The sequence below is a fragment of the Dendropsophus ebraccatus genome, chromosome 3 (genome assembly GCF_027789765.1).
Source record: "Dendropsophus ebraccatus isolate aDenEbr1 chromosome 3, aDenEbr1.pat, whole genome shotgun sequence".
In the NCBI taxonomy this organism is placed as follows: domain Eukaryota; kingdom Metazoa; phylum Chordata; class Amphibia; order Anura; family Hylidae; genus Dendropsophus; species Dendropsophus ebraccatus.
Window position 1 is genome coordinate 50,714,976 of NC_091456.1, and position 133,234 is coordinate 50,848,209.

General features: G+C 44.0%; 1 protein-coding gene across 12 annotated transcripts; it reads left to right on the plus strand.

Annotated features, from left to right (window-relative positions):
- The first annotated feature begins 51,060 nt into the window (after nucleotides 1-51,060).
- On the plus strand, nucleotides 51,061-117,078 carry CDC14B (cell division cycle 14B). 12 transcript variants are annotated; one of them, XM_069961731.1, is made up of 15 exons: nucleotides 51,061-51,244; nucleotides 84,926-85,016; nucleotides 86,258-86,333; nucleotides 86,477-86,569; nucleotides 86,824-86,900; nucleotides 87,284-87,350; nucleotides 88,276-88,338; nucleotides 88,454-88,541; nucleotides 93,071-93,301; nucleotides 93,403-93,541; nucleotides 97,642-97,804; nucleotides 99,087-99,187; nucleotides 108,167-108,274; nucleotides 109,940-109,999; nucleotides 110,360-117,078. In XM_069961731.1, exons 3-15 carry the CDS (start codon nucleotides 86,292-86,294, stop codon nucleotides 110,394-110,396), a joined length of 1,269 nt encoding a protein of 422 aa, XP_069817832.1. In that variant the 5' UTR covers nucleotides 51,061-51,244; nucleotides 84,926-85,016; nucleotides 86,258-86,291; the 3' UTR covers nucleotides 110,397-117,078. The 12 variants fall into 12 exon arrangements, 10 of the variants coding, with proteins under 10 accessions (XP_069817832.1, XP_069817823.1, XP_069817827.1 ...); XR_011362124.1 differs by lacking the exons at nucleotides 51,061-51,244; nucleotides 109,940-109,999 and adding exons at nucleotides 55,137-55,566; nucleotides 99,486-99,519; XR_011362123.1 differs by lacking the exons at nucleotides 51,061-51,244; nucleotides 110,360-117,078 and adding exons at nucleotides 55,137-55,566; nucleotides 99,486-99,519.
- The last annotated feature ends 16,156 nt before the right edge of the window (nucleotides 117,079-133,234 follow it).

The window sequence follows — 133,234 nt, forward strand, 5'->3', positions numbered from 1 at the left end:
GCTGCACAGTGCACACTATGTATGAATCTACGGCCCGATCGTAAACGGACCCGTAAAAAATGAACAAGACCATTGTTTGCGGCTGGACATGCGGCCGAGGATTGACAGGCGGTCCGTACGGAGTACTTCAAAAATAGCCGGCAATGATGCCGAATGCCGATGCCTCTAATAGTTAATATATTAAATTAATAAAACACATTCTCTTTGTAATAAAGTCCCTTTCGTTGGTCAATAATTTAATTCTAACGAATCCATCATTTTGCAATTAAATATACTGTTAAAATAAATAGATATATAAATAAATGTATATTTATATATATATTTATTTTTTGACAGTATATTTAATTGCACAATGATGGATTCGTTAGAATTAAATTATTGACCAACGAAACTGAATTTATTTCAACGAAAATGTGTTTTATTAATTAAATATTAATTAGTACAGGAAGCTCCATAAGCCGTTAATTCATATTGCCGGCAAAAGAGCTTTCTGTACTAATCATCACTTTACTTTAATGAAAACATCAAATGTTTCTTCTAATTATGTTATCACAATAGCATTATTAGAAGAAACATTTAGAATTATATGTGCGCTCAGCTGATTGGCTGATCGGCTGAGCGCACGTATAATGAGCCGGTCCGCAGTACAGTGACTTCATTGTGCTGCGGACCAGCGAAGAGGACACATCGGGGTGAGTATAGAGCTCTCCCCACCCCCTCCCCAGCACTGCACCCCTCCCAGCAAGGAAGGGGGGTCACTTAACCCCTTCCTTGCTGGGATGGGTGCAGTCTGACATCAGTCTGGCCCCCAAGGGGTTAAGGGGGATGCAATACATCCTCCCTTAACCCCTTGGGGGCCAGATTGTAAGCAGCGATCTGTAAAGATGCTGCATACTGTAAGGTGCACAACACCGCTCACAATGATGGGTGTTGTGCTCCTGTTTGTGTGTTTTTTGTGTGTTTCTCCCTTTTTGTTTTTCAGATATCGGTATCCTGGGGATTACGTTGGATTCCGTGGACTACGTCGATGACCAGCGTTTTTTTAATGTTTTTTTTAAATAAAATGGTCAATGAGGGGTGTGGGGGTGTTTTTATTTGAATAAAAAAAATTTTTAACTTGTGTCTTGTCTTTATTTCTTTATTTTATAGACTTAGTAGTGGAAGCCGTCTAATAGACGGAATCCATTACTAAGTTGGGGCCTAGTGTTAGCCGGTATAAAATGGCTAACACTAACCCCCTATTATTACCCCAGTACCCAATGCCACCAGGGGTACTGGGAAGAGCCGGGTGCCAGTGGTCCCGGAGCGTCAAAATTGGCGCTCCTGGACCGGGCGGCAGCAGGCTGGTAAGATTTAGGCTGGGGAGGGCCTAAACCAATGGCTCTTCCCACCCTGGTGTTACCAGGCTGCTGTCGTTTGGTTTTTAACCCGGCTGGTTATAAAAATAGGGGGGACCCTATGCGTTTTTTTTTTTAATTATTTATTTATTTAAAAAAAAAAAACGACATCTTTACAGATCGCTGCTTACACTCTGGCCCCCAAGGGGTTAAGGGAGGATGTATTGCATCCCCCTTAACCCCTTGGGGGCCAGACTGATGTCAGACTGCACCCATCCCAGCAAGGAAGGGGTTAACTTACCCCCCCTTCCTTGCTGGGAGGGGTGCAGTGCTGGGGAGGGGGTGGGGAGAGCTCTATACTCACCCCGATGTTGTCTCTTCGCTGGTCCGCAGCACAATGAAGTCACTGTGCTGCGGACCCGCTAATTATACGTGCGCTGAGCCGATCAGCCAATCAGCTGAGCGCACATATAATTCTAAATGTTTCTTCTAATAATGCTATTGTGATAACATAATTAGAAGAAACATTTGATGTTTTCATTAAAGTAAAGTGATGATTAGTACAGAAAGCTCTATTGCCGGCATATGAATTAACGGCTTATGGAGCTTCCTGTACTAATTAATATTTAATTAATAAAACACAATTTCGTTGAAATAAATTCAGTTTCGTTGGTCAATAATTTAATTCTAACAAATCCATCATTGTGCAATTAAATATACTGTCAAAAAATAAATATATATATAAATATACATTTATTTATATATCTATTTATTTTAACAGTATATTTAATTGCAAAATGATGGATTAGTTTAAATTTAATTATTGAACAACGAAAGGCACTTTATTACAATGAAAATGTGTTTTATTATTTTAATAGATTAACCATGAGAGACATCGGCATACTGCAGAGGATCGCAAACCCCGGTAATAGTAATTCATGTAAACTGTGTTCCCTGCTTTCCCAGATGCATCCAGAGGTGTTTGCATCACTTTCTTAAGATTTTATTTGTTATTTTTAGTTGAACCAGATTTCAAAGTAAATGACCGTATGTTTTGAGCCGCATGTCTATTTTTTCCCACGGCCGGAGTTTCATCCGCACATTTACAGCCGCATAAAAAATACAGCCGCACAGTTACATAGTGTGAACCTAGCCTAAACCTGAACAGGTCCCTAAAAAAATCTGATTTTGAAATTTTACTGAAAATTTGGAAATCTGCTGCTAATGTTTTACGCTTTCTATTGCCAAAAAAAAAAAATTAAATATAGTTTAATAAATACTGCCAACATAAAGTAGACATGTTGCTAATGCTATTTAATATATAATTTATGTGGTATAACCATTTTCTGTATAAGCAGAAAAGTTTTAAAGTTGGAAAAATGCATCGTCTCCAATTTACAAGAAATGTGAAGTACAATATGTCACGAGAAAACAAGAATCAGCCGGATAGGTAAAAGCATGCCGAAGTTATTAATGAATAAAGTGACACAGGTCATATTCATAAAATTTGCTCCGGTCCTTAAGGCCATTTCAGGCTCTGTCCTTAAGGGGTTAATCCTTAGCCTGCTGCCCAGGCCTTTACTTGACTTAAGAGAGCAAAGCCGAGTATTCTAGAACCACACAACAACCTTATATACACAGTGGCTGGGAAATGGGGACACTGCAAAAGAAAGAGTTGCTGTCATATTTCATTAAAAGATAAAACTCTGCATCTTATCCTGAACGTGTATAAGATGCTGTTACAAAAATAAATAAGGACATTTTAAAAAAAAATACCATGCCATGTGCAGCGACCAATTACTCACTTCTGATCCTCCAGTAGAAGTATAACGTAACAAGCACTATACAACAGTAACCAGCAGGAAATCATTACAGGATTGCTGAAAGAATAGGCAGTGTATGTGTATGGTGTACAAAAAGTAACTTCACATTATTATTATTATTATTTGAGAGCTTCCTGTAGAAAAGCCTTGAACTGACCCTGCATGAGCACTGATGATTAATACACAATACCAGACGCTCGAGGATAAAATAACTGATAATACAATTTCCAGATTTATGATAGTTAGAGACTTAAAGAGGATGTACCACCAGGCGCGGCCCGGCCTACCTCCAGTGCTTGAGCATCAGCCGGTTCAGGTGCATAGAAGAGCTGCACTAGCATCTATTTTGGTTTGCTCAAGTTTGCATGACAGATTCATGCCAATGTTGTGCCTATGAGCAGCTGGATCCTCACTGTTAATGACGGACAGCAGTGATCGAGCTTCCTCCCCTCATTAACCCCCCCAGATGCCGCAGATCGCGACATTTAAGTGGCACTGACAGGAGTTGAGCTGTTTGATGGCACTTTCCCCGACTGCCGGAGTCTAATACTTTCCTCTGTGCAGTCCAATCGGCAGTCTGGTCATAGAGTCTGCCTCAGGTAACCGCTCTCCCAAAAAAAAGTTTAAATCTCCCCCTTTTTACTATTTTATAAATAAAACCTAAAAATTAATAAACGTATTATATATTGTCTACTAAGCTATAACAATGCTATTTCCGTACAATGAATGGCGTAAACGAAAAGAGGAAAAAACGCCAGGTTTACAAATTTTTTATTATTTATCAGAAAAAAATGTATAAAAAGAGAAATTAAAAAAATATGACCCTAGTAGAAACTAGAGATTGTAGCACAAAAAAATGATGCCTCAACTAGCCTGGTAGGTAATAAAATTAAAGCGCTGTCAGGAATGTGCAGTAGCCTGGTGTGAACTGGGCCTTGTTTTTGCTTTTGTGTAACACACCCGCTTGCTTCTCAGCATCCGGGAATGCAGTAGTTACTCAAAGCTCTGCTGCTGAGCAAGACTTTTGATTGCCTTTTTCCTCTGCCTGTCTGGAACCTGGAGGATCAGCGCGCCGGTCCAATGGGGATCCGGACCGCGCTGTTGATGTTCATAAATGAAAGCTGAGCCAGTCTCTCAGCGCTGGCTATTAAGGTTCATACCCTGATCCCAGCCCCCCTGTCTATTCCTGCGATCCCGTTCCTAATTCCTCTGCTTGCTCAACCTGTTATCTGACCCCCTGCCTGACCTTTGACTATGCAACTGTTTACTGATTTTGTACTGCATTGCCTGTTTGGTTTTGACTTTGGCTTGTTGACTGTCCTTTGTGTTTGTTTGTCTGTCTCGTTCTGTGTTTCACTTACACCAGAGCAGGGACCACCTTCGTGGGCAGCTACCTAGGACCGATTAAGGCAAGTGGGTGGGCTCAGCTGTAGGGCTCACTGTCGTGTCGTCTCTACCTCCCCTGTCCTGACGCTATGGTTTTTAGAAGGCAAGGAGGAAAAAGTGAAAATGCAAGAAATTGTCTCTGTCCTTAAGGTTAAAATCCACTGGGTGCTTAAAGGGTTAATAGTGTGAAAGTAATGGCATATGGTTGAAGCACAAAACGCTAAATTTGATACTCAGTCATAGACTCATTGATCATGGTGCAATAGGCACATATCTATTCATGTTCCATTATCTATATACAATTCTATACCCGTGGAATATAGGGCAGCAGTATTCTTCACTTTGCAACATTTACATGATGTGAGTATACCAAGTTCTCCACTTGTCCTTTGGTGCTCTCTAGGCCAGGTTCTCTCTTCTGCAAGTCAGTCAGGAACCACAGGATTATCATCCTCTCTGAGTAACCAGAGTTTGATGTGCAATCCAGGTCATGCATCTTACTTAGCTTGGCAACAGCTTACTCTTTTCTTTTTCCAGCTTTCTTAATATGCACAAGGAGGTGTGCTGCGGAAGCCAGCGATTGTGCAAAGAGGTACACTGTGAGCGAAAGGACCCCCAAAGTGATGTTTATCATTAACGGGAAAATGGACCTTCTAAATATAGGAATGGTCCCACCCTGTAAGATGGAATAGGCTAATATTCTACATATGCTATGGAGTTACCCGCGAATCCAGGGATTCTGGAGTTCTATAATCCAATGTATGGAGAATAAATTAGGTAGTACTATTTCCTTTAACCCAGTGGCTATGGTTTTGGGATTACTAGAGGCACCTAATTCGGACAGGTTGATTATAATGCGCTTATTAACTATTGTGAAAGTTCTGATAATGAGAACATGGATTAAAGAGGTTCCGCCAACCGTTAAAGAATGGTAAGCCTTGACCCGTAAAATTATCAAATATGACAAAATATGTTTTTATACAACAAATCATCTTAAGACCTTTACTAAAATATGGGGGAAATGGTGATTTGGCATTCGCTTGTCTTGTGTTTATTTTCATTTTTTTATCCCACTGTAGCCTTTAGTTTGGGTCAGGTTTGGGTTGGATGGCAGGTGGGTTGTGTTGGTTTGGTGGGTGGACGGGATTTTGGGTTTGGTGGGTGGACGGGATTTAGGGTTGGGTATTAAACAATTTATGTAAAGATGTATAAAGTGTAATTCTGTTATCTTTTTTTTTTTTTGGCCATTACATGTTGGCTCTATGTTTGGCCAATCTGAGTATTTGTAATTTTGTTGCTTTTTTATGTATTTGTATATAAAAGGTAATAAAAGAGATAGAGAAAATAAAAAAAAGGAATGGTCCCATTCTCCATATCCTGTCCTTTTAGAATCTATCAGGAGGTTAGATCGGTTTTAACCTGCTGATAGAGTCCTTTTAGGTTTGGCCAGTCCTACAGATAACTGCCATTATGGGTTCTTTATACTCGTAAAAATAAAAATACCACCACGTGTCTATGAAAGCACTAAGTCATTTATCAGCTGATGTATTCCATGTAATTCTTAACATCTCCCTCTTCTCCCAGTGTCTATAGGAAGAATCTGAAATACAGTATTGCTGAGAGGCATTTGAAAGTAAAATACAAAGATGAATGTAAGGCAACAAAAATATGTTTTCCTAAATACTTAGCCTTTAAAAGACCGCTGAGCCATTACCCGAGGAGTCCTTATCAGTATGCTGAGCAGTGACATTTATACCGGCTCCCATAGATTTGTCACAAAACAGTTCTATGCATGCCAGTTTATTTTCCGCAGCTCCTCGGCCTGTGATTACTGGGGGAAAAGTTTCCTAAATAAACTATTTGGAAACTTTTTTGACATATTTCTTTCCACCTGTTCGTTCTGCTAGACAAAAATTGATGGATTTTCCTCTATCTTGCTTGAACTCCTCTTCGCACACTCCTTCCTGGGTGTGTGGCCTGTATATAATTGAAAGATGATAGTAATAATTTAGAGAGGAGTGCTTGATGCTGCTTAATAACATTTCCTATAATTGAAAGGGGAATTGTGCCTTAATTTTATACTGACTCACAGGAAAACTGCTGTAGTATGACATTTAACTGCCTGCACCGGACTGAGGAAAATTGAATTTTTACTAAGTTGTGATACCAGCATGGAAATTATACATAGATACTGTAACATAAGTGGTTTTGAAACAGTGTGTATTGAATCATTGAGATGTAATTGTTTTATGCATTTCACAGAAGGTATTAAGACAATAGTATAAACCATTACCATAATACCTGCCACAACGCTGACGGGACTGAACGCTGACTGAAGCAGATAGATGTCGAAAGATCTGGTCTAGACGTCCTAAGATATCACCACTGCACAAATAACAATTCTGTAGAATGATGAGATGCATGTTTTTGGAGAGACCGTCAAGGTGTAGGGAGGCAGGCAGTGCTCCGTGGGAAAAAATATGCAAAGCAGAGCTGTCTCTCTACTGCCACCTATTGGAGATAGCTTGTCTTGTCATGCAGTCAAGGAAAGTGACAGCATAAGGCTAGGTTCACACTATGTAACTGTGCGGCTGTATTTGCGGCTGTGATTGTGCGGCGGTATTTTTGGTGGTTCATGCGTACGCTGGAAAGTATACGATATACGGCTGCACAGTGCACACTATGTATGAATCTACGGCCCGATCGTAAACGGACCCGTAAAAAATGAACAAGACCATTGTTTGCGGCTGGACATGCGGCCGTAGATTGACAGGCGGTCCGTACGGAGTACTTCAAAAATAGCCGGCAATGATGCCGAATGCCGATGCCTCTAATAGTTAATATATTAAATTAATAAAACACATTTTCTTTGTAATAAAGTCCCTTTCGTTGTTCAATAATTTAATTCTAACGAATCCATCATTGTGCAATTAAATATACTGTTAAAATAAATAGATATATAAATAAATGTATATTTATATATATATTTATTTTTTGACAGTATATTTAATTGCACAATGATGGATTTGTTAGAATTAAATTATTGAACAACGAAACTGATTTTATTTCAACGAAAATGTGTTTTATTAATTAAATATTAATTAGTACAGGAAGCTCCAGTAAGCCGTTAATTCATATTGCCGGCAATAGAGCATTCTGTACTAATCATCACTTTACTGTAATTAAAACATCAAATGTTTCTTCTAATTATGTTATCACAATAGCATTATTAGAAGAAACATTTAGAATTATATGTGCGCTCAGCTGATTGGCTGATCGGCTCAGCGCACATATAATTAGCGGGTCTGCAGCACAGTGACTTCATTGTGCTAAGGACCAGCGAAGAGGACACATCGGGGTGAGTATAGAGCTCTCCCCACCCCCTCCCCAGCACTGCACCCCTCCCAGCAAGGAAGGGGGGTCACTTAACCCCTTCCTTGCTGGGATGGGTGCAGTCTGACATCAGTCTAGCCCCCAATGGGTTAAGGGGGATACAATACATCCTCCCTTAACCCCTTGGGGGCCAGACTGTAAGCAGCGATCTGTAAAGATGCTGCATACTGTAAGGTGCACAACACCGCTCACAATGATGGGTGTTGTGCTCCTGTTTGTGTGTTTTTTGTGTGTTTCTCCCTTTTTGTTTTTCAGATATCGGTATCCTGTGGATTACGTCGGATTACGTGGACTACGTCGATAACCAGCGGTTGTTTGTTGTTTTTTTTTAATAAAATGGTCAATGAGGGGTGTGGGGGTGTTTTTATTTGAATAAAAAATTGTTTTAACTTGTGTCTTGTCTTTATTTCTTTACTTTATAAACTTAGTAGTGGAAGCCGTCTAACAGACGGAATCCATTACTAAGTTGGGGCCTAGTGTTAGCCGGTATAAAATGGCTAACACTAACCCCCTATTATTACCCCAGTACCCAATGCCACCAGGGGTACTGGGAAGAGCCGGGTGCCAGTGGTCCCGGAGCGTCAAAATTGGCGCTCCTGGACCGGGCGGCAGCAGGCTGGTAAGATTTAGGTCCCCCCTATTTTTATAACCAGCCAGGTTAAAAACCAAACGACAGCAGCCTGGTAACACCAGGGTGGGAAGAGCCATTGTTTTAGGCCCTCCCCAGCCTAAATCTTACCAGCCTGCTGCCGCCCGGTCCAGGAGCGCCAATTTTGACGCTCCGGGACCACTGGCACCCGGCTCTTCCCAGTACCCCTGGTGGCATTGGGTACTGGGGTAATAATAGGGGGTTAGTGTTAGCCATTTTATACCGGCTAACACTTGGCCCCAACTTAGTAATGGATTCCGTCTATTAGACGGCTTCCACTACTAAGTCTATAAAGTAAAGAAATAAAGACAAGACACAAGTTAAAAAAAATTTTTATTCAAATAAAAACACCCCCACACCCCTCATTGACCATTTTATTAAAAAAAAAAAAACAACAAACAACCGCTGGTCATCGACATAGTCCACCGAATCCGACGTAATCCCCAGGATACCGATATCTGAAAAACAAAAAGGGAGAAACACACAAAAAAAACACAAACAGGAGCACAACACCCATCATTGTGAGCGGTGTTGTGCTCCTTACAGTATGCAGCATCTTTACAGATCGCTGCTTACAGTCTGGCCCCCAAGGGGTTAAGGGAGGATGTATTGCATCCCCCTTAACCCCTTGGGGGCCAGACTGATGTCAGACTGTACCCATCCCAGCAAGGAAGGGGTTAAGTGACCCCCCTTCCTTGCTGGGAGGGGTGCAGTGCTGGGGAGGGGGTGGGGAGAGCTCTATACTCACCCCGATGTGTCCTCTTCGCTGGTCCGCAGCACAATGAAGTCACTGTGCTGCGGACCGGCTCATTATATGTGCGCTCAGCCGATCAGCCAATCAGCTGAGCGCACATATAATTCTAAATGTTTCTTCTAATAATGCTATTGTGATAACATAATTAGAAGAAACATTTGATGTTTTAATTAAAGTAAAGTGATGATTAGTACAGAATGCTCTATTGCCGGCAATATGAATTAATGGCTTATGGAGCTTCCTGTACTAATTAATATTTAATTAATAAAACACATTTTCGATTAAATAAAATCAGTTTCGTTGTTCAATAATTTAATTTAAACGACTCCATCATTGTGCAATTAAATATACTGTCAAAAAATAATTATATATATAAATATACATTTATTTATATATATATTTATTTTAACAGTATATTTAATTGCAAAATGATGGAATCGTTTAAATTAAATTATTGAACAATGAAAGGGACTTTATTACAACGAAAATGTGTTTTATTAATTCAATATATTAAACATGAGAGGCATCGGCATCGGCATACTGCAGAGGATCGCAAACCCCGGTAATAGCGATTCATATAAACTGTTTCCCTGCTTTTCCAGATGCATCCAGAGGTGTTTGCATCAATTTCTTAAGCTTTTATTTGTTATTTTTAGTTGAACCAGATTTCCAAGTAAATGACCGTATGTTTTCAGCCGCATGTCTATTTTTTCCCACGGCCGTAGTTTCATCCGCACATTTACAGCCGCATAAAAAATACAGCCGCACAGTTACATAGTGTGAACCCAGACTAAATATGTATATATCTGTGCTGTCAGTTTTCAGACCACAAACAGCAATCTACACTTACCATTCTGCCTGTGATCTGGTATATTCGCACTAGCTGTATCTTCAGGCCTTGCCTCCTCCGGCTGTCAATCATTCCAGAAGAGGCGGCGGCCTGAAGATACAGCTGGCTGGGATGGAGGGCTATCCTCTTTAGCGATGAGTCTCGCTTTTGTCTCTGATGCAGTGATAGTCGGAGACTCACTTGATGCTTCACGAGGGAACACCACACCAGTCCTACTACCAGGAATATGGTGTGGATGGCGTAATGTATGAATGATCCCCTTCATCAACAATTCTACAGACACATGGGGTATATGTACAGTACCATTTATTAAGCAGTTTGTTTTTTAGCAGTTTATGCTGGCTGCACCATTTTTAAAATATTTCACTTGGAGAAGGGTGAGTAAGGGACTTGGTTTAAGTTAGCTACTTTTTTTGCCAGACTTATCATGCTCAATTTTTTATTTTGTGCAAAAAAATTGCACAGCAGTAGTTCAGTCAGACCCTGCCATAGCATAGTTAGCAAAAAAACTGCAAAAAAATGTGCAATATTTATCAAGGCACATGCTCCCGTTTTTTTGCGCAGCATGTGAAAAAATTGGGGTATGTATCATTGGGGGGTATGTATTATTAATGCAATTGTTTTTCAATTGCGCTAATGATACATATCCGCCATAATGTTTGCGAGAAGGGCAGAGATCTGACCGTGGTTGGTGATTGATTAGACCCTGGTTCTTTCACACTTTTTCCATTTATGAATTATGGAGGTTACTGTGCCCTTGGAAACTTTTAGTGCAGCAGAAATCATTGTGCCCTTCTCCAGATCTGTGCCTCCACACATTCCTGTCTCTGAGCTCTACAGGCAGTTCTTCCCCCTCATGGCTTGCTTTTTTCTCTGATAGACATTGTCAGCGGTGACACCTTATATAGACTTGGATGTGTCATAGCAAAGGGTCTGAATATTTATGTCAGAGTTTCTACTTTTAAAAAAATTCCAAAAATATCTGGGGGTGCAGAATGATGGGGAAAAAGGCATCTTTTTATTTTAACACAAGGCTGTAACATAACAAAATGTGGAAGAATTGAAAGTGAATGCACTATGTTCATACAGAAGGTAACATTTATGTCTTTGTATTGATGATATTCAGATTTTTATAGCACATACTGTTTGTCACAGCAATGGGGTCCTAAAAGTCAAACAGGGAAAAAGTAATATTGTTGGAGGTAAAAAAGGAAAACAACCTAATGGACTAGGTCCTGGACTACTGGGTGTTTTGGTGGTTATTTCTTAGTACTTGTGGGCTGTGGCTTATCCTATGGGGGATGTAGAGCTTAGGCCCTGATGGAATTAAAAAGGTATTCCGGGCTGGGGTTATTTTTATTGTATGGCCGGGGAGGGGGTGGATATAGAAGCCGCCGGTCACTTACCTCCCAGGTTCAGCGAGTGAGTGGTCATAGCGGGGTCCCGCCTCGGCCTCTGAATGGCTGAGCTGCCTTGAGACGTCACGTCTCAAGCCGCAGCTCAGACCAGGAAGCAGCAGCCGGACGGAAGAACAGGGCGGCGCGATTCAGGACCCGGCGCTGGAACCGGGGAGGTAAGTGACGGGCGGCCTCTACTTCACCCCTTCCCGGCCGTACACTGAAAATAACCTAAGCTCGGAGTACTCCTTTAAGGAAGGAGTATGAGCTTATGGTACAATATGGTGCCTCTAAGGCAGTGGCCTTTAAGCAGATTTGACTGAAGGTAACCTACAAGCAGTATAATATTTGGGGACCACCAGGTTATGGGCTTCAAGGACCGAATTTCAAGGACTGAATTTTTGCATTAATTACTAGTAAAATGTGGTCTGATTATATAGGTAACTACAAACTAACACACAAGCATTTGTACTGTTCATGTCTTTTATTTAGCACATTGCGCAAATATCCACAGTGCTGGGATGTAATAATATATTAACACGTAGATGCCCTTTGGCAGCTGTCACCTCCACCAAATGTTTGCATTAGCTGCAAAAAAGATTTGCACAATGTTTAGATGGTAGTTTGTCCCATTCTTTCCTGCAAAGGTGTCAGTTTATCAGTATTACTAGGACGCCTTGTGTGCTTTCAGGTCATACCACAGCATCTTGATAGGGTAAAGGCCAGAGCATAAAAGCTGCTCTTCTTTATCTGAATTTTGTGCTGTTTTATTGATACAGCTATTCCGGCTTATTAGGAATAATCTACAGCACCCTACATGCAGTTTTCAATTTAATAAGAAAGAAAATACTAATAGAGAAGACTAGATGGACCAAGTGGTCTTTTTCTGCCAACAGTCTTCTATGTTTCTAATTGATCGTTAGGTCAGTGATTGGATTGTAAGTACAATACAGTTCTCGGAAACTCATTCTATTGTCTCTGTAAAATTGAGCACCAGCGTCATGACAAAGGCTATTGTCTAACCTGGTAATGCTTTATCAACGTATACACCTTTTTTTTTCCAGATTTGACAGTACAGACAATACATAAATAATTCTTGTAGTCTCGTTATTTTTTTATTTTTTTGCTAATAAAAAAAGTATAAGCTGTGTGTTCATTCTCTTTTTTTTTACCCCATATAAGACAGCTAATTGATGCATTTGCATTTATACTTCTTTGGCAATGATAAGGATCCGGACCACAGATTTAAATTTGCAAAGGCATTGACTGTATGTTAAAACGTGAGACCAGAAATAAAACATTTGAGGGGTGGAATTATAAAAAAATAAAAATTGCAACTTGTGTGTGTGCATCCTGAGGTGGGGGGGGTGGATTTTTATTCTACTTACTGTTTAATAGAACTGACAATGTAACTTTATTCTGCAGGTCAGAATGTAACTTTATTTTGTGTGTTACACTCACAGTCACACTCAATTTATACAATTTTTCTTTTAAATGAAAAGTGTTTTGCATCACCATATTCTAACCCTATAGATATTTCTTTTCCAATTATGAAGCTTTGTGAAAGCTTGTAGTACCCAGTTTTTATAGGTACCATTTTAGGGTAAATAACTCTTCTTTTAAGGACACATGACACATCTCTACATTGTTGTGAAATTCTGCTACTTTTTGTGTGTTTGTTTATATTTAAAATTTCTTTGGAATATTTTTTTAAAAATATTTGTTATATTTTTTTATTTTAGTCGCTGTTATTTTAAAAACTTCCCATCATTTGATTTCTAACCACTAGGTGTCTCCCTTCCCTGCAATCTACTGTTTTTTGCCTGTTATATGGGGGAGAAGGGGTTACTTATGTCCCCTAGCATCATCTACAATAATGAACTGTATAAATCATCAAGTAACAACGATCTGGACTAATATTATCGTCCAACCACCTAGATAGAAGTCACAAATACATTTTGTACATGGCAGGTGTCGCCAAGGGGTTTAAACAGTTCCTTACACTAAGGACAATATACAGGAATTATTCCGAAAACAAATATTCTGACCCAATATCAAGCCCAACAAACCCCTTCCCAAAACAAGTTAATGCCCACTCCCCTTCCTCTTAATAAACCACACCTTTTTTAAGCTGAAGTTTACATAGAAAATATATTCCAATTTCGGAAACTTTATACAACACTGCTTACATCTTTACAAATATAGACATCACTCATGGCTCTATTGAACAGATCTTTCATCTGATCAGCATCACAAAACCAGATAAGAGGAGAATCACTACAAGGAAACTTGTAGGACAGCTAGGTGAGGAGTCACTCATTATTGGTGGAGCATAGAAAATGCTGTCTCCTCCAGGGAGAAGGCGCAGCAAGATATAGCATGTTATTTTTGTAACGTGTTCCCAGCTCTTAAGTAGAAAACAAACAATGGAAGAGTTGAGATGTGTTAGAAGTGCTATCATTTAGCCATATAATGACAATAGTCACAATGATCCTTTCTTACTAATGATATTATTCTCTGGGGCCGATGATATCATTGCTTTTTGAGCATGATTACGGTGTTTTAGCATTGTTTATCTAGCTGTGTCATTGCCTGCAGTACTTGACATTGTTCAATTTTCAATATCAGTCATCTTGTACTGTGGCAAATTAAATATATTACAGGCCTACCAACTTATTTCTTGGGCCGAGAAAAACGTCTCTGCCTGCGTGCCCTAAGGCTGCACAAAGGCTTCATGAATCTCACATAGCTGGAAAATAATTGCAAACCAATGTGACGGTGCCCCCTTATGCTGAACACGACGCCTGCCTGAATAATCAGGAAAATGTGTCAAAGACGGACTTTGAGTGCAATAACTCTGGGTGATGGTGTGAAAACAGCTACACGGATAGCAATGCAACTTCCATTATAAATAGAATCCACAGGCAAGTTAGCATGATTCATCCATCTATTAGTGACACCACAATTTGCAGCAAATCCAGCAATTGACTACTATAGATGCTGATGAGCTACTAAATGAGCATGATTGCAGAGGAAAGCTGTTTAACTGTACTGTTATTGGCTGTATAGATAGATAGATAGATAGATAGATAGATAGATAGATATACAGTGGTACCTCGGTTTTAGAGTAACTTGGATTGAGAGCGTTTTGCAAGAAGAGCTCACAGTTTTTCAAAATTGTAACTTGGTTTAAGAGCATTGCTTTGGTTTAAGAGCTCCCTGTACTGTGTGAGTTGGGGAGCAGAAGGAGGGCATGGTCTGCATAGCGGGGTCTACAGCCCTGTACTCTGACCCAGGAAGTCTCCCTCCCTCTCCCTCACCATCCTCTACCCTGCTCATTCCTTCATACTCCCTGCAGCCTCTGTCAGCCCTTGTGTTTCCCATCCTCTCCATTACTGTACAGTAACTTATAATGTGACATATTCATCTTTCTAAATGTTGGTTTCATTTGTTTTACATGTTACTTAGAATACAAAAATCCTTTGATTGCTTTGATTTAAGAGTGATTTGGATTACAAGCACAGTCCCGGAACGAATTGTGCTTGTATTCCAAAGCACCGCTATATATATATACATATATATATATATTTTATTTATTTATTTTTCTGTGTTAATATCTAAGTAATGATCATTGTCTTTACACAATCAGCGAGGGGATAGACACCGGCACTACCGCTAGAGGAATGCACAATTCACCGTATCCTTTCGGGTAAGACACTTAGAGGGAGTTGAATCTCCGCCGATCACTGGTTGGTGCTCACTCTCTTAACTAGCATAAAAACAGCATTCATCATCCACGTGAAAAGAAATTAGAGAGGGCACTCACCCCTTGATGTGATCTTCTTTATTGTAGCGTAGTGGTTTTTAAAACTTACAGGACATGTGCGGGGCTTCTATCAGGACGCCAAGCACCTTGTAAATAGGTAACAGCTGGTTCGCGCTTGCGCGCTTCGTCAGACCTCGCCTCTCCTGTCCGTAATGGGTTTAAAAACATGCCCCCGATGACGTACAGCAGTAGGCGTTACATTCTGAAATAAAAGCAAATGTAAATCTCTTGTTACAAGCATATGGCTTAAGTGAACATATTCAGTTCAATCTTGTCATTTAGACCTATATCCGCTTGCGCTTTAGTTCTTAATATAAGCCGGGCTTCTTTTTGCAGTAATATTTTATTTGTATCTTGTCCGGCTTTGTTGAACACACGCTCTAGACCCACAAACTTTAGACACTTGGTGTTCCCTCCATGGATTTCATTCACATGTTTTATCAGTCTAGTGGCTCCTTTTTCTGTTCTACAGGAATATATATGCTCATAAAATCTCCTATTTAGATTTCTTATAGTTTTACCTATATAGTGGACGCCGCATTCACATACTATGGCGTAAACCACTCCTCTGGTCCTGCAACAAATGAAATCTGTGATATCGCAAGTGTAGCCCCCCAGTGTTACAGTTTTTGTGGTAAGGCATTGTTCGCACCACTTGCAATTTCCACATTTGTGCATACCTTTAGGGGCAATATTTTTTAGCCATGACTGATTCTTTTTTCCTTCTTTGAACCTGCTATGCACTAATATGTCTTTTAGATTTTTGCATCTTTTGAAGGCTACTATGGGTTTTTCTGAATATATTTGTGAGAGAACCTCATCTTTTTCTATGAGGTACCAGTTTTTTTGGATGGTTTCACGTATTTTATCCGCTAGAGGGCAGAACTTAAAGGCAAAGGCAAACCTCGATTGTACCTTAGATGTTTTTTTATATTTTTTATTGTTTTTTAATAGTTCATTTCTTTGTTTTTTAAAAGCTCTATTTTTTGCTGCCTCTAGGTCTGCCCTTGAATATCCTCTCTGAACTAGACGGTGCGTGAGTTCATTTGCTTTTTCTTGATACAGTTCATCTGTTCCATTTATGCGCCTTAACCGTAAATATTGGCCGTATGGAACGGCCAATTTTACGTGTGTGGGATGATAACTTCCACAATGGAGCAAGGTATTTGAGGCCGTAGGCTTCCGATAACTTGCTGTTACTAGAATATCTTCTTTTATTTGGACCAAAACGTCTAAAAATTCAGTTTCTTTATTGTCTAACTTGCTAGTAAACGACATGTTATATTCATTGTTATTAAGATAGCATACAAAATCAGTAAACTGCTTTTCTGTACCTGTCCAGATTATAAATATGTCGTCCACAAAACGCAGATAACATTTCATAAATCTGGAATATGGATTCTTAGTACTGAAAATGTTTTCGCATTCAAAACCGGCCAGAAATAGGTTCGCCAGGGTACATGCTATCGGCGTCCCCATCGCTGTACCGCTGCGTTGTCTATACCATTTGTCGTTAAAAACAAAATTGTTATTTTCCAGGACAAATAGTAAGCCATCACAGACAAAATCACGTAAATCTGCGCTTACTTCGATTTTTTCAAGGAGTTTCCGGATGGTATCCACTCCTAATTTTTTAGGTATTTTTGTGTACAGACTTTCGACATCGATAGTGGCTAGGTAAGCTCCCTCCTGCCATCCGATGTCGTTTATCGTTGTGAGGAAGTCGTTCGTATCTTTGATTAATGCTGGTATTTCGTTCAAAAGTGGGCGCAGTAGCCAGTCTAAATATTGGGAAAGAGGTTCCGTAACTGACCCTATCCCGGAGACTATAGGTCTTCCGGGAGGGGCTATGAGGGTTTTATGGATTTTAGGCACGAAATACCAGCATGGATCTTTTGGCATGTTGGGAAAAAGTTTTTCTGCTTTTTTTCGGGACAAAATACCTTTCTCTACATATCTGCGTAAAAGGGTTTGGAGTTTATTTTTTACTTTTTGTGTCGAATTCTCTTTTAATATTTCATAGTTGTCTCGATCATTTAGCTGTCGTGCGGCTTCTTGTAAATAGTATTGTTTACTCATAATTACAGCGTTACCCCCCTTGTCCGCTTTTTTTATAATTATTTCATCATTATTTTTCAACCAATTTAAGGCTGCAGTATCTTTTTCAGTGAGATTTTTTGGAGGATTGGGATATATTAAAGCTCTCATGTCCTCCAGGACTTTGAAGCGAAACAGATCTAAATTGCTCCCTGCTTGGACTGGGGGGGTAAAGCTGGATTTTACGCCACCTGAAAAAAATGAAGGCATTTTGACCTGCCAAAGAAAGGAGATCTCTTAGACATACTACATCTTCTTCTGTATTAGCTCCTGCTAGACTAAAACCCAATGTTTCTGACATTATGGGAATCTCTCCCTCTAAATTTGGGGTTGGGTTCTCTATTCCCTGTGCAAAGAACCTTTTTAAGTTTAATTTACGTATAGATTTATGCAAGTCAATTTCAAAGTTTACTAAATCAAAAGGTTCTGCTACACAATAGTTTAAACCTTTATTTAGCAGATCTACTACTTCTTTACTTAGTTCCTGATCTGTCAGATTCACCACTGTTGGTGGATCTATTAGTCCTTTTTCCACGTTACTTGCTTCTTCCTCACTACTGCTGCTTTGCTGACTTCTATTCTTTCTTCTACCTCTCCTTGTTTTTTTCCTCTTTCTCCTAAAGGGATTTGTTGGTTTTCTTGATTTTGTGGATTTCCTTGTTCATTCTGTCTTTTGTCCTGGCTCACTACATGTCCTGGACCCGATGAATTGTTTTTTCTTATGTGTTTATTGTATTTTGGGTTCTCATCTGTGGAGGACGATTCTGATTCTGTGGTCCAAAAATCTGTAGTTTTCTTTCTTTTTTGAAAGTTAGTTGTCTTGTCACTTTCTTGTGGTTGTCTCCTCTTGTTGTATGTTTTCTTATTTTTATGGGTACTGCGTCTTTTTTCATAGTATGTATTGCGCATAAAGGCTCTTCCTGTTTCGTAATCTGTCTTGTCTCTTATAAATTTATCTTTTTTCTGCTCTTTGATTTCTTTTTGCAGATTTGCTAATTTTGTGTCCAGTTTTTTTATGAAAATATTGAACTCCTTTTCTGTTGTTCTTGTACGTAGTTCCATCCTGGCTTTACATAGTTCTTCTGTAGTGCTCTCATACTCTTTTTCATTTTGACGCAGGACTAAGGTAAGCAAATTCATGGCATGTCTCTGATGAAGTTCATCCCATTCTTGGGTAAAGTTCACATCATTCATGAACTGAGACACTTCCTTGTAGGAGCGGAGACCTCTAGGAGCCCGTTCACATTGGGCATATGATCTGAGTGAGGTTACAGTCCAAAATGCTCTCAGTTCTTTTTCCGCTAGTTGCTGGATTTTAAATTCAAGTTTTTTACGGCTCATAACTTTAATAGCCTCTTTTTCGTCACAGCTTGTAAAATAGGTGCTGGCGTCCGCCCGTCCTTCATTAACTGTATTAGTGTCAGTATTTCCCGAAAAATCCATATCACTTTCATTGTTTTCATCTTCTGGGATACTTGGTGTACCTCTTTCCGCCATGGTATTGGCTTAGAGTGTGCTCGGGTGTAATTCAGAAAAAACTGCAACGTCCATACACAATCAGCGAGGGGATAGACACCGGCACTACCGCTAGAGGAATGCACAATTCACCGTATCCTTTCGGGTAAGACACTTAGAGGGAGTTGAATCTCCGCCGATCACTGGTTGGTGCTCACTCTCTTAACTAGCATAAAAACAGCATTCATCATCCACGTGAAAAGAAATTAGAGAGGGCACTCACCCCTTGATGTGATCTTCTTTATTGTAGCGTAGTGGTTTTTAAAACTTACAGGACATGTTCGGGGCTTCTATCAGGACGCCAAGCACCTTGTAAATAGGTAACAGCTGGTTCGCGCTTGCGCGCTTCGTCAGACCTCGCCTCTCCTGTCCGTAATGGGTAATGGGTTAGGACGCCAGAACCTATTTTACAAGCTGTGACGAAAAAGAGGCTATTAAAGTTATGAGCCGTAAAAAACTTGAATTTAAAATCCAGCAACTAGCGGAAAAAGAACTGAGAGCATTTTGGACTGTAACCTCACTCAGATCATATGCCCAATGTGAACGGGCTCCTAGAGGTCTCCGCTCCTACAAGGAAGTGTCTCAGTTCATGAATGATGTGAACTTTACCCAAGAATGGGATGAACTTCATCAGAGACATGCCATGAATTTGCTTACCTTAGTCCTGCGTCAAAATGAAAAAGAGTATGAGAGCACTACAGAAGAACTATGTAAAGCCAGGATGGAACTACGTACAAGAACAACAGAAAAGGAGTTCAATATTTTCATAAAAAAACTGGACACAAAATTAGCAAATCTGCAAAAAGAAATCAAAGAGCAGAAAAAAGATAAATTTATAAGAGACAAGACAGATTACGAAACAGGAAGAGCCTTTATGCGCAATACATACTATGAAAAAAGACGCAGTACCCATAAAAATAAGAAAACATACAACAAGAGGAGACAACCACAAGAAAGTGACAAGACAACTAACTTTCAAAAAAGAAAGAAAACTACAGATTTTTGGACCACAGAATCAGAATCGTCCTCCACAGATGAGAACCCAAAATACAATAAACACATAAGAAAAAACAATTCATCGGGTCCAGGACATGTAGTGAGCCAGGACAAAAGACAGAATGAACAAGGAAATCCACAAAATCAAGAAAACCAACAAATCCCTTTAGGAGAAAGAGGAAAAAAACAAGGAGAGGTAGAAGAAAGAATAGAAGTCAGCAAAGCAGCAGTAGTGAGGAAGAAGCAAGTAACGTGGAAAAAGGACTAATAGATCCACCAACAGTGGTGAATCTGACAGATCAGGAACTAAGTAAAGAAGTAGTAGATCTGCTAAATAAAGGTTTAAACTATTGTGTAGCAGAACCTTTTGATTTAGTAAACTTTGAAATTGACTTGCATAAATCTATACGTAAATTAAACTTAAAAAGGTTCTTTGCACAGGGAATAGAGAACCCAACCCCAAATTTAGAGGGAGAGATTCCCATAATGTCAGAAACATTGGGTTTTAGTCTAGCAGGAGCTAATACAGAAGAAGATGTAGTATGTCTAAGAGATCTCCTTTCTTTGGCAGGTCAAAATGCGGACACTAACTATACCGATTGTCCTTCATTTTTTTCAGGTGGCGTAAAATCCAGCTTTACCCCCCCAGTCCAAGCAGGGAGCAATTTAGATCTGTTTCGCTTCAAAGTCCTGGAGGACATGAGAGCTTTAATATATCCCAATCCTCCAAAAAATCTCACTGAAAAAGATACTGCAGCCTTAAATTGGTTGAAAAATAATGATGAAATAATTATAAAAAAAGCAGACAAGGGGGGTAACGCTGTAATTATGAGTAAACAATACTATTTACAAGAAGCCGCACGACAGCTAAATGATCGAGACAACTATGAAATATTAAAAGAGAATTCGACACAAAAAGTAAAAAATAAACTCCAAACCCTTTTACGCAGATATGTAGAGAAAGGTATTTTGTCCCGAAAAAAAGCAGAAAAACTTTTTCCCAACATGCCAAAAGATCCATGCTGGTATTTCGTGCCTAAAATCCATAAAACCCTCATAGCCCCTCCCGGAAGACCTATAGTCTCCGGGATAGGGTCAGTTACGGAACCTCTTTCCCAATATTTAGACTGGCTACTGCGCCCACTTTTGAACGAAATACCAGCATTAATCAAAGATACGAACGACTTCCTCACAACGATAAACGACATCGGATGGCAGGAGGGAGCTTACCTAGCCACTATCGATGTCGAAAGTCTGTACACAAAAACACCTCAAAAATTAGGAGTGGATACCATCCGGAAACTCCTTGAAAAAATCGAAGTAAGCGCAGATTTACGTGATTTTGTCTGTGATGGCTTACTATTTGTCCTGGAAAATAACAATTTTGTTTTTAACGACAAATGGTATAGACAACGCAGCGGTACAGCGATGGGGACGCCGGTAGCATGTACCCTGGCGAACCTATTTCTGGCCGGTTTTGAATGCGAAAACATTTTCAGTACTAAGAATCCATATTCCAGATTTATGAAATGTTATCTGCGTTTTGTGGACGACATATTTATAATCTGGACAGGTACAGAAAAGCAGTTTACTGATTTTGTATGCTATCTTAATAACAATGAATATAACATGTCGTTTACTAGCAAGTTAGACAATAAAGAAACTGAATTTTTAGACGTTTTGGTCCAAATAAAAGAAGATATTCTAGTAACAGCAAGTTATCGGAAGCCTACGGCCTCAAATACCTTGCTCCATTGTGGAAGTTATCATCCCACACACGTAAAATTGGCCGTTCCATACGGCCAATATTTACGGTTAAGGCGCATAAATGGAACAGATGAACTGTATCAAGAAAAAGCAAATGAACTCACGCACCGTCTAGTTCAGAGAGGATATTCAAGGGCAGACCTAGAGGCAGCAAAAAATAGAGCTTTTAAAAAACAAAGAAATGAACTATTAAAAAACAATAAAAAATATAAAAAAACATCTAAGGTACAATCGAGGTTTGCCTTTGCCTTTAAGTTCTGCCCTCTAGCGGATAAAATACGTGAAACCATCCAAAAAAACTGGTACCTCATAGAAAAAGATGAGGTTCTCTCACAAATATATTCAGAAAAACCCATAGTAGCCTTCAAAAGATGCAAAAATCTAAAAGACATATTAGTGCATAGCAGGTTCAAAGAAGGAAAAAAGAATCAGTCATGGCTAAAAAATATTGCCCCTAAAGGTATGCACAAATGTGGAAATTGCAAGTGGTGCGAACAATGCCTTACCACAAAAACTGTAACACTGGGGGGCTACACTTGCGATATCACAGATTTCATTTGTTGCAGGACCAGAGGAGTGGTTTACGCCATAGTATGTGAATGCGGCGTCCACTATATAGGTAAAACTATAAGAAATCTAAATAGGAGATTTTATGAGCATATATATTCCTGTAGAACAGAAAAAGGAGCCACTAGACTGATAAAACATGTGAATGAAATCCATGGAGGGAACACCAAGTGTCTAAAGTTTGTGGGTCTAGAGCGTGTGTTCAACAAAGCCGGACAAGATACAAATAAAATATTACTGCAAAAAGAAGCCCGGCTTATATTAAGAACTAAAGCGCAAGCGGATATAGGTCTAAATGACAAGATTGAACTGAATATGTTCACTTAAGCCATATGCTTGTAACAAGAGATTTACATTTGCTTTTATTTTCAGAATGTAACGCCTACTGCTGTACGTCATCGGGGGCATGTTTTTAAACCCATTACGGACAGGAGAGGCGAGGTCTGACGAAGCGCGCAAGCGCGAACCAGCTGTTACCTATTTACAAGGTGCTTGGCGTCCTGATAGAAGCCCAGCACATGTCCTGTAAGTTTTAAAAACCACTACGCTACAATAAAGAAGATCACATCAAGGGGTGAGTGCCCTCTCTAATTTCTTTTCACGTGGATCATTGTCTTTATTACACTTGTGGTGTGTGCCCCCGTTGATGTTGTGTCAGAGGATCGGCCAGTCACTTGCTAGATGGTAAAGTGTGACGCCACTCTGGTGGTGGGTGGCCGAGGTACAGCCAGATCTTAAGATGTTAGGGGCCTATTCCATGGAGCGATAATCTGGTGATTCGGCCCGATTCAGCCGATTAGTGCTCCGTGGAATAAAGTAACAATCAGCCGATGATCGTGTCATCGGCCACCACTTGTGCATTGCTACGTGGAATAGCAGTGCGCAGCGGATGACCGACGATTTAAAAACAGCATACTTTACCTATCCAGGTTGCAGGTCTTTTTTTTTTAATAAATAAATAATTTAAAAAAAAACGCATAGGGTCCCCTCTATTTTCATAACCAGCCGGGTTAAAAACCAAACGACAGCAGCCTGGTAACACCAGGGTGGGAAGAGCCATTGGTTTAGGCCCTCCCCAGCCTAAATCTTACCAGCCTGCTGCCGCCCCAGTCCAGGAGCGCCAATTTTGACGCTCTGGGACCACTGGCACCCGGCTCTTCCCAGTACCCCTGGTGGCATTGGGTACTGGGGTAATAATGGGGGGTTAGTGTTAGCCATTTTATACCGGCTAACGCTAGGCCCTGACTTAGTAATGGATTCCGTCTATTAGACGGCTTCCACTACTAAGTCTATAAAGTAAAGAAATAAAGACAACACACAAGTGAAAAAAAACATTTTATTCAAATAAAAACACCCCCACACCCCTCATTGACCATTTTATTAAAAAAAAACAACAAACAACCGCTGGTCATCGACGTAGTCCACCAAATCTGACGTAATCCACAGGATACCGATATCTGAAAAACAAAAAGGGAGAAACACACAAAAAACACACAAACAGGAGCACAACACCCATAATTGTGAGCGGTGTTGTGCTCCTTACAGTATGCAGTTCCCTTGATAAAGCACTTAATAAGACACTTAAGTACAATAACCAGATCTGCGACAGGAATAGAGTGAGGAGTACAGTCTTGCTGACTGAGTAGCGTGCTGAGAGATACAAGAACCAGAGTAGCAGAGAGGAGAGTCCCAACCCAAGTAGCACTGTGCTCTGCCAGGAGGTTAGAGGATGAGGTAGAATACTTTGAAGAAGAAGAGAATACTTGTGCCCGTATATTGACCTTTGGGTCTTCACACCACCTTATGCCCACTAGATTTGGGGGACCTGTCCTAGAGGATGACACAAGGCCCAGACCTTGTTACCTGGGATAAGCGGAATGCTGAGGGTTCCTTGCTGACAACCACGCTGCGACATAGGCACAACTTTGGATAAGTTCCTAGCTTACTGCTGTCTGTGGAGACTGTCCTGCTCTGTGACTCTCCTAATTCATGGTATGCAGGGCCAGATTAAGGTTAGTGGAGGCCCCGGGCGACAATTTTGTTGGAGGCCCCCCCCCCACACCAAAAAAAATATACTTTACTGTGATCTATACAGATGGCAGCTTACTGTAGGCGGCTTAGCACAGACCCCTCCTCGCTCCTGGCTGTATGGCTCAGCATCCTCCTCTGTTATGCACATGATGGTCACTAGAGGTTGCAGTGCAGAGGAAGATGCCAGGCCCTAGAGACAGGAGTGGGGAGGGCTGAGTATCAGGGTGTGTTCTCACATTGTGTTTGTGTTAATAACGCAATGTGTGAACCCAGCACTTTCTGTGTGCTCATACCCACTGTGTTAGGGCCATATTACACGGCCTGATATCCTGGATAAGTAGCGCAATTCTGCTAGATTCGCTTACAGCACCTTTTATAAGGCTGGATCAGCCATCGGTCGCATCACTATTAAACATAGAGATGCACGGCCGGTGGCCATTGATTTTTGAACATGCAAAAAGATATTGATCAGTTAATGGGGGGATTTTTCTAGGGAGAAGCTGTGTGGGTATTATGGCTTAGAACAATATAGCCTAACCTTTTTTTTTATAAACTCCGGGCATCCCTACAGAATAATTTTCTAAAAAATACAAAAGAAATGTCAATCAGTGACTCACAGGTGACGTCTTCTTTGATCTGAGGCGTCATTTTCTATTTCCTCTCCATCTGGCCCAGACTACTGGGTGATGATTTCTTGCAGCTACAATTCATCTCTTCAGAACCTGCCAGAAAAACAACTTAGGCTCTGCACTTTTTCAGCAACTTCCTTCACTTTTTCCAACCCATAAAGTCCCAAACAGTAGTAATTCCACTTTTTGGTGTGATTTCCAGTAAAATGAGTAGGTATGTGGGTTGCCCCCTGTATGTAGGATCCCCTGCTGTGCCCCAAATAGTAATAATGCCCCCTGCTGTGCCATCCATATAGTAATAATGTCCCTGCTGTGCCCTCAATAAAGCAATAATGCCATTGCTGTGCCCTCCATATAGCAATAATGCTCCCTGCTGTGCCTTCCATATAGTAATAATGCCCCTGCTGTGCCCTCCATAAAGTAATAATGTCCCTGCTGTGCCTCCATGTAGTAATAATTCCCCCTGCTGTGCCCCCATATAGTAATAATGCCTCTTGCTGTGCCCCCATATAGTAATGGCCCCTGCTGTATCCCCATAAAGTAATAATGCCCTTTGCTGTGCCCTCCATATAGTATTAATGCCCCCTGCTTTATTCCCATATAGTAATAATGCCCCTACTTTGCCTCCATATAGTAATAATGCCCCCTGCTTTGTCCTCCATATAGTAATAATGCCCCCTGCTGTGCTCCCATATAGTAATAATGCCCCTGCTGTTCCCTCTATATAGTGATAATGCCCCCCTGCTGTACCCCTATATAGTAATAATGCTTCCTGCTTTGACCTCCTTATGACCCTAGCATTATCGTTAACCCTTTAGTGGTACTCTTGTCGCTGGAGTTAATCCCCAGTGATGCCCCTGGTGGCTGTTGTCAACCCCTAGTGGTGTCCTGGTAGCTGTAGTTAACCCCTCCACACCCCCAGTAGTGTCCTGGCATCTCTAATTACCCTCCCCCACCTCTACAGTGGTGTCCTGGTAGCTGTAGTTAACCCCCAATGCCCAGTGGTGTCCCGGTAGCTGTAGTTCAACCCCTCCCAGTGGTGTAGCTGTAGCTCATTCAACCCCCCCCCCCCCCCCCCCCCCCCCCCCCAGTGATGTCCTGGTAGCTGTAGCTTACTCCCACCCCCACAGTGATGTCCTGGTAGCTGTAGCTCACTCACAACCCCCCCCCCGGTGATGTCCTGGTAGCAGTAGTTAACCCTCCCTCCCCCCCTTCCCCAGTGATGTCCTGGTAGCTGTAGCTCACCCCTTCCCCAGTGATGTCCTGGTAGGTGTTGCTCACTCCCCTGACACACACACACACACACACACAGTGATGTTGTGGTACCTATAGCTTACTCCCCCCCCCCCACACACACACATACACAGTGATGTCCTTGTAGCTGTAGATCACTCCCCAACCACACACAGTCATGTCCTGGTAGCTGTAGTTCACTCCCCTTCTACCCCCCAGTGTTGTACTGGTACCTGTAGTTGCCTACCTTTAGTCCGGCCCTGGCAGGATGGGTTGAGGTTGTCTCTGACTTGTCCTCTCTTGAAAGGGGTTTAACACTGCATAGTGTTGTGAAGCGTTACTGAGAAGAAAACTGTTGGCTGTGTCCTGTCTGACGTCCTACCCATACGGGGTTCTGACTAAGACTGAACAGAGAAGTGGACCTGGCAGAGGGCCAGGACCCAGAGAGGACCACTGTAGAGTGCTGTCTAGCTTGTGTCCTTCCTCCACAATGTCCAACATGAGACCCTTGCACTTCCTCTACCCATGTGACTTCCTTCCTCAGATTCCTATAGGTTTGCAGATCCATGTGACATACAAATAAACAATAACCCTAACACACTTCAGCTGTGCAGCATCTGAATACACATATCTAATACAGCGACATCTAGTGGCGAAACTTTAGTACTACCTTCATCACCACTTCTGCACAATAAGTACAGACTTTTTTGAAGGGTGAAACCAACAGTAACACCCGTGGTAGGACACCACACACGGAGCATTAATCTGCCGAATCGTCCTGATTCAGGAGAATATCGCTTCATGTAATAGGGCAAGTCTTTTTTCAACACTGTAAATGGACAACATCTTGCTTTATCTGACTGTTTGACGTGTGGCGATGTACTAACTACTGCTAGAACTTCTTCTTGACTAAGTGTCCCTCTGAATTATTCTGTAACTTCCCATTTTTTATCTAGTGAAACGTTGTTTAGTAGAAAGGTCACTGAGTCCTAAGAATGAAGCTGGGAAAATGGGATATTGCATGCTGCTGACTTTGTTCGGGTATGAAATACCATATAGCTGTAGGGCTATAGATCAGTGTTCTAATAAGTGCTATAAACTGGGCAATATATCACTTAGCAAATAACTCTGCAGAAAAATCCCTCACATTCTCCTCTAACAAAGTACAGAGCTAATGACACTGGTCCATCCAGAGTAACTACAAAACTGGGTCATTTGAGAAACTAGCCCTGGGGATCTTCCTGCCTCACTACATTAACCTCACCAATCCTTTATCCTCTGTGGGAGTAACTTAAGGCCTTCAGCTTTCTACGTTAAGATTATCTAGCAGCTAAGAAACATTTCTTCTTCTTGTAGATAACATAATTCAACTTTGCAACTTTAGGCTATGTTCATACACAGTATAAAACCAGCCGTTCCGAGTCTCAGTAAAGATCATCCCGGTTTGGGATGTTTAGGGCTTCAGAGTCCTGATGCAGGCACCTCCGTGCGCGCCCACATCAGAACTCCCCACTGCACACTATGGAGCTTGCGGCCAGAGCCGCTCGCTCCATAGTGTGCACTGACAGGGTTTTCTGCGGCCGCTATTCACTGAATAGCAGCCACAGAAAACTGACATGTCAGTTTTCTACGACGACGCGAGAGATCCCGGCCGGAGGGGAATACTATGTGTATACGCTCCGGCCAGCATTCCATAGAGGTCAGGTAACGTATATTTTCGTATTAATCCCGCCCGTTGTTGCAATCGGCAACAACAGCTGTACTTTTACGAAAATATATGTTGTGTGAATATGGCCTCAAGATGCAAAGTTTGAGTGAGTTCTTGACTGGCAGCCTATAGATAGGAGATAGGAGACTACCTACTAGATGAGGGGATGAAAGAAGTAACATGCTCTTGTGTCCCCTGATCCTGGTAAAAGGAGACCTGGAAAGTGACATGCCAGGCCCACTCAGCCAGTCAGCGGCTGTAGCGTGTCCCGCCTCGGACACTGACTGGCTGAGCAGCCCTAACATGTCTCGTCCCAGGTCCCCACTCAAACCCACTTAGAAGCCATTTGGAAGCCTTCTGAAGATCAACAGTGTTTCCTTAACTTAAAAATGGAGGAGAACCCCTCCCCCAAAACATACTCACCTGTTGCAGGCTGAAGTGGTGTTCCCCTCTGCCTTCTCCCTCTGTCTTCCAGCTATGCAAGTGCATGAGTGGATAGGGTGAATGAGCAGCCTCTTTTGATTCTCAATTCCAGATGCTCTTACAGGGTTCAATGGGGCATCCGTGTTAGATTCCTGGACATGTCCTATAATTTCCTGGCCTAGTTTCTGGCACAGACATTCTTCAGGAAAAATCCTGAAGGTTGTCTGTGCCCAATAGAACCCTATGGGTCACGGAATACAAGATAAGAAATCCAGATAGATTTTCCTTACTTGTACAGGAAGCCTTATATTCCATACTGATGGAGTTACTCAAAACTATTGCTTCTTATCAAAAAGTTTAAAATACAATTTATCCTACATGGGTCTGATACTGTGTATGGTATAATATAACACATGCAATATTGGCATTTCATAGGGAAGAAGAGAAATTAGAGATTTCTTCAAATATTGTTTTTATGATTTATAAAATATAATTTCTGCCATTTTTTTTGTATCTGTGTGTGTCATACTTGACATTTGGGCAAGCATATCAATCGTAATGATGTTGATAAAAGTTACATAGGGATGGCTAGATGATCAAGACAGAGCATTTCCAAAAAGTTATGTGCGATGTTCAAATAATGACAATTAGTGAACTGATCATTTGATCAAAAATGCCTAAGGCTCAATGATGTAGCACATTTTTTACATCAAGTAGATGGCGGAATACACATGCATTATAAGAGGAAAGGGATGACATTAGAATACACTATAGGAAGAAGGCAAACCCACAGAGGTCGCCCAATACTCCAGCACAAGCTCCTATTGAGAAGCCTCGGGTCCTGACATTAATGTGATTGTTACTTTACCAATGACCTTAATATTAATGGCTAACCAATTACACTTCATTGGAACAGTATTTTCCAATAGCGGGGCCCTTTTTCATAATTTTCATAAGATAATGCACCCTACCACCCATCTATTGGACAATGTATAAAGGCCCCCACTACGCAATTTTAAAAGATCTGCTACTACAGTCTTAGTTCCAGATAACAGATATTTAGAAGTCTTGTTAAATCCATGACTTGCCAGTTTAGAGCTGCCTTGTCATAATGATGGGGACCTACACAGAATACACATACAGTATAAGAGGAAACAGTTACATGTGCAGAAAAAGGAGGGGTATAATCCTTCCCTAATAACCCACTTCCTGGCAGCAGGATTCTCTCCCTTCCTACCCAAAATACACACAAATTTCCAAGATATAGAAGATAAAGCAGATTCCCTATTCGTATAATATTGTACACCTCTAAATGATAGTCATACAGCCAAAAAATAACACCAGTATAAGTATACAAAAGGCACCTGTCATACAAGACAACCACCACTTAGTGGCTGAATTGGGTAGACAGGTGCCCCCAGTAAGTTGTCACCTTTCTGTAACTGGCAGGGACTCCTCAAATAGGCTATGTTCACACAACCTATATTTTTGTTGCAATCGGCAACAATGGCCGTACTTTTTACAAAAATATAAGTTGTCTTGTCTTCTAAGGAATCCCAGCCGGAGCGTATACACATTGTATACTCGCCGGACAGGATATTTCGTGGCGCCATAGAAAACTGACATGTCAGTTTTCTGCGGCCGCTATTCATTGAATAGCAACTGCAGAAAACCCTGTCAGTGCACACTATGAAGCGAGCGGATCCGGCCGCTTGCTCCATAGTGTGCAGTGGGAAGTTCTAATGCGGGCGCAAGGATGAGCCCGCATCAGCACTCTGTGGCCCTAAAGATCATCCGGCCAGTACTGCAGTATTGGCCAGGATGATCTTTTCAGGGACCGGCCGTTCCGTGACTCGGCCGGGTCACAGAACGGCCGGTCTCTTACGTAGTCTGCACATGGCCATGAGGTTTATGCCCCTAGTAAGTAGTTTTCCCTTTGTAGGTAGCCAGGTGCACCCCAGTATGTAGCTACCTCCCAGTAAGTATATGCAACCCTCAGAAATAAAAAAAAAAAAAATGAAAACGAAATAAAAAAAACACACTGCACACTTACCTTCTCTCCGCTCTCTCTGGCAGAGCATGCTCTTTCCTCGATGCAATTTAGTGATTACAAATGATTGCCTCTATTACACCTTGATTTCAAGTAGATCTAGTGGATATAAAAAAAAACCTTTGAAATTACCTGTAATGTGCAGCAATATTATAATACTAGAACTGTAGTAGAGACAATAGGCTCTTCTGCGAATCTGAAAGTATGAGTATAGGCCACAGATCACAGGTCACAGATTCCATTTACACCTTGAATAAGAGAAATTACAACCGCTGATGATGACAATTCTAATTCATTCCAGAAAGAATATGCAATACCTCAATAATACGGTGCTTATTGCAATTTTCTGTGGAAAGCTGTTCAACAGGAGGGATTTATTGGATTAAAAATAAATAGTAAGAAAGATACATGGGGAAAATAAAATGGGCTTCATTTATATATATTATATAAATAGATGATTTTTTTCAATGATACCAAATATATAATATCTCTGCATCTCCAGATTCTGTGCCCATAACTTTCTGGACAGCCAAAGAGGGACACCTGTGGGAAAATTTTACATTGCTATTCTTTTTAATTCAAGGATACAATCACACATCCAGGATCTGCTGCAGAGGGATGCAATTACACATACAGGATCTGCTGCAGAGGGATGCAATCACACATCCAGGATCTGCTGCAGAGGGATGCAATCACACATACAGGATCTGCTGCAGATTGATGCAATTACACATACAGGATCTGCTGCAGAGGGATGCAATTACACATACAGGATCTGCTGCAGATTGATGCAATCACACATACAGGATCTGTGGCAGATTGATGCAATCACACATCCAGGATCTGCTGCAGATTGATGCAATCACACATCCAGGATCTGCTGCAGATTGATGCAATCACACATACAGGATCTGTGGCAGATTGATGCAATCACACATCCAGGATCTGCTGCAGATTGATGCAATCACACATCCAGGATCTGCTGCAGAGGGATGCAATCACACATACAGGATCTGCTGCAGATTGATGCAATCACACATACAGGATCTGCGGCAGATTGATGCAATCACACATACAGGATCTGCTGCAGATTGATGCAATCACACATCCAGGATCTGCTGCAGATTGATGCAATCACACATACAGGATCTGCGGCAGATTGATGCATCACACATACAGGATCTGCGGCAGATTGATGCAGTCACACATATAGGATCTGCGGCAGATTGATGCAGTCACATAAACAGGATCTGCTGCAGCTTGATACATTTAGATACATTAATATCTGTATGTGTTTTTGCATCTTTAGTTCGCATTCACACATTCGGACCGGATTATGTATGTTTGTCAGTTAGGCTAGGTTCACAATGCGTTTTCAGCATCCGTTTAACGCATCAGTTTTTTGCAAAAAACGCATGAAAAACGGATTGCAAAAAACGGATTCATTTGTGTGCATCCGTTTTTTCCATTGACTTCCATTATAAAAAAAACGGATCCGTTTTTTTTGGCGGACCAAAACGGACCAAAAAAACGTTGCTGACCCTATTTTTCTGGACGTTAAAAAAAACGGATCCGTTAAACGGATGCTGAAAACGCAGTGTGAACCTAGCCTTACTGTCCGCATTTGCAGGGACCCGCTTTCATATAGGTGACACAGTGGCTTAATTATTTTTTGCGCCAGGGATCATGTCCCCTAAACGGATCGGTAACACCTACAGATGTGTGTTAGGGGCCATAATGTCACATGATTCACCTGAATATAACAATTTTTAGGATCCATGACAGCCAGGAAGCCCTGCCCAGATGGCACTGACCAATGATCGCCATTGATAAAATGCATTTTTGACCATAGAGAGAACAAAGACATCCTTTATACATGTACATATGAAATGTGCAGAATGTAAGCTTCAGAATGGTGCTGAGAATTCCTTATATGCAAAGGGTGTGACAATATCACGTTAAACAAGCGCCATCTCCAATACTGGCCACAGATGGCAGCCGGCACCTGTCGGATATGGAGTACGCTCAGCTGTTGAGCCCATACATCTCCATCCCACATATTACAGTGTATATATATATATATATATATATATATTGTCAGGAGGGAGTTAAATCATTTATAATCCTCACCCATTTAGAAAAGAGACTCTGAGTATGGATGTACATATCCTAGAAGTAGATCATGCAGCTGCTATAGGGCCCCGGTTTTGGTTGTCCATATTATGTTTGCTATTAGATGGTGATAACCGGTACAGGACTTTCTCTACAATGGGACTGCATTACTGGCAAACATGGTGTCAGGAAAAAATAATTAAGGCTATGTTTACACTACATAAGTTTCCGGCTGTAACGCGCTCTGTGAATAAGCTGGCGGAGATTTACGTAGTTTGCGTACAATGGAAAGTATACGATCTACGGCTGCACAGTTCACACTACGTAAGAACTTACACCCGGATCGTATGCGGCGCCGTAAAAAATTAACCACACCATTGTTTCAGGACGGAAATGCTGTAACTTATGCCCATAGCGTAACATGCAGTCCCGTACGGAGTGGTGATTTCTTCATTTTTGCACTTTGATTTGCCGATCCAAAAGGTTCTGTGGGGTGTCCGGGGCTAGCCGAAGATATCCAAGTAAAATACCGCTGTCAGATCGCTACGTACGGCGCTCGGGAAGCGTAAGTAGACTACGGGCGTAAGTTCGCGGACGTAGCCGGACGCAACTTAGGTAAATCCCCGGCCGGAGTTTCACACGTACTGTATATGTCCGGCCGCGTAAAATATGCGGCCGGACATATACGTAGTGTGAACATAGCCTAAAAGTGCAAATGGGGAGAAACAAGCACCAAACCAAAATGTGCACTGTATGGAGGACCCATTTTAATCTTTACTATGAGGCCTTCTTTCTTTTATGAAATCCAGTGGTTTATCCGTTGTCAACCCTACCTAATCATTTATAGTATTAAAAGTCATCAGGAGGTCATCAGGACCCCGCTGTCATTTCCCCCACTCCCTATGCAGAAAGGTCCAGTCAACGCAGAGCATGCTCAATGGTGCCTGACTAAAAAAATTGTAAGAGCGACAATGTAAATTTCTTAGGATTTCCTATGAAATATTATTGTGTCACTAACAGGATTTGATTTACAGTATGCATTGGTAAAACAGACTCATTTGCATTACTGCTTGAAAACTTTTTTTTTTTTTTTTTTACAATTAGAAAACAATATTTAACAACTATTTATATGATGGTGTTAAAACTAGACTAATATTTTTCTACCAGGTTGTATGATTTATCCCGTGTATAGGAAAGCCAAGAATTTACAGCATCATTTTCTCTTTTCAAACCAATAAGTACTTCAGAAAACAACTAACTACCATTGAAAACTTTGAAGAATGGTCTGGTTTATGACTCCAATATTTTTGTGAGTAAAGATATGTATAAAAATAAAGGGAGCTACATAAAATTAACAGCTCAAATCAAAGATACAATAAAGCAGAGTGATGCTGGAAACTTGAAAAAGAGATAAAATCTATTTTACCTTCAGCTTCATATTAAATACAAAGCAGATTAGCTTTTAATTCATCTGGTTTGACTGAATTATACCAGTTGGAACTGTCTTTTCCTCGCAGTTATTGTACGCTCCTGCCCTCTAGTGGTCACCCACATCACATGCAAATTAATTTCATGGAAAATTGAAATGCCGTGCCATTGCCCAAGTGACATGTTACTTTCATAGATATGATAATTAGCCTGTCTATTCAATTCCTGACCCCTTTCGTATTCTTGATTATAAAACAGTAGGTTCCAAGACTTTAAATTCTTTCCAGCAATTATAGCACTGCGCGACTGCAGTCTACTTCTGACTTCTCTGACAGCCCAGAGATTAAACTAGTTTACTGAGACGGACAGGGACTTAAAAGGTGACTAGGCTTCATCTTTAATGTGGCAGCCTTATGAGAAATGCATGATCCAGGGCTGGGTTTACATGGATACGAAAACTGCATTTCCATACTTTGCAACTTTTGAAAATGTGACAAAATACCGTATATCTGAGAAACGAGAACTAATCCATGTTGAAAATCAGTGACAATCTATGTCTAGGGTTAAAACCTCTAATGTTTAGGTACTCTGGGTAATATATTAGGGAATTAAAAGAGAAGTCCAATGAAAGTGCAAAAAGGCAGGCAGGGGGGTACAGGAACTTAATAAACAATGTATACTTAAAGCGATTCTGAACGATTGTCCCCCACACACCGCTTGTACCTTTGGATAGCAGCTTTTAATCTAAGATGTGTCCTGGGGTCTGTTCAGCAGGTGATGCAATTATTGTCCTAAAAAACAACTTTTAAACTTGCAGCCCTGTGTCAAATTGGCGTGGCCTAGAGAGTTTGTGCCCTAGGACTGCAACGCCTCTTTATCCCTCCTCCCTGCCCTCTTCACCATAAGGAACGCATCAGGCAGGATTTCTCCTTTTAATCACCTGTGTGACACCAATTTGACACAGAGCTGCAAGTTTAAAAATTGTTTTTTAGGACAATAATTGCATCACCTGCCGAACGGACCCCAGGACAGATCTTCCATTAAAAGCAGCTATCTGGCAGTACAAACGGTTTGGGGGAGCAGATTGTGGGTACAAAGTCACTTTAACTATCCCCATGCCTCCATAGCGCCACTTCTTGGTCCCAGCTTGTCATTTTTGGCCTGGAATCCGGGTACATCATGTACCTGGCTCCTTCAGCTGCAACGTCACAGCTGGTTGATTGATTGCCCACTTAGCCAGTCAGTGACTGGGGTGTTGTCCCGCCCCAGTCACTGATTGGCTGAGAAGGTAATCGATCAGCTGGGTATGTGACATGGCAGCTGGAAGAGCTGCTGGAGGCTGGTGACTGTCAGCTTGACCGGGAGAGGCACTACAAGGCACAAGGATAGGTAAGTATATTTTGTTTATTATGTTCTAACACCCCCTGCCTTCTCCTTTAAGGAATAATAAGCAACATCCCGAGCCACTATATGGCCTTTATGAACACTATAGATATTCCAATAGAGAACAATAGGGCATAATTTAGAATTGTTCCCCTTTTTGCAGACACAACAGCCCTCACTCTTCTCGGAAGGCTTTCCACAAAATTTTGGAGCCTGTTTTTTGGATTTTGTGGATATACCACAAAAAAAGAACATTTGTAATGTTGGGTACTAATGTTGGACAAGACAATGTGTTCTGGACTCTCACTTTGTCTACAAAGTAACTCACTTAGTTTCAAGATATTGCCACAGATTTGGAAGCATAAAAATGTCCTTGTACACTGCAGCATTAGCATTATTCTTCACTTGAAATATGGGGCCCAGACCAAAGCCTGTGAAGCATGCATTCCAGTATCCATCTGCCAAACCCACATTCACTAAACTGCATAATAGTGAAATTGGATTTATCATACTTCCACTGTTCCAGTCTAGTGATAGCATGCCTTACATTACTTCAGCAAATACTTGGCATTGGGAATGGTGATCTTGTGTTGGAACTATGTAATGGGTATGTAATGGCCTGGAAGTTCCAGGCTGGAACCCATGTTCTACTAATGGGTTCCTTTCTAGTCCAATCTGTCCTTAAAATGTATTTTTGTATAGGTTGCTTATCAGGGACGTAACTAGAAATGGCTGGGCCCCATAGCGAACTTTCCAAGGGCCCCCCCCCCCCCCTTCCCGGCTACTGGGGAAGAAATGGACGTGTGGTTCCGGCCACATACATTGGCTGAATCTTTCTTTTTCTACATGGTTTTTAAGTGCTTAAAATATATAAACAAGTTTGCAATTAAATGATCTGCATATTGTCTGTAGCGATTCTCGCCATAGGATTGGTAGGTAAAAGCTTCAGACAATGCACATTTAACATATACAGCCATACCAGACCTAATGAACAATACCGCCATACTGTGACTGGATAATACCACCATACCAGACCTGAACAATACCGCCATACTGTGACTGTATAACACATCCATACCAGACCTGACCAATACAACCATACAGTGACTGGATAACACCGCCATACCAGACCTGACCAATACCACCATACTGTGACTGTATAACACATCCATACCAGACCTGACCAATACCGCCACACTGTGACTGGATAACACCGCCATACCAGACCTAATACCACTATACTGTGACTCGATAATACCACCATACCAGACCTGACCAATACCACCATACTGTGACTGGATAACACCGCCACACCAGACCTGACCAATACCACCATACTTTGACTAGATAATACCACTATACCAGACCTGAACAATACCGCCATAATAGAACTGAACAATACCGCCATACTGTGACTATATAACAGCACCATACCAGACCTGACCAATACCGTTATACTGTGACTGGGTAACAGCACCATACCAGACCTGACCAAAACCACCGTACTGTGACTGGATAACACCGCCACACCAGACCTGACCAATACCGCCATACTGTGCTGGATAACACTGCCACACCAGACCTGACCAATACCGTCATACTGTGACTGGATAACACTGCCACACCAGACCTGACCAATACCACCATACTATGACTGGATAATAACACCATACCAGACCTGACCAATACCGCCATACTGTGACTAGATAATACCACCATACCAGACCTGACCAATACCGCCATACTGTGACTAGATAATACCACCATACCAGACCAGAACAATACCGCCATAACAGAACTGAACAATACCGCCATACTGTGACTGTATAACAGCACCATACCAGACCTGACCAATACCGCCATACTGTGACTGGGTAACAGCACCATACCAGACCTGACCAATACCGCCATACTGTGACTGGGTAACAGCACCATACCAGACCTGACCAATACCGCCATACTGTGACTAGGTAACAGCACCATACCAGACCTGAACAATAGCGCCATACTATGCTAGATAACAGCCTGGTACTGCACTATATATCCTGTCTTGCACTGCACGTGTGTGTATATGTAGATAGATCCAGCCTGGTACAGCATATACAGTCAGGGCCGGCCTTTGGGGTGTGCGAGCTGTGCGGTTGCACAGGGCGCATCACTCCTGGCCAGCTAGGGGGCGCTCTGGCAGACAGTCAGCTGCACACCTAACTGGTCTGGCAGACAGACGTTCTGTCTATCTGCCAGTGCGCCCCCCTAGCTGGCCGCCTACCCTCCTTGCATAGGGGTTGGTTTGGGGCGCTCCAGAAGATAGACGGGCTAGGGACCTGACAACTTAATCTTCCGGGTAGGTCCCGGTAAGCTCCGCCCCTGCCGACAAGCCCCGCCCCCGGCGCCCACCGCGGGATGATGACTCTTTACTTGCCCCAACACAGCCTGCTGTGTGCCAAGATCCCATCAGTGTGGTGGCCTGTGACCTCTGCCCAGCCATGTGCCTCCTCCTCAGCAATTTGTGCAGCCTCCAGGATCCTGCCCCCCTGCTGTAAGTCTGGTGATTCTTCTCCCTCCAATCTACCTCTTTATCCTCCTATCTATCTATCTATCTATCTATCTATCTATCTATCTATCTATCTATTATCTATCTATCTATTATCTATCTATCTATCTATCTATCTATCTATCTATTATCTATCTATCTATCTATCTATCTATTATCTATCTATCTATCTATCTATATATTATCTATCTATCTATCTATCTATCTATCTATCTCCTATCTATCTCCTATCTATCTATCTATCTATCTATCTATCTCCTATCTATCTATCTATCTATCTATCTATCTATCTTCTTTTTCTTTCTCTCTCTCTGTGCAGAGTCTGTATACACTGTGGCAATCTTCATGTACACAGTTCTGACCCTGGTGCTTAGTATACATGTAGTGCCACAGTATATACAGACACTGGCATCTCTCCTCACCTTGCCTTCTAGGAGTTTTTTTTTTTTTTTATAAATAAAAATGTAAAAAGAGAATTGTCCATAATGTTGTTTAAAAAACAGTGCATAACTACTACCCCAGCATACCCCAACAGCTGAAACAGTACATAACTACTACCCCCAGCATACCCCAACTGCTGAACAGTGCATAACTACTGCCCCCAGTATACCCCAACAGCTAAACAGTGCATAACTACTGCCCCCAGCATACCCCAACAGCTAAACAGTACATAACTACTACCCCTAGCATACCCCAACAGCTAAACAGTGCATAACTACTGCCCCCAGCATATCCCAACAGCTAAACAGTGCATAACTACTGCCCCCAGCATATCCCAACAGCTGAAACAGTACATAACTACTGCCCCCAGCATATCCCAACAGCTAAACAGTGCATAACTACTACCCCTAGTATACCCCAACAGCTAAACAGTGCATAACTACTGCCCCCAGCATACCCCAACAGCTAAACAGTGCATAACTACTGCCCCCAGCATATCCCAACAGCTAAACAGTGCATAACTACTGCCCCCAGCATATCCCAACAGCTAAACAGTGCATAACTACTGCCCCCAGCATATCCCAACAGCTAAACAGTACATAACTACTACCCCTAGCATACCCCAACAGCTAAACAGTGCATAACTACTGCCCCCAGAATACCCCAACAGCTAAACAGTGCATAACTACTGCCCCCAGCATATCCCAACAGCTAAACAGTGCATAACTACTGCCCCCAGTATACCCCAACAGCTAAACAGTGCATAACTACTGCCCCCCAGCATACCCCAACAGCTAAACAGTGCATAACTACTGCCCCCAGCATATCCCAACAGCTAAACAGTGCATAACTACTGCCCCCAGCATATCCCAACAGCTAAACAGTGCATAACTACTGCCCCCAGCATATCCCAACAGCTAAACAGTGCATAACTACTGCCCCCAGCATACCCCAACAGCTAAACAGTGCATAACTACTGCCCCCAGCATACCCCAACAGCTAAACAGTGCATAACTACTGCCCCCAGCATACCCCAACAGCTAAACAGTGCATAACTACTGCCCCCAGCATACCCCAACAGCTAAACAGTGCATAACTACTGCCCCCAGCATACCCCAACAGCTAAACAGTGCATAACTACTGCCCCCAGCATACCCCAACAGCTAAACAGTGCATACCTCCTATCTATCTATCTCCCTATCTATATCCCAACAGCTAAACAGTGCATAACTACTGCACCCAGCATACCCCAACAGGCCAAGTCCAAATTTGCTTTTTTTTTAGTGAAGTCACATCTCAGAGAAAATTTCAAAAAGTGATGAAAAGGTCACATATATAACAGTTGGGGGGGGGGGGGTAGATGATAGATAGATAATAGATAGATAGGGGGAGATTTATCAAACATGGTGTAAAGTGAAACTGTCTCAGTTGCCCCTAGCAACCAATCAGATTCCACCTCTCATTCCTCACAGACTCTTTGGAAAATGAAAGGTGGAATCTGATTGGTTGCTAGGGGCAACTGAGCCAGTTTCACTTTACACCATGTTTGATAAATCATAGATCGTACTACTATCGGGGGTCGGGTGGTTTGGGGGGCTGGGGTTTAGGGGTGGCACTCGTTGTAGTAGGATTTAGTATATCGTATCTAAATACTACAGCCTCCCGTCATGTTTGTGGTTTTATTGTGGGGGTTGTCTGGAGGGGTGGGAGGCTGTAAGATTTAGTGTATGTCACCATAAGGGGGTATCAACAGGGGCGGGGGGGCGCCAGAAGAAAGTTTCGCACGGGGCGCCATCTTCCCTAAGGCCGGCCCTGTATACAGTATATATCCTGTCTGGCACTTCACATGTATACCGGCACTGCAAGTGTATAGCCTGGTACTGCATGTATATAATGTATATATCCTGTCTGGCACTGCATGTGTGTGTATATGCGTGTGTGTATGTATATATATATATATATATATATATATATATATATATAGTACTGCATGTATATATCCTGTCTGGCACTGCACGTGTGTGTATATGCATGTGTGTATGTGTATATATATATATATATATATATATATAGTACTGCATGTATATATCCTGTCTGGTACTGCACGTGTGTGTATGTATATATATATATATATGTGTATAGCCTGGTACTGCATGTACATAATGTATATATCCTGTCTGGCACTGCAAGGAAAAATGGGACAATTCAAATTATTGACACTGTCATATTATTGACAGTGTGGGACTACAACTCCCAGTGTGATCTGTCTGTGCATTCTGTGTCTCCATTTAGTCTGTGAGGAGGATGGGGGCACAGACAGCAGACAGACCACACTGGGAGTTGTAGTCCCCCCCCCCACACACACACACACACACTTATGCAACATAGCAGCCTGAGCCACCATACAACATCCCCCCCTCCCCAACCACACACACCTTATAGGTGACAGTGTATACTTACCGAAGGGGGAAGGAGCTTTCATGCCTGAGGTCCGGCAGGAGAGGGCTGGGGGTCGGAGGTTATCATGCTCCTCTGTGCAGGCAGCTGACAGGCCAGACAGGAGAGCGGCCTCTAGCTGCTGCTGCAGGAGGAGAGGAATCTCCTGTCAGGGCTTCTTCTCAGTGACCGGGACAGAGAGAGAGAGAGAGGGTGCATCCGTGTTTTATTTCCCGCTCTCTCTCTTCTGTAATGCCCCGGCTTCTACACAAATACCATTCCCCTCACTCAGGCAGCCCCTGCTGCCGGGCCCCTTGTTGTGCCGGGCCCCATAGCAGCAGCTACGGCTGCTACTACGGTAGTTCCGCCACTGTTGCTTATGTCCTCCTGTATTATATTTCCAGAGATGTCTTACCAGTGTTTGACCACAAGATGCCACTGAGTATCATCTTATCTTTTTCTAGCACTTTGAGAGTAATTTGGGTTAATGCACAATGTTGATATTATGTTTTACATGCACAAGATTGTGATAGGCCCAGGCTCTCCTATAAAACTCCCAGTCAGTTCTTGGTGGTGAAGTAGACTAGTAGTGGATCAGTAGTTGAGGACAGTTTGTTCCTGTATGAGCCACAGCAGCATGGCCAGCTAACACCCTAGGAGGGGCCACTACCACCCAAGGGACCTAACCTGTCTGCGTTAAGGGGTGGCCATGTTCTCCCAAGTATTCTTCAGGAAGTCCTTCAGCTGTCCAGACTATCCCCAGTGGCAAAGAGCAGTCAAAAACGACGTACCCCACTAAACCTTTGCTCGATCTTCTCGACTAATCTGGAAGGATTAACTAAGTGTGGTTGTTCAAGCCTGGGGCCCATGTTCCTGGATCTAGCACCTTGTGATCTCTTCCTGCATGAGGCGGTTTTCTCTAAACTGTGAGTACATGTTCCTTCTATTAAGTCTCAAGTTTTAAGGTTTTCCTGACTAGACAGGTCCCCCTGGTAGCCCCCTATCTTCTCTACAAAGTCTTCTATCTGTCCTGATTCAAGTCTAAACTATTCAAAATTATTGCCCAAATATTCCTAGGGGAACAAAAGTTATCACACTTAAGTGCAGACCGCTGACAAAGTATTAAGCTGTTTAAGAAATGTTTTCAGTAAAGCATTCAAGTGGTTAGGTTTATCGTGGAGTCTGTGGTTCTTCTGCACTGCATCATACAGGGACTATCTACTCCTACAACCTATTAATGGGGGTGTATTTGGAAATCAGGGGTGGGCACTTACCACTTCTGGCAAGGGTCAAGCAGTATCAGCAGTATCGTAACACCTGCAAGATCCTTCTAGTAACCCCTGATAAAAAAAAAAATCACAGAAGGCAGGAGGTGGTGAGAACATAACAAACAAGGGATACTTACCCGTCCCGATTCCCCGCAACCACAGCGCCACCTCTCATGGTGCCCAACTGATCTCCTGGATTATGTGACATCATGACCAGACTCAGAAATGCCCTGTCAGTCAATCAGTGACTAAGGGCCCTATTTAGGGATGGTCCGAACCTGCCGAGGTTCGGGTTCGTATGAACCCGAACGCTCGGCAGCAGATTCCCGCTGTCTGCCCACTCCATGGAGCGGGCGGATACAGCGGGAGGAACGCCTGGAAAACTGGGATACAGCCTATGGCTATGGCTGTATCCCAGTTTTCCAGGCGGTCCTCCCGCTGGATCCGCCCGCTCCACAGAGCAGGCAGACAGCGGGAATCATTACCGAGGGTTCGGGTTCGTACGAACCCGAACCGAACTCGGTTCGGACCATCCCTAGCCCTATTATACCAAAAGATATCTGACAGATTTTTTCAGCCGAAGCCAGGAACAGACTATAAACAGAGAATAGTTCATAAAGGAAAGACTGAGATCCATTCCTGGCTTTGGCTGATAATCAGATAATCTGTCATACATCTGTTGGTGTAATAGGGCCCTAAGGTGGGCCATCTCTGCAGTCACTGACTGACTGAGCAGGTAGTTTCTGCCAGGTCATGATGACACAGAAAGCCGTGAGAAAAAGGAGACTAAAGGCTGACAGTGAGCTGGTGTCTCTGCGGCTTCTAGGGCACGGGATGGGTAAGTATCCCTTGATTGTTATATTCCCACCACTCCCTGCCCTCATTTGCCTGGAGTACACAAACATTAAAGGTGTTATCCAGCGCTACAAAAACATGGCCACTTTTCCCCCTACTGTTGTCTCCAGTTCAGGTGCGGTTTGCAATTAAGCTCCATTTACTTCAATGGAACTGAGTTTCAAAACCCACCCAAACTGGAGACAACAGTAGGGGGAAAGTGGCCATCTTTTTGTCACGCCGGATAACCCCTTTAATGAAAGATGATGAGCAAAAAAAACAAAACAAATGTTGTTCTATAGTTAAATAGAGATCACTAGAATTTCCGCAAATGTCTATAATGGCATAGTAATATTAATAATGACCTCTGAAGGTTACAGACAGAAATATAAAAACAGTCCGTGACTGCTGTTAGGGGAAAAAGGGGGCCAAGAGTGGCTTTGATGGGGTAAAGAAGAGTGAGCTAGGCACTAAGGGTACAAGGCACAGGCATTGAGTGACCACAGAGAACATGGCATCTCATAATGATTTAAAGTGACTGTACCACCAGGCCCAGGCTGAAGCACTGGAGGCGGGCTGACCCACCCTTAGTGGGAGGAAACCCTAGCCCCTCTATGATAGGGTCCCATTATGACGTCATGGAGGGGCTGAGGTTCCTTCCCACTGGGGGTGGGTCGGCCTGCCTCCAGTGCTTCAGCCTGGGCCTGGAGGTACAGTCACTTTAAGCAAGCTCAGAATCAAATGAAACAACAGTCACTATTTAGGGCCCTTCTTTACTGGACAAATTATAAGCTTATTTGCCTGATATTGGCACATGTATAAGGCCCAGCAGTCAGCTGAAAAGCAAACAACTCTTCATCAGCTGCTCACATCGATTATTATTTGGGCCTATATATAAATTGTTTAAAGCACATCTTTCTATGTAAACAGAACAATATTGGTGGTTATCTTCCGACGTAAAAGAACCCTATATTTTTTAATTGTTTTTGCATGTGACCGTGGGTTGAGACACCCTAATAGAAATAATCGTGAAACCATCCAAAAAAAAAACAAATTTATTTATTTTTATTTTTTACAAGCTACAGAAATTTACATTGTGTAGGGAGAGTGGTTTTATGCTGCCATCTTGTGGTTAAAAAGGATTTCTACAAATACCAAAAGGAGCACATGAAGGAAAGCAACGTTGCCAAACTAAGATACCTAAAACTAGAGTTAAAGGACAAGTGCCATGAAAAACTTTTTCCCAGTAATTGAAGCACATTACAAAGTTATATAACTCTGTAATATGCTTCAATCACCTATCTGCCTCCCTTCCCTATCTTTTCCCCCCTCCACCCCCCACCAGGAAGTGTCCTGACTCACACAGACCTGATTACTGTCGTCACCGTCACCAGGCAGCTCCTTCTTGTGAGGATGAGTCATCAGCAGGAGGGCTGCTCTAGGTCCTGTTACACCAGCCTCCCCCTCCCCTCCTTGTCAGGTGACTCTGCTTGCTCAGCTTATCTTCTCTAGTGACATGATGGCAGCAGGAGAGAGGGTATGAGGGGAGGGGGGAGCAGCCTATGTGCCGGAGTCAGTCGGTGGGAAAATAAGCAAGTGAGATGTGACAAGTGATGGCTTGCAGTTGTTCAGCCAATGGGAGCTGAGCAAGCCTGTCACCTGACAAGGCAGGGGAGGGGGGAGGCTAGTGTAACAGGAGAAGGAGCTGAGAGAAGAGCTTGGTGACGACAGTAATCAGGTCTGTGTGAGTCAGGACACTTCCTGGTGGGGAGTTGAGGGGGGAAAAGACAGGGAAGGGAGGCAGATAGGTGATTGAAGCATATTACAGAGTTATATAACTTTGTAATGTGCTTCAATTACTGGGAAAAAGTTTTTCATGGCACTTGTCCTTTAAGCGAATCAATTGTAATTTTTGCTAAACCCAAATCTAATGAACTAGCCATGGATTCACTTAGTATTGTAAAAGTTCTTCAGCTTTTCAAGTTATCTTTTTCCCTAGAGGAGTCTTAAAGTGATTGTACCACCAGGCCCAGGCTGAAGCACTGGAGGCGGGCCGACCAACCCTTAGTGGGAAGAAACCCCAGCCCCTCCATGATAGGGTTCCATTGATTCTAATGGAGTCACGTCATGAAGGGGCTGGGGTTTCTTCCCACTGGGGGTGGGTCGGCCCGCCTCCAGTGCTTCAGCCTGGGCCTGGTGGTACAATCACTTTAAATAAGGCCGCCCAGATTCTCATTCCAGGCTTCTCCAGAAACCACTAGAAAAGCTCCCACATAGCTTGTCTTGGCTACAAAATCCCATGCATGCGCAGTAACCCCTCCTGCTCGGCAGTCCTGCAAAGGTGGGCCTTATTCACAGGTCCATAGCTCTGTCCGCAATTGTGGACATAACATAGGACAGATTCAATGGTCCCGTTCACATGTCCGTACGTGTGTACAGGGCCGCAACTTGTGCCACAAACAAATAAAGAATCTGTAATGTTAACTGGGATTCGTGGCATGGATTGCCATGTTAATAAAGTGGCAATGTAGTACTCAGTGCAGCACGGAGCACTAACGTACATTCACAGTGTGGTCCATGGTCACAGGTCCACGGTCGCAGGAATGTAACCTAATTGTGCACACTTGGGATTTTGCAGCCCAGAAAAGCTTCATCAGGGCTCAGGAAGACAATGAATAAGGATAAGGGGTCGCTTCAGCTTCAAATTTGGGACATCAAATTTGCTGTTGAACCTGAACATGTGAATGGACACTAAAAGGCTATTTCTATTTTAGCTAACCAAGTTAAACTTGTAAGACACATTAAAGTGTAACTGTCATTATAAAAAAACTATTGACATGTGACAGAGACATGTCAAAAGTTAAGATTGGTCATGGTCTAAGTACTCAGACCGGGACCGATCAGGTGAATGAGCGTGGTCTCTTTCCCCGACCTGTGTCTATCCGTCATAGACAGCAGCATAGACCTGCATTATACAGCCATTATACAGCCATGCTTGTCTTATAACACACAGCAAGGAGAAACCGCGCTGCGCGTCTTTCTCCTGGTGGTCGCAGTCTTAACACTGAGACCCCAACCAATCAAAACTTTTGACATGTCTCCGTGATGTCAAAAGTTTTTTTTATATGACAGATACACTTTAAGTAAAATAATTTACCAAATTCATTCATTTAACAAACTTCTCACCGTCTCCTGATATGCTGCTCTTTTTTTCCTTTGGTTGACAGTGTGTTGTCTAGGTTACTGATCCCTGCACTGTTCTTAAAGCGACAGCAAGTTTTATCCAAGTCACATACCGATTAGTGGACTTTTTTAAGGCTGGGTTCACATTCCTTTTTTGCAATCCGTTTAACGTATACATTTTATGGAAAAAACAGATGCAAAAACGGATGCAATTGTGTGTCATCCATTTGGATCCATTTTTCTTAGACTTCCATTATAAAAAAAAAAAAAAAACAGATGCATTATTTTTTACGGACACAAAAGTAGTGTTGTCTATGTTTTTCTGCCCGTTAAAAGTAACCAATTAAAAACGGATACGTTGAACAGATTGCAAAAACGCAGTGTGAACCCAGCCTTACTCATCTTCCAAAAAAGTCAGAAAATGGTATAAGTATTATACTACTTATATGTTGTTTGAGCACTTTTATCACAATCACAGCTGTGCTGTGTCCAGTCCATGAGATCATGTTGTTGCTAATAAAGGCAGCAGCATTACTAGTTTTTTACTGTACATGATATATAGCATATTACACAATATATAGTGCCAACCGACCACAGTTGTGTTTTTAACGTGATTAAGAATACAAGAATAGTGTTGAGCGAGGATGAGGGTGCTCAATCAAGCTCAACACTCAAACGAGAATGGTATACAGGACACAAGCTTGTCTGCTCAACGGCCAATTAACAAGCTTTAAAGCAATACTGTATCCATGTAACCCACCCGTCCAAACCGCTGGTACCGTCCGATGAGAGTAAGTCTTTCCTGGTCAACTCTTTTAAAATCCGCCCATGTGACAAATGATTTTTAAAACGGACTGTTTAATCAGAAAATGATTATTGTTTAAATATTGTTTATTGTAAACATATTTTTTAAGAATTTGGGGTGATTTTTGTTCTAATTTTCCATTTTTCTATCTATATTATAAAATAATCCTGAAATCTTGCAATTTTAATTATAACCACTGGGGCTAAATCTAGGCAGAGACCTCCTGTTGTGTCTGTGATGATAAGAGGAGGCTGCGTAATGTAACAGGTCCCTGTGGAATGACCTCTTCACAGGTCACAGTATTGCTTCACATTCACCTCAAGGAGACAGACTTTGTCTATTGTCGTCTATGTCTGTGAGTCTTGCTGTGAAGCATGTCAGCAAATGCTGTTAAAAACACCTCAGGCAATAAATAAATAAAGAAATAAAAGAAAATTACTGTGAAAAAAATAGAAACAGAATAGAACAAAAGAACAAGTTTTCGTTATTTGTAGGAAACTCTAGGTGATACACACCCTTTAATGTGCAGCAGCAGAACCAATGAGGCGTGGCCTAGAGCATCCGTGCCCTAGGCCTGTGATGCCTCTCCTTTCTTCCTCCCTGCCCTCCTCGTCATTACAACCCCCCACCCCAGACAGGATTTCCCCCATTCGTCGCCCGTCTAAACTGCACGTATTCACCATAGCGATCCACACTGACACAGTCAATCGATGAATTGGAGAAATCCTATTCCTAAGGCCTCATTGACTCAGCTGCTGCAGATTAAAAGATATTTTTTCAGGTTGGTTGGTTCGGTGGATTCAGTATCCCTTTAAGGGTGTGGAAATGCATAATGCATTCCCACAGCCTTGATCCTATGAGGGGTGGAATTATACTTACCACTTCTGTCTTCACTATAGACGCTTAACGGTTAACCAATCAGTGGCTGCAGCATGAAAAAAATGTGACAGAAAAAAGTACCCCTATCCTACCGCCCTAAATAACAAAACTTTACCATTATCTAAACAGCAACTGTAAAAATATTAAAAACTAAAAAGGTGCCACAATTACCGTATTTTGTCAGTCCGGAAAAAATTGTATAAAAAAAATGAGCCAAAATCCAGCTCTGTCACATGAAAAATAAGAACACTATGGATCTTGGAATGTGGCGACAGTTTTAGTAGTTTTTTCAGGAAATAGTTTCTATTGTGTCACAACAAAACTATGCACATTTGGTATCGCTGTAATACATTTATTATACACTAAATAGTGTAAGTTTAACCCCTAGATGACTAAAGACATACCAGTACGCCCTGGAAGTCTGTCCCCGTATCGGTACGTCCTGAGCTCCGGAGCACACTTCATAGCAAGTGGGGGCCGGCTGCAATCAGTAGCTGGGCCCTCACCGTTAATGACAGGCTGTAGCAATCGCGCTGCAGCGTGTCATTAACACCTTAAACGCCACAACATTTAAGTGTAAGTGACAGGGGCAGTCCCTTGTCACTTACCGATTGGGACCACCGCTGTATTAGACCGCTGGAGGTCTCTTACCTTCCTCCATGAGGTCCAATCGGCTTTCTGCTCATTGAGTCTGCCACAGGCAGGCTCAATGAGCAGAACACCTATTACACTGATCAATGCTATGCCTATGGCAAAGCATTGTACAATGTATGTAATGTAATAACTGTATGTAAAAGTCCTCCAAGGGGACTTAAAATGTGAATAAAAAAAAGTAAAAAACGTTTTTATAAGTACCCCAAAGCCCCTCCCTCAATAAAAGTTAAAATCACCCCCCTTTCCCATTATATAAATAAAACATACAGTATATAAATAAATAAACATATAATATACCGTAGTGTGCGTAATTGTCAGATCTATTAAAATATAATAATCGTCATTGTGGACGGCGAACGGCGTAAACAAAAAAAAAAGAAAAAAGCGCCAGGATTACCAATTTTTTGTTACATTATATATAAAAAAATGTATTAAAAAGTAATCAAAACGTCCGAGCTACACAAATATGAAATGAATAAAAACTAGAGATCATGGTGCAAAAAATGACACCCCATACAGCCCCGTAGGTGAAGAAATAAATACGTTATAAGCGTCACAATAGGCCCATTTTATTAATAATTAATTGCAAAAAAAAAAGGATAACATTAGAGAATCTGTGTAACCCGCATATGGTTGTGTTCGGGCTGATCTATAGAATAATGGTATCATGTCGCTTTTACCATATAGTGCATTATGTAGACAGGAACCCCCAAAAGTTACCATATTCCATTCTTTTTTACGATTTCACCTATTTATATCTTCATAAATAATAATTTTGGGTTTTCATCATACATGTTATGGTAGAATGAAAGACGCCATTACAAAGAACAACTACTCCTTTAAAAAAGCAAGCCCTTACATGGCCCTGTAGATAGAAAACTGAAAGTGCTAAAGCTCTTAGGAGGGGAGGAGGAAACAACGAAAACACAAAAATGAAAAAAATTGCGCGGTCCACTGGGTCATTTTGGGCTTGGTCCTCAAGTTAATATGCAAAAAAAAAAAAAGTTTCCCATTAGCCCTCAATAAATGCTCTGCTGAGGACAAGGGTGCTACACAATTTGCTTTATCTTCTAAGCATCAATAAAAATGTCAGCTATGTTGAGACTGTGTTACACCAAACACAAACAGCAATACAATGTTTATTGGTCATGTGTCTACCCAGTATATGTGGTCATACCTCAACTTTACTGTAAATAGAGTACCACACTTTCCACTATTAAAAAAAAAAAAAAAAAAACATGTAGCCGAGAGGCATTAGTGTCAGGTGCAGGGCTCCTTTCTCTCCTTGTCCGTATTTTACGTTTCTCTCTTTTCTGAGTGTTTGCACTCCTTCTGGTAAGACCCATGTGACCACAATCAGCAGGAGGCACCTGTGCACACATGACTAGTACCTCCTATTTTTCCCATTCTACCTGCAGGAGCAATGGTGAGTGATATGACCATTTTCACACTTGTGTTGTTGGTGGCAGCTTTCTCTGCCGGCGGTGCCTGCTGGGTTTTGGGGGGGGGGGGGGGGGCCCTTGGGGATTGGTCCTGTGACATTGGGGTTGCAGGGCTGTTCTATGGTCTCCCTTACCTGTTTGTGCTCGCTTTGCCGGGTTGGCAGACGCTGACTGACACAGTGGTGAGTCATGTGAACCAGGGGACCTGCACGTGGTACATGAGGCAATATGGTTCAAATTATACACCAACATCCTGGCGTTAGTTTTTAAAGGTAGCCGAGAGGCATTAATGTCAGCCATACGTTTGAGGTGCAGCACTCTTTTCTCTCCTTGTCCGTAAAAAAAAAAACAACATACTGTGCTCTATGCGTTTTTCTGTTTTCCTCATAAAATTCAGAGTCTGATGTATGCAACCAGGGCAAGACTGGAAATAAAATTCAGCCCTGGTATTGGAGAGCACAGCGGCCCACTGTCTGTCGTATGGTATCCTGCCCTACAGGCAGGGCCGTATTTACCACTAGGCACCCGTGGTCCGGTGCCTAGGGCAGCACCTTGCAGGGGGGCAGCACCACGGAGCAGGGGGACAGAAAAAAACTAATTTTTTGGTTTTTATTTTTTTAGTTTCTCTCCTCCCGTTTAGACTTGCCAGTAAATCTGGTGTTTTTTCCAGGGGGGTGGGGGGTTCGGTGGTATTGGTCAGGTCTGGTATCGCCAATAGGTGCATGTAGATAGGGGTGTCCCCAGGTTTAGTGCCTAGGGCAGCAACAGCTGTTAATACAGCCCTGCCTACAGGCTATGGCTGTACCCCTCTTTTCCATAACCAGCCAGGTAGAAAACAAACAGCAGCAACCTAGTAATAAAAAGTAGTACAAAAAAATCTGAAAAAACCTTCACAGTGACAAGCCACCGTCAACACACACGTAAGCCACAATAAATCACACCCCTCAATGTCGAAGACGAAATGTCCCTGGAAAAAATTCAAATCCTGGTAACTATATAACATGCAGTATGTTGTATAGTGTAGAGGTACATGTGTTATACTGTTGTGCTATGTATGGGATATATAATAATTTATGGTGTGCTGCTACTTATCTGGACCTGCTGCACAGTACATTGTGTGTATGTTAAAAACTGGTTGTTAATAAAGCTACTTCAGTAGAATAGTGAGGTCTGGTGAGTGTGGCGACCAACTGCCATGATCACTAGAGATGTAAACAAGTCTTGTGGCGTCTTGTGGTCTCTGAGGGGCAACTTTCTGCCCATTTTTCCTGTCACAGACGCCAAATGGACAGCACAGCATCCCAGTACATCCCAGGGGAACATCTACTAGTGTTACTGGTACACACCGCACACAGGACAGCAGAGAGGGACAGATTGGGAGGAGACAGGTCAAGGTAGGAGGCCATGTAACTAGTTGACATTTATAAGACTGATTTGTACAGGACACAGATGACATTAGTGATGGCGGCCATCAACATCTGTAAGGAAAATACAGTCATCTCCAAGACACAGCAGCCAGAAACCTGTAGTGTTATATGGCTGCCATTCATATCATACATAGCTCTCTTATCTGGACAGATAGGGGGCTGGGAAGGGCACCAGGAGAGTCCACGTTAGGGGCTGGCGTGGCCCTGGGCTGGGAAGGGTTCACGTTATGGGGGCTGGGGTGGACCTGGGCCGGAAAGGGTGCCGGGAGGGTGTGGGCTAGAGGGCCTTGGGCAGGCCTGGGCGTTAGGAGGGTCCGTGTTAGGGAGCTGGGGCAGGCCTGGGCTTGGATCAGTGGTGGGAGGGTCAGCGTTAGGGTGCAGGGGCGGGCCTGGGCTGGGAAGAGCAGCAGGAGGGTCCGCGTTAGAGGGCTGGGGCGGGCCTGGGAAGGGCGCCGGGAGGGTCCGCGTTAGGGGGCTGGGGCGGGCCTGGGTTGGGCGCCGGGAGGATGCGTGTTAGGGGGCTGGGGCGGGCCTGGGCTGGGAAGGGCGGCGGGAGGGTCTGCAATAGGGGGCTGGGGCAGGCCTGAGCTGGAAAGGGCGATGGGAGGGTTGGCATTAGGGAAGGGTGTCAGGAAGGGCTCAGGTTTACAGTTTAAAGGAGTCCTAGGTAGATTTTAGCAAAGGATAGGTAAATTATGGGTTGGGATGTGTAATCGGGTTAGGGTGGAGGGGCTCCCTCATGGTGCCTTCACCTTGACGTGGTGAGGGAGCTTGTGCGCCTTGATGATCCACTGAGCTAAGCTGGTGGGGTAAGTACTCCTGGCGGGGTCACCCATGCCAGACAGGTCAATGGGGAGAGGCCAGACTAAGCAAGGCACCCGAAAGAAAGGGCTGGTATTCTACAAATATTTAAAGGGATTGGCCACTTTATAGTAAAATTGCACAGTGTACAGTATTAGTAACTGTACTCACAACCTTTACTGACAGCAGCTCCCTGTGTACCTCATAGAGCTAAAATTAGACTCTCCTCCTCAAGGCTGTGCTGCCCTGCTCTGTGGTGATTCTGTCCATAAGATGGCCGACATTTAGGAGCATGTGACCATGCCCCGCCCCCAGTGTCCACCACTAAGCCTGTATATGCCTATGGAGGACACTGGGGTGGGGCATTGTCACATGCTCCTCCATGTCGGCCATCTTATGGACAGAGAGACTTAATTGCTATATGGATGCATATGGGTAACCTAAATATTATATAGGGGCACAGAGGGGCCTAATTACTATATGGGGTTACAGACAGGGGCGCCGCAATCATGAGGCGACCTGAATCGTCTGCCTCAGGCGGCGCCACTAGCTGTCACCATGGGGGCGGCATTCAGTGGCAGATTATAATATGAGCGGTTCGGCGGCCGCCCACATTATAATCCGCCACTGACTGTACCATGTACGGGACTGTATTCATAAGCGCCGCGCTGTACTAAATCAGCCGCGCCGTGCTGATACTACAGTGCGGCGCTTATGAATACAGTCCCCCCCGCTCCCAGCATCTCATTACAGATACTGGAAGTCACAGCCGCAGGCGCATGGGGAGATCTGTGATGCGCGCGCTGCCGGGGACAGGACGGGACACCTCCGGCAGCCGCGCATCACCCGGGACAAGACCAGAGAGGCTCGACGGGGGAACGGAGGGCAGGTGAGTTGTGTGCTGTTTTTTGTTTTATCTGCTGTGCAGGGGGGGGGGGGGGGGAGAGGGGGACCATCTATAAGGGAGGGGGGAAAGAGGGGGACGATCTATAAGGGAGGGGGGAAAGAGGGGGACGATCTATAAGGGAGGGGGGAAAGAGGGGGACGATCTATAAGGGGAAACCATCTATAAGGGAGGGGGAGAGGGAAGAGGGGGACTATCTATAGGGGGGAGAAGGGGACCATCTATAAGGGAGGGGGGAAAGAGGGGGACCATCTATAAGGGGGGGGGACGATCTATAAGGGAGGGGGAGAGGGAAGAGGGGGACTATCTATAGGGGGGGGGAAGGGGACCATCTATAAGGGAGGGGGGAAAGAGGGGGACCATCTATAAGGGAGGGGGACGATCTATAAGGGGGGGGGACCATCTATAAGGGAGAGGGAAGAGGGGGACCATCTATAGGGGGGGGGAAGGGGACCATCTATAAGGGAGGGGGGAAAGAGGGGGACCATCTATAAGGGGGGGCCATCTATAAGGGAGGGGGGAAAGAGGGGGACCATCTATAAGGGGGGGCCATCTATAAGGGGGGGGCCATCTATAAGGGAGGGGGAGAGGGAAGAGGGGGACTATCTATAGGGGGGGAAGGGGACCATCTATAAGGGAGGGGGGAAAGAGGGGGACCATCTATAAGGGAGGGGGACGATCTATAAGGGGGGGGGACCATCTATAAGGGAGGGGGAGAGGGAAGAGGGGGACCATCTATAGGGGGGGGGGAAGGGGACCATCTATAAGGGAGGGGGGAAAGAGGGGGACCATCTATAAGGGAGGGGGGAAAGAGGGGGACCATCTATAAGGGGGGGGCCATCTATAATGGAGGGGGGAAAGAGGGGGACCATCTATAAGGGGGGGGACCATCTATAAGGGAGGGGGACCGTCTATAAGGGGGGGGAAGAGGGGGACCATGTATAAGGGGGGGAGGGTGACCATCTATAAGGGAGGGGGAGAGGGAAGAGGGGGACCATCTATAAGGGAGGGGGGAGAGGGGGACCATGTATAAGGGGGGGAGGGGGACCATCTATAAGGGGGGGAAAAGGGGGACCATCTATAAGGGGGGAAGAGGGGGACCATCTCCTAAAAGATCAGCACCCTCCTCTCCTGACATCCTCTGTGCTGCTGGGACTTCTCCTATAGGATTAGCACCCTCCTCTCCTGACATCCTCTGTGCTGCTGGGACCTCTCCTATAGGATTAGCACCCTCATCTCCTGACATCCTCTGTGCTGCTGGGACCTCTCCTATAGGATTAGCCCCCTCCTCTCCTGACATCCTCTGTGCTGCTGGGACCTCTCCTATAAAGTCAGCCCCCTCTTCTCCTGACATCCTCTGTGCAGCAAGGGACCAAACATTATGTTTATTGGGGACAGCAGTGGGGGGGGCAGTAGTGGATTATAATGTGGGCGGATTGACGGGGGGGGGGCGTCATTCTATAGTTCGCCTCGGGCAGCAGAGAGGCTAGAATCACCCCTGGTTACAGAGGGGCTTTACTATATGGATGCACACAGGGCTGTATTAACAGCTGCTGCTGCCCTAGGCACTAAACCTGAAGACGCCCCATCTTCACGCACCTATTGGCGATACCAGACCTGACCAATACCACCATACCCCCCCCCCACCCCCCTGGAAAAGACACCAGATTTATTGGCAAGTCTGAATGGGAGGAGGGAAACTAAAAAAATAAAAACCAAAAAATTAGTTTTTTCTGTCCCCCTGCTCCCTGGTGCTGCCCCCCTGCAAGGTGCTGCCCTAGGCACGGGACCACAGGTGCCTAGTGGTAAATACAGCCCTGGATGCACAGGGGTGGCCTAACTAGTATATAGGGGCACTAAGGGACCTAAAACTACACTTGTGAGACACTGGATATAAGTGCACAGCGTTATTTGTAGCCCACAGAGCCTGTGCAGAGCTGGGATAGCATTTTTTTTATTTCCCCACATATTTTATATATATATTTATATATGTATATATATGTCACAATAAGGAGGCCATTAGGGTTCACTGTAAAATGCGGTGAGGTAAAGTGACCTTGCTGACTCTGAGGTTAGGAGCCGGGCCGATCCCACACCGCTCGGACTCTGCAGATGACATGCACAACAAAGTGACCACGCTGCCTGTGACGTCACCGCCAGGCGACCAATCCGCACACAGCGTGTCACCCGTCCGCCCTCCAGCCCCGGACGGTTGCGCCCTCCCATCTTCATCAGGGGCGGGTATGTGTGTGTGATGCCGGCCACAGACCTTCCATGTACAGCAACCTCAGCAGAATAACAGGCCGGCAGGAGGGGGAGGAGGGAGCGCGGCTGCTGCCTGCTCAGCGCCAGGTAACCGGAGGAGGGGAGTGCTCACCATCCCTCCGCTAACTTATCCCCATTACCGGCTGCCCACTATGTGCCAGCTCTGCAGCCATGAAGAGGAGAACTGAGAAGAGCCCGGGGGGAGCCAGGAGGAGGAACCTGGGCTGGCGGAAGAAAGCCCGAGATGAGCGCTGGGGAGAGGACGGGGCTGAGGAGGCTGCGGAGTCCAGGGAGGAGGACATGTACACCGGGGTGACAGGTGAGTGCGGCCTGCAGATGAATGGCGCCTAGCAACCAATCAGGATGCAGCTTCTATCTGCCGGAGCCTGGATCTGATTGGTTGGCTTTCCCCTTGCAGTGGTTCTCCATGGTCATGTGATTAGAGTGTCTCTGACAGGAATAGGCTGTGGTGTGGCCACAGTTTACCTCACGCCCCATATGTAGTATAGCCATACATGTATCAATATGGTAAACGCCTCACTGCGCCGGCTTCCTGTGTATTGGTGGGGATGGTGTTCTGGTGTCTGTACCACAAACATTCCCTACCTAAAAAAAGAATAAAGTGACATCGTTCCTCTCTACACTGTGCCGCCATCAAGCTCCTATTAAAACCTATGGTTGCTTCATGTCCCACCCCGCAATGTGGGCCGCTGATCAGAGAGAACCCCTGCACCGCACATGGCTGAGGATTTTGCTTGTGCACTTAGGGTGCGTTTACACAGACAGATTTGAAGCCAAAGTTAGGAATAGATTTGAAAAGAGGAGAAATCTCAGTCTTTCCTTTATGACCTGTTCTCTGTTTTTAGTCTGTTCCTGGCTTTGGCTTCAAAGATCTGTCAGATAAATCTCTCTGTGTAAGCACACCATGACTCTAAAGCAACGTTTCGAACCTGTGTCTCTCCAGACGTTGCAAAACTTCAACACCCATTGTCTGGGCATGATAGGGTTGTAGTTTTACAAAAATTGGAGATCCACAGGTTGCAGACCACTTCCCTAAAGAGAATCCTAAGATGACTTGAAGGGGGTCAAAGTGTTCGGGTTCAGCAACGTTCTCCCAACCTAAATGTTCGGCATTTGATTCCCCGCGGCTGCAGAAGTTGGATGCTGCCATAGGCCGTCCTGGAAAGCATGGACACAACCCTAGGCTTGTATCCATGTCTCCCCAGGGCTGCATCCAACTTCTGCAGCCGCGGCGGAATTAAATGACGTACATTCAGTTTGGACCTGAAGTCTGACGGGTCCGCTCAACACTAGTTATCCCCTATTCATAGCTCAGATATCTAGCTAGGGGTCACTGCTGGGATCCCACCAATCCTGAGGCAGCATCTGATTTCCCCCTGAAAGATTGAAGCAGCAGCACACATGGCCTCCGCTCCTTTCACTCTCTCTATAAGACGTCCAAACATCCAACCGATTGGCTTGTTATCCCTTATATACATAAGTCTCCAAACTGCGGCCCTCCAGCTGTTGCAATACTACATTTTCCATCATGCCTGGACAGCCAAATCCAAATCTTTAGCTGTCCAGGTGTGATAAGAGTTGTGGTTTTGCAACAGCTGGAGGGCTGCAGTTTGGAGACCCATGCCTTATAATGTTGTTAGGGGATAACCTTTATTCTAGAGATACCCATCCAGGATGGATTTTCTGCCACTGTTGCGTCGCAGTCACGTCCGTCTGTGAGTTGTGGTACAATCTTATTCCCTCATATGAGTGACGGGATCTTCCTGGCCAAGCTTTGCCCTGTAGCCCCAGCTTTATAGAAACCAGGGCTGTGGAGTCGGAGCTAGTTTTGGCTGGAGTCGGAGTTGGAGTCGGGAAAAAAATGTACCGACTGTGACTCCAGCTTTAAAAAAATCTTTAAACAATTTAGAATTGAGTTTTGATATGAATTTTATAAGTTTTGCTCATCAATATATATTCTTAGCAACATTCTAATAGATCACTGGCCCTATTACATAAGGGTGGTCGGGGAAAAGTTGTCGGTCACTATTTGGCAGTTTGTTTCTGAGCTGGAAGAGTCCATTGTGTGGGGGGAGATCCGTGCGGGGGGGGGGGGGGACGAGGATCTGCCGCGAGTGGCCGCGGGTTGGGGGGGGCGGCGGGGGTTTGACGAGGATCTGCCGCGGGGGGAGGGGGTTGGGGGGGCCGCGGGCAGGGGGCAGGGGAGATGTTGACACCGGGTCGGGGAGGTGCAGTGAGTTGAGGAAGAGGCAGCAGGAGGCCGGGGAAGACCGGGGATCAGCGGCGGAAGGTGGTCCGGGTAAGTAGAACTCCGGACGCTTTCCTGATGTGCATCAGGAAAGCGTCCGGGGCCCGGGCGCTCCCATAGACTTCTATGGGGGCGTCCGGGCCGGATTTCCGGACGAAAATAGGACCGGTTCTAAAAAATCCGGTCCTATTTTCCGGAACGGACACCCTTCCGGAAAATTCCGGAAGGGTGTCCGTGTCCAATGAAAGTCTATGCGTCCGGAAATCCGTCCGGATTTCCTGATAGGAAATCCGGGTGGTTTTTCCGGACATGTGAAGGGGGCCTTATGAAGGAGTAAGCCCCCGCTGTTATCACTCGTGCTAATCCCCCATCCCTGGAATAAATCCAAGGTCAGGGATTATGACTAGAGATGAGGGGCTTCGATTATTTCCTCAATTTTGATTTGTCCAAATCTACATTTTTGGGACTCATTTCGGCCACTTCGTAGTATATAGTAGCAGGGACTCTGCTCCCAGGAAGTTACATAGATTAGTAATTTACTTCTATTTAAAAATCTCAAGTCTTCTAGTATTATCATCTACTGTATGTCCTGCAGAAAATGGTGTTTTCTTTTCTCTCTGCTCTCTGCTGACATCTGTCTGAGCAGTAGCAAATGCCATGGACAGTTCCTGTCTCGGACAGAGGTGGCAGCAGAGACCACTATGTCACACAGAAAAGAAAACACCAGTTCCTGCAAGGCATACAGCAGCTGATAAATATAGGAAGACTTGAAAACTTAGAAGTATTAAAATAGAAGTAAATTACAAGTCTATATAACTTTCCAAAACCAGTTGATTTGAAAGAAAAAGATTTTCGCTGGACAACCCCTTTAAAGACAGGAGCGGAGAGGCCTTGGTGATACGTTTGCTGAGCTGGGATGCTTTGTATCGATCACTATAATGCTGTGAGTTTTGGTCATTACCCACGACCGAGCTGAACATCTTCTGCAGGGTGTGAACGTGCGGCTATTATACAATCCAGACCACGGTGCATGTTATACTCTGGTTTGTATTTTTGGTTGGAAAGAGAGAATCTGCAGGGGGAAATCTTTTTGATTTTCCTATTGGAAATAATCAGCAGAAAATCTTACTTGGCAAATAAAAATCCATTCCTGTGTTGTGTTGGTGGCAAACATGGGGACCATTCTGATGAATGGGACGGTAGCACATGGAAATATAGGGGGAGATTTATCAAACATGGTGTAAAGTGAAACTGGCTCAGTTGCCCCTAGCAACCAATCAGATTCCTCCTTTCATTTTCCAAAGAGTCTGTGAGGAATGAAAGGAGGAATCTGATTGGTTGCTAGGGGCAACTGAGCCAGTTTCACTTTACACCATGTTTGATAAATCTCCCCCAGAGTGAGTGCACACCAGCTTTCTCACATGCCCCCTTCCTGTGCAGCAGCAGGGATTACTCAGTAGGGCAGACTTGTAGCTGACTGCCATTACTCATGTGCTTCTCAGCTGAGATGTGGAAGGAATTTGCTATTTAGCTGGAATAAGATTACTGCAAGCAAGTCCCAGCTCCTTTAAGGTATGTGTGTGCCCTGCACATTACACAGTGCCTGGTGTGCCACTCAGGTGCCAGAGTATACAAACATCAGTGTATAATGATCCATGGGCCCTCCATCCCGCCTGTACACAGCACACTGCCACTATTTACACTAGGATGCATTGTGTGACTTCTTTTACTGCTTTCCAGCGCAAGGACGTGCAATTTCCTACACAGATTCTCACGGATTCTGATTTTCATTCATCAAGCAGGTTTCATCATCATCGTAGTAATAATAATGTTTTCAGGCTCCCCAATAATGCAGACCTTTGGTATTAATGACTTCTTAGATGTTTGTTAAAACTTTAGGGTCACATTAAAAACTTTAATTTTTTTCGTCGAGAAGCGTAAAATGGGTATTTTATCCTAGATCAGGAGTTTCACTTTCTAATGGCAAGTTGTGCTCTTTACTACAAAACCGCATGAATGAAATAGCTTATTCTGCAGGTCAGTATGGTGAGAGACTGGATTAGGTTTTTTTTTCTATCAGCTGATGTCAGAAAGTGATATAGATTTGTAATTTACTTCTGTTTAAAAATCTCCAGTCTTCCAGTACTTATCAGCTGCTGTATGTCCTGCAGGAAGCCGTGTATTAATTTTCAGTCTGACACAGTGCTCTCTGCTGCCCCCTATGTCTGTGGAACTGTCCAGAGCAGTAGCAAATCCCTATAGAAAACCTTTCCTGCTCTGGACAGTTCCTGTCAGGTGCGGAGGTGGCAGCAGAGAGCACTGTGTCAGACTGGAGAGAATACACAGCTTCCTGCAGGACATACAGCAGCTGATATCTACTGGAAGATTTGATCATTTTAAATAGAAGTAAATTACAAACCTGTATATCTTTCTTACACTGGAGTAACCCTTTAAGAGATGTTGGAAACAGTATTTTAGGGTATGTACACATGGTGAACTGCTCTGGACGGCCCCGACAGACAGATTTGCTGACATACACAAGCAGCTTGCACACTTTCCCACAAGATATAGGTGGGCCCTGTAGCTTCAGGCGGGATCTGAGCGGACTTGAAACGGATCGTGACGGAGGCTGGAACCGGGGAGGTGAGTGGACGTCGTCGTCCCCCTCCCCCCCCCCCCCCCCCCCCCCCCCCCTGCTGGAGTACCACTTTAAGCTCCATTTACTTCAATGGAATTGAGTTTCAAAACCCCACCCAAACTGGAGACAACAGTAGGGGGAAAGTGGCCATGTTTTTGTAATGCTGGATTACCCCTTTAAGGCACAAAATGTATGTTGGGGGTAACATAAAAATTTGATTTTAACAATTGGTCATCTAATAATTACACATTCCTCTTAAAGTGTACCACTCAAGAAGTCTGGTGCGGCACGTGTGCAGTCCACTCTCGGCTGTGAGTTCGGGTATACATGGAGAGACCACGCTGGGTAATGCACACAACCCCGGTTGGATCAGAATGTGGGTCCGGTGCAGTACCACAAATAGATTGCAGGCTGCACCGCACACTTTTCAAGTAAAAATGTTTAAATGGATAGTCTTTTCTGCAATGCCATCTTGTGGCCATTCATGAAATTACTACATGTCTGGTTTTTTTTTTTTTTTTTAGCATCTATATTTTCCAAAAGTTAAAGGAGAAGTCCGGCCAAAATTAATTTTTGATATGTTGTAACTTATGAAAAGTTATACAAATTTCTATTGTACATTAATTATGGGAAATGCATATATAGGGCTATTTCCCTTAATTTAGTAGATCAGGAAGTGTTAGAATTCTCTCAGATCCAGTGACGTCACGACGAAAGGTGTAATTCCTATGGAGTCTCCAGCAGAGGGCGCTGTATATGTAGAAGTCTGAGACTTTATTGTGTCTATAGATGTCCATGTAAAGTAGTGTAGTGTACCGTATGCTTTATTGAATGAATAAATCTATGGAATACTTTGGGGAGCAAGGGTACTTGCTCCCCAAAGTATTGCAAAAATGTATTCATTCAATATATTAGGATATCACAGTAAGCCTGCCGATCCGCCGCATTCCCGCCGATCCGGACTATATACACTGAACTACAGCTCCCATCATCTGCTTTATAGTATGAACAGGTGATGGGAGCTGTAGCTGGGTTATGGATATGACTTGCCTGCCGCCACTGATGCCACTGCTTATGCCGCCGGGCGCAGGGGGAGCCGCTCAGTACACAGGAGCGCTCCCCCCTCCTCCTCCTCCTTCTTCTTCCGGGATACCTTCCCCCCCTATACCACTGCTGACTCCCCGCCTGGCCTCCGCTCTCATATACCGGCTCCCGATGCATCGGGAGCCGGTATATGAGAGCGGAGAGCGGCGGCCAGGCGGGGAGTCAGCAGTGGTATAGGGGGGAAGGTATCCCGGAAGGAGGAGCCCAATGTAACTTGTCCATTGGGAACACTATATATGTTATACATGTATAAGAACAACAGAATAAAAACAAGCAGGGAAATAAGGACTCCACTGACATTACTCAGGGTTTTTGTAATTTAGGTATTACTGTTATAAAAAAACCTTTGACATGTCATAGAGACGTGAAAAGTTTTGATCAGTCTGGGTATTAGCGTTCAGACTTGTACTGATTTACCGAAACCGAGCAGGGAGAGGACTGTGCTGCAAAAATGTTTTTGTAACGACAGTGACACTTTAAAGCGAATGTACCATTTCTTAAGTTAAAGGGGTACTCCGGGCTGGGGGGCTTTTTGCGTATGGCCGGGGAGGAGGTGGATGAGGGCAATGACGTCCCCTTACCTCTTCGGTTCCAGCGCCGTGTCCCCGCTTCACGCTGCTTCGGTCCACTAATGCGGGCTTGAGAAGTGACGTTTCAAGCCCGCTCAGCCAGTAAGTGGCAGAGGCCACCAGTATCACCACACCAGCGCCGACAAGGTAGTGAAAAAAGAAAATTAACTTATGAAATGGTACATTCGTTTCAAGGAAAATGTATACAGAACCACCAGAGTAGATAATAAAGAAACACAGAGAAGAGAGAGAGGCAGAAGAGTAAATAAAGTAAGTGCCAAGAGAGTGGAGGGAGAGGATATGAGGTGAAGGATAGAAGAAGAGAGAATAACTAGGAGGGGAGAGGATAGACACAGAGTGAGGGGTTACAGCAAGAATACCTCATAAACAGGAAAGTCTCTAAAAGCCATTCTCCTGTTAATTGTCCGAGGGTACGATCAGCCGATCACTTCACAGAGAAGGATCGTCCCATAGCAGTGCAGTCAAGAATATATTGAAACTCTATATAGGCATACCACTGTCTATAGAATTTATCATGGCTGGGTATGGAGGTAGTCTTGAGTGAAATGTGTTTTGTCTGCCTTGATCTGATATGTATGAGTGTAATGTTGTGTGCTGGTTACTTCATGGAACAGTCAGTATAGTGTACACATGTCTATAGTTATGCCCCTTGCTGCCACTAGGTGGAGTCATTCCCATGAAGAGATTGGGACAGCGGGAATAAACATTGGTGTATTTCCTACTCTTAAAACAGGAAAATGAAGCTGTACAACTTATCAGTAATTCCTATATTACATGAATTTCCGAACGGAGAAGAAAAACTGTTTTATCTGAGAAGGTCGCTAGAGCCCGGAAACACATGCTGCTAAGAACTATGTGCGTGACTGCACAAGAAATCGGCACACCAGATAGGTCTCTGCATTACTGGGTTCAGTACGGTGCTGAGTACAGGTGCCATATTTGTTTTGTAAGATAGTCTATGCAGCATCCACTGGCATATAAAACTTTTCATATAGTTTGGATCTGTCCTGTAAGGAACTGTTATGAATAGCAGGGGTTCTCCTGCTATTCTGTCTGCTCCTGTGTGTGGGCTGTGAAGCTCTCTCCCAGCTGAACTATGAATGTGGATCAGGTGATTTCTGCTCAGCTCAGGACTTGGAGGAAGTTTTGCCATAGCAGTTTCCATTTTTTCGCCTTTTTGGGTCCTCATAGAAACATAGAAGATTGACAGAAAAAGGAAATAAGGATCAGTGATCCCCTAGAGAATCCATCAGTGTGGCATCAGGGATGTCCAGGAGAAGCCATCAGTGTGGCATCAGGGATGTCCAGGAGAAGCCATCAGTGTGGCATCAGGGATGTCCAGGAGAAGCCATCAGTGTGGCATCAGGGATGTCCAGGAGAAGCCATCAGTGTGGCATCAGGGATGTCCTGGAGAAACCATCAGGGAAGTCCAGGAGAAACCATCAGTGTGGCATCAGGGATGTCCAGGAGAAGCCATCTGTGTGGCATCAGGGATGTCCAGGAGAAGCTGTACAACTTATCAGTAATTCCAATATTACATGAATTTCCAAACGGAAAAGAAAAACAGTTTTATCTGATAAAATCGCTAGAGCCCGGAAACACACACTGCTAAGAACTATGTGCGTGAGTGCACAAGAAATCAGCACACCAGATAGGTCTCTGCATTACTGGGTTCAGTACGGTGCTGAGTACAGATGCCATATTTGTTTTGTAAGGTAGTCTATGCAGCAATATTGCAGAATGCATTGGTAGCCAAAAACTGTTTTGAAGACCCATGATTTGTAAATCAATGTAATATTGTATTCTCCAATGCCAGCGCGTGACCCTCACCCCTTAGGAAATGTATGACGGGTGTAAAGTGACATTAGCTGGATGACATTCTGCATGAGCGGCATGTTCAATATGCTGTACAAGTGAGGCTGTCAGGCGAGTTTGTCAGAAGGAAGAAATGATGTGTCAATGTTGTATAAATATTCTATAGATGTCTGCAGCGACTGTGCTGGTATTTGGATTGTATCCAATAAAGAGAAGTAGAAATTTTTCCCTGTGTTTGGATCTGGTCATAAAACTGCAGTAAAAGGTTCTTTGTAAATAATGCCGTATGGTAATTGTCATCTATAACGATCATACATGTATACACACCACCATGTCCCTATATAACCACCTTCCATGTGCTGTGTTAATGCCATTTATTTTGGTTCGTAAGAAAGTGGCGCATGTTTTCAAGCATTTTCAATTATGTTTTTAGAGCCCTTTTTTTTTTTTTTTTTTTTTTTTTTTTTCTTGCTACACCTAAAGCAGACAGGGTGCTTTGCCCTTTTTCACCAACAAAGAGCTCATATGGGCGGTGTCTTCTGAGCTGTCCTTTGAAGCATTTATAAAGGGATTGTGTCATCAGAACATGACTTATTGTTTAAGTGACGTTTTTATGTTAAACATTTTTTTTTCAAGATTTTTTTGGTGTGTTATAATTTTCCATTTTTCTATCTACAGTCATGGCCAAAAGTTTTGAGAATGATACATATATTAATTTTACAAAGTCTACTGCTTCAGTTTTAAAAATGGCAATTTGCATGTATTCCGGAATGTTATAAAGAGTGATCAGCTTAACAGCAATAACTTGCAAAGTCAATATTTGCCTAGAAAATGAACTTTATCCCCCAAAACACATTTCAACATCATTGCAGCCCTGCCTTAAAAGGACCAGCTAACATTGTTTCAGTGATTTCTCCATTAACACAAGTGTGGGTGTTGATGAGGACAGGGCTGGAGATCAATCTGTCATGATTAGGTAAGAATGACACCACTGGACACTTTAAAAGGAGGCTGGTGCTTGGCATCATTGTTTCTCTTCTGTTAACCATGGTTATCGCTAAAGAAACACGTGCAGTCATCATTGCACTGCACAAAAATGGCATAACAGGGAAGAGTATCGCAGCTAGAAAGATTGCACCTCAGTCAACAAACTATCGCATCATCAAGAACTTCAAAGAGAGAGGTTCCATTGTTGCCAAAAAGGCTCCAGGGCGCCCAAGTAAGACCAGCAAGCGCCAGGACCGTCTCTTAAAAGTGTTTCAGCTGCAGGATCGGGCTACCAGCAGTGCAGAGCTTGCTCAGGAATGGCAGCAGGCAGGTGTGAGTGCATCTGCGTGCACTGTGAGGCGGAGACTCTTGGAGCAAGGCCTGGTCTCAAGAAGGGCAGCAAAGAAGCCACTTCTCTCCAGAAAAAACATCAGGGACAGACTGATATTCTGCAAAAGGTACAGGGAGTGGACTACTGAGGACTGGGGTAAAGTCATTTTCTCTGATGAATCCCCTTTCCGATTGTTTGGGACATCTGGAAAACAGCTTATTCGGAGAAGACAAGGTGAGCGCTACCACCAGTCTTGTCTCATGCCAACTGTAAAGCATCCTGAAACCATTCATGTGTGGGGTTGCTTCTCAGCCAAGGGAATCAGCTCTCTCACAGTCTTGCCTAAAAACACAGCCATGAATAAAGAATGGTACTAGAATGTCCTCCAAGAGCAACTTCTCCCAACCTTCCAAGAGCAGTTTGGCGATCAACAATGCCTTTTCCAGCATGATGGAGCACCTTGCTATAAAGCAAAGGTGATAACTAAATGGCTCAGGGAACAAAGCAGAGATTTTGGGTCCATGGCCTGGAAACTCCCCAGATCTTTATCCCATTGAGAACTTGGGGTCAATCATCAAGAGACGGGTGCACAAACAAAAACCAACTAATTCTGACAAAATGCAAGCATTGATTGTGCAAGAATGGACTGCTATCAGTCAGGATTTGGTCCAGAAGTTGATAGCATGAGAGCATGCCAGGGAGAATTGTAGAGGTCCTGAAGAAGAAGGGTCAACACTGCAAATATTGACTTGCTGCATTAACTAATTCTAACTGTCAATATAATCTTTTGTTACTCATAATATGATTGCAATTACTGTATGTGATAAAAACATCTGACAAACACACATAAAAAACAGGGCAGCAGATCATGTGAAAACATAATATTTATGTCATTCTCAAAACTTTTGGCCATGACTGTATATTCTAAAATAATCCTGAAATCTTGCAGTTTTCATTTTCACCACTAGACCTAAAACTAGGGGTCCTTTTTAGACCAAGAGATTTCTCGGCTTCGGGGGCGCAAACGAGCACCGATCAGCAAGATCATCGCTTGTTTGCAGTGCCTTTATGCAGCACGAGAAATTAAACATAGGGCTGCATGAAAGATCACTGTATCTTATGTGCAGCCCTGGAAACTGACAGCACAGATATGTATATATCTGTGCTGCCAGTTTTCAGACTGCAAGCAGTCTTTACCCCGGAGAAGCCAGATCACAAGCAGCGTGGCTAGTAAGTATAGACTGCTGCTTGTGATCTGGAAACTGACAGCATCAATATATACATATATATGAGATCATTTTCCCTTTATCGTTATCAGCCGCAAGAACCCCTGTATACACAGAAAGATGTATGGCCGATAAAGATACATTTTAAAGCATGCTCCAAAGAGATAATTGGACAATAACCAGGCGTTTTCCTGCTTATTGGCTGATCGATGTCTCTTTTACATGGGCCGATTATATTATTGGCCGCATGAGTGTTTCTGTGACCGGTGACACCAGTAAATAGATAGCACCAGACAATAGTGGCTCCCTGTGAAATTAACTCTTTAAAGGCCACAGAGTATACTCAGTAATGTTTCACAATTATCTCAATGGGACAGGTCCTGTTTGTTGTCATCTATGTCTACAAGGCTTGCTGTCTGTTATGAAATGCTGTTAAAAACGGCTCAGGCAAGATGACAGCCCCCATAAAAATTTACAAAAAAATTATCAAAAAAGAGGCGATACATCACTTTAAATATCTGGTTAATCTGCATCTTAAAAGTCTAAATATGCTTCAGGATTTCCAATGTATCGGGAAGAGGGGAGGACTGGGCTCCTGTGGGAGCTATGTGTGGAGTCTATGGCAGCCCACTTATGTGGTATGACCTGGAAGCATGGAGCTGCACAATCTCTACCTGCCTTGACATGCTCCATCAGGTTCTGGGTGTCATTGCTACAGTGGTGCCTTCATAGATTTCTATGGCCGCCCCATTACTGATATATGGTTGTGTACATGAAGTGGTGGTGTTATAAAGAAGACAGAAGCACTTCAGGGCACAGCTACCTTTCACACGTCAAGAATATACACAGATTACTATATTCTAGAAGGTTTTATAATCCTGCAGACGGAATAGCAATGTATAGTAGAATTTCACACATACAGGAGCAGAGAAGGCCACCTGGATAAAGAACAAAGTCACAGCCATCTATTTTCCCGATCATTCTCCATTCTTGCAAATTATGTATTTTTGAGGAAGTTCCAAATCTTCCATCCTCAGTCACTCTCCAGAATCCTTAGCTAGTGGATAGAATGACTGTTCCTATAGTATACGGAGTGACTATTATCACCTATTCATGTCTAATAAAATGCTCTTTAAGCCCATGAAAAGGTGCTGTCGCCATTAGTTTTACAGAACGAGCTGGTTATTAGCGTTCTGTATAGAAATAAGTGAACTCTCTGCACTTCATTACTGCCAGCTGCCTGGAAAACGTGGATACAGCCTGTCTCCATGTTTTTCGGGACTCCCTAAGGCTGCATCCAACTTCTTCAGCCACCGGTAATCAGATGCCGAGAGTTACTCGAAGTTCGCGCATCTCTGGTTATGTAATGATCGGACACATGTTCCTATAGCATTACGGCACGGCATTATCTTAATAGATCAACAATGCTCACGTGTCTGTGTTCTTTGTGAACAGATCTGATTATGTAACCCTATGAATATCAGGATGTCATTATCCAAATGTATGTAATAGCAGCTCCTAGGATTAGGAACTGTCATGACCTCTGTTGTAATCAGCTGATAATAGTCTATTATTCCATTACATCAGAGCCAAGAATACTGCCATCTCCTATACAAGGGCTTTTTAATGCCCTATGCACACGTTCAGTGTTTTTTTTTTTTTTTTCTGGCCTGTATATTCTTTCTGCTATCAATGTTCACAATCTGCAGAAAAATACAGATTTGTGCTTTTGTAGTGCATCCGCAATCTGTATTTTTTGGTGGATCTTTTAATGCTATACTCTGATAGTTTAATAAAGTTGATCAGCTTTAAAAAAAAAAATGTAAAAGATGTAACCAGTTTTCCTAATGTAGATCCGCATTTTTTTCCGGACGATACAGATACCAAAAGGTTACAATCCGTAAAAAATAGCAGATCCCATTGACTTCTATTGGTGAACTAATAAAAAAAAGGGGTCCGCACTAATGGTGCATTTACACAGAAAGATTATCTGACAGATTATCTTCCAAGGATTTGAAGCCAAAACCAGGAACAGACTAAACAGAGATCAGGTCAAAGCCTGAGATTTCTCCTCTTTTCAAATCCACTCCTGGCTTTGGCTTCAAATCTTTGGCAGATAATCTTTCTGTGTAAACGCACCATAAGACGTGCCCTTAGCTCAAATTAAATCAACAGGCAACAACTAAAGTATGTAACTGCAATGCACAATTGTTGACACTATTATGGAATGTGTGAATAAGGCCTAAGTATTGTTTTAGCATATTACAAAGAGAATCACTGAATCTCAAAGTACAAAAAGAATCAAGCAGTATGAGGGGCCATACACATACACACATGACTGCAACCTATTTAAAAGATTTGCTGATATACACTGAGACGTGCTGCCAGAGGGCTCAGAGGGAACCTGTCACCACATGAGTTGTCTGGGAGCTTCCCAACAGCTTCTCCATGCCCCACCAGCCTTGACTGATTGATCACCCTCTACACTCAAACAGATTATCAGTTAAAACTGGCAGGGCAGACGCAAGTCACCAGGGACCACCCTGGTGACTCATGGTTCAGGCAGTATTAAAGCAGGTCCAGTTTCCCTTTATTTGAGGGTATGTGCTCACATTTTTTTATACTTTTTTTATAGTTGTCAAAGAAAAATGCGAAAAAATGCATTTTTGTGGCATTCATTTTCTCATATTCTTTAATAGAAACCCTTTAAGACACTCATCAGTAGGTTTATGCTATCCTGTTCAAGGGTAGCATAAACTTGTGACCGAGAAGCTGAACAGAATGACGTATCACTTACATTGTTCTGTGCAGCTGATTTCGAGATATCGTCCTGAATAACAGACAATAAGTAGTATTCTCCATTATGTGCATGAGTCCAGTAGTCCTAGATATTCATGAGTTCCTGCAAATTCCACCCACCAGATGCTGATTCGCAGTTATCTATCTATGCTGTGCATAGGCAATCAACTGTTAATCAGCAGCTGGAGGAAGTGGTGCGGCACAAATCTCATTCTCCTGCATATTTGGAGAACAGCTGAACAGGATGGTGTAAGTAATACGTTGTTCTTGTTCAGCAAAATACAGATGCTGTCTGTTCAGAGAAACCAATCTTAGGACGTGTCTTTTATGGCAAGAGATGGAGCACCACTAATGCCACTCGTGGCTGAGTTCTGTTCACCTCAGAAGGAAGATGACACTTGAGAAAGAAACCAGTTCGGTTTGGAAACGCGTTGTGTCGCCATGAATGTTTAATTAACAATAAATTTTAAACACTATTCTACATCTCCTTTTTGGATCTGCGCCCTAACTTACCCTGGTTGGAGGGAGGTCGTTTTGTTCTATGCTATCCATCTTGTATGGTATTACCTGGGAGTGGCAGCGATCCTAACACATGCGGTATTGAGTGTTGTGCCTCTTCTTGCACAACTCTATCAGGTGAGAGTTTTTCATACTATTTCTCTCACCAACCCCTTATACTCCTGATCTGTGCTATGGAGCACTGTTCAAATTTCTTTTTCACCTCAGAAGGAGGAAGAATACAGGAGAAATGGGGAACAGAGGTAGGTAAGTATAGTTTTTGTCAACTATACTTAACGTATGTGTGTGGTGATCCCAGTGGCGCGGTCCTGGCGCTGTTCTTTTCTCGTGCACTGGCCCAGTGCCTCGTGCCCGGTGCCCCCAGTGTGACTATATTCCCTCCCTTCACTGACATGGCCCTGTTGATCCTAATGGAGATGCATCACTGAGAGGAGGAGATAGAGAAGATAACGAGAGTCGGGTGTTATTTTGAAAAAAGGACCAAGCCACCGGGATCCCCGGATCAGCGCCAACTGTGTAACGTTAAAGAAAAAAAGTAAGCTCCCTAATGGTACATTTGCTTTAACTATACTTACCAATTATATATATATATATATATATATATATATATATATATATATATATATATATATATATATATATATATATTATATATAATTTTTTTTTCTTTTCCGTAGCTTTTCTGGCCCAGCTCACTTTCCTTATGTCCTTATATACATGTTTATCATGTTCATCTATTGCTTTAGGGAAAAGATTACAACGCAACAAACTTTCAATTCTAGATTGAGAGATAAGTGAAACAATGGACAATGATTCATTTACAGAGATAGCTAAACCAATGCATGTCTTTACAGTCTGCAAATAAGGAGTGTGGAAACAAGAAGAACTGGTCTTTCAGGTTTGTGTCTGACTCTCATACAGTTATTGGGATTTCCTATGGCTTTGGAATTGTGGAAGTAGCCGTGTCCTTTAATTAGTAACCAGCTAAGATTTCTGGAAAGTACCCATAAGGCCTCCATCACACTGTCCTATGTATAGGGGGTAACTTTGTCAGATGGGAATACCTAAGATGCCAAATACCGTACTGGAATCACTGGACCCCAATAAAGTCACTGGGGTCCGTTGAGTGTTGTTGGAGCCCAGCATGCAGTGGATTGATTAATACCAATTGTTTTGCTTTATTAACAAAGCAGGTGTGAACCCAAACTTAAAGACATGCAAAAAACGGACGCAGTTTGATGTCATTCAGCCCTAGTCAATGACCTATATTTTTTTGCCTAGAAATTCATTTCCATATGTGACATCATTGCTGGTTTTTGACATGGTTTTTCAAAAATCTGCCAATTATTTTTTTGCTGGATTTTTAAAGTGGGTTCTTGACATATGGCTGACGCCACCGTAAAAATAAAAAAAATAAGTTATATGGGGCACAGGCCCACTATCAAATGAGTGTTTGGCCCTGCGGTTCTCGTTCCGACACCTTTTCAGATCTTCCTCATCATCGCTTTTCCTACTTCCAAGAGTTCAAATCCAATAGCATGGTAACAGCATCTCACTTAGGCGGAAATACGGAAAAAAGAAAACTTTATTCCAGCATGGCACACAGAGCGACGTTTCAACCTTATTGGTCTTTTTCAAGCAAAGACCAATAAGGTTGAAACGTCGCTCTGTGTGCCATGCTGGAATAAAGTTTTCTTTTTTCCGTATTTCCGCCTAAGTGAGATGCTGTTACCATGCTATTGGATTTGAACTGTTTTGTCCCTATAGGACACAGGGACAGGTAACTTTTGCATCTACATCCCATGTTTGACGCTATACTTAGACCGGAGGGTCTTTGTGGGGAAGTGCTATAGTGTGTATCTTTTTACACTTCCAAGAGTTATCTCAGCAGGATCTGCCTGCTCAGCCAATCACTGACTGAGGTGGACATCGCTGGGCCCAGTGATTGGCTGGACAGCTTTCTCCTAGTCATCAGTCCATTTAGTAAAAAAAAAAAAAAAGCACTCAGCACAACTGATGCTGTCCGCCGACAGACAAGTACTGCACTGTGTGAAGCCAGGCAGTGCTCAGCATTCAATGAACAACAGGTCCACAAGTATCTCAACCAAGAAAAAAATTCTGCACTCACCACAGCGCTTTTCTTTTTTTCTTTATTGAAGTTCAGACATTACATGTGGAGGTGAGGGAGGAGAAACACAAACATTCATTGACAGCGACAACCATTTTGTGCGCTGACGCACACTTTTACCGAATGAACAACCCTAGTTGTATATATCATACATTTTATGATTCAGATCTTCACCATACATTGCCATGTGAATGGAGCCTGTGATATGCATAGGCCGTATGCAGGCAGCTGTAAAACACCTGGAATACAGAGTGGGAACTGTGTGTAGGGTCTGTTTATAGGTTTATATAAATACAGAAGTGATTTCATTAGTCTTTCCAGATTACATAAGAAATCTATTGTAGATTAGTGCTGAGTTATAAGCTTCATTGAAGCTGTCAGCGGTTTCAGCAGAGAATACAGAAGGTAATAGAGAACTCTGTGTAGTGGAGCTGCGCCTCTCCTGCCCCATCAGATCAGCTCCTAATTATCACAATCCATCTCCCAATTACCTCATGTAATTTAATCACCGCTTGAATTGGGAAGGATTAGTATGCAGCAGAGCCCAGCGTGCGCACAGCCAGCTACTCGGCCCCTTCATGTCCTGTGTCTTCATGGCCACATCACAATACATCTTCAAAATGACAGCAACAATATTTAAAAGGAACAGGATGTACAAACTCTCAAATTGTGTCGCTTAACAATGGATCAAATGATGGCAACCAGGACAAAGCAAAATCCCAGATCTTTGAGAGATCCACGAAAAGGGAGAAAATCCAGCATCTTTAGCTAGAGCTGTAGGGTTCTAAAGGAGTTGCCGAGTGTCTAGTGTTTGTATGTCTGGTCATCGTGTTGTGATTTATGCGGGAAGATCCTGGTGGGTGATGTAGGGGCGGTTGCAATCTGGTTGTTTGTCTATAGCAAGATCAGATCACAATAGAATATAACCACACATTTTGGTGGAGAATGTACTTTGCCCCTTTGGGGGGCAAAATGGTTATCATAGACGTTGGAATCGGGCAGTTTCATGGATTGTCATTGGCTGCACAGACCACACGAACACAATCCTCGGAGCTGCCTCCAAACAGTACTTGTTCACACATTGCTTTGTCAGGCTGTTAGGAACTTGGCAGTGAGTGTGCCTACTAAGGACAGATGGTTTATAGTTGCTATACACTTGAGCAGCTCCATTATATGAACTTGTAAGGTTTGCAGTTTTGCATGTGAACTGCTGATAGTCCTGGATATTTCTACATCTCGGTACCTACAGTAACTGAAACAGCAGAAATGTGACCTGACTTGCTTGGTCTGCGCTATTCTGCAGTCTATATAGAGTGCAGTGCTCTGTACTTGCTTTGCTTAGACTGATCAAGGTGATAGTGACTTATGCAGCCTGCAGAGATGGTCTACACATATGGATCTGCGGCCTCTTCTACACAGTGATCCCAGCAGAAAGTTCTACTTATTGTAATGAAGGAGCCTGCCCCGTTTCAAGCTGCCGGTGGTTTGAGAAGCATGAAACTTCTGACACTATTTAGAGATGAAATGGGCTTACCCATGAACAATCCTTTATTACCTTTTCGAAGGATTGATGATAAATATATGAACATCGAGGGGTCTGACATTGGTGTGTATGCAGTGTACGGTTATTTAGAGGAAGGCAATGACATTTCTTTGAATGGAATGGCATAGCTGACTACATTATTTCATACTGGAATAAAGGCTAAAATGGTCCTCTTTTGCCCTTGTTGGATAAATAGAGCCTTAAAGGGGTAGTGCGGCGCTAAACAATTATTCACTAAATAACACACATTACAAAGCTATACAACTTTAGGCTATGTTCACACTGCGTATGAGTCCGGACGCATTTCGTATGCCGCAGTACATGTGCGGCTGAAACTACGGGCATGGGAAAAATAGACATGCCACCGAATGCGTACGAACCACAAACATACCCCCGTAGTAGAGTTATGCTTCCCTAGCTTGATTCGAAGCGATCTGAGGCAGGTCATTTACTTGGAAATCTTCGCCCAGCCCCGTAAACCACACAGAACCTTTTGGATCGAAAAATCAAGTTCAATTTGGCTGAAATAAGTACTTCGTACGGGACCGCATGGGAATCCACGGCCGTGAGTTTCAACATTTCCATCCTCAAACAATGGTCTTGTTCCTTTTTCACGGCGCCGTATACGATCCGGCCGTAAGCTCATACGTAGTGTGCATTGTGTGGGCGTATATCGTATACTTTCAAGTGAACGCATCAACCTCAAAACTACGTCGTATATTCGCGGTTCGCACTACCGCCGGAAACATACGCAGTGTGAACATAGCCTTATAATGTATGTTATGTTAGTGAATGGCCCCCTTCCCCGTGTTTCCCCCCACCCACGCTAGACCCGAAAGTGTAGTGCTCTATACTCACCTGATCCGTGTCGACCCCTGTCTGCCATCTGAGTATAGAGCACTAGACTTCCGGGGATGGCGTGGGTGGGGGGAAACACTGGAAAGTTGTATAACTTTGTAATGTGTGTTATTTAGTGAATAATTGTTTAGCGCCACACTACCCCTTTAAGGTGACACTTTTTGGGGCAAATATGCCAAATATAGACTTGTCTGTGGTCATCAAGCAGTAAAACACCAACTCTTTCTTCTGTATAGTCTTTTTTTGTACTAAGATCGTATCATGGTGCCCGGGGGGCATGTCCCTACCCGGCATTGTCATATCAAATGAAGTTATTCAGTAGTTAGCCACGCGGCATGGTAGTATCTGATGCCAATTAATAGTGGTGCACAGCACCACCAAACCATGACACAATAAGTCCACCCAGTATCCAGTGAACATAAACAATAAGAGGGCACTACATGTCTTCAGGAAGTAAATGACTTGTTCACCCATTTTCTTATTATAAGCAACATTTCAACCCCTGAATGGAGTCATCAAGCATTAACCCCTTAAAGGGGTTATCCAGTGCTACAAAAACATGGCCACTTTTCCCCCTACTGTTGTCTCCAGTTCAGGTGCAGTTTGCAATTAAGCTCTATTTACTTCAATGGAAGACAACTGGAGACAACAGTAGGGGGAAAGTGGCCATGTTTTTGTAGCGCTGGATAACCCCTTCAAGGTCAAAGCCAATTTTCATTGTTGCACTTTTTTGCTTTTTCCACTTTGTTTAAAAGTCCATAGCACTTGCATTTTTTCACCTAGAGAACAACATGAGCCACTGTTTTTTGCGACACCAATTGTACTTTGCAATGACAGGCATTATTTTCCCATAAAATATGCTGCGACACCCAGAGAAAAATCATTTGCGCTGTCAAATTGAAAAAAAAAAAGGAATTTGTTTTGATTTCGGGGAGTTTTGCATTTACGCCGTTCGTCCTATGGTAAGACTGACTAGTTATGCATGTTCCTCACATCAGTACTATTACAACGATATGTAACATGTATAACTTTTATTTTATTTGATGGCTTTTAAAAAATTCAAACCATTGTTAACAGATATATGTTCCTTAAAATCGCTCTATTCCCAGGCTAATAACGCGTTTATCCTTTGGTCTATGGGGCTGTGTAAGGTGTCATTTTTTTGTGCCATGATGTGTTCTTTCTATCGGCACCTTGATTGCGCATATTCGACTTTTTGATCACTTTTTATTACCTTTTTTCTGGATTTGATGTGACCAAAAATGCGCAATTTTGCACTTTGGAATTTTTTGTCGCTGACGCAGTTTACCGTGCGAGATCAGGAATGTGATAATTTAATAGTTCAGGCGATTACGCACGCGGCGATACCAAACATGTTTGTTTATTTATATTTATAAAATGGGAAAAGGGGGGTGATTTGGAGTTTTAATAGGGGAGGGGATGTTTTTTATTAATAAAAACACTTTTTTTTTTTTTTTTTTTTTTTATGTATTTATTTTTTTTACATTGACTAGAAGTCCCCCTGGGGGACTTGTATATACACAGCACTGATCTCTCATAGAGATCAATGCTGTGTATATACACAGCAAAGATCCATTTGATCGGTGATAGATTGCCTTGGCCTGCTGCAGGCCACAGCAATCTATTGCTGAGCCGGGATCAGCGTCACTGTGACGCTGAGGCCCGGCACGGGCAGAAGAACGGGACCCCTCTCTGAACTCCCCCTTTGCCACCATGACTTACCAGGTATGTCATGGGACAGTAAGAGGTTAAGAATGTATTTCAGAATTACTGTTTTATGAGGAATAGAAGTATTTAAAGGGAATCTTTAAGCTGTAATTCATGTTCAAAACTGCTGACACTATTAGATAGCTGTTAGGTCAAGAAGACACATGGAGCTATATATATATATATTAATTATATAATATATATATATAATCTATATCTGTCTGTGCTTCCAGAATATAGAAAAATACTTTTAAAAGAGAAATCACATGAAACGACAAAAAAAAACAACTCAGAGGCAGGCAGGGGGTTGTGGAAAGATAATAAAGAACGTATACTTACCCATCACTGTGCCCTTGAAGTAACGCCTTCCTGATATCTACCAGCTGCTGCATCGTTACATACCCAGCTAATGGATTGCCAACTCAGCCAATCAGGGACTAGTGCGGGACACTGCTGCAGTCCCTGAGCTAGCAATCCATCAGCCAGTCCTTGACATTGCAGCAGAAGGAGTCGGGGCTATAATGTACTCAGAAGCCGGACAAAAATTACTTCCATTGGCTGGCAGAGAGAGGTAACAAGGGGCACATGAGCAGGTAAGTATACCTCTCATTATGTTCCAGCACCCCCCTTCCTGCTTCTGATTTATTAGCTTCATGGGACTTTGCACTTCAGATTAAAGTGTCAAAGAGACTTTCCCAAGCCCCTGGAATGCTGAGGTCTCTAACCTCCTTGCTCCTGCTCAGACATATGGATGTGAAGGGGAGCAAGGAGGTGTTACAGTCCTCAGCACTACCTAATAGTCTTCCCTGTTGCTGTACCTGATTGTCTACTCTGTCACTATAGCCGATTGTTGCTCCTGATATCTGATTGCTGCTCCTGTTAGTCTACCTGATAGTCACTCCTGTCCCCTGTTGCTGTAAATGATTGTTGCCCCTAATACCGTATGTAATCATTGCCAATGTCAGTGTGCCTAACTGTCATTGATATAAATGTACATAAGCATTGCTCCTGTTTGGTGTTGCATGATGCACTGAAATATTGATACTCGGGGCAAAAATTGGTTCAATACCAGGATTTCCTGGTAGTCGATAATTTATGTTAAGCTGTGCAATAGCACGGCTTAACATACAATATACCCCTGAAAACATTGCGGACGGCAATCTGAGCGACTGCCATGTTCTTTGCTGTATGCCGCCCCCTATCATCAGCTGCATGGCCTGCCCACAACCCGCTTACAGCACTACTAACTTCAAATAGCTGGTACAGAGTGATTGCTCGTGCTTTCAGTTTATCCGTCTACATACTACTGTTAATACTGATATCACTGATATCACTGGGTACGCTGAGGAGGAAGGTATGTGCGTTACTTTCCTCCTCGGTGCCAGTCCTGCTCTGTTGGTTGGGGTAAACTCTGCTCCAGAGCACCATTAGGAGCACTGCTGCGTCATTCAGCCCACCCCCTCCATTGATTATCATTAGAAGAGGCGAGTCGGATGACGCAGCAGTGCTCCGTAGCAAAGTTTACCCCAACTAGCAGAGTGGGAGCGGTGCTGAAGAAGAAGGTAACGCACATGCCTTCCTCCTCAGCATCCCCTGCGCTGTAGGGGGCTATCAGGTTAGATTTGTCCAACTTTTTTTTTTTTTTTTTCAATATTTTATTGGTTTTCGGCATTGTAACAAAAATAAATATTTTGTACAGTAGTCCCTTAGTATGTTCTGTAGAAGTTGAGAGGTGGGAAAGTCTGTAATCAGAGAACATCACCATATGCATATAAATTATACTGTTAGAATGCCCTTGATAAAAGGAGGCTATATTATCCAATAATAGAACAGTTTCTTACTCGTACCTAATACCAGAATATCTTAAAGAAAGACAATAGACTGAGGAACAAGACAAAGACAGATGAATAATATAAAATAAAGAGTAAAAATTACGTAAAGCACAAAACACACAAAGCACATATGTTGAACTTTTACTACACCTGCCATAGAGTAGACATTGTAAATGTGAATGATCTTATTTGTGTTGCATGACTATCTTTGTCACACACGGAGACTTTCAAACCTAGAATATTTACGGAGTTAACTGGTTAAAAGAGTATCTGAAGAAATATTTCTACATTTAAATGTGCATTATATCCATTACTTACATGATGCTGATCCTCTGCCGGGGCTGTGCCGTTCTGTCATGACTTTATTCTTGATCCCAAAACAAATGCCCCTATGCCTGGTCACAGCAGTAACCGCCTGGGATTGGCTGAGCAGGCAGGGATGTAGAACAGGAAGAGGCCTGACAGTGGGGAATGCCACTGGCAGGGGCTTAGAGGTGAGCCAGTATGGGATTCTTGAGCAGTAAATGTAAAAATATTTCTCTAAAAAAAACCTTTAAATAAATTTCACATAAAGCATTGTCTTCATTAGATACACAGGGCTTCACATCTGCTTCCAAAAAAGGTGCATATACTATTATTTTCCTGTTAAAAAAAAAACTGAATGTCTGTTCAAACTGTTCCATTATAGTCTACGGTGACGGATATCAATGTCTTCATGAAAGATCAAATCTCGACACTCACCATTTTCATGCTTCCATAAATCTTTATTTTAGAAAATTCATCAGATTTTTACAGCGGTAAAAAAACAGGACGTTTCGGCGTCAAGCCTTCCTCAACTGTCACACTGTCAACTGGACAGTTGAGGAAGGCTTGACGCCGAAACGTCCTGTTTTTTTACCGCTGTAAAAATCTGATGAATTTTCTAAAATAAAGATTTATGGAAGCATGAAAATGGTGAGTGCCGAGATTTGAACTTTCATGATGTCATAGGAATTTTTTCCTACTACGAGCACCACCCTTGACACAGACGTGCCGCCCTAAAAGAATTTCTTGGATATCAATGTCTGTCACTTTGCACACTGCCATAATTTGCAGTGCACAATTGCAGATAGTATAGGATGCAGCAGGGTGTTCCTGGAGCCCATAGTGGCTCGGGAAAAATACAGCTCTGTGCCCGTCACGATGGTCACGGCTATGTTCACGCAATGTTTTTTCCTCTCCATTTTTGAAAGAAAATTTTGCTGTTTGGTCGCTCGTCAGTGTAGTGACGGCTGTTGGTACATAATTCTAGTTCAGGTGGACTAATAGCCCTTTGGATTTGTCTTTATTTGAAAAGTCCATTGAATTTAATAGTAAAGATGGTGGAAAAATAAAAACTGTGTGCAAATAACTAAAGAATAACGTCCGCTGTTTGCAAAAGACGTCCGAAAATAATTGTCATGATCTTTATTTTGAGGTCCGCACAGATTACGTCCGTCATTTTATACACTGTGTGCATTGGTTGTCCGTCATTCCATTGACCTCAGTGCATTGCAGTCAGTTACATCACAACAATAACAGACGTCTTTTTTTCACATTGTGTGAACATAGCCCAAAAATGAATGTGCAAAAAAATGCTCCGTTTCTTATCTGTTTTTGCTCTGCAGTGTACAGAATGACTACCCTTAGATTCTCTATACACCCACTACACACAGGGCTGTGGGTGTAGGGACTGTCGTGGGCCCCGGGCTCTGGGAGTAGGGACTGTCGTGGGCCCCGGGCTCTGGGAGTAGGGACTGTCGTGGGTCCCGGGCTCTGGGAGTGGGGACTGTCGTGGGTCCCGGGCTCTGGGAGTGGGGACTGTCGTGGGTCCCGGGCTGTGGGAGTGGGGACTGTCGTGGGCCCCGGGCTGTGGGAGTGGGGACTGTCGTGGGCCCCGGGCTGTGGGTGTAGGGACTGTCGTGGGCCCCGGGCTGTGGGAGTGGGGACTGTCGTGGGCCCAGGGCTGTGGGTGTGGGGACTGTCGTTGACCCCGGGCTGTGGGTGTGGGGACTGTGGTGGACCCCGGGCTGTGGGTGTGGGGACTGTGGTGGACCCCGGGCTGTGGGTGTGGGGACTGTGGTGGACCCCGGGCTGTGGGTGTGGGGACTGTGGTGGACCCCGGGCTGTGGGTGTGGGGACTGTGGTGGACCCCGGGCTGTGGGTGTGGGGACTGTGGTGGACCCCGGGCTGTGGGTGTGGGGACTGTGGTGGACCCCGGGCTGTGGGTGTGGGGACTGTGGTGGACCCCGGGCTGTGGGTGTGGGGACTGTGGTGGACCCCGGGCTGTGGGTGTGGGGACTGTGGTGGACCCCGGGCTGTGGGTGTGGGGACTGTGGTGGGCCCCGGGCTGTGGGTGTGGGGACTGTGGTGGGCCCCGGGCTGTGGGTGTAGGGACTGTCATGGGCCCCGGGCGGTCGCCCTCAGAGCCGTCACTATATCCCGCCCCGTACAGACTAGTACACGAGCTCGCGGTTGGAAGCGGGCGCCGCCTCTATCGGGGCATTTAAACTTCTGGGCGCTCCCTATTGGCTGTCTGCCGCATTCCTTTTAACAACGGCTGGAGCGCCAGCCAATCAGCAGGTAGGGATTGGACCTGGGCGGGGTTGGCGAGCAGCCTCGTCTTCTGGCCGCCTCCGTGTTTCCTAGATTCGGATCCATAACAAGCTGGGCTGGTGCTGGCAGGGTGCGCGGCTGGTGCTGGCAGGGTGCGCGGCTGGTGCTGGCAGGGTGCGCGGCTGGTGCTGGCAGGGTGCGCGGCTGGTGCTGGCAGGGTGCGCGGCTGGTGCTGGCAGGGTGCGCGGCTGCCTCCCTCATCCCCGCTCCCGGGCTGCTCTGTGTCCGGCGCGGCTCAGCTCTCTGGCGAGCGGCCAAGTGCGTAATAAAAGTTACCGTGAAGTTACGGAGGCGGCGGGCACTACGGACACGGACGGAAGCCGGAGAGGAGAGGCGCAGCGCAAAGGTCACCAGGGAGTGGGTGGCTCGGCGGCCGGTGCCAGCCTGTCACACCTCCTAACCCCCCGGCTACTCCCGGGAGCCTCTACCGAAGCCTCAGCATGGGGGAAGAGCACGACCTCCCTCCCGGGGCCGTGGACCTATTCGATGGTGAGCGCTGCCCGATCCTACACCACATCTATATGTACTGCGTGTATGTGGGGAGGCGGGGGAGTGGGGACCGTCTATATAGATACAGTGTAGTGGGGACTGTCTATAGATACAGTGTAGTGGGGACTGTCTATATAGATACAGTGTAGTGGGGACTGTCTATATAGATACTGTGTAGTGGGGACTGTCTATATAGATACAGTGTAGTGGGGACCGTCTATATAGATACAGTGTAGTGGGGACCGTCTATATAGATACTGTGTAGTGGGGACTGTCTATATAGATACAGTGTAGTGGGGACCGTCTATATAGATACAGTGTAGTGGGGACCGCCTATATAGATACAGTGTAGTGGGGACTGTCTATATAGATACAGTGCAGTGGGGACCGTGTATATAGATACAGTGTAGTGGGGACCGTGTATATAGATACAGTGTAGTGTGGACCGTCTATATAGATACAGTGTAGTGTGGACTGTCTATATAGATACAGTGTAGTGGGGACTGTCTATATAGATACAGTGTAGTGGGGACCGTGTATATAGATACAGTGTAGTGTGGGCTGTCTATATAGATACAGTGTAGTGGGGACCGTCTATATAGATACAGTGCAGTGGGGACCGTGTATATAGATACAGTGTAGTGGGGACCGTGTATATAGATACAGTGTAGTGTGGACCGTCTATATAGATACAGTGTAGTGTGGACTGTCTATATAGATACAGTGTAGTGGGGACTGTCTATATAGATACTGTGTAGTGGGGACCGTGTATATAGATACAGTGTAGTGTGGGCTGTCTATATAGATACAGTGTAGTGGGGACCGTCTATATAGATACAGTGCAGTGGGGACCGTGTATATAGATACAGTGTAGTGGGGACCGTGTATATAGATACAGTGTAGTGTGGACCGTCTATATAGATACAGTGTAGTGTGGACTGTCTATATAGATACAGTGTAGTGGGGACTGTCTATATAGATACTGTGTAGTGGGGACCGTGTATATAGATACAGTGTAGTGTGGGCTGTCTATATAGATACAGTGTAGTGGGGACCGTCTATATAGATACAGTGTAGTGGGGACCGATATAGATACAGTGTAGTGGGGACCGTCTATATAGATACAGTGTAGTGGGGACTGTCTATATAGATACAGTGTAGAATAGTATGTATGTATAGATACATTGATAGACATGTAGGATGTTTGGTGAGGGGGATGGGTGTAACTTCAGCCCCCATGCTGCTTGTCACCCCCCCTGTAAGTACATGTTGTCAGTCAGTGGGTACATGGAGTATAGTAAGGAGCACAGACAAGTCCATTCCTGCTGCAGCCATTCACATGGTTTAGGAGCGCTAGAAGCTGGCAGTGTACTGGTTGCTAAGCCTCTCCATCTTGCACTCACCCTCCCCTTCTTCTTGCCCTCACCATCTCCTTCTTGCCTTCGCCCTCTCCTACTTGCCCTCGCCCTCCCCTTCTTGCCCTCACCCTCTCCTTCTTCGTGCCCTTGCCCTCTCCTTCTTGCCCTCTCCCTCCCCTTCTTGCCCTTGCCCTCGCCCTCTCCTTGCCCTCGCCCTCTCCTTGCCCTCGCCCTCTCCTTCTCGCCCTCCCCTTCTTGCCCTCGCCCTCTCCTTTTTCTTGCCCTCGCCCTCTCCTTTTTCTTGCCCTCGCCCTCTCCTTTTTCTTGCCCTCGCCCTCTCCTTTTTCTTGCCCTCTTGTTCTTCCTGCCCTCGCCTTCCCCTGCTTGCCTTCGCCCTGTCCTTCTTCTTGCCCTCGCCCCCTTCTTCTTGCCCTCACCCTCCATCATCCAGCGTGGACTTGTTGGTTAATCTTTCCCTAAGCACCAGGGGCAGCTCCCTCCCTCCTAGTACCGGTCTCTTGCACATGGCCGTCCGTCCTGAGGTGACGGAGCCCGGGAGTTGTGTGGACTCTTGTCTCTCTCTGTAACGTCCTGTTATGTGGAGACTTTGCTGTGTTATACTGTTACTGTGTTGTGTTTTGCTGGGTTGGTGGGAGCGTCTTCAGTCCCTATGACTTGTCCTTTCCAGCTTACAGCCAGGACCAGTATCCAGTGACGGCCATGTAACACACGGCGCTCCATACATATGGATATGTGGATGGATAAAGGGGGTTTTGTCATTTGGTCAATGAGGGGGACGTGCTTTCTTCCATGGCCTCATGCAGCGTTCAGACACGTCTTTTCCATAGTGGAACTGGCTGTAGACGCTGCCGTTTTTCCATAAGAAATGACTAATAATAAGCCGACCTAACAGTATTTGTGTGTAACGCCAAAGGATCCCATAGGATCAGGTACAATCCTTTAACCCCTTAGAGTGGAGTAAGACTTGGATTGTGCAGCACTAGTTTAATATGTGGCACAGGACATTATATCAGGCTGGGTTTATACCTTGCTTAATATACACCTTTATATACTATAAACCATTGATTTCTATGGACAAATGGAATGTTTCTGTCTATCCACATTTGCCTGTTTTTAATGTATATATCTGTATTCTCATCAAGAGTATAAAAACATGACCAGTAAGCATAAAAACCAAATGCAGTGTGAATTCAGCCTAACCTAAACTTCCTAACATAATAAGCGTGTAAAAGGTGACCTAGAGCTGAGAAGAATAGTCTGCTGAACAGGTAAAGGAGCCATTGTTCCAGAGCTGACCCCCCTCTGTAGAGACCCATCTTCTCCGCACTCGGCACATTCTTTTGCATTTGATCAATGTTCCTTTTGTAGTCAAGTTGTATAAACTTGCCGCCTATTTTTACTTGGTGAGAGCTGGGGACACATTGTAAGTCAATAGTAACTTTGTATTGTCTTCTCTCTGGGGATTGTTCACTTCTAGTTTTTATTCTGTTTCCAAGATATCAGCGTCACTTTGTGTTTGTTAGATCATTATTTTTTTATGGTTACATCTTTAGATTTTTATATGGCTCCCAAATGAGGTGGGAAGGATTGAAAACCTGGTTCACATTTATTTTATGGTCTGTGCCAAAACTTTGGATTAAAGCCAAACAAGTCAGGGGTTGTTCATATGCCTAAAATCTAGTACAATATTACCTTGGATTACAAGTATAATTCGTTCCTGTAATCCAAATCACTCTTAAACCGAAGCAAATTTTCTGATAAGAAATTATTAAAATGCAGACAATTGGTTCCACGCCCCAAAAATAATGATTTTTTTTATTCTGAATAACAGGTAAAACAAATGAAACAAACTTTTAGAAACAGCTGAATATGTAATATTATAAGTTACTATACAGTATAGCAATCAGCATGTGGAGTATAATGTATAGTAAGTGCATAAACCAGGAAAAACCGTAGCAATTTGTAGATACAGGATGGAACTGCAGATCCCCATAATACAGTAGTGTAGTACAAGGTCTGTGTGGTCACATGAAGTTGATCTGCTATGATTTGAAAGGTGATGGAGACTTCCTAGGTCAGAGCACAGTCCTGTAGACCTCGCTATGCAGACCATGCCCCTCCCACCCAGTACAGGGGGCTCTTAAACCAAAGCAATGCTCTTAAACCAAGTCACAATTAAAAAAAAAAAAAAAAAACTGGGCTCTTCTTGCAAAATGCTCTTAATCCAAGTTACTCCTAAACCAAGGTACCACTGTTCATCCAAAGGAGTGCATGAAAATCCATCTCCTATTGTCTTCAATTACAGGGGTTATCCTGAAATAGAAAACCAGCATCACGCCTGTCCTCAGGTTTTGTGTCTGTGGTATTTAGAGATGGGCCAACTTGCAGAAAGTTTGAAACTTTACAACTTTGCCCCTTTACCTCGAGCTGCGATACAACAACAGACTGAGGACTAGAGTGGTGCTGTTTCCTGAGTTCAGAACGTCTTGCCTCTTTTATCTGTGCATTGTTGGCTTACACCATCTTGTAGTGTGGAATTAGGGAGTGTGGTTAGGTGTGTCATGTCCATGCTATATTTAGAGGACATGCGCTGCATGCTGTTCCTTCTTACTGTACAGGGACACTGTTCTCTGATTAATGCTTCACCTTTTGCTGTAACGCATGTTGTAGTGAAGTGGCTCGTATAGCATGTGTGGTATGTACGGCCCTCTTGTTCTCCACGTAAGCAGCTAGAACGTGAAGTGTATTGGCAGATACTTGAAGAACCATAACACTTTGTAACCCATATTTCCCTCCTGCTTTTTTTCAGAGCGTCTTTACTTCGCCATCCTCTGCAGCAAACCCAAGACCACTCCAAGTACGCATTATTTCTCCATCGATGATGAACTTCTGTATGAAAAGTAAGTGAGCTGAGTAGTGATTGATAGACTTGCACTGTTTATTAACTACTTTGGTTAATAAGTAAGAATAGTATCGAGGTCGTGGTTCACCTTTTCTCTCACCCCCAGCTGGTAACACAAAGTTGGTTCTTAAGTCATATAACTCTATAAGGATTACAGATGAACAGTCCAACAGAATAGATGTTCTTGAACTGTTATTTCATGGGGAATGCATACCTGTACCGTGTTTCCCTGAAAATAAGACGGTGCCTTACATTTCTTTCCACCCCAAAACAGGCACTATGTCTTATTTTCAGGGGATACCTCATTTCTTTAGCCCCGTCTGGTTTGGTCTTTTGGTCCCCTATCTAGACAAACCTAAAGTAAAATCTTTGATCTTTGGCCCCATCTGGTCTGGTCTGCCTTTTGGCCCAGTCTGGTCCAGTTTGACAAAAAGACAAAAATAAAAATATTTTGGTCTTTGGCCCTGTCTGGTCTAGTCTTTTGGCCTGTCTGGTTTTCGGTCCCCTATATGGACAAACAAAAATAAATCCTTAGTCTTTTGGCCCTGTCTGATCTTTACTTTGGTCCTGTCAGGCCTTTGGCCCCATCTGGTCTGGTCTTTGGCCCCTTATCTGGACAAAGAAAGGCACAAAAAAAGTATATATGTCCAATCTGGTTATCTTGTCCTAACACACCCCTATATCGTGAGAAGGGCAAATAAAGAGAGTATAATGCAAAACTGCTTGCGATCACAACCCCTGTTGATTTATTTTTTTTAAAATATGACAGTGCCTCCAGTTCTTGATTTGCATTTTTTAGTGTATCACCCGTATATCTGTGTCCAGTCTGCTGGAATTAAATTAATGAGAAAAAAATATATTTTTCCCAAGAAAATAAACCAATGTAGTCAATAGTGGACTACATTTTTGTCTATATAAATCAGTAGGCACACCCCGACATACACAGGAATGCCTTTTGCCAGTATCTGAATATATACAAGTGATGTATCCAAGTGTTAATAAAGCTTAATTGTTGGCTGGATGCAACTTGTGACACCCTTTGACTGCGAGGGCTGGATGAGATTACAATGGTGAGAGCTCAGGGACCTATAAATAATGATAAAAAATGAAAGAAAGCATAGTGTTTTTTTTTTTGTTTTTTTTTTTTTTTTTTAGCCTTTTCTGTGGTGTTTACTTTGTTCCAAGATCTAGTTATCTGTTAAAATTCACTTATCAGTGATTGTTTTTTTTGTCTTATAGCTTCTATGCTGACTTTGGACCCCTTAACCTGGCCATGCTGTACAAATATTGCTGCAAGCTGAATAAAAAAATGAAGGTGAGTCAAGAAAGTAAGCGGGTGGCAGCAGTCTGTCTGTACACTTTTTGCACTGAGCTGTTTTTTTGTTTTTTTACATTTTTTAAATATGAAAATACAGGTTTTCTGCTTGAAGACATTGAACCTTTGTTTTGTTTGTTTAGTCCTTCTCTCTGACAAAGAAGAAAATTGTCCATTACACCAGCAGTGACCCGAAAAAACAAGCCAACGCTGCCTTTTTAATAGGAAGTTATGCTGTAAGTAGAAACCATGCAGGTGCCCATTCCTCTGTGCATGCTATTGTCTGGTGTAGGACCTTATAATGACAGAATATAGTAAATGACTGCTTTCCTTGTACAGATTCATTGTAATTATAACAAAGGAAAAGAAATTCATGAGGCTTTACTTAGGAGAAGTGACTTCTTACTAGGACTCTGTATACAGCTCTCTTGCCAGTTTACTTCCATTCAGTTATAGAAATATATCACGTTTGTATCATTTTATACCCTAGATAATACACTTAAAGAAACTCCCCGAGGAAATGCACAGACTTCTTCAGATGGGAAATGTCACTTACCTTCCATTTAGGTAACCATACTGTTGCATTGAATGGTCACTTTGTAAACCTGTCAGATCTTGTAAGGACGTGTTCACGTGTGCGCTGAAGCCTTTGTTGCAGATTCTGTAGCTTGTTCTGTAGCATTGCCCATGCAGTACTGTTTTTCCCATTAAGGGCATGTTCACACGTCCCGGATCCGCAGATTTCTCGCTACACATTCTCAGCGAGACATTGTCTCTAAGTAGATACAGTATCATAAATTTGTCTACCCATAACTGTATTCACATCAGTCCACATTATTGCATTGGGGAGTTATACCGAGTGGTTTGTGTACTATTTGCTTCCAGACATTGGCGCATGACTGAGTACAGTAGACTGTGTCACAGAAATGACTGATTGCTTTGTATTCTAGGGACGCCTCATTTGGTACCAGTAGTTTTCATTTAACTCTTCTTGACTGTTTCCATGCCGTGCACAAGGTGAGTTGTCTAAGGAATCTCTATTACTGTAATGTTAAAGGGAACCTGGCGTTATCTGTCGCAGGGATGTGGACTGCAACCTTGTTACATGTGTGTAAGGGAACCTAGCTGCCGCCCTCCAGCTGTTACAAAACCACATTTCCTCTCATACCTGGACATTCAAAGGTTCCTTGGTGTATACAGAAAGATACAGTATATCTGTTTGTTAGTTGCAGCATGATGTGAGCTCTATGAACCTGAAGTCTGAGTTCTGAGCCCACCCGCTGCTGATAGTTCCCCTTTAATAGGGATAAATTGAGCAACAAGCAGGTTAGACAAATCTAACCTGCTGATAGCCCCGGTAGCTCCGTGGATGCTTCCTCCTCAGCGTCCTCGGCACTATAGGGGACTATCAGCAGGTTAGATTTGTCTAACCTGCTGCTAGTCCCCCTTTATTGTGCATAGGAGAAAGCTGTCCATCAGTGCTTATATGTTGGGCCTGTAACGCATATATATGCTGGACTATGTTCTCATGTTGATGGTTTAGTTGCATTTCTTTGTTTCTATAATTAAAACCTGATTGATAATATGGACTCGCATTCCCACTTTTGCCATCTAAATGCGGCCAAAACCATGCCCCCATTTCTTTTCCAATAGCTACGCAGTGTTTCTGGGATTATTATCAACGTCGCGCGGCTATTGGTGAAGGAATGGAGCCATTGTTTCAGATTTGGAAACGCAGCCCAAGTTGGCTATCTTGGCTTTGCCATATGATTAGCATTATAATGCTTAATTCACACGGACGGATCCGCTGCGGATCCCTGCCCTGTAAAGTCTATGGGCAGACATACTCGCAGCGGGATGGATAAGTTAGAAACCTGATTACACTGTAGGCATCTTTCCTTCTGTGTACTATGCCTTATATTACCTCTATATTTTATTGTAGGCTTTGCAGTATGAATTCTTTGATTTTAGAACTTTTGATCTGGAGGAATACCAGCACTATGAGGTGAGATTACAGCGCTTTTTACAACCACCTGGGTTTTAGTTTATTTGGTAACATGAGGCTTGTGCAGTAAATACTGTTAGTTCATTGACAGCATTCATTTTCTCTTCTTCTTCAGAGAGCAGAGAATGGAGATTTCAACTGGATCATTCCAAAGAAATTTCTAGCTTTCAGTGGACCCCATCAGAAAAGTAAAATGGAAAATGGTATGTGGTATGCACCAGTGTTAGTTGTCTATGCTTTTCTTATATCCTCATCCATCATCACAGCACAACTGCTGAGCTCCAACAGGTCTTTGCATGTCCCACATCAAGGATAGGAAATCTGTGGCCCTTTTTAAGCTGTTGCAAAACTACAATTCCCATCATGCCTGGACAGCCAAATCTGCTTTATGGGGGAAATTTATTAAACATGGTGTAAAGTGAAACTGGAACCAATCAGATTCCACCATCATTCCTCACAGACTCTTTGAAAAAGGTGGAATCTGATTGGTTGCTAGGGGCAACTGAGCCAGTTTCACTTTACACCATGTTTGATAAACACCCCCCCCCCCCCTATGTGTTTACATTTATTAAAGACGTATTATTGAGGTGGATAGAAACCTATGTTTGCATGGATGCTGCAACAGAACTGCTTTCCCATCAGAATACATTATCATTTCTAAAGTGTACCTGTCTCTTTGACATGTTGTAGAGACATACTGAAAGCTTTGTTTGGTCAGGTTGTGGGTGTTCAGACCTCCCAACAATCGTTAGTATTCCCTCTCCCAGCTCTCTGTGCACATAACACGAGGTGGTCCTATAGACTTACATTAGGAGTCTATCTCGGTTGGGGAGAGTGCTCTTTCTAGCAATAGTTGCATGTCTGAACACCGGTCTGTCAACAGGACATAAGCAAGATTTGGGGGGGGCAGTGGCTCCTGGGCCCACACTGGCAGGGGCCCACTGAGGTCTCAGAGGCTTAATGCTGTCTGCAAAAGCCTGCAGAGCGATGAGGAAGGACCTGTGGTGACGTCATAAGGGGGCGGGGCTGAGAACTGGAGAGGATTCTTGTGGATGAAGGACCTGTGGTGATGTCATGAGGGGGCGGGGCTGAGAAGATGCTGGTGCAAGAAGGACATGTGATCATTGTCCTCTTATATCTCCTCCTGTAATGTGATAGATAATAGATAGATAGAGAGTTAGGCTGCATTCCCACGTTCCGTGATCCTGACTGATCACGGACGTGGAATGCATGTACCAGAGCCCCCCCGCGCCCTGGCAGCATCTAATTAGATGCTGGGAGCGGGGGAGACTGTATTCATAAGCGCCGCACTGTAATGAGTCAGCGGCGCAGTGCTGTTACTACAGCGCGTCGCTTTTGAATACAGTCTCTAATTACAGATGCTGTCCGGGCGCGGGGGTCTCCGGTACATGCATTCCACGTCCGTTATCCGTCAGGATCACGGAATGTGGGAATGCAGCCATAGATAGATGATAGATAGATAGATAGGAGATAGATAGATAGGAAATGGATATCTAGCAGCTCATCAAATATCTTGGATTGTACATGTATGATCACAACCAGCTCACCCCTTCGAGGCTATGTTCACACTGAGTATGTTTCTGCACGTAGTTTTGAGGTTGATGCGTTCGCTTTAAAGTATACGATATACGGACGCACAATGCACCGCCGTGAAAAATGAACAAGACCATTGTTTGAGGACGGAAATGTTCCAACTCACGGCCGTGGATTCCCATGCGGTCCCGTACAAAGTACTTATTTCAGCCAAATTGAACTTGATTTTTCGATCCAAAAGGTTCTGTGTGGTTTACGGGGCTGGGCGAAGATTTCCAAGTAAATGACCTGTTTCAGATCGCTTCGAAACAAGCTAGGGAAGCATAACTGTACTACCGGCGCATGTCGATTTTTCCCACGCCCGTAGTTTCAGCCGCACATGTACGCCGGCGTACGAAATGCGGCCGGACTCATACGCAGTGTGAACATAGCCTTAATGTCTAAAAACGTATTACCTATACCACTATTATTTTTAGGCAAAGATAATCTGGTTAAAAGGGTTCTCCAGAATTAAGAAAAAAAAACATAGTTGCTTTCTTCCAAAACAGCGCCACCCCTGCTCTTAGGTTGTGTGTGGTATCACAGCTTGGCACTATTCACTTCAGTCGAATACCACACACAAACTGAGGACAAGAGAGGTGCTGTCTGTGGAAGAAGGCAGCTATATTTTTCTAATCTTAAGCACTTTAAATTTTTTTGTGGGTCTATATGTGAAATGTACAGAAGCCTCTTACACTGCTCTTTATCCTTATCCACTATGAGTAATGTAGAAGAATATTCCCTTTATTATTCACAAAGCCTTGTCACCTGCTGAGGTTCCCTATGGGTAAGGTTGGTTGGGGGCCCACTCAGACTCACTCGCCCCCCCTAGGCTGAACCCCTAGCTACGCCCCTGCAACAGGATACAGGTAACTGACAAAGGAACAGGAGAGACTGGTGTGAGGATTAAATCCAGCTAAAATGTCATCCTCCAGCCATCTATTACTGTATATCTATTGTCTCCCAAGTTGCAGCCAGGATGATGCTGTAATGGCTACAATTATTCAGCTAGGATGTTGAGACAACTTGTGAACAGGCAAATTCACACACAAGCTCAAAAATAATTTCAGTAATTTTAGGAGACTGTGTCCTTTACAAGCAACCACGTGTATTTCGTTTTTTGTTTTTTTAATGATTTAAATTTCTATTAAATTTTTTCAATTTTAAATTATATACAACAACACCTGACGAACAATCAGCCTATACAGGTACAAGAACAATATAACAAAACACAACCAGTCTCGTCTTGCAGCCCATCTTAAGCTATACTCATTTTAGAAGTTTCTCTTAGTGTACACATAAGGGGAGATTTATGAAAGGGTGTAAATATACACCTAGTGTAAATTGTCCACAGCAACCAATCACAGCTCCTCTTTTATTCTACCAGAGCTGAAAGCTGAGCTGTGATTGGTTGCTGTGGGTAGTTTACACCAGGTGTATATTTACACCCTTTCATAAATCTTCCCCATAGTATCTACATAGCATCCACATATAAAGCCAAAACATGTACCATATGGGGCATTTACTGTACTTTAGTAGCTCAACCGCCTACTCCAACGTGATCCTGCCATGGGAGCCGGACTGCACGCCACTTGATCTTCTCTACCTTTTTAATATTGTTCGTCCTCATAACTCATATTCCAATTTAATAAAATTGGGCTGCTGCTTTAATCTCATTAAGTGATGGAACATCAGATTTCCATCTTTTTGCTATTCTGTTCCTTGTAGCCATTAGGATATGTACTAGCACCGCATGGTCCTGTATTGGTACATCTTCTGGTTGGTAAGGGGTCATGTACCATTGATAGAGCAGTTTGCATGAGCATTCTAGATGACCTATGCAATGCAAGATCTTTGAGGATAAGTCAAATACTCCTGCCCACTGTCCCTGTGTGAATGTGCGCTTACGTTTCAACTCCCACTTGGACACAAAGGGCAAGCTACTCTGCTGTGATACTAAGGGTGTTATTACATGGGTCGATGGGGGCCCAATAATAACTGTAAACGAGCGCCGATCTGCTAGATTGGCGCTCGTTTATTGGGCCTATTACACAGCCGGATTTAACAAGGGCTGCATGGACATAGTTACCGATGTCCTTGCTTAACTTTATACATTACCTATCCAGGCTGCAGGGCTCCTCTTGCTGTCTTCTTCTCCACGGGTCCCGCACACTCCAGCTTCAGAGCAGCCTGTCTCAGCTGTCAGGCCGCTCAACCAATCACTGGCCGGGACCACCACGGCCAGTGATTGGCTGAGCGGACTGTCAGCTGAGACAGGCCGCTCTGAAGCTGGAGTGTGCGGGACCCGGGGAGAAGAAGACAGCAAGACGAGCCCTGCAGCCTGGATAGGTAATGTATATCATCAGCCGCCGGCCGCGCACCGCTATTACATGTAGCGATGCGTGGTCGGCGCCCGATAATTATAGATTTAAAACTATATCAATGATCAGCCGATGAGCGTTGTCATCTGCTGATCGTTGCATTAATACACTGAGCGATTATAGTTCTGTGTAATAGGACTAAGGACTTCTAGGCTGAGGCTAGACCTTTAGTTTCCTGTTTCGGGTCCCTTAGAAACGTCTCAAATGTTGTACCAATTGCTTGTGGGGGCACCTTCAATTGGGCTAAGCAGTGCCGTAACTGAAGATATTTGTAGTTCTTTTTAACTTTTCTGTGGGAATTTGAAGCAGGCACTATGGGAAATGCCTCAGTGTTGGCCATGCCTAGGAAAGGAGCAGACAGCATTTTTGTCATACTGATAGAATACCAATCCTGTTCCTCCTCCTCTCAGTGTTCCAGCTGAGTGCTTGCTACTAGTGTGCTATTTAATTAGTGTGTGTGTGTGTGTGTGTTGGGGGGGTGTATGATTGCCATTTGTGCCAGGTGTGTGGCACAATTTCTGTTATGAATGTTAGAGTGCCTTAGCGTGAGAGCTTCCCATGTCATTATCTGTGATAAATGACACACGCACACAGTGTATACATATCCTGTTTATATGTATTCATATAATGCAGCTCAGTTACATTGAATTTAATGGTGGACAGAGGACAGGGATGGTGCTGTTTTTGGAAGAAAGCTGCTTTGTTTTGCCTAACCCTGGACAACTTGTTTATCGATGCAATGTACTCTTCTCATATAGGATATCCTCATCACGCTCCAGAAGCTTACTTCCCGTACTTCAGAGAACACAACCTTACTACAATCATTCGCCTAAATAAGAAGATGTATGAAGCCAAACGGTTTACAGATGCTGGCTTTGAACATCATGACCTGTTTTTTGTTGATGGAAGTACGCCGAGTGACCCCATAGTGAAGAAGTTCCTGAATATCTGTGAAAATGCAGAAGGCGCTATAGCTGTACATTGCAAAGGTGTGCACCAGTGTTAAATAGTTTTTTTCTTATAAACCATGTGTTGGTGTATTTTGCTAATTGTGACAGTTTTGTTTTATTTGCCTTTGCTGCTTTTTCAGCTGGTCTGGGGAGGACAGGTACGCTGATCGCATGTTACATGATGAAGCATTATAGAATGACGGCTGCAGAATCCATCGCTTGGATCCGAATATGTAGACCCGGCTCTGTAATTGGGCCTCAGCAACAGTTCCTGGTTGAGTAAGTTCTGCCAATAAAAGAAGACCTGTTTAGTCAGTGTCCAATATAGAGTGCTATAGGGCAGTGCTTCTCAATTCCAGTCCTCGGGCCTCACCAACAGGTCTTGTTTTGAGGATTTCCCATACAAAAAACAGCTGTGATAAGACCTGATGCACTGAGTATAATTATATCACCTGTGAAATACTAAGGAAATCCTTAAAACATGACCTGTTGGTGAGGCCTGAGGACTGGAATTGAGAAGCACTGCTTTAGGGAAGGGAAAATGCCTGGAATTAACATTAGAGTAAGTAATATTGTGGCAGTGGTGATCAGTGATTGGCTGAGCAAGAATTTCCTTGAACACAGACCAGGAAGTGCTGGGAGGTGGGGTCCATTAGAACAGCAGTGGTGAGGGATTGGTGGCAGGTAAGTACAGCTTTCCTATACACAAGTCTGGCCGCTGTAAAAAAAGAAAAAGAAAGAAAATGTGTCATGGTTGTTGGGGTTTTTTTTTTTTTTTTTTTTTTTTACATACCAGAGTCACAATTTTTCCATGATGGTTTTTCTTTAAAAATGTGCAACTTTTTACTCCACCTGCACCACTTTTCCCAATCTGCTGAGATGGGTCATGGCCTCCTGCAGCCACTAGATATATACCTTACACCAGGCATTAGATGTTCTGCTGATCACCACTGTTAGGGCCCATTTACACTGAGCATAAGTCGCGAAATTTCAAGCAGAGCCAGCGCCGCAGATGCCGCTTGAAATCCTGCCTGTCCCATTGATTTAATGGGAATTCTCGCGTGCCGCTCTCCGCCCAAAGAATTGACAGAGTGGAGGCACACAAGACATCCCATTAAATAGATAGGACAGGCGGAATTTCAAGCGGCGTGCACGGTGAAATTTCGCCACTTTTGCTCAGTGTGAATGGGCCCTTGCGGATGTGTGTCAGTTATAGGGATGCACGATGCACCGAAATATCGATACTACTATCGATATTTCGGGCAAAAAAACGATTCGGTACCAGGATTTCCTGGTATCGATACTTTATGTTAAGCTGCCTAATAACGCAGCTTAACATAAAGTATAGAGCAGAGAACACAGCCGGCGACTAGCAGAGCGCCGGCCATGTTCTCTGTGTGCCGCCCCCGGCCCCTTGCCGTCACTTCCTCCTCCTCTGCCTGCCCCTTCCTCCGCTCACTGCAGTGAGAAGTTATAGCCGGCACACAGCGATCGCATGTGCCGGCTATATAACTGTGCAGAAGCCGCTGTCACAACTGACAGCGGCATCTGACCCATCCTGAGCCTCTCCAGAAGCAGTGGGGGTCGGCTACTGTGTGTAACAGACCCCCGCTGCTAATGACTCGCAGCCTGTCACACCTCAGCCTCCTGGAATGCAGCAGCCGGTGTGAGGAGCTGTGTCTAGGGCTGCGCTTCTCAGTGTGAGGCTCTGATGCCGGCTCGCCCTCCGTCCATCTGCGGCGCTGTTCCTATGCATATTCATGTGTGCACACTCGGTGGCTGCGCTTCCTGACCGGCCTGAGTGTGCACACATGAATATGCAGGAGGAACGGAGGTCCGACAGCTGGGGGAGCTTCCCGGAGCTGAGGGGAGGGGGATTTGTAAAGGGAGCTAATTTAAGGTGGAACAGACAGCCTGAACCTTGGCCAGCAGCAAAGGTTAATCTTCCTGCTGGCCGAGGTTCAGGTTGTCTGTTCCACCTTAAACTCCCTTTACAAATCCCCCCTCCCCTCTGCTTTGACAAGCCTCATGCTTTGAGTGGTACCGCAGTGAGAGTAGGGGATGTGTGCAGACATTGCAAACATCCCTGCCCTCTGGTGTGCCCCCCCCCACATCCCTGCCCTCTAGTGTGCCCCCCCCCACATCCCTGCCCTCTAGTGTGCCCCCCCCACATCCCTGCCCTCTGGTGTGCCCCCCCCCACATCCCTGCCCTCTGGTGTGCCCCCCCCCACACTCCTGCCCTCTGGTGTGCCCCCCCCCACATTCCTGCCCTCTGGTGTGCCCCCCCCCCCACATTCCTGCCCTCTGGTGTGCCCCCCCCACATTCCTGCCCTCTGGTGTGCCCCCCCCCCACATTCCTGCCCTCTGGTGTGCCCCCCCCCCACATTCCTGCCCTCTGGTGTGCCCCCCCCCATCCCTGCCCTCTAGTGTGCCCCCCCCCCCACATCCCTGCCCTCTAGTGTGCCCCTAACATTCCTGCCCTTACACCCCTGCCCTCTGACAGGAACTGACCTGCCAGGCAGAGTAACCCTCTCTTGTCTGTCCAGACCTGGCAGTCTTCACCAGCTCCCTGCAGTGTGGGGGTTGTAGTCTGTACCCAGTGGCGGATTAAATGTACCCTGGGCTGTTCACCCGACCTGGATCCCCCCCCCTTCCCCCGTCAATCCGCCCACTACTGCCCCCCCCCCCCCCCCGTCAATCCGCCCACTACTGCCCCCCCCCCATGCTGTCCCCAATACACACAATGTTTGGTCCCTTGCTGCACAGAGGATGTCAGGAGAGGAGGGGGCTGATCTTATAGGGGAGGTCACAGCAGCACAGAGGATGTCAGGAGAGGAGGGGGCTGATCTTATAGGGGAGGTCACAGCAGCACAGAGGATGTCAGGAGAGGAGGGGGCTGATCTTATAGGGGAGGTCACAGCAGCACAGAGGATGTCAGGAGAGGAGGGGGCTGATCTTATAGGGGAGGTCACAGCAGCACAGAGGATGTCAGGAGAGGAGGGGGCTGATCTTATAGGGGAGGTCACAGCAGCACAGAGAATGTCAGGAGAGGAGGGGGCTGATCTTATAGGGGAGGTCACAGCAGCACAGAAGATGTCAGGAGAGGAGGGGGCTGATCTTATAGGGGAGGTCACAGCAGCACAGAGAATGTCAGGAGAGGAGGGGGCTGATCTTATAGGGAAGGTCACAGCAGCACAGAGAATGTCAGGAGAGGAGGGGGCTGATCTTATAGGGGAGGTCACAGCAGCACAGAGGATGTCAGGAGAGGAGGGGGCTGATCTTATAGGGGAGGTCACAGCGTCACAGCAGCACAGAGAATGTCAGGAGAGGAGGGGGCTGATCTTATAGGGAGGTCAGAGCAGCACAGAGGATGTCAGGAGAGGAGGGGGCTGATCTTATAGGAGAGGTTGCAGGGTCCCAGCAGCACAGAGGATGTCAGGAAAGGAGGGGGCTGATCTTATAGGAGAGGTCACAGCAGCACAGAGGATGTCAGGAGATGAGGGTGCTGATCTTATAGGGGAGGTCACAGCAGCACAGAGGATGTCAGGAGAGGAGTGTGCTGATCGATAGAGGAGATCACAGCAGCACAGAGGATGTCAGGAGAGGAAGGAGTGTGCTGATCTTATGAGGTCACAGCAGCACAGAGGATGTCAGGAAAGGAGTGTGCTGATCTATAGAGGAGGTCACAGCAGCACAGAAGATGTCAGGAGAGGAGTGTGCTGATCTATGGGGAGGTCACAGCAGCACAGAGGATGTCAGGAAAGGAGTGTGCTGATCTATAGAGGAGGTCACAGCAGCACAGAAGATGTCAGGAGAGGAGTGTGCTGATCTATGGGGAGGTCACAGCAGCACAGAGGGTGTCAGGAGAGGAGGGGGCTGATCTTATAAGGGGGGGTTGTATTTTTTTTCGAGGTATCGAACTGGTATTGAGTATCGAACTAAAAAATCAAGTATTGGTATCGAACTCAAAATTCTGGTATCGTGACATCACTAGTCAGTTATTGGCACAATTAATCTAATAAGGCTGCAAAACCATTGCATTTTTACAGTTTAGGAAAACACATCATGTCTGCAGCATGTAAATAAACCCACAGATCAGGACTGCAGCTATGATTGTCCATATTGCTGCTGTGTTCCCACCAGTGTCAGTACTATAACATTACATTAGTGCATGGGAATACCTTCACGCTGGGGGCATAGTATTATAGCACAGCTCAGCATAGGTATAGGTTCCTAACCCATTGCCACTTTGGTAGTGTCTGTACTTATTTTGATGTTGATAACCTTATCTGTGCCCTTTTTTATTGATTACTCAAAAAGCAGTCATCTTGGCTAGAAGCAAGATAATGCAAAGTATGCTATATGTATATATTTTACAGCAAACAAATGAGTCTGTGGAACGAAGGTGACATTTATCGCAAAAAGAGGAGAGAGCAAGAAAATGGCAACAAATTAGCAGTAACCTTTATTCTCTCTGGGGTGGATGATATTTCACTTCGCGATGATTTAGGTAAAGCTTCTGGCAAAGAAGACATTGAGCTGGTAAGCATACCCATGACATTATCCACACACATAGACTCATAGCAGTCGGGATTGATATGATATTCTCCCCTAAATGCATTTAAAGGGGTATTCCAGAAAAAAATAAAATAAAATCTTTCAAATCAACTGGGTGCCATTTGTAATTTACATCTGTTAAAAAATCTCAAGTCTTTCAGTACTTATCAGCTGCTGTATGTCCTACAGGAAGTGTATTATTTCCGGTCTGGCAAGAAGGTGAGGTTTTCTATGGGGATTTGCTGCTGCTCTGGACAGTTCCTGTCACGGACAGAGGTGGCAGTAGAGAGCACTCTGTCAGATTTTTTTTTAATAGAAGCAAATCTTCGGCACTTTTCTGGCACTAGTTTGATTATTATTAATTTTTTTTGTACTGGAATATTCCTTGAGGGTGCGTTCACACGTAACTGATCCGCAGTGGATTTCGCGGAATGCACAAACTCACAGACCGCCCCATTAACCCCCATCACCTGGTCCCTGCTCCAGCTTGCTTCGGGGGTACCCGGCACGTCCCGCTCGACCAATCAGTGCGCTGCCCCCTGATTGGCTGAGCGGGGCGTGAAGACGTCGGGAGCCCCAAAGCAAGCCGGAGCGGGGACCAGGTGATGCATACGCTCCGGCAGCCGGGGGGTTAATGGGGCGGGCTGCTGACATACACCAGGATTTACATCCTGCTACGAGTTTGTCTGCAATTGAGTGTACAGGCCAGGGATCTGCAACGGATCTCGCTACGAATTCACAGCGAGAAATCCGCTGTGGATCCGTTAGGTGTGAACACACCCTGAATGCATTTTTATAGTTAGAGTGAATTGCATTTAAGGTTAGGAGAACATTCATTAATCTGGATTTGGAGGGGGTCCGTTTTGTTGAATCCATACCAAAGCTTTCTATGATGTTCTTATATCATGTGATCCATGCCTTTGATTGCTGTGTGTGGGAGCCATGTATCTGTGCCAAGAACAGGATCCCATCAGAACAAAACCCCTAGGGAAGATTTCCTTGCATTGTACTGACAGAATTCTTGGCACAATATAGAAAGCCACTACACAGCCCTAGGCCCAAGTACAGCCACTTGGAAGCTGCCTTACAGAGTGTAAGATATAGAGGAGAACTAGCTTACTGTTCCTTGGAAGGATTAGTCTGAAGTTTATGTTTTTGATCATGTATAGGAATAGAGAAAGAATGTGCTGTATAGTCCGCTCCTTCACCTCCAGGTTACATCTGGGGGTTTAATAGCTTGTACCCACTCTTATTTCTTCCTAAACAGTACAGTGATGATGATGAGGCCATCAGCATGACACAGGGGGATAAACTTCGTGTATTGAAGAGTAAGCGTCAGACAAGGACATCCTCTGCCGCTCCACTGTCGTAAGTAAACCTAGTCCTTAGATTTAGGTTGTCTGCACCCCCTAAGCCATACCATAACAGGATTTCTTCCCAAAAATATTAAAACACATGTTAGAGTATATTTTTAGTTTATATGTTTTAGCATTTTTAGTTGATTTATTGATTTGTGGTTTTGCAAAGACCACAATGATGGTAAGCATATATTTTTTTTATTTAGCACCCAGCCATTAGCTAGAATTTTCCATAAAGTTCTAGCTAATTATTCTTTCATCTATATGTACATGATTGATTGTAGTAACAAACCTTTCTTTCTAAGCAGAGAGCAGATAGCCTCAGACTCATTTGCTTTGGAGGTAACTTTCCAGCTGGCTGGATTGAGCTGTACATGCCACGTTTGTATATTGTAGTGTAATATCTGCAAGTGGGGGCATAAGGCATCTAGACGTTATGATTCTTATGCAGTGCTATGTAATGAAAACTAAAAAAGTTTCCACGTATGAGATTGCTTGTGATGACATAATATTAACGCTTGCCATGAACCGATCAGTTCTTCTTACTGAATTGCTCTTTGTATATTGAGTATTTAAAAAATAATCAAATGGTGCCAGCATTGTCCCTGCATGTGAAATCGTGAGGATAGGCAATAAATGTATCATCACTGAGTGTTGGGACCCCCACCACTTGCAAGAACAGTTCCCTTGTGAATGGAGCAGCAGTGCACTTGTGTGAACACCGTTCCATTCACTGCTGTGGGACTGTCAGCTATCACACTCAGCAATATGTCAGTCCCATAGCAGTGAACTGAGCATTGGTAACACAAACATACTGTTATTCTTTTCACAAGGGGCTCAAAGCAACCTTTATTCTTGTGAATGGTGAGGGTCTCAGTCCGTCCCCCAACGATAACAATAATTACGTATCATTTGGAGAGGTGATAAATGCTTTTAGTGATTAAAGTTACATTTTACAGCACATGTTAGTGTCATCAGGAATCCCACAAACACAATACATGACATGATCTTGTCTGATGTCACCTTTGGTGTGGTCTGTTAAAAGCCAGATACTCTATCAAGCTATTGTTTTTACTAAATTTACTTAAAGGGGTTTTCCGATTTAAAACCTACTTTTCTCTCTTCGGAAGCTCTGCCTGCAATCTCTTACTTGTCGCCTATCCTGTGTGGGATTTTAATCGGAAAATCCCTTTAACTAGTTTTTGCCTTTTACTTTAATCTGTCTATGAGCATTTTTAGCATCTTAGTGCACCTTATAAGTAAAGCACTGATAATGCAGACAGTTTGCTTGGTACATTGGACTATATATGTAATGAAGTCCAAAAGACCAGATCATTAATATATACAGTGGTGCCTTGGATTACGAGCAAAATTTGTTCCGGGACCGTGCTTGTAATCCAAAGTCATTCTTATACCAAAGCAAATTTTCCCATAAGAAATCATTGAAATGTAGACAATTGGTTCCACACCCCAAAAATTATTTTATAATCATTATAGCAGCAGTGTGTATAGCTGAGTGTGAGTGCAAGCACATTATAGCAGCAGTGTGTATAGCTGAGTGTGAGTGCAAGCACATTATAGCAGGAATGGAGAGGATGGGAAACACAAGGACTGATAGAGACTGCAGGGAGCATGAAGGAATGAGCAGGGCAGATGTGGACACAGTATAGCAGCACTCTGTCCGGCGAGAGAGGGGTTAAAGCTATAAAGAGATTACCCCCACAGTCCTGTCCCCTGATGCAAGCCCCAGCCTGACGTGGATCTGCTATAAATTGGAAGGTAAGAGAGACTTCCTGGGTCAGAGTACTGTGCTGCAGACCCCGCTATGCAGGCCATGCCCCTCCCCCACTCACGCTCCCACCCAATACCAGGAGCTCTTAAACCAAAGCAATGCTCTTAAACCAAGTCACAATTTTGGAAAACTGTGAGCTCTTCTTGCAAAACGCTCTTAAACCAAGTTACTCTTAAACCAAGGTACCACTGTATGTATGTGTGTATATATATATATATATATACTTCTCACTCCTAGCTTTTGGCTCAGTTTGTGGATCATAATTATTTTAAAGGGGTTGGATATCAACCACCCCACCACAGGGAGAACCTCCCCCCCAAACTCCCCCCCCCCCCCCCGACTCCAATGGCAACCAGAACAATCCCTGGATCAACGTATCACCGGAAATCTAATGCCTATAACTTGTAATATTATATTGTTCAAGAGAAGCATCCAGGCCTCCCTTGAACTTATTTAATGAATCGGCCATGACAACATCATGTGGCAGAGAGTTCCACAGTCTTACCGCTCATACAGTAAAGAACCCGCGTCGATGCTGATGATAAAATCTTCTTTCCTCTAGACGTAGAGGATGCCCCCTTGTCATGGTTACAGACCTAGGAGTAAAAAGACCACTACAAAGATCTCTGTACTGTCCATTCATATATTTGTACATTGTGATCAGATCGCCCCTAAGACGTCTTTCTAGCGTAAATAACCCCAAGCGTGATAACCTGTCCTGGTACTGTAACCCGCCCATTGCCTTAATGACCTTTGTTGCCCTCTGCACCCGCTCTAGTTCAGCTGTGTCCTTCTTATATACCGGTGCCCAAAACTGTACACGGTATTCCATATGTGGTATGACCAGTGATTTATAAAGAGGCAAGACTATGTTCTCATCTTTAGCATCTATACCTCTTTTGATGCATCCCATTATTTTATTAGCCTTGGCAGCTGCTGCCTGGCACTGATCACTAAAGTTGAGTTTACTGTCCACCAATACCCCCAGGTCCTTTTCGGAAGTAGTTTTACCCAGTGTTTTATTATTTAGCATATAACTGTATTTATTATTTCTATGGCCCAAGTGCATAACCTTACATTTATCCACATTAAACTTCATTTGCCATTTCACCGCCCAAGCCTCTAGCTTCTCCAAATCCCTCTGTAATATGATATTATCATCCTCTGTGGTGAGTCTTATCTAGGTACAGTAAGTGATAGACTGATGACCTAGAACTTTTCTTTCCTAACGCTCACTATAGGTTACCCTATTAGATGCAGCTTTAGCTTGTTTCCCTGAGACAGCAAAAAGGTAATGAAAAGTATGGTTGCAGCTGAGGGTCAGGGTCCATTTACACAGAAAGATCATCTGACAGATTATCTGCCAAAGATTTGAAGCCAAAGCCAGAAATGGATTTGAAAAGAGGAGAAATCTCCCGTGCCGGGGTGACAGGCTCCCGACCCCCCTGTTAGAGCCCCCTATACTCACCTAATTCCGCCGGGTCCCGCTTCTGGAGGTGGTCGGGTGACAGAGATCTCAGCCGCTGCAGCCCGCCGCGCGCGCTGAGAGATGAGTCCAACGCTCATAGAGAATGACGGAGCGCTGGACTCGCCTGTCATTCTCTATGGGTGTTGGACTCATCTCTCAGCGCGCGCGCCGGGCTGCAGCGGCTGAGATCTTCCTCACCTGACCACCTCCAGAAGCGGGACCCGGCGGGATTAGGTAAGTATAGGGGGCTCTAACGGGGGGTCAGGAGCCTGTCACCCCGGCACGAGGGGTGACAGGTTCCCTTTAAGGCATGATCACTGTTTATAGTCTGTTTCTGGCTTTGGCTTGAAATCTTTGGCAGATAATCTGTCAGATAATCTTTCTGTGTAAATGGACCCTCAGTAAGCATTATACATGGGGGGGGGGTAGTGCTTATTGGGATCTTCAGTAATATATCACACTGGATTATATTGAGCAGTGTAAGGTTCAGCATTATAGCCAGGAATACTCATAGGATCTTATAAACTGTGTGTGCAGTTAGGCACTTTTTTCCCGAAATATCATGTTCTGTGTTTTATGAAAGCGGATTTAATAGTGGGGTTTACATTGTTGCCAATCTATGGGCAGTATTATACTTATTTACGTTTCAATGACTGGCACATAGTAGAAACACCTCTGTTCTTAAGGTACTGGTTTTTAGGCTCTGCTATTAAACAGTCCCATGCCAGATATAGTTGGCTCCTTGTGTTCTAAGCTGCCTGTATCATCCACAGTGCAGTACCTAATAAGAGATGCATCACCACATGTGTACTGCATGACAAAGTGTAGCTATTTTTGATGATTCAGTTTGACCACAATGTGGCTGAAATTAAAGGGCTTATCCAGGATTTCAAAAGTGGCATCGCTCCTCTCCTCAGGTTGTTAATGGGAAACCAATTCAGCTCCATTCACTTCAATAAAACTGATCTGTAAAACCACACCCAGACTGGGGACAGGAGAGTTGCTGTTTCTGAAGGAAAGCAGCCATTTTTTTCTGAGCTTGGGTAACCCCTTTAACTTTATCCCTAAAGCTGTGTTTATTGGCTCAGATCATAAAGAGGACCTGTTAGCTCTCCTGACATGTCTAGAACTTTCTGCTGCATCTTATCCTAGAACTTCTTACTTTTGTGCTTCTCCTGAAAATGCACAGCCGAATTGACATCCAGATGTTACCATTCCTTTGTGAATTCCATGTGTCCCCTGATTGTGTCAGTGGTTATAAACCAGTTGTAGGTTTATTCATTCAGTGGATATTGGAGGCCCCCAGGGTTTAAGCATAAGATGCCGCAATATTTTCACATGATACATTTACTGCATGGCTTCCATCTAGATATGGAAATAGAACCTTTGCAGCAAACTGGATAATCTTAAATCTCATCCACACATTGTGAAAAATGTTTAATGCATGAATTGACCATGGTGTGAATTGTTATATCTACAGCATGTCGATTTATGGCAGTTAAAACTCTGCAACAAAACCAATGTGAATTAGGTTTTATACACATGATTGTTCCATATGTGGCACGTACAGTGTAGATGTTGGCAGAATTGTTAAAATGGGATGCTGACATGTGCAAGGAAAGGCACAGGCTTTTTTTTTTTTTCCTTTTACTATATATACTCAGCAGCGGTGATCGATGTCCAGCGCGCGCGCGTCACCCGCTCCTGTGACCCCTCATCTGTGTACTGTGATTGAAGGGGCGGAAGTCACGCTCTCCCATAGTGAATGCATTGGAAAGCTTGACTTCCGTCCTTCAATCACAGGAGACAGAAGAGGGGTCACCACAAAAGCAGGCTGGATTTGAATGGTGTCCCAGGACCGGAACAAAGCCGCGCCACAGGATACCGATCACTGCCGGTGAGTATACGCACCAGCGCGCAGGTGGGGGGGGGGGCAAATAATTATTTTTTTTTGTAAACTGTTACTTTAAAGTCAATTGGCCGGTGCCTGTCTATGCGCACATACATCAGCAGCCCTTTTTTTAATGTGAACCAAGGTTTAAGGTCCCCATACACCTTAGACTTATGGTGGCCACCGGTATAAGGTGTATATGGCTGTATCTACGCCAATGCTTCTCAATTCCAGTCCTCTTGGCTCCCCAACAGGTCAGATTTTGAGGATTTCCTTAGTATTTTACAGGTGAGATTATGAGATTCTTTCTTTGTATGGGGTATCCTCAAAACATCACCTGTTTCCTGAGCCATGAGAACTGAAATTGAGAATCACTGATCTAGAACAACCACTACTTTGTACTGGACTTGCAGATTTTGCTGTGGATCCATGAGTAAACACACAAGCAGGATTCGGTATGGATTTCCCTGCAGATGATGGGTCGGCTTTGTTGCAGCATTACCTGACCCATGTGGATGACCCTCATTGTTTCATGGGAGATGTCAGGAGAGCTGACAGGTCATCTGTAAATCCTTTGTATAGTGTTAGCGGGCACGTATCTGCTTTCCTTGGTGGATATGTGCTGATAAATAGGCACAAGGACATCAAGCACGTTCAGTTTGGAAGCAATGTTGCATGGGGGTGTATGAGTTAGGCTTTCTTGCCTGTGTCGTCCTGTTATTGGAAAGGGGTACTGGTTTGCTTTATTCACAGAGAAGACTATAGTTCTTTGCCTTGTTCATGATTGTGCTGTTTCATTTCTGTATTCCCTTGAGCATGGTCCAGTGAAAGAGGATGCTGCATGACCCGTGGAGTCTGTGATCCGTCATATGACACTGCCGTTGTGTGTGTGCTGTAGCCTGCCAAGTCCTGCTTCTCCATTTGCTTTTTTATGTTCATCTTCTCCCCTTCTTTTAGATGGGCCCTAGCTATGCTGTTCTCTGCATTGTGTGCCGTTGTCACCTGGTGGATTGTATGTGGCTCCCCTCTGCCCTTCGTGCTATTCTGTCTTGATGGTTTAAGAGCATAATAGCCTTCAGGAGCGTGGCCCTTGGCCAGTGTAAGTGTCTCGTCATGTTCTGTGTTTTGTGTGTGAGTGCATGGGCTGTGTCTGCTGCTTTCCCCTAATTTTCCGTATTTGTATATTGTGCAGATTTGATTCAGTTGTAAATAACTTCAATTGTAAAAAATATATCTGCTTTTTATTCCTTTTTATTTTATGTCTTTTATGCATGAACTGCAAAGTACATTTTGAAAAATCTCCAATGCTATTGGTCCAGCTTCTTCCTCCAGCTACATTGCTGTACAGTAATTGATACACGTGCCACAATGTAACTATGTTTTAGTGTGTTGCATTAACCCCACTGATACCAAGACTGGGGGCTGTAGTACTAGTGTAGCCTTGTGATCATTTTTGCTTTTTTTTTTCCCCTGCCCAACAGTGCCTGTCCAGGCCAAGTGAAAGTTGTGAAGAGGATGCAGTGCTGACCAATGCTGCTGCCCCTTCATTCTCCAATGTCAGGGCCTCAGACATCGAATCCCCACTGATCATATTGTGATGGAGTATCCAGCAATATGTCACAATGTCATTTTATTGCTGTGATATGCCATCACTTTACAATTAGTGAGGATCCAATGCCTGGGACCCCCTGGTATTCATTAGAATGAGGGGATTGCAGCCGGAGTGTAAGTCTTCCTCACCACTGTTCATCCCCTGCACAGCCCCAGGGCACCAGGCTTGTACAGAGAACCCTAGCGCAGCCCTTTCCATGAAGTGCTTCACCACAGCTGTGTCTCTGGGTCAGTGGGGAATAGATCCCCACCTATAATAAAGTGATGACATTTCCTAACAATATGCCGTTGGGACAGATAAACCCTTTTTAAGGGAAATGTGTCATCAGAAAATTATTTATTGTTTACATGATGTTTTTATTTTAAACATATTTTTTAAAGGGGAACACAAATTTAACCTGCTGATAGCGTCTTATAGTGCCTGGGACACTGAGGAGGAAGGTGCTGTGCTGGTCCTGTACTGTTAGTCTGAGTAATCTTCGCTCTGGTGCACTGTTAGGAGCACTGCCAGGATGCTAGGATGACGCAGCAGTGCTCCTAACAGTGCACTGCAGCGAAGATTCCTCCGACTAACAGCTTGGGACCAGCACCGAGGAGGAAGGTAACACACGTATCTTCCTCCTCAGTGTCCCGGGCGCTGTAAGGGGCTATCTGCAGGTAAGATTTGTCTAACCTGCTGATAGTTCCCCTTTAAAGAATTTTTGGTGACGTTTTTTTTCTTATTTAAAATTTTTCTATTTGTATCATAAAATAATCCTGAAATCTTGCAGTTTTCATTCTCACTACTGGGGCTAAACAATAGCAGCTCCACTATGGGAAAGACAATAGCAGCTCCCTGTGGAATGACCTCTTCACAGGTCACAGAGTGCGCTCAGTAATGTTTCACATTCACCTCAAGGGGACAAACTGTCTATTGCCATCTATGTCCATGAGTCTTGCTGTAAAGCATGTCACTAAATGCTGTTAAAAACATAACAGTGTACAAAAAGTAAAATAAAAAAAAGGACAGTCAGAAAATAGAAACAGATTAGAATAAAAGAGTAAGATGCATAGACATAAAAGATGAAAGCTCATTGACATTCAGGATAAGGGAGAGTGGAGGTAAGAGAATCTGAAAAAGGCCATGAGGACTGACAGGAAGGGCCAGGAAAAGGGATAGACAGGTTAAGAACTACCTAAGGGGTCTTCCTGACAAGCAAGGTTGGTAAAATCAGATGCATACCACATATATGATGTGAAGGTGCACAAAGGAATAGTACCGTACAGGACTATACTGTTCTCTCCCCATTTCCTCTCGGAACTGTGGCCATAACCCTTTCCCACAATCTCCCTTGCCTTGATCTTAGTATGTGTGGCCCCCTTAGTGGATTCCTTGAGGTGGCTGTATCTAAGGTTATCAAAACAAAGAAGGCGCATGGGGATTAGTGAGTCTATATCCCCTCAAACTGTACATATTCAGAAATGCTTGTACATTTTAATTATGTTTAATGATTGCACTTTCTTTTTACTATTCACTGGGGGATATTAAGTGCACTGGTGGTATTTGGTATTGTTCAGTAGTTTGTTTTTTGGGGTGAGGCCCCAGCACAATATATGAGTGCTCTCCCTGTATACATTGTGGTCTCATGTCTTGCTGATTCTGATCTGAGGGGCCCGCCATCTACCCCGAGGCTGTCCCTGTGTATACCTATGCCCCTGTACATGGGTCTACTTGTACTTATTTGCCATATCAACAGCTGGTTGAAGACATTTATTGTCAACTAATATCCTTTAGTCCGTTTCCATGTGAGTTTCACCTTATGTTTACTTCCATTCAGTATGTAATGGTGGCATGGATTTTCCTTTCCTAAGCACATAACCTTATGGCTATCAATAATAAACCTCATTTGCCTCTTTTCAGCCTAACCTTCCAACCTACCCAGATCTGTATGTACTCTGAGTAAAGGGTGCAAAAGTCCATACCTAGCTAGAATTCTGTATTCTATCTATCCATATCTCTGTCCATCTATCCGTACTATTCTATGTGAGGAGCTAGACTAATAATTTTTTTATGTACATGTATAGTAATAGAGGTAAAATAGCATCATTACTAGGTGAGATCTGTGATTGGTGAATCTTTATGAACCTTCCCGACCTCTCCTCCATTAGACAGGATGACATGTAATGTTTGAGATGTGTGTATTTAATGCAGACCACATCAATCTATTCTATTTTGAACTCTTTCCAGAGTAATTCTGCAGTCCAGTGTGCAGAATCCCAGGTCAGATTTATCTGAGAGTTCATGCATTACAAAAAGGACAACCAGGTCTTCTACAGGAGGCAGCACATTGAGAGGGTAAGCTTGTACCTCCCTACCCAGTATACTCCGTTTGTTACCAGTAAGTCCTGTCTAGGACCTGGTTCATGTACTGGATGTATGTATATAACCATGAAGTTAGCGCACTGCTAAGTGTGGTGACATATGTTCTGTTTTGTCATAGAAAATGGAGTATGCCCCTGTGATGTATAGTCTCAGTAATATCCCCTTTATATAGCTGGCATGCAGTTTCCTTAGTCAGGCATCTTATTACATACTTGTGTATGTACAGCACTGGTTATATTAATCAGTATATACTGATATGGATAATCTGTTAACTATATCTGTCCCCTATGTTATCCTTTTTGTGGCAAGCATAGCATGGAAGTGGGATACTGATTTTAGGGCAGTGGTTTTCTACTAGACAAAGAGGTGTTGTAGCTGTATATGAGTGTATATGTTACATACACAGGACATATGATAGCAGTAATAAGCAGTACTGCTGTGAATCCCGCATTGGGCACACTTACTAGAAGCAGGAAGAGCATCTCTCTGCAATATAATGAACCTATAGGCCAATGAAGAGCTTGTATGAGAAACTGATGACATTTCTATATCTATCTACATCGTAACTTTATTACATTTTGGTAGTGATGTGTAAGTATTGATGTATTTGGTGATTTTTGAATCCATGCCAGGTCTTACAACCCATATCTGCTAGAAATCCTAAGAATTGTCATTAGTATCTCAGTAGTACAACCTCTATATTAAATTCTATCTCTGCCTAGATATGATATACAAGAACAGTTTGCACATATTTAATAGTAAAGTCAAGGACTTAAAGGGGTTATCCAGTGCTACAAACACATGGCTACTTTTCCCCCTCTCTTGTCTCCAGTTCAGGTGTGGTTTTCAATTAAGCTCCATTTACTTCAATGAAACTGAGTTTGAAACCCCACCCAATCTGGAGACACGAGAGGGGGGAAAGTGTTTTTTTTTGTAGCGCTGGATAACCCCTTTAAAGGGATTTGGCGGCACTTAAATTTTTTTGATATTGTGCTGCAGACATATGAAAAATAAAGTGAGCCAATGCGTATCTCTCTATTCTCAATCTGGCATTCTTCTGCGTAGTCTCCGATGTCCCCCGCTGGTCACAGCTGCTGCCACTTCTGAGACAGACTTGTCTCAGGAGCAACAACCCGCTCAGCCAATGGCTGTCTGCAGACCTGTCCCTTCTCTGTCAGTGGTTGGCTGAGCAGGCTGTCACTTCCAAGATGAGTTTGTCTTGGTAGTGGCAGCGGCTGCGACTAGCGAGGGACACTAGAAACACTGCAAAAGAACACCAGAGGAGCGCGGAGAAGGTAATCATAGGCTCTTTGAAATTTTTAACATTGTGCTGCAGACATGGAAAGCAACAATGAGCCGGATAACCCCTTTATTTGTAGTTGGGAGATCATTTACTAGTATAAGAGATAGAAATGTGCCATATTCTCTAACTTGCATAGTGTTTGTTATAGCTAGATCTTTATAGACGGCCTCCTAGCGGCAGCCACAGATTACATGGTGGTGGTAATAACAACCAATCAGGATTGTGCTTCTTTGCCTCATGCTTTTAACTTTAATCATTCCTCTTCTACTTCCTCTTAACATAGAGCTTCTTGCTTATTTCATTACTTGTTACCATTCTTTCTACTTTCCCCACAGCGTGATTCCTGAGCGGAAGAAAAGGATTGCTTTGCACCAAATGCGCTTAATGAAATTATGGTACTTCCCGGCCTCTGCTGCTCTTTGCCTGCAAAATGTGCTTGACCAGCTCTTTCAGTCTTATTAAAGCAACCTGTCTGTGTCGCTTTACCACTAACACAGCGCGCCTCGACGTCAGCAACAAACAAATCTGTGTCTTGGCAGCTTTCTTTAGATACTGCTTTCTGTTTGCTTCACCAGTATGTTGGTTTGGCGTGTGTGGTTTTGCCTATCTGTTTTTGTGTATGTGAAGTCACCGATGCTTTTTGATATATTTTTATTTATTTATTTATTCTTTTTTGTGTGTGTATATAACTGCAGTCGGTTTCCTCAATAGTCAACTATTCTGACTTCTTTTTTCATATTCGTTTCTTTTAACAGCCACACGGTTCCACGCACTCGGACAGTGTTGCGGTAAATCGATTGTCACTTGCTAGAATAGAAGATTGCTTTTCTGGAAGAATATAAAGAAGAGTGGAGGAAATATGGACCTCTCAAAGAAAATGCTACCCCGATCTGCCTTTATCCCACCTTCCCAAAAAAAAAAAAAAAAAAACGGAAACCTTGTTCCACTGTCTTTGTTTTGCTTCCCCACCAGCAAAGAGAAAGAAGCTGGATTGGTGGCTGAACACACTCTAAAATTACGTTTGGTACCCGGAGGCAGTATTGTGCATGCAGCCCATGATGCCGATGTGGCATGTACCTTGTGATGGCAATCATTTCATAAGAGCACTACAACAACCCGTGTGCTGTACAACAGAAAGGAACCATGCAGCACGTTCCATTGTCTTGTCAGTCAACCAATCATGATTTTCCTTGTTTTAAAAGGAGACTTTCCATGTAAGTTTATGTATATATTCTTAAAGTCTAACCCGAAAACTTTATAACTCACAATACCAAAGGGTTTCTCACGATTGCTGTGGAAGACACAAGATGGCTGGGCCAGGTCTCCCTACAGGAATTCAATTAACTGGAAACTTTATAGTTCACGTACAGTTTGGTATGCCGAGCTATTGTTCAAAGAATGTGCTTTTAAGAATGGACTAAAGTATGTTTTTTTTTTTTTTTTTTTCTTTCTTCCTGACTAATGATTTTTATTTTATTTTTTTTTTACTTTTCCATTAAAGTAAAGCAGATTGGGGGAAATGTCCAAAATGAAGAAGTTTAAAGTTGTTTTGGCTAGATATCATGTAAAATATGGAAGGTTGTTTGTTTTTTGTACATTATTTTTTTTACTTCTATGGCAAGATTTCTGAAAGATGACAGTGATTCAGAATGTTCAGCCAGTTTTAAGAATGAATCATGCCTAATGGAATCCAATAATTGTGCCGTCCCATATCTAATCATAAGGAAATTGACAAAAGGTCTAAACATTTTAACATTTAGGCTATGTTCACACACCGTAAAAATAAAAGAAAAATACGGTCGGGTTTTCAATATAATAATGTGCTCCATTTAAGTCAATGGGAAATTGGTTGGCAGTGCACACAGTATACAATAAGGGCAGTAATTGATCACGACTGTCTAAATAATGAACATGCTCATTATTTACAAGCTGCTTCTTCTCCAATTTCATTTTCACTTACAATTATAATTGTATTTTGATATTTCTTTATTATGTGTGAACATAGTCTTACAGTCCTAAATAGCTTTCAAAACTCATGGTCAGGCCGGAGTTACACATGCAGGTTTTGATGCAGTTTTCAGGGCAAAATCAGAAGTGGATTTAGAGGGAATGGAAAATATAATGGAAGAGTTTGTACCTGCCAGATCCAATTCTGGCTCAATAAACTGCTATAAAATCTGCATGTGTGTTTACAGCCTTATGTAATTCAGCACCCTGGAGTTATATGGGCTGTTGGTGAAATATAGCTGCATTTTAGCACCTATATTGTAGGGACAGCATCAGGACAATATAGACATACTAATGGCTTTGACCTATTTAGGGGCCACATTTTTACACTGTGAACATGTAAACAGTGTATTAATTCTGCTTTAAATAAAGCATATTATGTATGTACACCAATTCTAGCAACTATTCTCCTCTGACTGGTTTACTAGAGGGTTCCTTTGTAAGTCTTATAAAACAGCCTGGCTTTACCGAAATTTCAGATGTCTAACATGGTAAATCAATTATTGTGCAGGTTTCAGAAAATATGGCTGTGTTCTTACAAAAACAGCACCACCCGCCCATCGGTTGTGGCCAGTAGTGCAGGTCTGCTTCATTGAAGGGAATAGGGCTGAGCTGTAAAACCAGGCACCCTATGGAAAAGGCAGCTATGCTTTACTAATCTGGTATTACATCTTTCAGCATGAAATGTCTGTTTTAGTGAATTCTTGTATTCTCTGTGAACTTTTCTTCCAGTTTGCTTTGTCATTCAGCTGTTATTTTTTCTGAAAATCTGTGGATAAATGGATCATCTGCTGTGTCAGTCGAGTATACCCATACATAATATGACGGTGTAAGCAGAGATTGAACAGCGTTATGCTGCGTTTACACGAAGTGATAATTCGTCCAATCGATCGTTTAACGATTTATAGCATTTATATAACTTTATAGCAAACGGCAATTTGAGAACATGTTGAAAGATGAACGATTTCTCGCTCGTCGCTTAATCATTTGCTGTGTTTACACAGAACGGATTATCGCTCAAATGCAATCGTTATTGCGAAAATTCAAACGATAATCATTCCGTGTAAACGCAGCATTAGACTCTGTACATAGTGACATGCCCCTTTGGCAGGTGTAATGGTAACACCCTGCTGTCAGGTTATGTATTTACAAAAATATTGGAGAATTAGTCCTTGCAGAAAGGATATGTAACAACCAGACAAACAAATCACATAATTAAGTATATCCAAAAAAGTCTCAGCAGCACAAGACAACCAAGTATGGGCGCACATCTCACCAAACCGGACCCAGGTTCATATGAAATTCCAAGTAACATGAAGGAGACCGCACAGTCCAAAGTGAAGACACTTTTTAATCATATCAGTGCAACGTTTCGGCTCAAAGTGTAGCCATCAAACGTTGCACTGGTGTGATTGAAAAGTGTCTTCACTTTGTAAGTGCGGTCTTCTTTGTGTTACATAATTAAGTATACTTTTTTTTTCTTTTCTTTGTAACCTTCCTGGATTAACATTTTTTGTGGTTTGTTATACGAGTGAATTGCAAGCTCAGCCACTATAGATTAGTTAATATAAGCAAACCTGGTTTCGGGGGGTTTGCCTCAGGGCAGATGAAATGCTGGCAGATTTAACAGAACTCTATGATTTAGTCGTAGTCGCGGAAATGTGATTTTCCTTTGTGAGTGAGATAATGTACATTTTCAGTATCTGCTTTGAACATTAGGATTGTAAGGCATGTTATAACTCCAATCAGCCGAGATAGTTTGCATTGTAATGTCGACAAATATAGATGAGATCGCTGCTGCTGCTACTTTTCTTTAGAGTTTATATCACTAGATTAACTAGGGCTGTATGAGCTGCATGTGTAACCATGACCAAATAACGTGCTTATAATCACAAACAATGTTACTAGTGCTGTGTAGATGTATGGGCCAAAGAAAGTGTGCTCTATGAAGTAAAAGCCTTTAACCACGTGAGCACAAGCCCTTAGAAGGTTTTTTTTTCAGGCCATGAGCATCAGTGATGCATCCTTTACATTACTGTCTAATCCGTGGGATTTTTTTTTCCGTTTTACCCAACATTCTTAACATAGAGGCTAATTTCCAACTAAGCCCTAAGGATGGAAAAGGGGCATTGGTACTGGTCCTACTGATCAGACCCCACCAGTATTAAAGAAAACCTGTCACCACATTTATGCTGCTTAAAAGATTGATCACGTAGGGCAGTTTTCTGTTGTTTTTTTTAAACTGCCACTGCAGTTTTTGTGCCAAAACCAGTAGAGATTTAGATGGGATGGACAATATAAAGTGAGGACTTGTACTTCTCTTTCCTGTTGGATCCACTTTTGGTTTTGCCACAGTGTCAGTTTTTGAAAAAACTGATGTGTGATTTCAGCCTGAACCATCATCGGTCATCAGGGCGGACTCCTGTGGCTTCTCATTCCTCAGGCATTGATTGTTTACTCCCTGTTTGAGTATATGGAAAGATCTGTCATCATGGCAGAGAGAAGTGATGATGGGGTCTCTCTAAAGAGGATATCCAGCCTTACTAAACCTTACACCATTTATTTTCCAATAGCCAGGCAGTGTTGCTGATAATTGGTGAAGAAATAGGGGCATAGTCTCGGCCACATTCTGATCGTAAATGTGGTCTCCATTGGATGGAAAAAGAGACATAAGTGTTATTGGCAACAAGAGGGGAAAAAACGAAGTATTGCTTTAAAGGGATATTCTGGCGAATTGCATTCATTAGTTTTTTTTATTTCATAAAGTTATACCACTTGAAAATGTAAAAAAAAACTGCAGCAGAAAGGGGCAACATGGCCCTTTTTCTGCTACCAGTGGCTGCGTTGGGAACTGCAGGGCTGCACAAGCAACACAGCAACACTACTGCATGCATGCTACCAATACTGAGTCTTCCATTGACTTGAGTTCACACTTAGTATTTCCTGATTTTGGATGAAAAAATTCCCAAAGACTGAATACTGTGTATAAACATATGTTTGTCTTCTTTATGTTGGCAGAAGAATACAAATTGCCCTTGGGAAAGCTGCCTGTGTCAGGTTCCTGCCCACTCTTGATACAGGGTGCCATTGTTGCAGCGCAAGTAACACAGGTTGCTTCCATAAATCCAATATATGCATTAGTATAGACATTCCAGGGGGGCTTAGTATCACTAATGCTGCATGGAGCAGCCCTAGTGATACATAACTGCTGGGACAGTGCTTCTGCAGCCCTTACTGCTGTCAATGCAAAATATTAAAGAAAATGTTTTGTTTTACTTAAAGGTATATTAAAAAGTTATATAACTTTATGACAGAGATCATTTTAAATCTCCTGAATACCCCTTTAATATATACAAAGTGAATGCTCACAATATTATAGCAATGTTGACAATACTTAAGTCCAATTTGTTGTCCTACAGCATGGGTCTCCAAGCTGTGGCCCTCCAGCTGTTGTGAAACTCCCGTCATGCCTGGACAGCTAAAGCTTTGTATTTGTCTGTGTATTTGATGGGAAATGTAGTTTTGCAATAGCTGGAGGGCCGCAGTTTGGAGACCCATGTCCTACAGTGTTGATCCTGAGGAAGGCAAAACATCTCCCATAGAGCAGTAGCTGTCTCCTCTTAGGGTATATGCACACGGAGTAATTCTCGCGGAAAACAGTGTGGAATCCGACACTCACTTTCCCGCGCTCCCACTTGAAGTTCCACCTGTCACATAGGCTCCCTTATATGCTTGGCCGGATTGCATCATCCGCCCAAAGAAATGACATGTCACTTCTTTAGGCGGACAGTGGAATCTGCCCGACCGTAGAATGGAGTCTATGGAGCCGGCAGAGAGGGAAGCGGGAGCGTGCGGGGGTGAGCGGCGGATTCCACACAGAGTTTTCTGCGAGAATTACTCAGTGTGCATATACCCTAATGGATGAAAAAAATTCTTCAGGTCATAAAGCCTGAGATTTCTCCTCTTTTCAAAACCATTCCTGGCTTTGGCTTCAAATCGTTGGCGGATAATCTGTCAAATAATCTTTCTGTGTAACTGGACCCTTAGCCCATGTAAAAGTCAGTGATCAGCCGAGGAGCCACACGTCTCCATGTGTAAACGGGATGTGCGGCCAATAGCAAGATATCCAAATGGACAAATGATACAGTGCTCATTCATGTGACCCAGCCACACTGTTAAAACGTGCAGGCACTGAATAGAAGTGGCAGTCCCACTGATAGCTGCTCGCTTGTATTCTTATTGAACACAGCCCCATATTGAACTATGTAAAATGACCTTTACATTGTTTTAATGTAGATCGGTGTGGTGGCCTCTTATCTCCATTTTCTTTTCAGATATGTGTATGATGATCGTTCCTTATGCTGCTAGAATGTAGTTGACATTGTGTCAAAATGTTTCCACGTTTTGTTTTTTTTTTAATTTAATTTTTTAGGACAGCTGAACATTTTCATCAAGAAAAATTTGTGTTAGTAGCATAAACTCAGCAGCAGAAGGTAAAGTTATTTACTCACCCACACAGTACCAATAAAAAGTACACGTTATAAAATTTCACATTTATCATAGGTTATATTCTGTAATTAGATTCCCAAAATAAATACTCAGGGATGTGACAAAGAGGAGCTAAAAAAGGTTATGTAAAAGCTGTCCATCTTAGGTTAGGTTTATATTTGCATTTAAAAAAAATAAATAAATTTAGCTTTCCACCCAGATCAATTTACATTTGGCCTCATGCAAAACCGTCCACAGGCACAAGGAGTACACCGCCATATGGAGCCCTGTACGGTGCATACATACGATTGCTCTCCATGTATCAGGCAATCTGATGGAGTAAGTCACAGGTTGTATTCTTGGATTCAGATAAAAAATTAGAAATTTAGAGGCATATGGAGCATCAGTAAGGCCTCATAGAATTCTATGGACACTGTTTTATAGCGCAGCACAGTTTGGAGGTGCCAAATGATAACTTTGACAATGATTTAATTAATTGGATACGTACTTTATGAATTTTTATGCAAAAACACATACACAAAAAAGCAACAGTAACCTTAGTCTTATGTGATCAGTCCACATAGATAGGACTGTGTAACTGATAGGAATTGACCATGGAATAGTCCCTTTCCTGTACCCCTTCTGTATCACTGAGACCCTGGTTAGTGTCTGTGCCTTTTTATGTTGACTCATCACTTCAGAATGTTGAGCCCGCTGTGTAAACATTATTTTTAGTAAATAGTATATTTGTAATCCTATTTTTTTAAACTAAACTGAGCTACTGAGAGGTTGATGTTTGGCAGAAGATATTTTTTATTGTGTAAAAAAAAGATTTTAAAAAACTAAGCAACTTTCACAGTTTAATATGCTATGTGTTGTATATAAACCCTGCTACACTTAAGTGTTTTTCTACAATCCCTCGGATGTTTGTAAATATATCATTCCGTTAAATAAACTAATTCATTCTTTGTACCCAGAATTGAATATCATTTGTATATCATTTATACTGGTCCTGTTTACAAATTAAATTCATGTTGTATTATATATGCTAAAAGTTTTATCTTCATCCCTCAATAAAAATCACACATCCTACATATACTTGAAGATTCTAAATAATGCCAAAAAATTGCTTAAACCACCAAAGAAAAAGGACATGCTAAATAGGCAAAACTAGCCTATTTGTACAAAATCTGTTCACAGTTCTAGTCAGTTTACATGTATACACATGTGCACACAAACTTACATTATACTTATGCACATAATGTGTATACATATACTCTGAGCACTTTGCCAATGAGTAATGACCATCAGCTTAAAGGAGAAGTCTGGCGATTTATAAAATGCATCAGCTAGCAGGGGGAAATTGGTTACAAGAAGGAACTTACCTCTCCTGGTGAGTGGCGGGACCACCCTTGGGACCCCTGCCGGAGGGCATTCCCCACCCCACCCCTGAGTTGTGATGACACTCTGGGATCTCCAGCGTTGACACATCAAACCCAGCAGATGGACTGGCAGCTCAGTAAGTCAGTGAATTGGGCGTGACACCAGTCCATTAGCCGTAACAAGCCCTTGTACCATCACAACTCGTTGGGGAAAATGCCTTCCGGCGGGGGGTCCCAGGGCCATAGCAACGGCAGTCTCTCTGCCCAGCCCCTTCTCCTTTCTTGACTATGCAAAACACCTTTGAACCACCATCGGCCTGCCAACTTCTGTTAAGCCTAGCACTACCTTTTTGGAGTCTCAATCGCCTTTTTTTAGACGAAGAGGAAAGTCCAGAAAGCGTTTGGAAGGCCGTGTTAAGATTCCAGCCATTGAAAGCCCTTAAGGCAGTCAGGAGAGGTACCTTCTGGATCACACTGCCTGATACCGAAGGATTACAGCATTGGTGAGGAAACATTCCTCCCCGATTATGAAGATGATGATGTCAAAGACCGTGAGTGGTGCCGGGTCCACAGGTAGACTCATCATCAGAGGAGAAGGTGTGGTTGTGCCAGCAAGCCAGTGTCAATAAAGAGGTGGACCTCCATAAGGCAAATGGAGTAGGTGTACATCCTCAGCCAGTCAGCCGACTATCGGGAAGACCTAGCCAGGTGACGGGTACTCCCAGGCAGCGGCCAAGTCTACAATAGCATTCCGAAGTTTGGCAGGTTTTTTTCTGATATTGGCATCAATGACAATCAACTGGTAAGATTTTTCTGTAAACAGAACATGAGCCGTGGGTCAAGTGAAAACCTTTGTACCACTGCGATGAGAAATTACCTGGAACTCCACCACTTCACTGCCTATCAGAATCAGGACCTTAATGCCACTGCTTTTCAGCAACCACCAATGGCAGAATCTACTATTGCATAACACTATCAGCACAAGCCAGGGGTCCTCTACCTCTGTTTGAGGCAGAGACTCACGTTCAGTACCGTCTACTTTTCTCTCTACCATTGGGCCATGTGCTGTGTCCATGGGTCAAAGACAGCAGTGGATAGACAGTGGATTCAAAATCGTTCAGGGTACTGATGGCTTGTGCCCATCCAAAGTGGAAAGTACCAAGTGGGCATTATTTTTCTAAGCAGAAGAAAGTGGCCAAATGCTTGGGATTTTCTGTCTCCAACCAGGTACACCTCAGCGCTGACTTGTGGAGCTCCAACTATGCTCAAGGGCAATATATGTCCATCACTACTCACTTGATCAACATACTTCCAGGGGAGTTGCAGCAACAGAATCAAGAACTGGTCCAGGTCACACCACTCTTGCCTTTACGGTGCCTTAAGTGGTTATCAGGATTCTCACCAGTCAGGAGTACACCTTATCCCTGTGTCTTACCAACGCTGCCAGGCTGTCCTGCATTTGCGCAATATGGGAGAAGACAGCCACACTGGACAAGAACTGCTTGGCTGCATTAGGGAGGAAATTGCTAACTGGCTGACCCCTCACCAACTTCAGATTGGAACTGTAGTCACTGACAAGTGAAACATTGTGTTGGCACTGCAGTGGGGAGGGCTCACATCATCAACCTGATAGTCCAAAGGTTCCTATCTTCCTTCACTGGACTGAGTTTGCTCTGTCCATGGTGTCATGTTCAGGAAGCAGCGTAGCATCCGAGAGGGTGTCTAGCGTGGCAGGGGCCATTGCAACACCCAGAAGGACAAGGCTATCTTGCCCAAGTGTGGAGAGGCTGATATTCATCAAAATGAATAAAGCCTGGATAGCACCAGATTTTAACACGTAGGTTCCTGATAAGTGATGAGCAAATAGTATTAGATCGAATAGCACGCTATTTGATTGTAGTTGAATATTCAAGCAAAAACACAGTAAAAATCTGATTCGCCCTCCCACATCTCCTGCCACTTTTTTCCAGCCAATAAACATACAGGGGGTAGGGACAGGCACTAGGAATAGGCAGGACTTAGAGTTTTTTTTTTTAACTGTGATTGGCTGGCTAAACCATGTGACTTACTGAATCTTCAGTCATTTGAGATTCGTTGTTAGGGTTAAAACTATAAAAACCAGAGACTTAGAAGCTGTTGTGAGACAGGCAGTGTGTTCAGACACCCACTGATAGTGTATCTTGCTACTACTGGTTTGCGCAGTCTGCGTCCTGTGAAAGACTTGACCAGCTATTTCATTCTATTATTTTAAAAATCAATACTATATGCAGTATACGGCTGTATACTCTGTGTGTGGCATAATAGCTGTTATCTTGCTACTACTGGTTTGCGCAGTCTGCGTAGTCTGCGTCCAGTGAAAGACTTGACCAGCTATTTCATTCTATTATTTAAAAAAATCAATACTATATCCAGTATACGGCTGTATACTGTTAGTGTGGGATAATACCTCTTATCTTGCTACTACTGATTTGCGCAGTCTGCGTCCTAGGAAGGCGTTGACCAGCCCTTTAATTCTATAGTTGTAAAAACAATTCTATATCCGGTATATGGCTGTATACTGTTAGTGTGTGATAGTGTGGGTTTCAAGCCGCTGTCAAGTGATGGGGATACAGTGCGTGCTTTAGAGGGACGTCCAGTATCGCACGCATCCACCATCCCTGGCTTTATAGGACAGTTGTGCAGGGGTCAGGGTACACAACTGTCGAGGCCCGATCAGCGTTACCAAGTGTTACGTGGATGTCGGAGAGTGCTTCCAGTCATTTATCCACTCACTCCAGTCTCGAGGCTAGCCAAGAGCCTGACACTCATGTCTCCAAACCTGCACAATTAGTCCATCATAGTCATCCCACCCTTGCCCACTCCGAGGAGCTCTTTTCGGGTCCTTTTCCCAAATTGGACAGTGTTCAAATACTTGATGAATCCCAGTAGCTACCTGAGGATTATATCTGTAGCGATGCAGAAAAGCTGGAGCATTCACCATGTCCAGTTGATTTTGCTGTTGTGGACCGGCAACCTGAAGTCGTGAGGACTGTCGATGAGGAGACCCAATTGCCGTTAAGCCAAATGGTTGACATGTCCAGTGTGCAGGAGGAGCAGCAGCGTGAGGAGATAGAAGAGGAGGGGCTGGACGATGAAGTGAACGACCCGACCTGGCAAGGGGTGATGTCCAGTGGGGAAAGTAGTGGAGGTGTGGAGTCCCGCGCAGCACCAAAAAAGGCGCAAAGAGGCAGAGGGATGCCAGAGGTAGAGGACAGACAAGTCATCAAAGGCAGGCAAGAGTCACCAGGGCCGAAGCTTTTCCCCGAAGCAGCCAGTCACGCCAAGCTCCCCCCCTTTAGGTCACGCAGTTCTTTGGTGTGGAGGTTTTTTAATGTGTGGAGGACAAGCTGAGCGCGGTGTGCACGCTATGTCACTCCAAACTGAATAGCGGCTCGGAGAAAAGTAATTTGACCATCTCGGCTATGCAGCGACACCTCGAAGCAAAACACTGGGCTCAGTGGGAAAGAGCAATCGCAGAGCAAACGCAGGAGAACCTGCACCCGGCATTGCCACTGCTGAATCTTCCCCTGTTCTCTCTGCTAGCGCTACAGTCCAGACCACGAGCCAGGACACCTCGCCATCTGCCTGTGCTTTGGCCACTTTGGGACCTTCTTCAGCTTCTTCATTGCCTGCGTCTGCTCCTTCGTCTGCACCATCATGCGCCTCTTGGCTTCTTGCTAGCCATGGAGATGTTGCCGTGTAGGCTTGTGGAGATGCAAGCCTTCCATGACCTGATGGCAGCTGCCGCACCTCGGTATTCCGTCCCTAGCTTCCACTACTTTTCCAGATGTGCCATCCCCGCCTTGCACCAGTTCGTGTCCCAGAACATTGGGCGGGCCTTGAGTTATGCGGTTAGCGCAAAGGTCCATTTGACTACTGATGCGTGGACAAGTGCTGGCGGCCAGGGACGCTATATCTCACTGACTGCACACTGGGTGAATGTTGTGGAGGCGGGTACCAGGTCTCAAGCAGGGACAGCCTCCCTCCTCCCCCCTAACTAAGATTGCCAGCACGGGCTCTGACAACCCCTCCCTCTTCTCCTCCCCCATAAAATCATCCTCAGCGGTGAGCTGGAAACGCTGTAGCAATGGCGTGGGGAGACGTCAGCAGGCCGTGCTCAAGCTTATCAGCCTGGGTGAAAAGAAGCACAGCGCCCCAGTGGTAAAGGATGCCATCTTGCAGCAGGCAGAAATGTGGCTGTCGCCGCTGAAGCTGGGACCAGGCATGGTCATGTGTGATAGTGGCCGTAACTTGGTGGCAGCTCTGGAGTTTGGAGAACTCCAACACGTTCCATGCCTGGCCTATGTTTTTATTTGGTGCTGCAGTGCTTTTTAAAGACTACCCCGACCTGCTGAAGCTACTAGTGAAAGTGTGGCGCTTTTACGCCCACTTTCAGAAGTCCACCATGGCGGCTGCTAGCCCTAAAAAGCTACAAAAACACTTGCATTTTCCCGAACACCAGATGTTGTGTGATGTCACCACTCGCTGGAATGCTACATATCATATGTTGTCCAGGGTGTGTGAGCAGCAGAAAGCTCTCATGGAATACCAGCTCCAAAACCCACGGGTGCCTTCAATTCACCTCCCTCAGTTTGCCAACCATGAGTGGCCATGGATGGTCGACTTATGCAAAGTTTTAAGGATAATCTAGGAGTCCACCAAGAGGGTCAGTTGCGACAATGCCATAGTGAGCGTAACCATTTCTCTTCTATGCGTTGTTAAAGAATCCCTCATCGCCATCAGGGAGAATGCCTTGCATGCACAGGACGCCGGGATAGGAGGAGACGTGATGGAACTAGACAGTCACACTACACCTCTGTCAGCTTCTCTGCATCGATTCCTGGAGGAAGAAGAGGAGAAGGAGACTGTTGGCCACACTGTCGGCGAGGCTAGCGGTGCAGTTGTGTGTGTCTCATTGGTCCAGCGAGAATAGGGCGAAGAGGAGGAGGAAATATTGAGCGATCCTTCTGGTGGGGGCAGCGAAGTGATGTCAAATCACAGCCTGGCACACATGGCTCAATTTATGTTGGGCTGTTTTGCCAGGGACAAACGCGTTGTCCACATAATGGGGAGCAAAAAATACTGGGTTTTCGCAATGCTGGACCCATAGTATAAAGATAACATCTTCTCTTTCATTCCAGTTGAGGCGAGGAACACCAGATTCCTTGAGTACCAGAGAGAACTGCTGCAGAATATGATGGAGATATTCCCACCTTCCATTGCTGGCGGCAGAGAAGAGAGTTCCTCTCAAAGCCGGACAACATCCATCAAGTCCACAGCCACCAGGGGAACACTCTCCAAAGTCTGGGACACGTTCATGGCACCCCCTCGCCAAAGTTCTATCACTGCAGGGCCTAGTACAAACAGGAGGGACAAGTATCGGTGGATGTTGCGGGAGTACCTGGCTGACCACAACCCTGTCCTCCCCGATCCCTCGACACCCTACACGTACTGGGTCTCCAAGTTAGACATGTGGCTCGAACTCTCATTATACGCCTTGGAGGTGCTGGCCTGCCCTGCTGCCAGCGTTCTGTCTGAAAGAGTCTTTAGTGCAGCTGGGGGCATCATCACAGATAAGTGCAGCCGCCTGTCAACTGTCAGTGCTGACAGTCTGTTGCTCATCAAAATGAATGCCCAGTGGATAGACCCAGACTTTGCTTCTCCACCAGTTTAAAGCCTCAAGATGTGAAGTCGCATGTTTCAGCTCTAGGTCATTTCCTCCTCCTCCTCCACTACCATAGAAATGGACCATTTAAAAAAAAATTATCAAGGCTCACCTGAAGCGCCATGTTCACAATTTTTTTTAAGGGCTCATCTCATGGGCCTAATATCATAGGCCTCTATACAATTTTTTAAGGGCTCACCTCAAGGGCCTAATTTCATAGGTTTCTATACAATTTTTTAAAGGGCTCACCTCATGGGCCTCAAACTAATTTTTTGAGGGCTAACCTCATGGGCCTTGTGAGAAGATACTATTTGTCATTTTAGAGGACAGATACATGTCACCTTGGTGAAGTGAACCGGTAGCTTTAGACAGTAACTGTAGGATATTGACACTTTTATTAAATGCATCAGCTGTTTTTACAGCTGATCTGGGTCCGGCTCTACTGGAGCAGTCAAAGAGACTGGTGGGATGACTGCTCCCACATATTCCAGGCTTTTCAATTGCCTCAAAAAAATAAAAGGACTGCTGTTTGGCTACACAGCATGGGGAGAGAGACTCTATTGCCGTTTAACCCTTAGAGGACCCGGACAATTTCAATTTTTGCATTTTCTTTTTTTCCTCCTTGTGCATCAAAGGCCATAGCACTTGCATTTTTCCACCTAGAAACCTACATGAGCCCTTATTTTTTCCGTCACTAATTGTACTTTGCAATAACAGGCTGAATTTTTGCATAAAGTACACTGCAAAACCAGAAAAAAATTCAAGGTGTGGTGAAATAGAAATTAAAAAACGCATTTCTTTTATTTGGGGTGTATGTGTTTTTACGCCATTCGCCTTGGGGTAAAACTGATTTGTTATATATGTTCCTCAAGTTGTTACGATTAAAACGATATATAACATGTATAACTTTTCTTGTATCGGATGGCCTGTAAAAAATTCAAACCATTGTTAACAAATATACGTCACTTAAAATCGCTCCATTCCCAGGCTTATAACGCTTTTATCCTTTGGTCTATGGGGCTGTGTCAGGTGTCATTTTTTGCGCCATGATGTGTTCTTTCTATCGGTACCTTGATTGCGCATATACGACTTTTTGATCGCTTTTTATTACAATTTTTCTGGATTTGATGCAACCAAAAATGCGCAATTTTGCACTTTGGGATTTTTTTGCGCTGATGCCGTTTACCGTGCGAGATCGGGAATGTGATTAATTAATAGTTCGGGCGATTACGCACGCGGCGATAGGCACTCGTTTTGCTTTCGGCTGCTGCAGCCGGAAACAAACGAGCGCCGAGGCGGGGACGGCACCATCTTGGACTTCAGTATCAGAGATCGCTCCTCCGGGACAACGTCCCGGAGGAGCGATCTCCCCACTATACCACCACCGATCATATGCAGCCAGTAATCGGAGGCAGCTGTCATCTTTGACAGCTGCCTCCGATTACCTGATTAGCGGGCACGGCGATCGGACCATGCCCGCTAACAGCCGCGATCCCGGGCTACATGAGGCACCCGGGATCGTGGCGGTTCAGAGCGCAGCCGCCGCGCGGCCCCGCTCTGAGCGCGGGGAGGCGGCCCTGGACGTAAGTGTACGTCCAGGGTCGCCTAAGGGTTAAAGCAATACCCACACCAACTTTGCTTTTTGTGATTTAAATGGCTGCATGATAAATTTTCTTTTGCTTAATATTTGGCTTTCTGTCCACATTAATGCAGAGGAAATAAGTTGTACCAGTATTTTTTCCATTATACAAAGCAGTTATATTGTCTTTGGAGTCTATAGTTGATAGTGGCGTAATACTGAAAGTATATATATATATATATATATATATATATATATATATATATATATATATATAATCATAAAGATAAAAGTCTGTCTGTCTGTCCCGTATAAACTTCCAAATGCATGAACAGTTTGACCCCAAATTTGGCCCACATATACATTGGGTGCCCAGGCTGGTTAGAGTGAAGGTCCTGTCCTTACCAGATGTACAGGAGGGGAAGGGGAAAGAGCGCCCCATAGAGATGAATGGGAGAATCTCCACACTGTACACACAGGTGATAAAATTAGCCGCAGGTCTCCAGCAGAAACGGCAGTTGGAAGCTTTAGCAACCAATAGGATTACTGCTTTCATTTTCAAAGGGAGCTGGAATCTGATTGGTTGCTAGGGCAGCTGCCTCACAACAGATCCACAGAAATAAATACAGTACAGGTGCCTTCACACCTACCAGATCAGCAGCTGTGTTGCTGCTGCCGGGCACGGCTCTGGACGTGCTGCACACACCGCACCGCTTCAGGGGGGACATTGAGAGCCAGAAAAGTCATTTTTAGGGTTAGAATCCTAATTGTGATGTCCTGTAAGGGCTCAAAGGGTGGTGCTGTTAAAGCTTCCAGAACTAATTTCAAGTCCCAAGATGGTACTGTGATCCTCTTGGGCGGGTTCAACCTTGAGGCTGCTGTAATGAACCTTTTTATAAGGGCATTATCTGCCAACTTAAAGTCAAGAAAAGAACTAAGGGCTGAAATTTGTACTTTCAGAGTATTTGGGCTCAGCTTTTTCTCTAAGCCTGCTTGAAAAAAAACTCAAAATCAATGAGATATTAGGTTCTTCCAAAGAATCTTGTTTACCCTTTGTGAAATTTAGGAATGCTCTCCACGTCCTTAAGTAAATTGCTGACGAGACTTCCTTTCTACTAGCCAGAAGGGTGTTGATAACATTGTCCTGGATGCTCCTGGATTGTCCGTCTCCTGAGTATCATCCTTTCAGCATCCAAGCAGTCAGATGTAGTTTGGTTGACGCTGGATGCTGAACTGGTCCCTGGGACAGCAGGTCGTCCCACTCTGGAAGTATCCATGGTTGCGCCACCAACAGTTGTCTTAGGAGCGTAAACCATGGTCTCCTGGGCCAAAAGGGTGCGAATGGGGGGAAGGCGTACCCTCTTTCTTCCAATTTTGCGAGAAGGCATCTGGCTTCAGAGAATAAAATCTTTTTAGCTTTTTGTTCTCTCTGGAGGCAAACAGATCGATAGATGGAACTCCGAATCTTTTTGTTATTAGGTTGAAAACATACTTGTTTAGAGACCATTCCGCCTGGCTCAGCTCTACTCTGTTCAGGAAGTCTGCCATCCGGTTTCTTTTCCTTTTAGATGGACAGCTGTAAGTAAGGAAATGAGAAATATCTGATGTGAAAGATTTGACAGCGAGGGGACTCTTGTGCCTCCCTGTTTGTTTACATATGCCACGGCTGTGGTATTGTCTGAATATGTTTGTACATTCCTGCCTTTGATTAGAGGCTTGAGGCCAGTTAGAGCTAGATGTATTGCTAAGAGCTCCTTGTAGTTGGAAAAAAATATATATTATATGGTCTGGCCACTCTCCCTGTAATTATGTTGGGAATGTGCTCCCCACCCCCAAGGGCTGGCATCCGTAGTGATTCGAAATAGCCCCTGGGGAGACCATTGTACCCCTCTGGTTAGGTTCTGGGGTTCGAGCCACCATGGCAGGGCAAGCCTGGCTACTGCTGATAGGAAAAATGGACTGTCTAGTGACCCCTGGGATCTGTCCCCCTTCCCTAATATATCTGCCTGTAGTGCCCTGCTTCTGAACTGTGCCCACTTTACTGCCGGGATGCAGGATGTTAATAATCCTAGAACAGACATTGCTTGTCTGAAGGGGTGCCTGCTGTTTAGGAACAACTCTTGGATCCTTTCTATTACTATTTGTTGTTTTGCTACTGGAAGAAAGGATTTTTGTTGGGTGGAGTCCAGCAATACTCCCAGAAAAACACATTGGGGGGAAGGGGTTAGGTGTGATTTTTTTAAAAAAATTTATATTCCACCCCAGTGTTTTGATTATTTGGGATACTTGCTCCAAGTTGGACTGTAGGATGGAACAAGATTCCGCTACTATCAGGAAATCGTCCAGATAGGGTACTAGCAGGACATCCTTTGATCTTATGAATGCTGCCATGTCTGCCGCTACTTTTGTAAAAGCCCTTGGGGCTTGAGAGATGCCAAATGGCAATGCCTTGTCCTGTAGATGCACCCAATGATTCTGGATGAATACAGCCACCCTCAAAAACTTTTGGTGGGATGCATGAATAGGGATGTGATAATAGGCATCCTCCAAATCTATTGATGCCATAAAACAATATGGATAAAGGAGGGAGATGGCTGACTTTAGCGTCTCCATCCTGAACTTTTTGTATAAACTAAATTTGTTTAGTCCTTTCATATTCATTATGGTCCGATAGGAACCGTCTGTTTTTTTGACTAGGAAGAGGAGTGAGTAAAACCCCCTTCCTCCGAAGGAGAAACTTGTACCAGGACTTTTTTCCCTATTAAAGAAATAACTTCTTTCTCTAATGCTATTTGTTTTTGAACATCTGACATGCGTCCGGTGGGAAAAAAATTTGTCCCCCGGGACACTCTTGAATTCCAAGAGCAGACCCCAGGATACCGTACTCTGCACCCAAGGACTGGAGGAAATGTCCCTCCAGGCCTGGGCGAAGCAGGACAGACGTCCCCCCACCGGACACCCGTCATTGTTGGATGGATTTTTGCTTGTTATTGGAATTAAAGAGGAAGCCTCTTCCTTTCCCTGGGATTTAAACATATTTATTACTTTGATTTTTGGAAAAGGGCCTTCTAAATAGTTTTTTATTCCGAAATGAACCTTGAGGCTTTTGATTTATAGGAAAGACTTTTTTCCTATCTGACGCCTTCTCTAGTATGGAGTCTAATATTGGGCCAAACAAATGTTCTCCATTACAAGGGATTGAGCACAATTTAGTTTTGGCTCCATCGCCTTTCCAAGATCTTAGCCATAGTGCTCTTCTTGCCAAATTTGATAAGGCTGCGGCTTTTGAGGACATTTTAATTGCATCTCCTGATGCGTCTGCTAGAAAGTACTGGGAGATCTTCTTTTATTCTAGAGGCTGGTGAGTCATCTGGAATTTGGTCCTGTATTTTGGATAACCAGAGTCTGAGTGCCCTTGCCACACATGTGGATGCTACACGTGTTCTTAGGGCCCCTGTGGCTGCCTCCCAGACCCTTTTATTGTAGTAGTCTGCCTTCCTATCCATAGGGTCAGGGAGGTAACCAATGTCTTTAAATGACAAGCAATTTTTCTTGGCCATTTTTGCTCTACCCCAGTTTTAGTGTCTGCTTCCTCGAATGGGTATTTTCTTTTAAATACCATATCCATACTTGTGTTGTTTGGGGGCAGCCTCCCCCACCGGTGGTGCTGGCCGGGTTCTGGTGGGGCTATTTGGGTTTGGTCCTGTGACATGGGGGTTGCAGGGCCATTCCATGGCCCCCCCTTCCCTGCACGTGCACGCTTTGCGGGGGTGGCGGTCACAGACCGACACGGTGTGGAGTTAGCGTAGGGACCTGTGTGAACCAGAGGACCTGCACGGTGGTACACGGGGCTATTATGGCTTGATCAAATCATAAACAGACACTCTGGTGTTGATTTTTAATATAGGCCTAGCAGCATTAGTATCAGCCATAGATGGGATGTGCAGCCGTTCCTCTCTCTCCAGTTTCCATATTTTCTTTTAAAAGACTTAGGGATAAAGAATCTTCTATCTGGATTTTCTCACTCTTTTTTGATTAAGTCCTTAATATTTCTATAAAGGGAGAAGGTGCGAGCTTTCCTATCCCCTAAGCCTTCATAAAGGGAATCTTCCACTGAACATGGCTCCTTTACCTTCTCAATGTTCATTGAGGCCCTTATCGCTTCATCAGCCGGAAATAAAGACCTGCCCCGGCCTCCCTCTGACTCCTTATATGAGGAACACAGGGTATCAATTTCTCCTTCCTCCAGGCTTGGACTCGGTAGGGACCCACTTTGATCCTGGTCTGTGAGAAACCTTGAAATAATAGTCTGAGCTGGAATAATAGGCTGAGGAGGTGTTAGTCCCCTAAGGGACTGCTGGACCTCGTCTCTAACAATTTGCTTAATTGTGTCTGCCAGTGCTGAAGATTCCTGGGCCACCAAAAGGTCTACACACTGTGGGCATATGGATCTATTGTAACCATCCTCCAGGGGGGCGCTTACAGTCCACGCATTCCAAGTTATGCTTTTTTGAGGATGATTTTCTACCAGTTTTAGACCCCTCCAGGGAATCCTACAATGATACAAACAAACCCCCTAAAAGAATATATACAAAGGGGAACATGCTCACCGCCCCAGGTCAAGCAGGTACCGATGTTGATGTCCTGGCCTTTCGGCCCCAGCTCCTAAGTACTCTCCGGAAGCGACGTGCCCCATATGATGCCACAGGCTGCGCGTCGAGCGTGCTGAACCTCATCGTGGCCACGCATGCGTACAGGGCAAGAGTCAGGCAGTGACGTTAGGGCCGTATACCTCTACCCCGCCAAAATGTCGCAGGGTATGGGGCTTTCGGGGACGGGACCGGGGATCTTCGGCAGGCTAACGGATGCTTCCACACAGGAAGACTTACCCCACCAGGGAGCGCCACTAGGATGATGTTCCGACGGGGGACCTGCAGCGAGGCTGATTTCTCCCCCGAGAGGGAGACGCGTTCCCAGGCTCCCATCGTGGGACAGGAAACCTGAACTGAAGGCATGGAGAGGTGTGTCTTTCTTTTATATGTTCCCAGGTTTCCTGGCCGGCGGTGGAAGTTCCTCTTCAGGGGAGCTGTCATGGGCATAAGGGTAAAACTTAATTTTACAAAACTAAAGGTTTTCAAAAGTTTGCTCATATTTAATCAGTATCCCACTCATGAATTCAAATGAGCTATACAGGGCTGTAACAGTGCTATATAGCCAGGGAATTTAACATTAACAGAGAAACTGTTCTATTCATAGTTCTCATTAACCTGGACAAGAGGGCCCTGAAATGTTTGCCAGCTATGTGTTACACTACAGTCCTCACCCAAAACAAGTTGGCTGACCTGAGGCTTTGACGGTGATCTGCCATTCTCAGAGTGACTAATGCTGCTTTTACACGAAGCGATAATTCGCCCAATCGATCGTTTAACAATTTTGAAGTAACAATTTGGTTTTTATAACGATCAGCGTTAGAAAATTCATAAGAAAAATCGTTATTGCGATTGTTTTTAAGATCACTTAAGCCAATTTTTTACATAGGGTGAATCTTTGAAAGACTGTTTACAGGAAGCGATCTGCGAATTTTAAGCGAACAATGATTTTAAACATGTTGAAAGATCAAAATGAACGATTTTTCGCTTGTCGCTTGCTGTGTTTACACGGAACGATTATCGCTCAAATGCGATCGTTATAGCGAAAATTTGAACGATAATCTTCCATGTAAACGCAGCATAACGTTTTCTAATTTGAAGAAACCTCAAGGGCTCAAAAACTTTTGATGCAACTGAAGTCACTGACACCTGGTTTACCACTCAACCAAAGGCATTCTATATGGGTGGGTTAAACAAGTTGCAACAACACAAAAGGGCCCCCATTTTTTTTGTTATATTATTTATATATTTTCAGTTAGTAATTTGTTATCCCCTTGCCCTATGACGACACCTGTGGCTAATAGAATAGGTACACCCCCACCTAGGGAGGGACCCACTGCCTGTAAAACTTCCTGAGAAGATAACAGAATTCTAAAAGATCAGGTCAGAAGATGCGCAATTTGCATGAAACTGCTTTTGATATGGCAACCAATCTTGTAGAATGTGCCCCAAAGGAAAATAAAGAATAATCTTCTTTATCCATTTAGCTATAGATTCTGAAGATGTTGGTCTACAAATATTGAAGTACCGTATTTCTTATACGCCGGGTATGGTCGCCCCATACGGTGAGGGGCTCAAAAATGGCCCACATCCCCACCATATGGGACAACCACTTAAAAAACAAAAAAAAACTCACCTGAGCCCATTCCCGGCCTCCACACATCTTCCCCACTCCCAGCACAGCCAGTGTGACGTACACTGACTGTGCCGGGGGATGCCCGAAGCTCTCCCGAGCATTTAATCGAAGAGGCTCGGCTGCTCGGGAGAGCTTTAGAAGAATGACAGGCTTCGAATACTTCCGGAGCCTCCCGAAGCCTGTGTCATTTTACCAAAGCTCTCCCGAGAAACCAAGCGTCTCAGATTAGAAGCTCGGCTGCTCGGGAGAGCTTCGGGCATCCCCGGCACAGTCAGTGTAAGTCACACTGACTGCGGAGGAGACGCACGGTGGCTGGGAACGGGCCCAGGTGAGTTCTGTTTGTTGTTTTAATAATTTAGCTGCAGTTAACCCCTGCCTGTTAACATTTTCCGGCATATAAGGCAAACCCCTGAAAATCTGCTTAAAAGTTAGTGGTCTTCTTATACGCACACTCACCTTATATCCCGGAAAATACGGTAGACACCTATCAAGGCAATAAAATCTAGTTTCAGCTTCATTGGATGTGTTGTGTAAAAAAAAAAAAAAACAAACACACACACACACACACACACAGGAGCAGTAGCGAAATTTAGTAGGGGGCAAGGGGGGCGGTCGCCCCCGGGCCCACTCAGGCAGGGGCCCACTGAGGTCTCAGACCATGACAGGACTGATAATCTGGCACAGCAGGCAAATGCCGGCCGGCCAGATTATCAGTCCGAGGGCCGCCTGCCATGCTGCCAGGGCCCCCTGAAACATTCCCCAAGTCCGCGACCCCGGCCGCCACGGCCTCACAGACTCCGCCCCCCACTTCCCTGCGGCCGCCGGCGCTTTCTGCGGCCTCTCTGCCTCTTTGAAAGCACGGCTGACAGGCAGCGTGATGCACTCTGCCATGGAGGCTTACAGCTCCACTCCGGCAGCGCCAGTGCTTCTCTCCTCTCTTGTTCGGCTGCAGCCCTGTTCGTTGTGAGCCCTGTTCGTCGTGAGCCGTTACCCGTCTCATCCGAGCAGTAGAGGAGAGAAGTGCTGGCGCTGCCGGAGTGGAGCTGTAAGCCTCCGTGGCAGAGTGCATCACGCTGCCTGTCTCTTACAAGCCCTGTCCCGGAACGTGTAAGAGCAGCTGATGGACCAGAGAGAAGCAGCGACCAGAGGGGAACAGAGAGACGCTGCTGGATCCACCAGAGGTGAGTATACTTTTTTTTTTCTTCACAGTGCGAGCTACACATGGGGCCTAAACTATGTTGGGGTTACAGAGGGAGTGGGGCAAAGGGGGACAATACTATGTGGGGGCTGCACAGGGCCATTTTCTGTGTGGATTACACTGGGGCTATACAGGGGGCCTATATTATGTGGGCTACAGAGGGCAAGCTATACTATGTGGGGCTATATTAAGTTGAACTACAGAGGGGGTCTTTTAATATGTAGGGGCTGCTATTCTATTTGGGAGCTACACAGAGGGGGGCCTAAAATATGTGGGGCTACACTATGGGGGACTGCACAGGAAATCTATATTATGCAGGGCTGCTTGGGGGGCTATAGTATTTGCAGGCTGCTCAGGCACTGCTGCACAGTGGGACCTATAGTAAACGGGACTTCTGCACAGGGGAGCCTACTATAGGGGAGCATGGAAGAGTGGCCTAATACTACATGGTGACCCAGCATAGAGTGGGTCTAATTCTATATTGGCACACTACTTTTTCTACTATTTGGTGGCACATATTGGGTCCTTACTGCTCATATGGGGGCACAGAGGGGACACTATTACTGTGTGAAGCAGTACACATGGGGAATATAAGGTTATGATGACGAATAAGTTTAAGATGATTGTAGAGCAAGGAGCCTAACATGTTTGTCTGGCAGATCCTGTGGAGACAGAAGTCATGGCTGAAGAAATCTGCATGATGGGCTGAGCCAGATGGAAAGGAAAGAAGAAAAGGGAAAACAGACAGCTTCGGACACCAAAAACATCACTTATGATTTATGTAGAGAAGACACCCGCGGTGAGTTACTAGATGTAACTGCACTATAATCACTTATAAGGTTTGTAGATCCTTTGTATAGCTGGATCTCTACCTTTATTTGGTCACTGCTAAAGGTGAGCAAACTTACAGTAAGTTCAGGTTCACATGAACCCAAACACTCTATTTGAATCCCAGTGGCTGGAGAAAATGGATGTAACCTATGCATC

Coding starts and splice junctions, on each gene's coding strand:
- CDC14B (XM_069961722.1), top strand. CDS start 55,419: ATGAAGAGGAGAACTGAGAAGAGCCCGGGGGGAGCCAGGAGGAGGAAC. Junction 86,334..86,476: donor AGCTGAATAAAAAAATGAAG/GTGAGTCAAGAA, acceptor TTGTTTGTTTAG/TCCTTCTCTCTGACAAAGAA. Junction 88,542..93,070: donor GAAAAGTAAAATGGAAAATG/GTATGTGGTATG, acceptor CTTCTCATATAG/GATATCCTCATCACGCTCCA.